The sequence below is a fragment of the Lampetra planeri genome, chromosome 42 (assembly GCF_965212315.1).
Source record: "Lampetra planeri chromosome 42, kcLamPlan1.2.h2, whole genome shotgun sequence".
In the NCBI taxonomy this organism is placed as follows: domain Eukaryota; kingdom Metazoa; phylum Chordata; class Hyperoartia; order Petromyzontiformes; family Petromyzontidae; genus Lampetra; species Lampetra planeri.
Genome location: NC_136148.1, coordinates 1,487,236 through 1,631,414, shown reverse-complemented (window position 1 = coordinate 1,631,414; position 144,179 = coordinate 1,487,236). Strand labels below are relative to the sequence as shown.

The 144,179-nt window shown below is 44.4% G+C and overlaps 1 long non-coding RNA gene across 1 annotated transcript; it reads right to left on the bottom strand.

Moving 5' to 3' along the window:
• Positions 1 to 87,685: 87,685 nt before the first annotated feature.
• On the bottom strand, positions 87,686 to 130,691 carry LOC144732222 (uncharacterized). Its single transcript, XR_013588164.1, has 3 exons — positions 130,605 to 130,691; positions 106,308 to 106,504; positions 87,686 to 88,748 (listed from the first exon to the last, which is right to left on the bottom strand). It is a non-coding gene; the product is annotated as an uncharacterized LOC144732222 (long non-coding RNA).
• Between the last annotated feature and the right edge of the window lie 13,488 nt (positions 130,692 to 144,179).

The following is a 144,179-nucleotide window of genomic DNA, read 5'->3' as shown; positions in this document are numbered from 1 at the left end:
TGTGAGGAGGAGTCTAGCTTTGGCACATTCCCTGACAAACGGTTCACAAAGACAAGCCGCCTATAGATTTCCCATCATTCACTATCATCTGCAAAGTGTTAACAGGGTCACTTCGTACGCCACTATTGAACCGTGAGGAATTCTGGATTTGGGCGACAGTACCTTCCGAGGGTGGTGCCTTCACGTAATGGTTCGGACAACTCGACTTGCAATCCAGATATCCCCACTCGGCAGTTCCTCGAACACCTTCCCGCCACCCGTGTCCAACCAGGAGTATAAACGGTGAGACGGAGCTGCAGGCCGTGTGTGATCGGGGGTAAAGTGTGGGCACTTCCACCACTTCCAAGACGGTCTGGCCAGGGTGGAAGAGGAGGCCAAGATGCCCTCGAGAGCTTAACCTTGTGGAGACCCTTCCTCGAGTAGTGATGTGAGACAGTCTTTGTTTGGGCTGCACCATTAACTTTAATTGTACGACAGCATTCAATTTCTTGCACGTGGCACAATATCCAGGAGCTAAATTAAAATGTTGTGGGTCTGCCAACCAAGCGAGAGCTTCAGCAAAACAGACAGAGTTCGTGTAGTTTTGGTGTTCCACCTCCTCTTCCGTTGAGGGGAGCGCAAATCCCAGTGATTTCCTGTATGATCCCGTAGTTCCGGTTGCATGGCCACAGTCGCACTGTCCTGGCGTTCCTTTAATTTCCCATTCATGGGATTTGCGCTTGAACCCGTTGGTGTCCCGATGCGGTTGATGGTCACACCGGCGTCTTCAAGGAATGTCTCGAATGAGGTGTTTATTCTGGAGATCCGCGATTCCTTCCACTCCGTTTAATTGTATTCGCATCTGCTAAGTGTTCAAAGGGTTACTTCCGAGACCGACGTAAAACCGTGAGGATTTATGTATTCGCCTTTGGTACCTTTCGTAACTTTCTTTCCCAGGGTGCACATCTCCCCACATGTGTGGCTGCCAATTAGCGTCGGGTACAAATGTCATAATCTCCGTGGGACTATTTGCATGCCTCGCATGCGCAAACTGGTTTGCGGTGTTCTGTTGTCATTTTCGCAATTTCTGAAGTGTAAATTAGCAATCATTGGTGCTGGCAGGCATGCGTTGGCAACAACATCATTTTCGGCTGAAGATCAGGGTTTCTGTCATCTTTTTGTCGAGGTTCAAATTGGAAAAAGAACAACAACAAAAAAACACCCAGGCGGCGAGCGCACGCACGCGCGCACGCGCGCGTGCGTGCGTGCGCTCACGAGGTGTGAACACGAACCAGCACGGCAGGTACACGCACGACACGTGGCGCGGTGGTGTTTACAGTGGGGGGAGCAATTTGAAACATTATTAAAAATGGTAATCTGGTTGTGTAACCAATTAATGCATTTTTAATCCACATCACCAGTAACATTGCACCGTGTAAAATTAGAGCCTCTGTCGCCATCGATTCTCGAGCAATGCCGTCGAGCCATGATGACGTCTCACATTTAATACCGCACCATTTTGTATCAAAAACGATGAATTAATTAGGTGGACGAGAGCAGAGAGGAAAAGAAAGTGTATCATTCGCGCGCACTACCTGCTATGACGTACCGGTCAGGAGCGTGCCCATTAATAACAACAAACAACAACAACAACAACAATGGAACAAGTGTAAAAAGTGTGAACAAAAAAGAGCAGAAAGACGCACGCTTGAAATTACACCGAGGGACAGCAAGACGATCACCGTGGATTCGAGTATGTGGGCAGGACGATGGCCAATGGTCATGGATAATGACGGCGTGGCAGCCAAGCAATGGAATGCCTCTGAGAGGACGTACACAGAGGAGATGAAGCGATGACAGCAGCTCGTCTCCATGTGCTAGGGAGATCGTCAACATCGTGAGAGATGGTGCCGGCTGGTGAAGGCCTTCATCCAGCAGTAAATCGAGCATGGCTGCTGATGCGGCTGATTAATTCGAAGCCTTTGAAATATCTGCTATCTCTATCTTCTTCCCAACTTAAGTGGGTTTTTTTTGCACAATGCTGAGCTATATCTCTAAATATAGTATTTAATTAAATTTATTCAAAGCCTACAATTCCCCGAATGCCCGCGTCAAAAATCAACGGCAAGAGTGAAATCGTGGCCACCGACGATGACCCGAACGTGTAATTGTTGACAGTGTCGTGAACGTACATCAAACACAATCAAATGAAACTGCTTGCAAAATTTTAGTTTTTGTTTTTTTGCAATAGAAACGATGTAAATAAAAAACGTGCTTTTGCGCTCTATTAACACCTCTCCTCGGAAGCCTCAATGTGGCTTTGGTTGACACGAGAAAACCGCGTGAATTAACAGTTCAACGAGCGGCAGGCACGCCGAGTTTCATTCTCGACGATTCTAATTCTCCAACATACATGAAGTATCCCTTCGTGCTAAAGACCTGTAAATTATTTTGCCTAATTGTTTTGTAAATTTGGCGAGTGACGTTCACGCGCGTGTCACCATTGGGGGCACCAGCGTTTGTTTGCGAATGCCGGGTAATTAATATGCAGGTTTCTCTCGCCTCGTCGCCCGCGCACTCAAACGCATATCGCGCCATTGACCATTTCACTGACAAGTCTCTAAATGGAACGGAAATGGAATTGTTTCACAGTTGGTTTCTAATTTTTTTTTCTCTCCCACCCCCCCTCCCTTAATAGAATTCTGTAAAATAAAAGTATAACAGACATGCTGTGTGCGCATGAGAGCACTAGGAAGGGATCAATTCCCGTATTGCTCCCAAGGGAAAGCACATTCCCACGAAAAGGTCACTTAGCCATCACGTGCTGCCACAAGCCGGGGGGGGGGCAGGCCGTCCCTCCAGTGGTTGGATTGGGGGTTAGGTCCGGGGCAACCTGTGACCCTGGAAACAATACGGTTTTCTGCTTCGAGACAAATCATCCAGTTAAAATAGACACATGCCTAGCATTTCCTTTAAGGGTTTGGCCGACTAAGTGTGTTGGTGAATAATGCGGCAGTCGTGGATGAAGGTGGTATGCAAACATGCGCTGCTGGTGTGCGTGATTTTTTTTGGTTACTCGTGAAAAATTGCAAAGGTGCCCGTAGCATTACATCAGAACAATGTCGCACAAAGCACCGTCACACATTCACCCTGACCAATCAACTGAACCCAACCATCGCAGTAATTGCGCACAAGTTGAAACGGTATATTTCCACGGGAGTTCACAAGCCCAAACCTTTCACATATCCGCCTTTAGCTTCGTAGCTATTGTAATGCATTTCGAAATTTTCAAGCATTTTCAGGTTAATTGACTCGAAGAAAATTGTGCGAAACGTATTTCCCGTTAAGAATGTTTTTTTTTGTATAAAATAAAATAAAAGTTAATTACGCGTTCTCATCAGCACTTATGCAGTTTATTGTTAAATCTGTATCCCGGTTAATTTAATATTTCATGATTAATGCAGTAATTTTACCTCTGAATTAAGATTGATACCACCGCGGGAGATCAATCCGCCCCTACCGTTTCGGCAGCCTCTCCCCCGTGAGCAGCCTGAGTCTTCTCTCCAACTCAAAAGCGCTGGCTAACAATTGATTCTTTGATAACGTTACCTGTGAGAAATAAGTTTTAAAGAAACCTTAAACGTCAACAGGTTTGGAGGAAAATAACAATGAGCTCGAGATGTTGACACGATTTGGGGGATTTCTGCGCTTGCCCAAATGTTTTTAAGCGGCTGTAGAAGTAATGCCTGCAGATGGCTTCTTGTTGTCAATAGGTTCGCAGCTGTGGAGGCTATTAGCGGGTAGATTGGCTTAACACATACACACACACAATAAAATAGGATTCAGTTGTCAAGGATTACGATTTGTTAAGTATCTTTTGAAAAAAAGATTGAAGTTGCAACAAATTTCAGTTCGCATTTTACAGTTGATTTTCTGTAAATATTATCGGTTTTCTTTTAACCTAATCGGAGTTTTTGCTTTGTTATATTTCCCGATGCGCGCTACCTGCGTGGACACACTTAGCGTGGTACCGGATGCGTCATTTTCAATAATGTGTGGCCTGGTACAGTGGCATCAAGCCTCCCAGTAGTTGTTGAGCCAACGTTGCCTCAACGTTGGCGTGTTTACTGGGATGGTCAAAGAAATGCATTTGGAAAGTAGTCCGAGCAGCTTCATCAGATAGGCCCTTCAAATCACAACCGGTGAGCATCTTGGACCTTATACTTCCGGGAAATATTTTGTTACCAACCGAGACCTTGTATTTATAGATTTTGTTGTTTTTAACCCTCACATATATATGAAACAACACTTCTCACGGCAACATATGTCGGGGATTGTTACAATGGAAAGGACCCATTTAATACCGTAGTAAATTCCTTGGCCAAAAGTTCAAACCATACGTCAGGATCTTACTTATTAATAATGAGCACTACAGAGGACTCTAACCTTTTCATGCGGGCTACTATATTTAATTTATGGCTTGGATAAGCAGAGATAGAATAGACCCAGTTGGATAGAATTGGCCCAGAAAATGGCAGAGCAAGAGAGGGGGGGACACACGCTGACTGATTTACAGTTTAATATTGGTGTGTTTAGGGTGCAGTTGCCGCAGAGGGAACCAGGGCTGCGAGTGTATTTGCTATAATGTAAGTTTTTATACGGCTGTATTCTTGATTCAAAAATGTCCTACCATGGATTTTACCGCTTTTGGGTGCGTAATACCATGTCATTTGCACATGCTGGGCAGTTTGAACGCTGGGGAGTGTTGATTCTAAATGCTCATAGGCGGAGAGGTCAAAAGGTTTAGAGAATGATATATTAAAAGAACGCATGCCAGCACAAATGGGGTTTTTTGGCTATAGTTATACAGGAGGAGGGACATGCTGCCACGGTGCAACGGTTTAGCAGCGCTGGACTTGAATTCCAGAGGTCACTGGCTCCATTTCATCTCGCGGCGCGGAAGTTTTAAATAATAGCGCAAGTTTCTTCAATGCCCTCACACCGCCTCTGTCCACACAGCACTAAGAATGGGTAAAACCGCTCGCTGTTCATCGATCGGCAGGTCATTTGTGGATAATCCCACACCTTTCAAGAAGTCCGGCCAGCATAGAAATAGAGGCCAACATATCGTCTGGCGAGTAACTCTCTCTCTCTCTCTCGAGCTCCATCCAGTCGAGGCACTTCCATTGGCAATGGCGTGAGGATGCAATTTCAGGGCTGCACCTTTAACCGTGCAGGAGATATATTGCGCGCTGTTAAATTGTTCTATTAAGTCTCAAGGTCTCCCTTGAAAAATGAACTCATTGTCTTAATGGGCTCTCACCTGGTATAAAGAATGGACGTTGTGTTTTGAAATGTTTATCGGTTTTATTTTGCTGTACCTGCTCCTGTTATTGGATACTTTTGTGAACCGGGTCTCTTGTGGAAAATAGACGAGCGGTAGTCTTAGTCGGGGCTCACCTGGTTATGTTTAAAAGAGTAAAATGTGTTTTATTTACTTGCTGCGTAAACATCATCAGGCAATCGAAGCCAAATGGTAGGTTGCTGCCTTATGCTCTTCTAGTGTGTATGTTTCTCGTAGTTGTGCTGGGTAGCTCTCAAATGTGTTTTCGGGGTTGTTACGTTTGCTGTGCAGCATATGTCCGACGTTTCAATCCATTTTCTGGGAGTTTTTGCATCAGCCGAATTATTCAGCTGAATTATTCAGCTGATGCAACAATCAGTAGATAATATATACACGTATATTTTACCTTGTCCAAACCAACTGTCATGCACGTGTACAATTAAAGCAAATTTTGACTAATGCACTGGATAAATGAATGTTATTTCGTGATTTAGAGAGATTATTTGGCATGGCAGCATTGGCTAACGCTCGCAGTTGGAAGGAGCGATAGTCTTGCGCATGTTATATTGCTTTGGGAAGGACTGGGTGCCATCAATTTTCCGTGCCGTCTCTGTTCTTTTTTTTCTTCATTTTATTTTTATTCCCACTACCCCTATGTTCTATACATTAAAACAAATAGAATTTGTTTCAAAATAATGATTCAATTCTTCTGTCAAATTTCCCACTGTCGCGCAAAAAAACAAAATGTTGTTGCGTTTGTTTTTTTCCCTTTGCGCGGGGTCAAGCCGGGTCAATTGGGTCAAGCAGAAAGTGTGACCAACGCAACGTGAATCATTGGCAAAAGCAACGGTGAATCCTCTGCACAGGGAAGCGCTCGCAACGGTGTATCCTGCAAATGTCCACCGCGACAATGAACGTGCTTAAGGTGCAGATATGCGAAATTGACGGGATGTTGTTCAATGCATTCGTATATTAGCGTCCATTAATTCGGTGGTCGCAAAGTTAAGCATTAGCATATGCTTCGTTTTAATTAAATATGCATTCGTATTGTGTCCACTGATTTTATTTGTCATTTTTTTGAAGGAGGAGGAGGAAGAGAGACTACACACAGCGTTGCATGTTTATTCCTGCCCATTGCTTTCATCACGGCTGGGGGCCATCCACTCAATACGTACGCATGGAGCGGAGAGGGAGGGGGGGTTAACCCAAATGCGTACCTTGCGTATGGGGGGGTCTACTGACAATGTACGCATAGGAAACGGTGGGGGGGAGTGAAACCTCGATAATAATTTGTCTACATTGGCCTTAAAATGAGTTAGATAGTCCGGCGGTGGACTATCTGTTTGCTTAAACACGTTAATATTATTAATCCTTGATCGTTTCTTCGTGGATTAAATATCGGCCGTTCTATAGGATTCGGGGGAGGGGGGTGCGTCAAGCGTACGTACGCAGGTGGGGGGGGGGGGTGTAAAAAGTACGCGTGCATACAGGGAGGGGGGTAGGGGTTAGGTTTTGACAGATTTTTGCGTACCTACAGTACTAAATGGATGGCCCCTTGCTTAGCACAGACTCAAAGGGCCCAAAATGCCAAGCCAGCCACCAAAAAACAGCGCTATCAAAGTTGCATTTACATTTTTTTTTATCAAGGTTATAAGAACCTGGGGAAAGAGCAGCGTAAGGGAAGAAACAGAGAGAGAGAGAGAGGAGCTTATTTGACCTGCGGTGTGATGGTTGAACAAGGGTATGGGTGAGACGCTGACACGACTAAAGTCTTGGTAATGTCATGCCTGATGTTTACCAACAAACAAAACACCTCGCCGAGTCTCGGGACTCCTTTGCAGGACACATCTGAGCTGGGATGTTGTGTTGGGTGAGACAGAAGCAACTGGACAACACTCAGCTGTATAAAGCGACAGATAACACTCACCGCTAAAACCAACAAGCAATGCAAGCGACATCCTATGAATTGACATTTAAACAAAAAGCCATTCTGAAATTTAACACCGTACATTATGTTTGGTTTGACATTTTCATCCTTTTTCAAATATCTCCTTTTCTCCAACGTGATTTTTTTTTGTTCGGACAACATGTGCTACGTTTTGTTTCCCCCCCCCCCTCCCATATTAGTGCAGGTATTTCATTATTTAAAGTGATGAGAACTATTTAATCATTTCCCTCCTCTAGGCAATTTAATGCGTTGCTTTAGAAGCAGTCCAAATTGCTCTACCAGCTGAAGTCGTTTTTTTTTAGATTAACTTGCTCGTTAGTTCCTCGAATTAGCTTTGTCCTCACTGTGGCAATGTTGGAGCTGGGCCAGTGCTAGCAGGACACTGGGATGGGCCCAGCACCACAGTATGTCCCTCTGGCTTCCCACCAAAGTTCACTTTCATTAGTGGCGAATCACTGCTATGATGGTCCACGCAGGCCACAAATGTGAGGGTAGCTGGAGTTGGGCCAGTGTTGAAGTGGAACATGTATCATGCTGACCAGTGATCACTTCCCGTCTCTGGCAATCCGGAATTTGTCCATGAAAATAAAGTCAATTTAAGATCTAATTATACCGTTGAGTTCCTCCATATCCTTGACATGTTTTTATGTGCATGAAGAGATGCATGCTGGGATTTACAATAATAGATTGATTGAGGAAAAGCCTTGAAAGGAACTCAAGAGATTGTTTTCGCTGTTAAGAAAAGTAAGTGGACTTGGGCAGGACACATCTCTCGAAGTGGTGACAGTGGAGGGATAAAGACTGGTAAAGGAATGGCAGCCGAAGGAGGGAACATGCCCAGGAGGGCAACTGTTGTGGAGATAAAGCGATGAGATGCAAAAGCGAGAATATTAACTATTTTATTTTACCAGTTAAAGCCCAGTGAGATATACATAGCTAATTTTCAGAAGCGACCTGGCCACAAATGATAGCGCAACGAAGTGGCTTATCATCATGGAGAAATTTATAGTGGCCAAATCCTCCAAACGCACGTTTATAAAATGGCTCATGATGATGGTGATGAGACCATGCATTGGTACTGGAGAGTCTTGGTGTTGTTCAAGATTAGATAATATTAGATTAGATAATATTAGTTCATCACCCTGAGGAGCATAGCCTTTCACGTACAAAGTCAGTTCCAGAAGGGATGACGGCCAATGATCGAGAATAATAACGGAGTACAGCCAAAGAATGCAATGCATCCACGAAGACATCCAGTTAGGAGATGGAGTGACAACATCAGCTTGTGTTTCAGTAGCTTTGTGGATTGTTACATTGCAGAACCGTGAGATATTGTGATGGCTTGGGGAAGCCTTCATGCAGCAGTAGATTGATCATGCCTGATGATGACAATTATGTAATGGATGGCTGCAGCAAAGAGGAACCGATCTTAAGACCAAAACTGTGGCTTCCGAAGGCTTGGGATGATGACGATGATGAGGGCAACGGTGAAGACAGCGATGATGATTATCTGCAAAATAGTCCACTATTACACAAATGGGATTTTTTTTTAAGGAACGTGCAGCATTGAACCGAGGTCAACACTGCTACAAGTCTAATGAGGCAAGTGAAAATGCTGTCAGGACTGGCCAATTGATTTATTTGAATGATTAATAGGCTCGCTAGTGACTTGCATTAATAAGATGTGACACATCTGGCTTTGGTGCAAAACAGTTTGGTGTGCCGAGTGGGTGAGAGTGCGCTCCGTTTTGTCCTCTGCGAAGACGTCCGTTCTAAGCACGCGTCCACACAGCGCCAATGACGACACATCGATTGAATCTCACACGCAATCTAATGCTCACAATACACGCCTCGAATCGCACGTTGTTTTTTGAGTTTACATAAAATCACGCAATTGCAAGTACCACCGGGATCGTCCAAGGTTATTACAAAGGCGAAGGGCTTCACAGGCATAGTCTGCAGTAGTTTTTTGCTGGGGTAATCTTTCACAATTTGGAAATGTTTGCCTTTGTGACGCCAGCACCAAATTACCTACACTAACTCGAATGACATCGCCAGATCTTGAGCATCCATCGTGCGAAAGAGACAGTGCATCTTTCGTAGTTAATACACTCATGGTATTAACCAGGGTGGCCGAGGGCCTCGAACCACAACCATCTGCAACAGGCGACGAATGCGTCACCGCCACTGCGAGACAACCACACGGAGTCACTCATGGCCAGAAGCAATGAAGAAAGGGCTGGAAGAAATCAGAGGGAAGCGTTGACTCTGCAGTAGAAAGTTAGGGCTGAAGACAACAACAGGAACAACAATGTGTGTTTACAACATAAGAGATTTGTGCCATAAAGATGTGCACTCCTTCAGCATAATTGTCACAAGACAGAGGAAAGTGGAAATAAATGACAACATGTTCTGTGAACACCTATGGGCGATCGGCCCATGGATCGTGAAGATGCACAAGACAGAATGGTAATGCATGTGGCAAATGTATATGATGATTCTCATATTATCTCATATTTTAACTCGTATTTATTTTAATAGAGTAATGATGTTACCAGAAATACGTGTGAATAAAAAACATGTTTTATAAGCTCCCAACAGAAAAAGCCTATGAAACTTTCGAATTACTGATTGTGAAAAAAATACACAGTGCGAATTAATCAGAATTAATCCTCTTTTGAAGCAAATTTTTGTATTTTTTTCAAGTTTTGCTTTAAAGGTAATGACGGCATGCCAATGTTTAATTTGGTGATTTTCTTATGATACTTTTACTGAATGCAGTCACGCAATTTTACACAAAACGCTTACAGATATGGCCATTGCTGTCTGTAAAAACGATGGCGGGAACCATCGGTGCTTAATGAGAACGCAGATAATCTCAGTGCAAGGTGTTAATCTGGAAGATGAATTCCGCCTTTATCCTTCTATAATATTTACTTTTCTTACATCACAAAAGTGTTTAATGAGTGTTAGTAATAGGCCCCTCAAGTCTCATGTTGCCGAAGTAAATATTTTTTTTCTAAACTCTCGTGGTAGAATTTACCTTGTAATTGCTCCTGGGTTTTTTTTATTGGCAGTTTTTTTTAAAAGTGGCAGTTGGTATAAGTGCCCATGTTTTGCCACAGCACCGCACAATTTACACTAATTACCAGGAGAACATTTGAGTCTCGTTTTTGTTGTGCGCTCAAGCAGGGAAATGCTAATTAACTGCCAGATGCCGCAAGAACCTCGGCAATTGCTGCGTAACCATCCACTCGTGCTAACTCAACCAACAGGAGGTTACAATTCCCGTATCACTTCACAGACGCTTTTATTCTTCAGCCCTCTGCGTCAATGGCAGGTCTTCATCTCAAGCTCCCTCCATCCCGTCCATTCTTGAGCTTTATTTTTCACTTCACCGTCTCGTCACCGAGCATTCTTTTTTTTGCTGTGCCTCTTAGCCTCTTTTGCAATATACCTAACCTTCCAGAACTTCCCTCATCAAGCTTTCACGTCTGTGAATTTGCCCAATCCGCATTTGCCGCACCTGCGATTAGCGCGGTTGGCTATACACGGTGAGAAAGAAGTTCAACAAGCACTTGCTTAGTCTTTCGGTAAAGTCACGAAGATTGATTCAAAGAAAATAACAAAAAATAACAAAAAACTACGACGTTTCCTTCGCAAACAAAGCGGTTGTCTCCTGGAGAAGGGGGGTTAGCTTACAAGGCAAACAGTTTATAAGGGTTTAAAATGGGTGTAGCCCAAATGTCAGCAGCCAATGATAACACTGGTCAACACACTTTTTCTGGCATAAGGTATTCCAACGGTTCTAAGGTAATTTTGGGGTGCTGATTCCAAATCTGGCATCAGTTTTTGTCTATCACGTCAGGTTTTTGAGATATCAAATATTGCATTTTCAATTAAAACTGCAGAAGAAAAATATTAAATAAATGTGGATATCTACATAAAATGATATTATAAACACACTATCCTAAAAATACAGCACCATATTTTAAGACTAAAGCAGTCACTGACTCGCAACAACTTGCAATCATAAGTGACAGAGTTCATTTTGGGTAAAATCAATGAAAATGGGGTATGCCGATAGCATAAAAATGAGATGTGATGGAGCAAATCTGAGATCAGATTTGGAATCAGCACCCTGAAATTAGTCTAAAACAGCTGCAAAAGTCCAGGCCAGAATTTTTGTTGTTGTTGTTGACCAGTGTAATGTAAGTGGTGGACTGCAAAGCACTTGCTTTTACCGAGATTGTTCCAATTACTCTTCTCCCCTTCTGAACCAGCTCCTGAACGTTTTCACGACTCTTTATCTCCCCAGGTCAGGCAGTATCCTCAAGGAAAGGGCCCATTTGGAAGCAGACGGCCTGGATGCTGCGTACAACTGCCTCCGCTGGTGGTGCCACCTGAAGCACACGGCAACGAAGAGGAAATCCACTCCCACTTCACGATGGGTTAAAATGTTGGAAAAGGATTCTACCCACAGCACAATCTACTTTGGGGTGCATCCGCTCCCCACACTCACTACGGCGGCTGAGGCTTCACAATATTTTGACCTAATTTGGCCATTCGCCACGGTGGCGAGATATTAACTACCTCACCTGGTATACAGGAGGTCGTTGGTTCTACCCCAATGCGGACCCCTGAATATTTTTTATTTTGCATGTTCTCCACGTGGTTGCGTGGAGTTTTCTTTTGGTCCTCCGGTTTTTCGCTACACATTTTGAAACATTTAGAGCATTTGGCTGCTATACAATTCCAAGTGACAAGCCACTTCGTTGAGCTATTGTTTATAGTTTAGTTAATGTTATAAAAGTACAATATTTGCGAACAAGAGAATACGCCCACCGTGGAGATGAAATTATGAGATTGGCTCGTTTTCAGGTGTCTGGGTGGATTGTTACGTCACGTGACTGAGGGTGATGCAGACAGCTGGGGTAGGTGTTCATCATCCAGTCGAGGATAGACAGTGTCTGATTGTGATAGGTTTCAAATCCCTATTAATTATATAGATCCATATGACTGTATTTTCCATAGATTTATACCGCTGTTGATACAATAGATTGAAACCAATATTGATTCTGTACATTGATAAAAGTGTAGATTATATCGTTTCACATCATTGATAATTCTCTTGATTCCATTGTTATTTTACTGTTTATTCTGAGACAAATACACACTGTTCTCCTATAGTGCGTGTTTTCACAACGCTAATTGGATATGACGTGATTAATATATTACGGAACAAATTTTTTTAAACGTGGAATGCGAATTGGATATAACACAATTGACTGACCAGAACTTCGTCGCACGAGGAGGAATGAGCGGTTGTACAACTGCCACGGCGTACCGTCATCGCACAAGGCGGGATGCTGCTGGATGCTTCTAAATGCTACTCACGTGCCTCAGTCTTTGCTCAGCCTGCGTACGCATCTCACGTGTTATCGCAGACTGTGTTTTACACTATATTATATATTATTTATGATAATTATTTTTCCCCACAACGCGGTGTTCGTCAAAAACGCAACTAACGCGTTATAGCGGAACAAACTGTACCTCCCATCTGCTGATTAGGATGTGGCCCAATCTTGATTGAATCTCTAATCCATGCTGGGTCAATCTTTACAAGCATATCCGATTTCCATAAAAATATGATTCAATCAGATTCTAAACTTAAACAACGTTATATCCTAGCGCGTGGATATGTTAACAATGTATACAGCATATATTCCACGTAGTTAAAGGTGGTCAGGTATCAATAGCTTTTGTAGTAAACCCATTTGATTACAATAAGCGCAATATCTTTCTTCACACGTGAACGTTGCAATAACGTGGGCTGAAGCATATACTCAAGACATAAGACGACATTAATTGCATTAACACTGTACTACATACTGGCGAGTACAAGGCATTTCAGAATTACATTTTAAGTTTAAATTAAAGAAATAAACTGCCACTATTGAACAATAATGCCACGTTAGGTAATTAATATGATACTGTAAATGAATATTTTTACAGCCCTTTCTCAGTCCACTGCAGGATGAAGGCCTCCCCACGCCGTGTCAAACATGGAGGTTGTCTATCTACGATGGTCAGTGTAAAGTTCAGGGCCGGTGCACACATTACTCACGAATTATGTCAGCCGTTGCGGGGCATCTAACTCATATCGCAGATTCATGGCGCAGTGCGTTCATTACTATGCAAAAGTTATGGACTATATAATCAACAATCAGTTCCTCCATCACTCAGGGTCATTATCACGCCTTAGTGATCATGGGTATGGATTCCACATTAAAGACACACCGAAAACACGGTTGCAATCCTATCCTGTTTGCTCACCTATTCGGAACAAACATCCTTCCTCTCGCTCATTGACAACTGAGCCAACCCATAGTGTTGCCCTCTAGTGCGAATGCCAAAGAAAATGACGAAAGTTTATTTTCGCAGCAATAAAAGCTGCTCGTGAAATATCATATTGTTGTACACCCAAAACTGATGCTCGAAAGCACGTGGCGTGACGTGCCTTGGTAAACACAATTACGCAACGTACAAGAGACGGTGTGCCCGTAATTGAGCGATAATGGCAAACAGATGGTGAAATCTGAGAGCACGATAATCAGCTGATGCCTATAATACTTTCATCTGGCTGGAGGGAAGGATGTAATCATGGCCACACCGCCATGCGGGGAAATGCACTGAGCTTTGTCTATAACAACAATGGCATGTGGCGTCTGTAATCAGCCGGGATATTGTGTTGCATTCAGTCTCCTTGCAAGTCGTGCGGTGCGCTACTTTTGCTTAATTCACTCGTATAGGATGTGTTTTTTCCCCTCTCCATCTGCAGTGACATTAATTTAATTGTATTTCAGCTCTCGGATGAGTTTGCGTGTTGTTCGCCACGGCGTCTGACGTTTCGTTCCATGCGATGATGATGATGATATGAAAGCGTTTCATTCCGTTGTGCTGGAAGCTCTCAACTGAAATAAAAAAAATCTAGCTCCCAGCACGCGGAGCGAAACATCAGACATCGTTCTGAACGACACGTGGTACAACCCGAGAGCGTAACGTTGCGTTACAATCCAAAAACAAAACTTTCCAAAAAAACCTACGCATTTGTGTTTCAGCTGTTTAAAACATTTCCACACCTGGAATTGGATAAGGTTATATGGAATAAAAAAAAACATGCATTAAGTTAAAATATAAACCAATATAACAAACGTTCTAGATTTTTGTTAAAGTAAAAGTCTTGTTTGTAATGTCATCAATGCCATATCAATAATGTAAATTCATTGAAACCGGCCTGCCGACGCCATGCTAATGCGGGTGGCTTGCGATCGGAGGGTTGAGAGGTTCAAATCTCAGTCTGTGTTGAGCTCAAACATTTATCCCCACAACAGTGAATATGATGTGGGAAAGTCTACGGTGGGTGTCTACGTGGATAGACCACGGATAGACTTGCACCCATCATAGGAATGTGGAATTTCCACTATTGGTTCGTGCCTGCTGTGAGCAGAAGATGAGTGCAAACATATTATGAATTGAGCAGAAAGGACCTTTGGCTTACCTTGGTTAAAATGGAAAATACTGCACTCTGTTATGAATATAACTGTTTGTAATGTAACAATAATATAACATACTCGTTGGTTCTTTCGGTAAAGTCACGTAGGTAGAAAAATAAACAATACATCACGACGTTTCGATCGCAACACAAGCAATCGTAATCAGGTAGAGAGATACAGCCGTAGAACTGCTGAACAACGGCTGTATCATTCTACCTGATGACGATTGCTTGTGTTGCGATCGAAACGTCGTGATTTATCATTTATTTTTTCTACCTACGTGACTTTACCGAAAGAACCAAAGCGTATGGATTTGTGCAATCACGAAAACTTCAAATCAATAATAAAACATGTTTTGAATAGAGCGTAAAATTAGAATTAACTACATTTGTCAATACAATTCGGAAAGTATACATTGCATTCATTTAAATCATGCAATTTTATTGTCAGTACAGGCCAAAAATGTGGAAAAATTCCCAAAACGATTGGAAAAACATGAAATTACTTGGAAGTTAGGGGCAAAATGCATATGTGTATATTTGATTCACTGATTATGATTCTGTGATTTGTTTAGATTTTATGACAAAATGTTATTATTGGAAAAAAACATGATTCGCATTGGAAAATGTCATTGAACCATATTAATAAATGTTGTCACAAACACACGAATAAAGGATTTGACTGGCAGGAACCCATACGTGTGTATATGTTAGTCAGTGTGTAAACACACGGTGTATGTAATATTCACGCTCTTCCTTTAACCAATGTTTAAACAAAAATAAATGTACGTTTTCCGTTATTGAAGAATTTCTTATCCGTATGTGCCAAGCTAAATTTTTCTTCCAAGAAGCCAAATAAATCAATTACCAGCTGTGTGGGCTTATGGAGGAGTGAGCAGGGTCATTATTACTCCATTTTCAGCAGCCTGCGAGGGCGCTAATGACAGATGCGTTATCATAGCTAAAGGCAGGGATTCATTTCAACACCACTATTAGAACCTCGACCAAAAAATCCTCTGGATTCGCCTTCCATAAAATTCCATTTAGCTAATGGACGACACGGCCGGTCTGTGGCCCTTCACTTTGCCTTTTATTGGATAATCTTTCTGCATTTCAACTGCGTTAACCCGTGCACACCTGCGGCGAAACGCGTCAAATTAAGAGTTATCAGAAGGACTCAATCGGAGGCGAACATTTGTGTACTCGTTTGTCAAAAGAAGTGGGGGGGGGGGGGGTCGAATGTTCTATTCGATTCACTTTTCAAAGTTGTAGGGCCCAAAAAATGGAATGGCTGTCAACAAATTGACAGGTCGTTCACAAATGATGCCCCTCGCCGTTTTAAACGTTTCCCCGCTAAAATTCGGGCACCTGTGAGACAAACGGTTAAACCCGTACGAGGGCCTTGCTTGTGTGTAGGCACACGAAACCTACCATTACAATGTTTCAGTTGTCGTCCTTGGAGGCTTGTGTGTCTTGTGCACGCGTTGCAAAAGCAAGGTCATAAGATTGACTTTTTTTTCTGCTAAAGCGACCGCCAGTGCCGATGGCTGAACGCACTAAGCAGTATTGAGCACACATGGCATGCCAATTTACCAAGGCATACGTTTACCATGTTAATTCGGGGATACATTTAAAAGTATTTTTGTTTAAGTAATTTCAAGCGGTCAGAAATATCAGTTGGGAACCGGGATACTCTAAACGTATTAAATATGTGTACAAGTACCGCTCTTTGTCAATCCACTGCTGGGTGAAGGTGGCTCCGCTCCATGCAGCTCATGGGGGGTATTATTATTATTATTCGAATCAGTCCTGGCCCTCCCCTAAATAGACGCAGCCTTAAATGAGTACCAGGTGCAGTGTGTAAACATCGGCAATGAGGAGACAAAGACTGCGGCCGAGTGCGCTGTGTTGGCCTTACCCGAACATAATTTTAAAAGCCACATGGGGGACCTTTGTGTTTGTGTCACTCTGATACCACACTTCGCCACGCTGGTCAGTGTGGGTTGATGGGGTGGGACAGCATGGACGTGGGAGTGTAAAATCACAGTACAACAATGGATTTAGCTGTGTTGTCCTCTGCTTCCCACGAAGTCCATTAGCAACTGCCACGCATGGCAGTTGCCCATCCAAACACTGGCCAGGCTCAACCCAATCCTGCTTCTTTTCCAAGATCTGACAAAATCAGATGCAATCGGAGTGATTGGGTCATGTACATCACATATTTACAAATGTATACATCTCAAGATTCACATTGTCCTTCATCGTGATGCCTTATCAAGGCAGACAAACTGCTGACGATGATCACCGCTGGTGTCTTCTCCTAACCACCTCACTTTCCCACCGTGGTACCGTGGGAGGTCTATCGTTGTTTTATATCATAAGTTATATTTTGGCCTTGAGTCAGGGATCGGATGAAAGCTCTTGTGTTGGGCCGTTTCGCTGAATTAAAGACAAAGGGACATCAATCTGTCTTTCCTAATGAAGGTACGCTTCTGCTGGTGCCTAAACCGTACCTCCGATTCACACGGTTGGCTACGAATGGTGAAAAAATATGTCCAACATACAAATAACATCGTGACGATGTGAACTAATTCTGAGCTAAATGCTTTACGTGACGTTTAATTATAATGCTGGCATTCGTGAGAAGTGTTTAAATTGCTGTTTCGCTAAAAATCATATTCATTTGACAATTCACATGCCATGTGATGTGATGGTTCTAAACCAACTAAAGACCATGGACCTGTCTTGGGGTGAAGCGAAGAAAGCTGCTAAAGACCGTCCGGCCTTTAGCAAGGTAAGGTAACGTGATGTCAGAGGATCTGGGAGAGTTTGCTTTCAGTGTTGAGCGCTGATGAGGAACTTCAGTTGACCGGGTGACCAGGTCGATCCAGGGAGGATGTCACAGAGCAATCCATGAGATCAAACCAGCCTCCTCAAAGTGATGCTATCCTGGGGACACTGATGCGTCAGGAACGAAATTGACCGTCGATTTTCGTCGAATTTACATCAAACTTTCCAGCACAACGGGACTCAGGACTCTCAACAAACAAGCAAAACGGGCGGTACCTTTTTTCTCCAGCAGGCCTGTTAAAGTGCTCAATGTCAAATCATAACCTCGCCTAATGCAGTTATTTAAGTTGTTGTGCAGCCCTGTAATTACTAGCTCATGCCGCTTCTGGCAGGAGGGCATCCAACTCGAGGCAGCTCTAGGGAACAGCTCTCCCGGGAATTTTGGCCTACTCTTCCACGCTGACCCCACCGGCACACAACTTACTGATCGACTCACAGTGGTGCACTCATGCATGCTGCTGGGTGGAGTGAGGCGGTGGGAAGGGATTTAAGACATTTGCACCGTTGGTTTAAGTGCCACAGCAGGAGATCGAACAGGCGACCTGTGGATTGTAAGTCCATTACACCAGCGGTCCCCAACGTTTTTGGCACCAGGGACCGGTTTCGTGGAAGACAATGTTTTCATCATTGGGTCTTTCCCCCTTTTCAAAGAAGCTCTCCAGCCACGTTTGTTTATTACTCATTTTGGCTAGGGCAGGGGTCGGCAACCTACGGCTCCGGAGCCGCATGCGGCTCTTTACAGGCTGCTTCTTGACAATATGTACGTATGTACAGTATGTACTCAGATGCATTGCGGCTCTTGAAATACTGAATTTTGTACCGAATTTGAAAGAAATGGCTCTTCTTGTTATTTTGGTTGCCGACCCCTGGGCTAGGGGGTTAGCAGCTTGTGGGCCTACCAACACTGTGACTGAGATGAGTGCGCAGTGCGGGAAAGAGGCGTGGACGGAAGTGGAAAATTATAAAATAATGGGGTCGGGCCACGGCGCGGACTCACCGCTCTCACCTCCTGCTCCTGTGCGGCCCGGTTCCTAACAGGCCACGGCCCGGTATCGGTCCGCAGCCCATAGCAGCATCCCTAATATTATTATTTCTTACGAGGTAAGGCTCAATGAGATATATTTTTTTTTTCAGAAGCGACCTGGCTATTACAAAATGATAGCTCAACGAAGTGGCTTATCACGTGGACATTTACAGCAGTCAAATACTCTGAATGCACGTTGATTCTAAATGTGGAGGGAAAAACCGGAGGACCCGGAGAAAAATTCCACGTGACCACGGGGAGAGACACATGCAAACTCTAAAGTAGAAGAAATATACTGGAAACTGGCAGCTCGCAACTAGGAGTTTCAACGATGTTATCGCAAAGCTACCTGAACACGGATAATGCTCAGGCAATGGGGGTGCCATTAGGCACAGTAAACCAATGTCTTTTTTGTGAGATTCATTTCCGCAATGAAGTGCAGGAGGCGAGTTTGAGTAGTTTTTGTCATTAAGCAACAATGCAGCTACTGTTTGACTTCCCCATCTTGGGTGACAATAAATCACAGTTATCGTCTAATGTGCCCAGAAAATTAAAGTTTGTTTCTCGTGACGGAGGTCATTTTCTGAAATATATGAAAATAAGTATGTCTGATTAAGGTACTGTACTGTTTTCTTTTTGTTGCAAGATAAACTTTTAACAGTCTCTTTGCCAGCCTTCATGAACAAAGGGGAGTTTGGGCCTGACAGTTTTACAGTGCAGATAATGTAACACAATTATATGTAAAAACGTGTTTAAAAAAAGTATAATTATTCTTTTAAAACATTGTATACTTTATGTAAGATGAGAAGTGCTGAAATTACGATTATTCTGTTGCACAAAACAGTTGTAAATGTGATGGTGTTCAGTGGTGAGGCCAGGCAAAAGCACATTAAGCAAAGCTGAAAGCCACAAGTAGCCCAAGGGGTACCATATTCATGGAAAACACAAGGGATACATAAAACATCAGCTCACATTCAAATCATAATAAATATAATAAGCTAATTAATATGGAAAGACAATCAATATCTGATCTCTATCTCTCTTATCTCACTACAACCTCCAATTTTTGTTTACATTTCTCTTATCTCACTACATCTTTCTCTCTTATCTCACTAAGATTTTATTAATTGAAAAGGGGACATCCGAAAATAATTTCGCCTTCAAGGGTTCCAATTTGCTGCACCACCAGTGACAATGTTAAATATATTTTTTATTGAATTACTAATCGGGTTATTTGCGTAAATCGTTCATGATTTATTATTATGAAGATGACTAAAAGATCATGGTGATGGATATTACTGTAAAGGCCACAATGGCAAATTCTGATAATGTATCATGGCCCAGACGACTAACAAGCAATTTTCAACCATTTAACTTCAAACGAACAAAAACGCTTTTTAATGTTTGTCATGCCTTATTAAAAATGTGCATATGCTCAAAGCTGGCCATACAGCATCGAAAAGAATAAGGTATGTAATCAATTAATAACTTCGGATAACCTAGAATTGGGGTTAACATTGAAAGAGAAAGGGCCAAGTCTCATAAGCTGAAGTGCCTTAGATCAGCCTTTGATGGCGATGTTTTTAATTGGGTTTACAACCCTCCCAATAGGAAGCTTGCCCACAACAATACAGATATACACAATGCGCGGCTCACACTACATGTGGTGATCTGTTGAATAGGGAGGAAAAAATTATATCAGATGATGGAGTTTGCAGGATAAGAATGCTTAAAATATTATATTCATTTCACTGGAGGGTCTCATAATTGAGTGTAGTTGTATTACTGGATAAGAGCCAAGCAGTATGTAAAGGTTGAAAGCTTGATGTTAAGTTGCTTGAAATGGAAGAAGGAAGGGTGAGAGAGATTGTAGAAAAAGATCATTAAAACCAGAGAGGTATCTATTCCACGGATTCTCAATTAAAATACTAAATTCTGGCCAAGATTAAATATATTATTTATTTAAGCCCCACCTAAAACCAGTTAAGTGTGAGTTAAACAAAACAAAACAATTATTTCACGAGGAATTTAAATCAAGGCTCGATTCATTTAAATCTGAGGAATATCTTTGTTTTAAGTTTTACACATCGCCAAATGATGACTGACAGCGCACCAAGTTTTACGCGATAACAACAAAAAATATCTATCATTCGGATGAAATGCGACTGTCTCGTGCTTATTGTCACCGTAAAATGAAAAAGATTTAAAGAATCAAGGTGTGTGCTGTCATTTGAGACATGCTGTCTGACTAAGGTCACACTTTGTAATGGGAAACACCAAGGTCCTGTCTGATCCTATATCAGGCTCTTGCACCATTAGCTGAGTTCCGAGAAGCTTCATCTCGACACGACTGCGGCGTGTTAAAGCTTGCTCATTACGCTTGAAACTCGTTGAAAGAAATAAAGGTGGGAATTATATATGTGCATGTACAGCCCTTTGTCATTCCACTGTTGGATGAAGGCCTGTGGCCTGAGATCCCACGTTTTCCATGAGGGTTATTTATTTCATACTAAACCACAGTAATCAGTGTTGGTTGATGTAGGTGGAGAGCATATATGTATCGTGTAATGGATTTTTATGCATTGCCCTCTGCAGCTCTCAATGTAGCTTCAAATCAGCCTATAACATCTGTTCAATGCATGGTGATCACTCACCGCCTTCAATCGCCCGCACTGACCAGGATGGTGAAGTATGGTCAAACAACCAGGATAACCTGCACAGTGCAGGGAGGCTCTCAACCAGCAGTGGAAAAACAAAAGGGCTGCACCTGTACATAGCAGCATAGATTGCCCTCGACTCACAGACTAATGCCCATTCTTCAGGACAGTGCTGTGTACGGTGCAGCACAGGGGCAGCTACCCCTGGGGTCCCCTTGGTGAGGCTGCAGCAGTGCACTGGAATGGTTGAGATAAGAAGTGATTTCAGGCACTTTGAGTTGCTGTGGCATTGAAGTGACCTATGAATGCAAACCCTCATTGCGGCAATGCTCCAATATGGGATGTGACATACACAAAACAAAGATCTACCCTTACAGCCTGATCAGACTCTGTGGACAAGTGCTGTTTCGCGAGCACACGAGGTGGTGGTGTGGCCAGAACCACGCCCGGCCGCCTTTGTGTCCCAAGTGGCGATGTTCACACACCGCACCAGGTACTTATTTGAGGCTGAGTCGACCTAGGGGAGGCACAGGATTGGTTCACATATTGTGACTGGTGTTGACCATGAAAGGGAATTGAACTCACGTGCCCACCGCTACACTACTGCTCCCCATCCTACCACACACAAAAACATCCGTGGTCGTATTTGTGGCACTAAAATTACACATTTCCTTGTAGTCCCCCCTCGCTCTGAGACCTCTTAACCTCGAGCTCCAAACTCAAAGCGTCCCTTACCACCGCACCACTGCCCCTACCGCTATCACCCATCCACGTCGCACTCTCTCCACCCTCGAGGTCACTGTTTACGTGACCATGAAGGGTGTGTAGCAGCCACATTTGTCCAGTGGCCATTTAGCCGAGAAGCATTCATCACCGGCAGCGGGAGGCGACTGTGCTGCCTGCGAGGCACCAGCCAGAATGCTGGAGACGGGGCACTGTAGGGGCTGTTTGCCTGGTGAGGAGGTGATGGTGATGGTGGCAACCGTTAAGTCTCAGCGCTACTGGTGTAACGAGTAATACAGCACGCTGGTGGAGGTGTTGACTGAATGCGCCGGAGAGGCAAGTTTTCTCACAAAAGCTAATCAGCCACTGTGTGGAAACGGGACAGGTGCAGACCTGACATTATTTGCTGACGCCACTTGCTGGCAGAATAACTTCCACGATGCCGAGATGTTAACTACCTCGCCTGGTACGCAGGAGGTTGGGGGTTCGATCCTAACCCTGACGCCTGCTGGATATTTGGAGTTTGCATCCGGGTCCTCCGGGGTTTCCCTCCACATGTAGAAGCATGCGTTGAGATTGTTTAGATTATTATGGTGCTATAAACGTCTAAATGATGGTCCACTTTGTTGCGCTATCATTTGTGGCCAGGTCACTTCTTAAAAATAATTTAATACCTTGGTAGGCTTTGCCTTATAACATGGGGATGGTTAAGTTGTATTCGTGTGTGTTTGGGTGATTTGTTTACCTTTATTGTACTTTGAACTGCTACCATATAGTTGTACTGTTTGTTCTTGCAACGTTCTTACCCGCCTCTACTGGACATCTGTGAAACATTGCTTCATAGCCCATCTGGTCCCTCCAGTGTAAATAAATATTCTGATTCCGACTCTACTCTGACCACACGTCTTGGGAGAGGTGGCAGTACCCACACTTTGCTTCGCCACGCGTGCCCTGGCGATCGACTAACTGCGGTCTACCAATTTACACCACTGGATGGACAAAGGTGGTGTTTGGGGGGGGGGGGGTAGATAAAAAAAAATGTGTGCAATCGTTTTGACAGCCGTGCCCGGAGATGAAGTTGAACCGGCGGTCTCTGGATCACACAAGTCCAGAGTGTGTGCTGACCATTAACACCACGTCAGGATTCCCAATTGGAAAGAAATTTGGGGTGAAATAAAAAATATATACCCAATACATTTTTAAATCTATGATTTTAGTTCACTACGCGAATGTCAAACACCTATTATATCCGCTACCTTCCGCAGGAAATGATACACATACATTACCATCCATTACAAACAGTCCACCCTGGCCTTTGGGGGTCACCACAAATATCCTTTACACCAACGCAGCACTTACCCACACACACACACACACGTGTAATTACCCACAATTACATTTTAACACGCACATTAACGTGCCGCTTTGCTTACCATCAATCATATAAAATAATACGAATTGCATTTGTCGGGGAGAAGTAGCACACATGTTAAGCTTCGGGGAGACCAACTGTGCAGTGACTGTGTAGTTGATAGACGCCACTGTTGGTGTCATGTTTAGCACACTGGACACTTGCGATCCACAGGTCACGGGGCTTTGATTCGATCTCACGCTAACGGCAGCTGAAATAACGGAGCAAGCTCCTTAATTGCGTCGCTTCTGTCCACCCAGAGGTACAAATGTGTACGCTGTCGCTCGTCAATTTGCAGTTGGCAAACGGTGGGGTACAGTGTTGGTATTTTCGCCTCTCCCAAGATGTCTGGCCAACGTGGAAGAGTAGGCCAAGATGCCCTCTAGAGGGGCTCTCTAGAAGTCCCTCCAGTGGAGGCCCTTTCATCAGCAGTGGTGTGAGCGAGTAAATCAAAAGCTGCACCTTTGTCTTTGTAGTGTTTGCTTGAAGACAGCGTAGACATTTGTGGAGGTATTATGAGTGTCATAGGTTAAACTCTTTCCTACCCAGCACATGTAATATATATATGCGCTCAGCTTACACCAAACACATGTAAATTACATCTGCCGCTGCAAAATCTGTTTCTCTTACATTATTTATCACAATTTGGGTTGCAAATGGATTCGCCTGCTCGCCTACACTATTGATGTACGTAAAACTATTCACTCTTATGCACAGTGGAAAAATAATGCAATAATAGCGTTTGCATTATCAACAGACAACCTTGTTGAAAATAAGTTCAAGTGGTTCACAATTGAATATTAAATACGCTTCATTGCATTTATAGCTTTCATGTTTGTGCTCATGATTAGTTTTTTTTTAGACTATGCATGATCCATTGCTGTATTAAATGTGTTTCAATTCATCGTGTTAAAGAAATTAACCACATCTGCAAATCATTGCCCCTTTGTTGATTAAGTGCTGGATGAAGGACTTACAAGAACTGTCAGATATGTTTTGACCACCACGCTGGTCTGTGTAGGGTTGATGCAAGGAGTGTGTAGCCTAGGGACAGTTCAGATATCACTCGTCACTGATGTCACTCGTAGCTGAGAGTAGGTCGTCAATTTCACCGTGTAATGTGCTAACCACTGCACCACGACTCCATCGTGGAATAGAATGCGGATATTTACATTTTAGCTGCATTACCTTTTCATAGCATATCACCATCTTATGAACTCTTGATGAACCTACATTGTTAACTGTGAACATCACCAACATACAATTACAATTGGCCAAGCACAACAAAATATCATTGGGTTCACCATATGGCTACAAAACTGGGATTACAATTGCGAGGAATTCCGACATTGCGACGGATAATCGTGAGCGAGAGCAGCGATGTGTGACGAAGTGAGCCCGCAATGGAGGTTCCAGCCACCCTTGTGCATCACTTCATTAATTGACCAAATGTATTTCAATCGGTTTAGAACTCTTCCACATACATGTGTGTGTGTGTCTATACAACGTGCATGTGTCCGTCCGTCACGCCTGCGTCTCCCAAACGGTACGTCGTGCGAGCAACAAAACGATGACAACCGATAAATGCTTCTCTTGGCGAGGACATGCCCGTAACATTGTCACCCTTTTCCCAACAAACAACTCTTCCCCCCCGAAAAATATCATCCAATGCTAAAACCATCCAGGTGAGTCACTCCCTTAAACCACGCCCACTGGTTTCGCTGCGGCCACGTCACCCGACAGGGTTGTCTGACGCCGTCATGACGTCACCCGACAGGGCTGTCTGACGCCGTCATGACGTCACCCGGCAGGGCTGTCTGAAGCCATCATGTCGTCACCCGACAGGGCTGTGTCACGCCGTCATGACGTCACCCGTAAGGGCTGTGTGACGACGTCATGACGTCTTCGCAGTTGACGCCGAATCATATGCAACGCGTGCGTGCGCAAGGGCACGGTCTGGTTATATCCGGCGCTTTCAAAAATGAAAGTCTCTTTATGAAGAGAAACTTGGGTTACAGGCTAATAGAGTGCTCATTTGGCTAACAGTCAACATTGCAAACACGCAATAAAACAAAACATCCATAATAATACGAAGCGTAGGTTTTTCACCATTGTGCTGTACGGCAATCCAATGTGTTGTTTTTGTCCGAGTGTACTGCGTGTTGCTCACTATCATTTCCTGAAGAAGCTCCCAGAACGTGGAGCGAAATTCCAGACATCATGCCGGTCAACACGCGGGACAACTCGATGACACATCGGCGAGCAATGACGAGTCTTGCATGTGTAGGGTAGATGGCAGTGGTTCCCAAACTTCCTGGACCAGTGCGCCACCATAAACCATCTTAAAATAATTCTAGATTTAAAGCTTTCGTGACTGCAAGGATTCATATTTTTGTTTTTTTTCGGTAAAGTCACGTAGGTAAAAAATGAAAATTAATAAAAATAAAATAAAAAATAAAATAAAAATCACGACAGCTGTACAGCAAGCGTGCTGTGACGGTTCCACCTGAAGACGGAAGCTTGTGTTGCCTCCGAAACGTCGTGATTTTTATTTTACTTTAATTAATTTTATTTTTGTACCTACATGACTTTACCAAAAAAAACAAGAATATGAATCCTTGCAGTCACGAAAGCTTCAAATCTAGAATTATTTTACGAAGCCACAAAATGCCGACGTCCCGCTGGTTCGGAACAAGTGAGTGTAAGGTATTATTTTAGAAGCACTTTCACTTGCAATTAGATCGATTGTAGTTTTATAGGGTATCATTCAAAAACACTTGCTGGCCATTTGACGTATCGAGCCTTTGGGCCTGCGCTCAGTATCCGTGTTAAAAAAGAAGTAAGATAAGTCAAAAACTAACTGGAAAGAAATAGCGTTTGAACATTATTAAGTTCATCATTTATTTATTTTCGGGTCAGGCGGTGTAGAAACGCGTGTTGTAAAACTCTCCTCCACCCGACAAGGCGAATTCATGAAAAGTGTCACGGGAATAACACGCGCCGAATGTGTTCCTGCAGGTGTGTTGGGTAGTAATCTCACAATATTCAAACGAAAATGACGTTAATGGTAGGTTTTTACCCTTTTAACTGGTACAAAACTGACACCTTTATTCAAGGCATCATGTTTGCAATGACCACAACACAAGTAGTCAATAAAGCAAACAAAAATAAGCAACTCTGATAAGGATAATAATATGCACTGTCCTTGAAGTTGATTGGCCCACACCCGAGACGGCTTTCTTTAGAGCCTAGTCCCCATTGGTGTAGGGCCAGATGACACCAGAAGGCGTACAGTGCATATTATTATCCTTATCAGAGTTGCTTCTTTTTGTTTGCTTTATTGACTACTTGTGTTGTGGTCATTGCAAACATGATGCCTTGAATAAAGGTGTCAGTTTTGTACCAGTTAAAAGGGTTAAAACCTACCATTATATTTTGCCACTGGTAAAAGAGATCTCATAGTGAAAATGACGTTTAGCCGGAGATGACATCCAGCATCCTTATGGTGATTACAGGAGCTCAGATCTCACGTGCTCGAGATCTGAGCGTGTTGGATGCAATCTCCAGCGAATTGTGCCCATTTCAATGTTGTGAGATGACCCTCAAACACACCGGTGGTGCTGTTTCAATCAGGAATACATTTGGCGCGTTCGATGCACGTGACTTGTGTTAGTTGGCTGAGTCTGGAGGTGGTGGGTTTCACGACGCCCACTTATGAGATCCCTCAAAACGCACACTGAAAATCGTGAAATGCGCCGTGAGCGGTTCAAATCGGAATGATGCGCGTGTGTGTGAATATTCACTTCAGAGGCCCCCCAGAGGAATTGCTGAAGGTGTCCTCATTCTGTTGTGGGAAATTGGAGCATGAAGATTGCAGGGGGGAGGGGGGTAGAGAGCAAACTGATGTTATGTCATCCTCACGAAGGCATCAAAGCAATTTGCCACAGATGTTATACATTCATCCTAATGTCACATTATAAATGCGCATGACATATCCCGGTGGGGCTAAATGAGTAATTAATGTCAGAATTCCCAAACACCTATGCGTTGACGTGATCGAATCAGTCACGTAAACTTGACCTCACATTCCGTTTACACGACATGAGTGAAAACTGTGACTTTAATCGGATATATTAAAAAAATATATATGGGCGTTTTAAACAGGCATGCCTCATAAGCTCTCCGCTGCATTATCGTGTTATTACTCGGTGCCAAGTCCGACGTTTTACTCCGCGTGCTGGGAGAGACGCCGGACATCACACCGGAGTAGAGCCGCACAGCACAGCGGCGGAAACCCTCTCCGGTAGCAGCATTTGTTACGAAAAGCACGGTGTTCCTACCCCCATGAATAAACATTCAACAACAATACATGGATTTCGATTTAAAGCTTTCGTGACTGCAGGGATTCATCTTCTTGGTTCTTTCGGTAAAGTCACGTAGAAGGGAAATAATAAAATAATAAAAATGAAACATAATAAAATAATTCTCACGACGTTTCGGCCACAACGCAAGCAGCCGTCCTCAGGTGAAGAACAGGCCTGTCGAGAAGACAGCATCTGAATGGACTCTTCTTCACCTGAGGACGGCTGCTTGCGTTGTGGCCGAAACGTCGTGAGAATTATTTTATTATGTTTATTTTTATTATTTTATTATTTCCATTCTACGTGACTTTACCGAAAGAACCAAGTAGATGAATACATGGATTCTCGGGTACAACTTCACGTCTCCACGCAGAATTTGTGTTGTTTCCCCACATCGGTTATTTGGTTCCAAAGGGTCACGAAGAATGAATGAGTGAAAGAATCGCCATTGAGTGCCGCGAGCCAGGCGACATGCAGGGCAAGCTTCACACACCACCATTGTAATTGCCCCTACAGACTCCTATATCACCCAGTCATACAGATGGACAGTTGGCTCACATTGCTATCCAATCACTGTAAGTGCCCTGGTGTCACTGCTGCTGGGTGCACTCATCGCTGGGATATCAATCACGCATATTTGACGTTGCAGACAAATGTCTAGCATTCCGTATGTTCTTTACTAGTATTGCACATTGGCAAAGAGGTAACGACGAGACATGTGATATTTGTGGTATGCACATAAATAGCTTGCTTCTTGGGCAATGTAATTATTCAAGAGAATGTGAAATGTGTGTCCTACACTTATTGGAGGAAGAAAAAAAATAGTCACTGTGTTGCGTGATATTTTTAAGGATATGGATGTTTAGTTGTGGTCATTGAATTGTCAAGGTGCTCATGGGAAATATGCGGCACAACAACTTTGGAGGCAGTCCAAGATATATTTAGTCCGCTATATTTCGACGACAGCTTCTAATTTACATCTTGACATGCAACTGTAAAATAGTCACGTGTCACTGTAAGTGGATCGCATTCATTAGAATGGCTTCGTCGGTATTTCAGATGCTCAAGTGTGAACATTTTATTTTAAAAATTCAAGTGACGGTTTCATCAAAGATGCCACGGGAATAACTAAATTAGAAAGTGGTGATCGTTTTTCGTGTGAGTCGTTGGTTCAAAATACTGCGTTTAGATGATGAGCTGTAATATATTGTAACTAATGGAATGTTTGATCAGCAATATTTCATATGACAGCTTTTCAAATGTGACAGACTTGAAGTACGCGATATATGTAACGATAATTCACTGGTGGAATGAAGCTATGTGAGATTTAGAGAATTAATAACTCACGTCTGAACATTACTCTCGTTTCAAACCCAATATTCACGTATGATTACTAAATAATGTTGCCTTGCACCTGCCGATGCAGATTAGTACACGCAAATTTAACCACAAACATTTCACTGTGGAATGAAAACACATTTTCAGATTTTTTTTTGTTATGTTTTTGTAACTCTCTGACGTGTTTTCGAGTTGTACCGGCAGGTTTCTGAAGAAGCTTACAGCACGAAACGTCGGACATCGTGCCGAACAACACTAGTTTCAACCTGAAAACGCATTGAAGATCGGTACAGCAGCACAATTTACAAAACCTGCGCAGCAGTGAAGCATATTTAACCGCGAGGGTTGTTTTCAACGTGACAGTATAAGGTTCAGGAAATTGTAAATTTGGCCTTGGAAACCTTGGTAAAATACCTCTTTGACATTGAATAAGTTTCGTCCATTAGTCATGGTGAGAATAAATCCCCGATAAGCCTGCACACGTCTAGTTGTAACGAATAGCAAAATGATAAATTAACTTGATGTTAATTATCTGTTGAAAGGATGGCTTCTTGTAACTTTAGAAGAAGAAGAAAAAAATGTTTTTTGCGAATATCCGGGCACATTTCACAGCGACAGATACCAGCGGCTTTCACAGATCTAAACCAATACTACGAAAAATAAACTCACAATCGCCGGACGTTTTTCCAGATAAAATCTACAAACTATGGCATTAAAATTTTATCCGGTGGACATAGCCATGAGTCACGCATTTGGGTGGACGGATAATGAAGAGACGTTCCCTGGTGCGTGAACTTGATGAACTTATTTGATAAAATATACTTGTTAAATTGTCCATAGTCAATAAGCATTACTAATTACACAGGCCACTTAACTCCACCAGCAAGTGCTGATTAAACAAATTCGACTGGACAATGCATCGTGGGACATCTTGCTTCCTGGGAGGTGAAATTTAAACTGGTGGTCAGCGGTGTTAATGCTGCAGAGAACCAAATGAGTCGACGGTGATTTAATCAGACAAAAATAACAAAGTTCATAAATGCACAATTATATAAATACACGACTCTGACCAAACCGCTCTGAATGTGCCCAATCTCATCAGATCACTGAATTGAATGAGGGTGGAGCCTGGGTAGTGCTTGGATGTGGGACCGCCAGTTATTTCCAGCTGTTGCAGGTCTATTACTCTGAGGGCTAAGTGTAGCCAGCATATGGGAGTACAGCAGTGGTTGTGGCCCGCAGACAGATGTGGTCCACTCACTCTGTAAATTGAACCTATGTTTGTGAAGCTCTGAGTGTTATTCCTTTATCTGTATGGGTTGCCTTGAAGTCCCTCGAATAATCATAAATGGTACTGGTCAAAAATATCCCAACACAGGACCCTCCTGAATAAGGGTAGTCAGACTCAGTGAGGCTACGGTGGGTAAACATTTATGATGATTGATTATTGATATTTCACAGCCGTTTTGTCAATCTCGATATGGATTAAGGCCACCCCACACTGTGCAGTTGCAGGGGGTCGTTTAAACACACTTCACCATGCTGGCCAATTCAGGTTGAGTGATCACTCACCCCTGGCGTTGGCCATGGCAGGGAATTGAACACTGGTCGCCAGATTCATAGCGCAGCGCCTGAACCACTCCCCCCTACACGTTGAATAATTTGCACTATTATTGAGTGGCAGGAATTGACTAAATATTAATTTGATTACGTTACCATGTGAAAGGATGTCTCCACATGTGTTTGGCGACGATGCTGATGTAATGATATGAAACATTTTTGATGGATTGCCAATTACTAAGTGAATTGCCTTTATGGCCAAAACTAACATTGCATTTGATACCAGTCCAAAGCAGATTAATCACCAGTACACGGCAGGGAACTATTTCATAAAAGTTATGTATGGAAACTCTGTCCTTAATGCAAACATAGATCTCAGCACGCTTTTATAAATAAATAAAAGTGGTATTCAATGTCCCTGGGATGTAATGTATATTGTACCGTTCATTTCCATAAGTTCAGAACTGAAAAAATATGACCCCTATGAATGATTATTATTGTTGTTTTTTTAAGTTTCACCTCGTTCGTTTTATTTTCAAAAATAAACATGTTTCTCACCGAGCTCGACTAAATACAAAAAATAGTCACAATATATTCCACTGAGAACTTTAAAAAAGGGCTGACTTGTGAAATGTGAAACACTCATAGCTTAGGTATCTTTAGTTTCTCTACAAGCGTAAATTTTTAGGGGGAGTGGAATACCTGCACGTATTTAAATATACAGTTTCCATCCTTATCAGTGTCATCTTTCATTTTCAATTCATTTGGGGGAAATTAGGCCACGGTTTTCTAATGGCTGCATCGAGTTTTGTGGCATGCGTTGTGCTCAACGTCAGCCCACCATAACTGTTTCAGCCGAAACCATCGACAGCACATGAGCAATTGTTGAACGGAGGCGCTTGCTATCGCGTGGTGCAAAGGAAAGCGCTGCCTTTTGCTCACACCCTCACAATTATGCAACCGGCCAAGTTTCCCTGATGCTCTTGGCTGCACAACCTCATAATATCTCGGAAGGTGTAATGCATCTCAATGATGTATGGCTCATATGTAACAACGAATGGAACAAAAAAACTGAAAAGCACCCAAACAAAGAAGCGCGGAAAGATGCACGCTGGGAATTATATCGAGAGGTGAAAAATAGGAGCGCGAGATGAGCCTGTTCAGACAACACGTGAGTGGGCTTGGCAGGGAGGGGTATGGAGACACCACGGCGAGATGGGACGATGACCGACGGTCAAGATGAATGATGGAGTGGCCCACCATTGCACCACGATGACGACGACGTGAAAACATTTTAAATGTACGTCACTTCAAAGTTTTCCGCAAGCAGAAGGGAAGTAATAAAATAATAAAAATAAAACATAATAAAATAATCATCACGACGTTTCAGGTGAGGACGGCTGCTTGCGTTGTGGCCGAAACGTCGTGAGAATTATTTTATTATGTTTTATTTTTATTATTTTATTACTTCCCTTCTACGTGACTTTACCGAAAGAACCAAGAAGATGAATCCCTGCAATCACGAAAGCTTTAAAACGAAATTTTCCGCAAGCGTTTTGAATGTTGAAATCTATTCGCAATTGTTTAATGCGATGCGCGTAAAGCGAGCCATGGTTCCAGGCGTGTGCTCGTACACGCGACTGGTGGTGTGCTGCCGAGCTCGTGCGAGCTGAGTGCATCGGCCCTCATTTCAAGCAAAGGGGGATGTAACAAAGTTTGGTGCTGCGGCCGCTTTTGGCTTTGAATGGAAGTGGTGACCTACACGAAATTGAGGCTATCGCGCACAGAGAGGGGACAATCACAAGTCTGCGATTAGCGCACCGCGCCTTTTGGTGAACAACTTATTGGGCAGGGGTTTATCTTACGGCTGGACAGTGACACAAAACACACGCGTGTACACATTGCGGTGTCATTGGGGCACGGGAAATCGAGGCGGTTTGTTGAATCGCGTCGTGGTGAGTCCATGCCAGTTCCTTCTGTACGTTGTGTAACGGTGCGCCAGGGATTGTCTGTGTAGGGTTTATCTTCGGAAGTAGAATTATCTTCATGAGATAGAAAATGAAAAGAGTGCAAAACCCACAATGGAGAGATGGGCGCTTGAAATTATGATGAGAGGCGGAAAGAGAAAAGTGTGGATTAGCAAACGTACGAAAGTTATTGACATCCTTCAATTTAAAGCAGAGTAAGTGCTCCTGGGTAGGGCATGTCGCTACTGTGGATGATGGCCGATGGTCAACAATAATGATCACTGGATTGCAAGTCGAGTATGCTGACCACTAACGCCACGACAGTTACCGTGCCACTGCATTCTATGCTACAGTTTGTGAAGATTAAGTGCGTGAGCAGCCGGTAGATAAAAAAACAAGTGGAACCAAGGATATGGAATCAATTGGAAAATCCTCACGTTTAGTTACCACGTGCCAAACACCTTGCATGTTAACCTAGGGGAAGTGCTCTTCATCTTCTTGGTTCTTTCGGTAAAGTCACGTGACTTTACCGAAAGAACCAAGAAGATGAATCCCTGCAGTCACGAAAGCTTTAAATCGAAATTTAAGTGCTCTTCACTTAACATAAGTCACAAATCCAGAGTGAACCCACCCTTAGAGTTATTCCAAGTCTTCATTCTTCACACTTCTTTGCTCACTTTTCAGCTTTTGTTACCTTTTCTTCGTCAGATAAAAACGCAGCTTATCCGTTTTGCCTGAATGTGAACTTTTCGACGAGCGAACAATGCCAGCTATGAAATACGGACGGGAAATATAGACGCGAATAAATAAATAAATGAAATGGTACATCGATCGGAAATGGGCAAATATCTCGTGAGTTTCCAATCACTTTGCATATTAGCACGAGGACATTAAACCTCACTTCTCGTAACCCTAATCACACGAACAGAATATTGAACACAGACTGACACGCACACAAGACGAAGGTCAAGGTGCATACCTACAACATCTACGACCTCTTAGTCACCCCATTCCTGGCGGAACGGTCTCCCCACTACAGGGAGCACTGGAGAGCCCCTATAGTGGGTATTTGGCCTACTCTTCCACGCTGGCCAGATGCCTTGGAAGAGGTGAGACCACCCACACTTTATCCTGGTACGTGTGAACTGCTGATCGATTCACAGGGTATATAAATGTGCCATAACATTCACGACTGCACGGTTAGGTGAAAACACAATTGAGTTGCTGTATGAGTGTAGAATGGAAATATAAATTCATGGTATATTAAATGTGGCTTTGATTTTAATATAACTTATTCAATGTCCTGCTCAATGGGATCCAATCAAGACTTTTATTGAGCCTTGATTATGAGTGGGATTTACATGATCATGATAGATTTTGAGACATTATGCACTGCTGGTGTGAAATTATTACTGTACTCCACTGCTTAATAAGTGGGCACTTTACAATGTAATCTGAACGTATATTATCCTTCTTTGTCCATTTAGCAGGCAGCGTGCATGTGCTGTATATTCTGCTATGTATACAATACGCTGACCTTTCGCATGGTACCTGGAAACTGAAATTTTACTGGTAGGAACCACCTGGTTCCACCAGCCTACAGAGGATTATTGTGTCCGTCCGTCCGTCGTGCATCCAAAAATGGGAGGGGTGGGGCTGGGTGGAGAGGGGAGGGTGGGGAGGGGCTGGGTTGGGAGGGTGGGACTGGGTGGGGGGTGGGAGGGGTGGGGCTGGGTGGTGAGGGGCTGGTCACCCCGTGGTGCCCTTATAAAACTCAACGTTTAACCTACTCACGCCGGTTTGTGCCCGCCCTCACAGTCGGCCATATTTGCGGAATACACCACGCCGCCGTTGACCCTGGCCATTGACCGAGCAACCCAACGTTCCTACCAGCTCCCTCCGCAGGAATGTGTTAAATCAGCGCCTTATGACGTGTGCATCAGAAACATGACCAACGTTGCATTTTGATGAAAATATGTGGATTTGTAAACAATGAAAGAGATCATCTTGGTAGAAATATTTTTATTATTGGGATTAAGTCGAAGTTAGACTTTTTGGCGAAAGGAAATTATCGAGTTTTTCTTTATATTTTCTTGTCGATTTTTTGTTATTAAATTAATTATTTCTACAATTTGCTTTCAAAGGTACGAAAGCTTCTTCCTCTGCCTTCTGTGAGCCTCTGATAAGGGGACGCTTTCACGGCACAACGGCAGCATTGTGTACGGGAAAATAACACATCGTATAGATTTTCTTTTAAATTGAGATGTTTATTTTTTATTTTTCAATGGGGATGTGGTGGTTGATTAACAACGCAAAAGCGTTGTTTTTTAAAAATATATATTTATTTAATTACTTGTTGTAAATGACAAACACAAATAAATAGTAAAAATAAAACGATTAGATTTTTTAAATCAATGTGAAGGCCGAAACGTATTATAATGTTTTATACTGCTCGTCTTCCCTCGTCTTGACAATGTTTTATTGGGTGCCTAAAAAAAAACTCGTACTCTGTTTTACAAATGTGGGCAAAGTTTTTAAGCGGGCTAACAAAAAACATGCTTTTGACGTGTGTGAGCAAGGAAATTACACGAAGACGCGTTGATGCTTTAGATATGTTCAACTGAATCAGAACATGTATTTGTACTGGAGGAATCCAATGAGCTACAAGGCACTTTTTCACACACGCGTTCAACTGGCGCATAAACAAAAAGCAACGACTGAAGCACAAATCCACCACTCCTCTCCCTCCCAGCGCAGCACGAAGGATCAAGACGGCCCCTGCCCTACAGTGCCGGATTATCCGAGCAGCAAATTTAGCTTCGTATGCTACGGGCCCCGCACTTTCAAGGGCCCCGCGCTAAATGCCTTCAAGCTATCAATTCCGGTTCAGTGATTCTGCACTTGCTCTATTACTATAGTACTATACCGCCTTCAACTTTTATGAACGACTGGGTGTTTAAGGTTAGCGATTTGTCGCATTATCTGGCTGTATAGCTAATGAGAAATACAATTACTCTATTATGCAAGTATTTTTTTTTATATTTATCTGTTTTTTTCTTTTATTTAGGGCCTCTTTATAACATATGCTACAGGCCCCGCACCAGCGAAATCCGGAACTGCTGCCTTATATTCCTACGCCTTAACAATCTGCAACACTTTAATTACCTCCCCCACTGCCGCCCCCCACATCCCTCCCTCTCGCTACTCCCCTCCTTATCCCGCCGCAACGGCTCGCATTTCAAGCCAGTCCCTGTCACTCAATAAACCCTGTTAGAGATGAGGATGCCAAATGACGTTGGAATAATTTCTGGAACCATTTTTTTTTGCTGAAAACTAATAGGTCGAGATACCCAAGCTCACGGACGCACACACGGTGTTTCGGGTCCGTGAGACATTCGCCTGGAATGAGTTCCAATAATCGGCCCCTCTGAGAAGGGATTTGAACTCGGGACCCCCAGATAAGGCAGGCGTAGGATTGTGATTGAATGTTTTAGCCCGTTGAGCTATCTGGCCACCCCCTTCAAAACAGCTTCTTTCTGTTGCACGCTTAAAATCTCATACGAGACGTGAGCTCCGTCTTGAGAGACTCTATTGCGGAGACAGCGGCTCCAAACATGGCAATGGCCTCCACATGAATAGGGCTCATGAAGAGCCCACCTGAATGCCGGACAAAATTAGGCTTCATAAATGACCGCTGAACGTGTGCATACGCGGTGGAGATTTACGAAGCGTCTCAGCCGCGCACGAGGTGGAACGGCTACGGTGGGTATGGCGCTCTCTCTCCGTATGAACAGGCTGGATGCTCTCACCACTCTGGTCTATAACTGGGACACACGTAAGGTAATGATTCAGGCAGCCGGCCTCTCGTCGTCTTCATGTATTGCCATCTTAATGTGCAACAGCCTTGCATCTTCGAAGTGGCCACGCGACAATGCATCAATTCATCGCTGAAACTCAATTTTTCCGTGCACAATATATCATTGCATCGTGAATGTGGGAATACGTCATTTATTATTCATGCACGTTATAAAGAATTGTTACACTTTGGTTAATGAAGAAAACAGAATTGTACAAATGAGACGGGATAACTACAAACACAAGCGAGACAATATAAACAAGACTACATTTTGATTCATGAAACAAATCGCAATCCAGAATTGCGATAAGTCATTGTGCAAGCGGTGAGTCGTTACTTCTTTCACAACACAAGAAGCAATTCCCAATGAATTAGTTTTCAATCTCGATTTAAAGGCACATAGCTCTGGTGGCTTCCTGATATCGGAAGGAAGAGCGTTCCAGACGGCCGCAGAAGCGCATCTGAAAATACAGTAATGGATGAAGGCCTCTCCAAGGTATATCAGTCACATGGGCTTTTGATCTTACTTGACTCCGCTTCTTTGTCTTATTCGTCTTCGTATGGCCGATGTTGATGTAGCGCAATACAAACTATAATTTTACGCCGAGGTGGTTGAGCCTGATAATTGCGTCAGGGGTAGCGGAGTGGATCGCTGTGATGATGCCTCATTATTTGTAAATCGGGCATTGAGTCGTTCTATGTTCCATGGCCTGTTCTGGGTGACCACCGTCACGCACCGGGGAGTTTTATAATTTTCCATTTGTACATCATCAAGTGTCCACAGTCCCCGTGGTTTTTGTGTGGATGCGGTTTAGAAGCCTCGTCCATAAACTTCACGGAACATTTGAAAGCCAGGGATGTTCTGCGTATCTCCTTATAAGTTGCGTACACCAACTGGTCGCAAATGTGCTTGTGTTACTGGCGATCGGACATGGTTTGTTTATAAGCAAAAGGGCAAATATTTATGCCTGTGTGTCTCCGCCACCGCGAATGCAGCCCCCCCGTTATTATTTGGTTTACTGTGAAAGTGTTCACGACGCCGCGGTGACAATGGGGGTCACGTGACACTTTGTATTGCGCAGTTCTGATTGGCTCAACCTGTCGCGGGCTTGTCAACACTACGGGACATCGCCGGCCACAGACGCCCCACATATGAATGTAGTCTTGAATGTCAAGGCTCCGTTTACGGGACTGGCTTACCCCCCTTAATTACTCTTTGCTACGCTAACAAACAAAGGTACGCTTCATTTAATACGGTAATTGTCCTAATGAGAAACATTACTGTGGCATTTCCTGTTCATATTGCACGAGCGTTGTGGACACATCCAAACGTAAACACGCATCGCTTAATAATTCCGCTAATGAGATGCATTAATACAGTGCTGCGTTTTTTGTTATATAAAAAAAAACTTTTGGTGCTCGTTATGCTGCAATCAGTCCCATTGCACAATTCAACGGTTCCCTGGTTCGTACGAACAATTAGAATAAATGCCGAAGCCACCCATTATTAGCAACGCACAAGAACTGCACCCTGAACAATTACCACGTTGCTCCCAACCAAAGACAAAGCCACACAATGGTAGAAAAAAATGGTAAAGTAATAGGTCTTGGCAGCGCTCTCCGGCGGGGTCAGGAAGAGATGAGCTGTTAGTATTTGGATGTTGGCAACGGAGTGCAGAATTCAAGAGGCGGAAGGTGCAGCAGAGACAGAAGTGGCAGCTGAGACACAAGGGGCAGCAGGGGAATGGGCTGGCCACATGTGCACGGTGACCCCGCCGGCAAAAGATAGCCTCCTAAACAAAAAAGTGCAGCCCTGCCAGGTCTTGCTCACACGACTGCTGGTGAAACATTAGAGCCCATCTCGACTCTAGAGGGTATTTGGCCTACTCTTTTAGACACCTTGGGAAGAGGCGGGAGTACTGGCACTTTAGCCCAGCGCACGTGACCTGCCGGTTGACTAACTGTGGTGGACATCAGTCATTCCGCTCGGTGGACAGAGGCGGTGAAGGGCGTTTGAGAAACTCGCCTCAAATAGTGTGCCGGGAAATGGATTCGAGTCGGCGACCTCTGGATTGCAAGGCCAGTGTGCTAATCATTACACCACTGTGCCAGCATCCCAACCCGAGTGCACAGTCGTTAACCTGCAGATGCTCCCTCTGAGACCTCACCCCAAGCCACATGCCAAGGTCCCCTTGGTGCTGGTATCCCCCAGGGCAAATTAACACAGAGGCTTTCAGATCTAGAGCCGAGAGCCTTAGATTTTGACAGGCCACCAAAATATATATGAACTGCTTTACAATGGCTGAAACGCAATGCACTACTATACTCTAGCACAATAATGCATGTGCAGATCATTTGGTAATACAAGACTTTCACGATATGTGACTGCCAGTGATGTGCAAAATGAAATATATGTTATCGTTTTTACTTTGCATACATGCGATATATAATTCGTATATAACAATTCGTATATCACGTAAAAAAAACGATACATTAAATTAAAAAAATGTAAATAACAATACATTGTTTGGCATCGGGCATGGGTGACGGTAAAACAATAAAGGGAAGGAATTCAATTTAGAGAAGAGGCCTTGGGACTTCTATTTTTTGGCGGCTCAAGTAAATCCATCTTCGTAAATGTGTGTGAAATGTACAAAGGAAATAACTGTCTAATCAGATCTGCAATTTTGGTTCACACGGTTGGGAATGTTTATAATTTTGGAGCAGAAAGGTTGCTGTGAATATCACAGTTATCAAGATTACATTAGCATTCACGTGGCGTCATGCGATTTCACAAAACAACATGCCATGGGGAAATGGTAAGGTGTTTACAATTAGGTGAAATTAGTTTACGGTCTGGACACATGTTGTTGCATGTTTATTACCAGTCAAACTTCAATACAGTAAAAACGTATCAGCTGAAAGGGTATAATGGTGCTAGCTTGTCAGAATGCTTTGTGCTATTCCAACAGGCCTGAACAATCAAACGAATCATTAATCATTGACAATAGCTTAACAAAATGAATTACACCAAAAAAAGTATGAATTCATCAAAATAAAACATGCCTGGCATAATGGGGGGGGGGGGGGGGGGCAAGCCTGCAGGGTACACAAGGCACTAATGCATTTCATATGGCATCAGTTGTCCCGTGCATTTTTATTACAGGACGTGAGGCTGATTTTTTCGCTCAGTCTGGGTGCAAACTGCCAGTGATGGTCGTGACACATTGAGTGAGGCACTAACTCTGCCGTAATGGATGGTTTGATTGGTTCTGTAGCAATCCCGATGAAAACGTGCCACTCCGAGATATACGGCTCACAATATAACATCGCCGCTACGGGGAGCTCACCCGGACAGCTGAGCCCATTGCCGCTCGCTCACAGGGGACACCCCACAGCAGAAACAACGGGGCGAAGCCAACCCCGCGAGTGCGGCTTACGCTGTCGACAATGCAAAGTTGTTTCGTTGCCATCGTCATCATCGGCCATGCTCATTCCGCTGCTGAACGAAGGCCCTCCCAAAGATTGCACCACCTCCCACGATCTTGCGATGCGACGATTTTAACCCGGCACCTGCACGTGATCTCATTTCATAGCTCCATCCCTCTCAGCGGACGCCCGCTTGGACACGTCCCCTTGCTTGGCCGCCTCTCTATCATTATTCTTGACCGTTGTCCAAGCAGTCCCTTGTAGAGTAAAACAACAACAACAAAAAGAAATGGGATGTTTGAAGTGGTTGCTTGTGCTTCTCACGATGTGTTGAGAGCGCTGTGTCCGTCCGCAGCTGCATCGGGCACGGGAGTTGCTGAACCGTAGTTCACTCCGCGGGTAGTCGAGCATGGGTCGATTTCCTGCTCAGATATCGCGTGCCACCAATGGTAGCCACGGCAGGGAATCACACTCAGACTGAAGGATTCAGAGCGCAGCGCGCCAAACCACTGCACCACTGAAGCACTCTGGAGTTATATGTGCTTCGTAATGGGAGGAAATGTCCACGTGTGTGTGTGTGTGTATATAACCGTATTGAAACACAGCCCTCCATTACAACATGCCTAAAGATACAGATCGCAGAGCCATACAGGTGTGCGCATTATCTAGAAAAATGGAAGCATTATTTCGTAAGCAATGAGACGACTTTGGAAACGGATGCCACATCTGACAATTGCCAATGGTGCCACTAGAAATGAACCCTTTCCAGAGTGAAGGTCCAGATAAAAACCCGCTAGTGTGGCTGTGAATGCAGAATGAGACGTATAAAAATTAAAACAATAAACAACCTGCGATGTGGGAGACCACTGGCATGTACAATTATGGCAATCACCGAGTATGGCTTAATTCGGTGTGTTTTTAAATGTGCACATATTAATCAGACATATTAATGCTTCAGTGCTTTTTTATATGAGCTATTCATTTTTTATATGTCTTCTCATTAGGGGCACCGCGGTGGTGAAATATTAACTACCTCACCTGGTACACAGGAGGTCGTGGGTTCAATCTCGACCCTGACACCTGTATATTTGGAGTTTCCATATCTCTCTCCCCGTAGTCGCGTGTATTTTTCTCCGGGTCCTCCGGTTTTTCCCTACACATTTAGAAACACGCGTTTACAGTATTTGACTGCTATACATTTCCACATGATAAGCCACTTAATTTGGCTATCATTTGTGGCCAGGTTGCTTCTGAAAAGGATCTATATAGCTCAGGGGATCTGACCTGGTAACACAAAAAATCGTTTAGTTTATTATTCATTTTAATAGTTTTTCTTCTTTCAGGTTCAAATAGGAATTCAAATCCACCTGCATATGTTTGCCCAGGTAGCAGATGGGTTAATTCATCGGTAGGTAAACGTGTGATGGGCTAAAGTGTAGGGACTCCCGCCTCTCTCAAGATGTTTTTTGTGCTGCGTGGAAGAGGAGGCCAAATGTTCCCCAGTGCTTGCCTCTTGGAGAGCCTCTTCTATCAGCTGTGGTGTGATCAATCATATGCAGGGCTGCACCTTTATCTTTTATTATCCTTACACGATACCTTGAAACATGTTTTCCTGACCTGCTATTCATTTCACAGTAACAAGTTACATACATGCAGTGCTGCATTTAAATTAAAAAAAATATTCCATGAATCATAGTGCAGATACAGCGTATACGTCGATTGTGAAAGCATACTTGCGGGATTCGATATACATACCATAGTGTTACTAAATCACCCAGAATTACACGCCCCATCTTCATCAACCTGCACTCAACTAGTATGAAGCAAGATCAAACAGCTCCCCCGTGACCTGCAAAGCATGGGGAGGCCCTCACCCAGCAGTGGATTGACAAAGGGGCTGTACATACACTCTTTATATTGGTGAAAGCATTGCAAATGCAAAGCATGGGGAGGCTTCAACGAGCAGCTGGCATCTAAAACGTTCAGGTCGATGCAACCTGAATGCAGGCACTTCATTCCTCGAGCTGACATGTACATGGGCCTTTTAGTTAAAAAAATGTGTTAACTTCTTAAAAGTTAATAAAAAGTGAAAACGGTCACAATATTGTTGTAAATAGCGTGAGCAGTGTGATTTAAAAAAAATCGTGCCACATCGTAACCACGCATATTTTGCGCACAATGAGCGTGCACGACTACGCTCGTGTTTCTACTGCGCCAGAACAGGGTGCTCCTTCCCCTACACACGCAAAGTCACGCAAGAAACAGCAGCACGCTTTTTAGCGCAACGTGCTGAGCAAAAAAAAAATATCGAATTCGGTGGTATTAGTGCAAGCCCCTAAAGATATTCTAAAGACTGAAAGCAGAGCGCAAAGTGGCACGAGCATGTACATTTATATTTCAGAGTGTCATATTGGGAGCTGCAGTTTAAACTGCTGACCCGTCAAACCCAGTTAATGATCTGTCACACCAGTTGAAACATTGCCCAGTGCTAAAAGCAGAGAGGCGAGCCTCTTATGCATCACTCCTGCCGTGAATGGGATATTTAATGTCAGAGGGTCAAGTGTAAAGTGGTGTAATGCACTATTATTTCCTGTAAGAGACGAACATCTGATTGTCGTGGTTCACTGATCAGTGGAGCTATAGCGTTGTATCGGCTAAAGCTTATTAAAGCAGGTAATTCACAAGCCATTATCGATGGCTGTCGGACAGCCTTAGAGAATGCAATATAAATTGCTCATCGCATGTCTATAATTGAAGAAAACACAAAACTAAAATAGTTTGAAAGCTCTCCGACAATAGTTATTGTTTGCACGCTATATTCCATTTAACAATGTAACAGCGGCAAAGGGGTGAGGGCGGTGGTGCAGTGGTTAGCGTGCACTGCGCTATGAACATGGCAATCTGAGTTTGATTCCCGACCACGACTAACATCAGTGATGAGAGACGTCCGAACTGGTTCTCATCCCTCGACATTCACCAACTTGTGTTAACCAGCATGGCGAAATATGGTCAAACCACTACGAAAAATACCTCGCTTGACCCACGATACCATGCTGCTGATCTGGTCAAGGAGCATAAAACATCACGCAAACTCCGGTCATCCTCGCAGCAGCTTTTAGATAAGTCACCGACCAAAAACGGTCACTGTATCGTGCGCTTCCAGATGCGCTTCTGCGGTCGTCTGGAATGCTCTCCCTTCCGATATGTATGTATGTACGTACATTGAACTTCTTCACACCGTACGTAGCCAACCTTGTTAATTGGAGGTGCAGATATTAGGAAGCCACTGGAGATATGCACTTTTCAATTTAGATTGGGAACTCATTTGTTTAGAACTGAGTTTGTGTTTTGTTTGATGTACTTCCTCCCATACCTCCGATTAGCATGATTGGCTACATACGATGTGAGAAAAGTTCAACAAACACAAAGACAAAATAACAAAGATCCCCCGTAGGAACTCATTTGAGGCTGAATCGACCTAGGGAAGGCCCAGGACCGGCTCAGACAATTATCACTAATTTTGGCCGTGAGCAGGAATACGAACTCGGGTCACCAGGTTCGTAGCGCAGCGTGCTTACCGCTCTACTACCGCTCCCCACTATCTACATACAAAGACGCACACACTACCATGCCCAATACGGCATAAGGACGTCTACTCAATTCAGCAGTAGACTGACAATTGGCTGTAAACTTTTCAACATTATTTAACAACAAAATCTCTAGTTTTAACACTGCCAATCAACACTAAAAGTTATAAATATATCAAATATACGTTGTATTAGAATATGGCCACCACATTTTAGGTTGTGAATTCACGCGAGTATACTTTACAATGTATAGATATACAGCGTGATTTCTTGTTTATGCAGATTATCAATTACAATGTTAAAACCTGTCATTTACTTTTCATATTAGCTGTTTAGATTTGGTGATGAAAAATACATGTCTACTTATTAATAATTGAATAAGCCAACCCTACACCGAAAGCGAAGCTGTAACATACATATATTTTTTAAATATCAGTTGCTTAATTATTGATGGAGGAAATATGAAATGTGAATGCATAACTGTCAATTCGTGTCCCTCTTGCTCCTTTATAAATAAAATAAAAACCCATCAATTTCAAATCAGGGAAATGTGCAAATTGTTAATACTGTTTAATGAATATTACCCATTAGTATAGACATAAATAGTGTACTGCAGATTCCAATCAATTCTCATCGTGATTAAAGAGCTGGCTAATGCCACTCTCAAATGCAAGAAAATACAACCCAACATTTGCATACAAATGTAGAAAATCATCATTTACAGGCGTTTGTGAAAACCGCAATGTGGTCATTTCACCATACTTCACTATCCTGGCCAATGTGCATTAGTAGATCGGGAGAGAGCCCAGTACTGGTTTCGAAAAGAACTCGCCATTGATGATACCCTGACCAGAAATTAACCTCAAATTGCCGGGTTCGTAGCGAGATGCGCAAATCGCTGGCTCTACTGCTCATCCACTGCAGAAAGGCTTTTTTTTTTGTTTACACGAAAAACAATACACTCAGTACATGGTGAGAGTGCCCGGGGTTTTTTGTGGATACTTTTCACCTTCATTTATTGGAGAATCATCGCCAAAGTACCCCCAATAACAAGAAGCACAACTACGCAAACTACCTAGAGTACACACCACGTGTTGAAAACTGCTACGACTATGTTAACAAAACTCTTTCTCACGTGCACATCTCCACAGTTGGCGAAGACATTTTCCAGTCGGGACTTGGGAGGTGTGGATCCCGGCTCAAAGTTCCCCATATGGCCGACAAAACAGGTGAGCCTTCAACTGGCTCTTAAAAGTGGTGGTACATTTAAAAGTGGTGGAACCTTTGCCACTGCGCATGTGAATGAGGATGCAATTCCAAATACACGACCACTAAATATAGCTCCCCGATGTGCTGTCGAGTTGCACCTCGCGGTCGTTCGCCACGTTGTCTGACGTTTCGCTCCAGTCCCAACAACAGGTGGAGTAAAATACGGCACAACCAGAAAGACAGCGGGCAGCTGTGCAGTTATCAACCGCCAAAAAGCCACGCAAGCGGTAGTAAGCTGCCAACTAAAACTCAAATCCAACCCGATTTACCATCGCCATGTGATGCCTGGATAAATATATCACTGCAGTACGACGCTGGAATTGTGCCAAGTGGAGAAAATGCCCGCATTGTTAGCTGGCCCGCAATTAAGTGGCAAATCGCAGCAAAAACGCGTAAAGGCAGCTCCATCCATTAATACCGCCTGGCCCACAACCTTCACTTCTCTTCCACCTCCTCCTCCTCATCGGTGATTTGTGCTGCGAAATGTGTCTCTTTCGCATCCCGTTGCCTGTAGGATGTTTAATGCCACTAAGTGGTGTTTATACTCTTTGTTTTTTTCGGTAAGTGACTTTACCGAAAGAAACAGTCTTCACTTGATACAGTAGTTTTGCTGTGACGGTTCCACCTGAAGACGGAAGCTTGTGTTGCCTCCGAAACGTCGTGATTTAATTTATTATTTTTTTTTACCTACGTGACTTTACCGAAAAAAACAAAGAATATGAATCCTTGCAGTCACGAAAACTGCACATTTAGAATTAAGTGGTGTTTCCAAAACAGTTTTAAATAGTATTCTATGGTCTTTCGGTAATGTCACGTAGATAGGGTCAAAGAAAATAACAAAAAAATAACAACAAAAAACTACGACGTTTCGATCGCAACACAAGCGGTCCTCTTCAGGAAAAGGGGGGTTAGCTTTCAAGGCAAACCGAGTCGAGATTTAGTTTTAAAAAGCTTTATAAAAAAAAATGAATAACTTGGCAAGTGACTTCATATCTGCTGCCTCGTCCAGTGGGTGACAGCACAGGGTGGCTCGAGCCTGTTGATTGGAAAGAGAGCGGTGGACAGGTCCCAGGTAAAAACACGTCACTCAATTACGTGCAATCAAATGTAACATTGACAACAAGAAATGGGTCTCCCGAGTACCGCTGGTCATCGCGGGGCACACGCAAAGTTGTGGCGGCATTGGAACAACGTGGTCGGTCAGTGATGTCATCTTGCATAGGACATGAAAATTGTTGTTTCTGCCAATAGCCATGTATTTTTACATTGAATACACGAAAAACAATAACAAAGACCCCTCCTTCTCACCCGCCCCCCCGCTTTCTCCGTATAACTACGTGGATTGTTGAGGCAAGAGCTGTTAGCAGTTGTGAAGGCTAGCATGGTGCAAAAGTTGGTGGTTTGGTCTGCGTGCCATACCCCAGCTACCTTTATCTTCCCGGCGTCAATGTTGGCAGTCCACGTCACGTATTCATTTTAAGGGTAAGCCGACCTAGGCGGAGACTGGGAACCGGGTTCAGTTACCGCTCGCCACTGATATTAGCTATGTCCAGGTATCGAACTCGGCTTGCCGGGTTCCTAACGCAGCGCTGTAACCGCTGCAAAACAGCAGTCCGTTCCGCACACACAAAGACAAAGATCTCCCGTATAGCCTTAACAGACTGTCGGGGCAAGTGCTGTTAGCGAGCATCTATAAAGGCCGGAACGGTACACGAGGGGGTGGGTGGCCAGCACCACGCCCGACCGCCTTTGTCTTCCCAGTAGCGATGTTTACACACCGCACCAGGTACTCATTTGAGGCTGAGTCGACATAGGGGAGGCCCAGGACCGGTTCAGATAATCGTCACTGGTGTTGGCCGTGAGCGGGAATCGAACCCGTGTCGTTGGGTTCATAGCGCAGTGCGCTAACACATACACACGCACTATCCCACACCTGCACAACCGTAGTCACACTGAAAATAGCTTTGCAGGTGTCGGTCATCTCCCACGCCGTTTGCTCACCGCAATGGGCAGGCTTTTCAAAACCCCTTCTCGCACCGGGGCCTGGAATTTGACCCCAACTAAGCGTTATAGCGACTGAGTCCCGACTGAAAAGACATTGACTGCCTCATTATTTTAAACCCTGCCTGAATCTCCGGGGGTGTGCTGAGGCACTGAGCCGGTACCCGTGTTGGGAAATAATTGTTTGAAAAGAGCCCTATTCACAAGCGGTTTCGGTAAAAAAAGAAACATAGCATGCCAGTTTCACACGTGGGCTTTCGCGACCAATATCATTCATAATAATGTTTTTTTGGGGTTAGATCGCGTTATTTATAAATGTGTCATTAAATTCGTAACGAATTGGCACGTTCTGTTTACGTGACAAACCTTTCTAATTGGCAGCGTTGGTTGGTGGCGGGTTTAACGACACATTTATATATTTACGCGATTTAACCCAAAAAACCTTTACGATGGATAACATGCCTGCGTTGCCCTCTGATGTGTTTTTTGGTTATAAAATATAAGCGGAACTCCACAGTGTCTCTCCACATATAAATGAAGATTGTGTTTTAGTCCATCAGCCTAATTGACTTTCCAGACCAATATTATCAGGCAGTTTGTTTTTTTCATTGGCCTTGTACTGTCTTGTCGTGTTATGGTGCTGTAGAAATTGTTGTAATTGTGTTCAAGAAAGTCTGGAGCAGTGTTTAACCTTCTGTGTCTCAGAGTAAGGCTTGTTTAAAAAGATATACTGAATTACCAGATGTGATTGGAAAGGGCACTCCATGAAGGGTTATGGTTAGCTCCCAACGTGAGTAGCAAAACTTCAGAATTACATAATCAACAACATATGGAAATTCTAGATTTGAAGCTTTCGTGACTGCAAGGATTCATATTCTTAGGTTTTTTCGGTAAAGTCTCGTAGGTAAAACATTAAAATTAATAAAAGTAAAATAAAATAAAAAATCACGACGTTTCGGAGGCAACACAAGCTTCCACCTGAAGATGGAAGCTTGTATTAATTTTAATGTTTTACCTACGTGACTTTACCGAAAAAACCTAAGAATATGAACATATGGAAAACTCATCAAAGAGCTTTACGGCCCAACCAGAAAATACATGAGCATGTTGCTACAAACAATTTGTTTGTATGTTTAACAAATGTCTATTAGCCTACAAATATAGGTGCTAATATGACCGATGTGAAATAGACCGACATGATGGAAATTAAATAATGCATTCTATTTTTGTCCATAAGTAAAGCTGTAACTTTCCTGGACATGTAGTCACTGCTAATTAACACGATGTCCTGTTCGCTTCTAAATATAATAAAACATTCTCTTCGTCTCTGAGAATCTATGAAATTAAATCCTGGACTTTGGCAAGTCTCGTCTTAGGCTCTGGCTCGCGCAGCTGGGTATTGTTTAAAGGCGCAGCACAATCTCCCCAAAGATAACAACTCCGTGAAAACTCGTGATGAATGCTTTGTAAAATACGGATAACACTGTGTAACAAAAAAAATATTCCTGCGTAGTAAGTGTTATTTACTAATTGCTCGTGCCTCAAAAGTACAGAAAATGGCTATTATTCTCCACAAACTTTGCTTTTGTGACCAGGACACAAAAACAAAGTTCATTATCCACTCCCTTAATAACACTGTGTAACAATTGTATTCATTTTTTATTCCTGGGTAGCAAGTGCTATTTACTAATTGCTTCCGCTTCAAAAGTCACAAAAGCAAAGTTTGTGGGGAATAATAGCCATTTGCTCTACTCTTTAGGCGTAAGCAATTAGGAAATAACACTTACTACCCATGGACGTGTGTCGTGTTTGATAGTGTAATCAACTATTTCTAAATAAATCGTCACCTTCTTGCAGACTGTCGGGGGTGACGTCTCAGTCTCTTAACTGGCATGGATGTTCGCATCAGTGCAAATTTCGTGGCTCTAATCATAACTTTATATTTATAACCGGCTGTTCATCTCTGATACGTATCGTTTTTTTTCCACCAGCGTTCCAGCGGTGTAATGCAATTATGCTATAGGTTGTTGCCAAACGTTTTCCAAAGGACAAAGGGGATGCTTAAAATATGGTTCAGTGCCGCACCACGTTGGTTTTGCAGGGTATTGTTCAGTTCAGTTAATTTATTAGGTATAGCCCTGAGAGCCATGCGCCTCTTGAATCGGGGGCAACCGCAACAAATAAAAACATGACCAAGAAACATCTTAAGGTGACTACGCGCAACAGAAAAATCCAGGAAAAGAGAGCAAAGTCTTCCAGAAAAAGCACCGCATATCAACGCTGTGTGCAAAAATCCCAGTATTGTGCAGACTGGAGTGCACAGTGCAATGCATTTAGCCATGATCTCAATTCATGGCTGCGTGTTCGCATGCAACTTGGCAATGGCATATGAACACACCACTCACGGGTGTGACTTGGCTTGGCTGCCGGGACTTCAAACCTATGCAACAGTAGACGTAATGTACAGCCCATCTTTGCAACCCACTGCTGGATGAGGAGACCACAATGCAGGAAATGCTGGCGGTTTGTTCACGTGACGTACAGCAGCTGCGTGCTTTTAGGTGCATGTGCATGTTGCCCGACACGCGCTGTTCACGATGGGCGTTTATCGCCATTTACATATTTTATGGATGAGGGCTTCTCGTACCAGGCGGCGTCTGGGTGGTTATTTGACCACAATTCACTACACTGGTCATGGTTCCTAGTAGGGACCCAGGATCGGTTCAGATACCACTCATCGCTGATGTCTGCCATGGCTAGGAGATCGAACTCAGGTGATCAGGTTCAAATCGCATTGCACAAACCACTGTACCACTCACTACTGCACCCTCGTCAGAGTTACATGGAAAAAAATATCAGGCATTTTCAATTCTTTCAAAACCTGTGGAGAACAATTATATTTCTATATATAACATGGGGTTGTCTGTGGTTAATTTTATCAAGTGTTGTGGTAAAAAAATATATTATTTGGTTTTATAATACGCACTCAATGTGTGTGGTTATGACTGCAGTGTAATCGTTGGATTTTTAATGCAAAGCTCCTGCAGAAGCGAAGCATTGAATTAAAAGGAATTTCTCATTTGAAAAATCCAGAAGGCATTTTTATTAACAGGTGGAGTTAAGAGCACAGAGCTTATTGAGGACACACGGGGCCATCACTTCAATTGAAGACCAATGTGCATATCTGCTTCATAAATTGGACATTAAAGAGAAGCCACAGTGCGATTGTGACCATGCAACTCAAGCTATGGACCACATCGTAAACCACTGCAGTCTGCGCTCCTTCACTTGAGGAAACACATTCCTCCTGTGGAGGGAGCTGGTAAGAACGTTGGGTTGCTCGGTGAATGGCCAGGGTCAACAGCGGCGTGGTGTATTCCGCAAATATGCCCGACTGTGAGGGCGGGCACAAGCCGGCGTGAGTAGGTTAAACGTTGAGTTTGATAAGGGCACCACGGGGTGACCAGCCCCTCCCCACCCAGGCCCACCCCTCCCACCCCCCACCCAGCCCCACCCTCCCCACCCAGCCCCTCCCCACCCTCCCCACCCAGCCCCTCGCCAGCCTCCCCACCCAGCCCCTCCCCACCCAGCCCCTCCCCAACCAGCCCCTCCCCACCCTCCCCTTCCTACCCAGCCCCTCCCTCTCCACCCAGCCCCTCCCTGCACGACGGACCCAATAATCCCCTGTGGGCTGGTGTAACCAGGAGGTTCCTCTCAGTATAACACAACTCCAAGAACGCTCTCCTGAAGCCCTCTCGTGGCGAGCAGACCTTGACATCGGCATTCAGCTCCTCAACATATTTGCATCATGTGCAAGAATAGAATGGAACCTTAATTAAGCAGAACTAGTCAATTCTTGGTATAGTACCTTTCACTGTGCACGTGTCAATCATTGTGGAGAAGCAGATTTAAAAGTTGTTGGGATTGTTGAGGGATTTACCAGCATTTGGACCCTTTAAACATCATCTACTGATGTAAATGCACATGTACAGTACTTTAGTCAATGTATGCACAGTTTGTTAAACTTCTTTTTTCCCGTACGTAGCCAATGGTGCTAATCGGAGGTGCACTGCCAAATGAGAGCTCTCCCACACTGTATAGATCAGTGAGTTTATATTTATTCATATCATTGATGTTAGACTTCACCATGTTTGTCAATGCTGGTGGAAGGGTGGGTAGGTGGGTGGGGATATCCCTCACCACTGATGTTAGTCATGGTTAGGAATTTAACTTAGGTTCAAAGTGCGGTGCACTTGTTCCACTGATCCCTACCTCTCTCATGCGACCTCCTTACTTATATACAGATTATCTTAATTCTCAATGCTGGACTATCCACAGTGCATTATCTAATGTCTTGGGGAAAGGCATGCAAATGTAATGTCGATGCTATATTAAACTACATACTGCATTTCTAATCATTGCGAAAATGAATTTTCATTAATTAGTTCATTTTAATTACCTTAGGATGAGGTTAACATAATTCACCTTCACTGGGGTGTTAATGAACACCTGGCACGTGACAAAATTGTTGTTATGCCCCCACATGAGTGGGATTCCAACCGCTAAGCCTTAACAATGTCCCTCCTCAGAGGAAGATGTTACAGCAGGCAGGCTATTCCGTAGTAACTGGTACACCGTCGGTATATGCACTCAATGTATGTAACACGTGTAATGACGCATCGATGAATGTATTCCCTGGTTAAAATTGATTCTCACCTTCACGATGCATGCATCGAACCGTTTGCGTGAAAGCTGAGTATTTCTCAGCTGTAACAAAGTATACGGTAACCTTGCAATTAGGCTAATTGCTTTCACAATGTTAAAGCAGAAAAGGCTAAGAAATAACGAAGAAACACACACACACAAACAAGATACCAACAAAACAAATGTCCAATTCGAATCGTAAATATTCATGGCATCTCTGCGGGGGGGGGGGGGTCAATCGTTATTCGCCTACTGTATACGCCATCAAATATTACAGCAGTGTGGAATGAAGCCACCATCTGGGGGTAGCGAACAATAATGTTGAAGTGAACAATCGTACGAGTGAGAGCGGAGATGCAGTGCAGCGGAGGATGCCGGCATCATTCATCACATTGAGCGCACCACTCCTTAGCCCGATTACCGCTCAGCTACGGAATTGACCAGACCCCAGCCATAAACCTAATATTTTTATTCCTAACTGAGCAAACTGCTGCATGATTTATGGCGCGATTTGAAAAGGCAAGCAATAGATTTCACGTGGGCCGCACGCCATACATCATAATAAAACAAAATTACTTGACCAAAACAACGTGTTTGTTATTCCGTAGTCCAACGTTGGCCGGGAAAAGTTAGAGACTGTTTCATTTCCTCTCTCTCTCTCTCCCCGGCCCCGAAAAATATCCATAAAAGTGCAGCGTCACTTTTCGTAAGGATCAAAAATAGGGCTTAAATGGCGAAACACTTAATTTTCATAACGTCAGCAATACAATGCAAGCATAGCACGTAAAAAGTTGCTTTGGACAAAAATAACAAAAACAGTCACATTTATAACTCCCACTGGACTTAAGGAGATGGGCAAGCAACTAATCATTTGCGAACAAGGCCCAACGCCTTGCGTCAAAATCTCGACGAATAACGTAACCGTTTAAAATGCATATCTCCCTTTAGTTCGTATCTCTCTTTCGTTATTTTCAAGCGTCTTTCTCACTTGTTCTTTCCTTCTCGGTCGATGTTAAACTATTTACACCTTTCCATGCAGAGCGCCATTGAGAGTGATTGTTTTCAGTGAGCGCTTTATGCATTTAAATTATTATCATCAAAATGACTTGCGTGCATCGAGTTCATGTATTTATAAACTGGAGAGAGAGAAAGATAAGAACACTACATGGCAGCCAAGGATAATGATCCATATCCAGTTTACTTGTTGGGTCATGAACTGTCCTGACAGGCAAAGTAAAGAATTCCGTGGGTCAAAAACAAGTCTCAAAGTCGCTCATTTGTGTTTAATATCTGTACAGTATATTTTTTTGTAAGGTAAAAGATAACTTTACTCGTTCATTCCAATGTTGGTAAATGTACGCATCTCTTTCGTTTTTTCTTGGTAACTGCTCAAAAGTCCACCGTGGGTGCCACGGCGCTGAGATGTTAACTACCTCGCCTTTTATACAGGAGATCGTGGGTTCGATCCCGACCCTGACGCCTGTATATTTGGAGTTTGCATGTTTACTTTCCCCGTGGTCGCATAGATTTTCTCTAGGTCCTCCAAGTTTTCCCTCCACATTTTTTATCAAAAATGCATCTTGTGCGCTTGAGTTGATTCACGTATCGTGGAAATGTTCATTGATACTATCATTATCATCATAAGTGTTCGTTATTTACACAATAAAGCATTGCATATTCTCAAGACTCTTTTTTCATAAATATTCTGCATTGCTGTGTTTTGTTCATGACAAATTCTGAGTGTTTTGTCTCCGGGAGGAAACTGGAGAGCCCACGCACAAAAAGGAATAACACTCAAAGCTCTGCACAGATGGAGTCAATCCAGCAAGTGGACCAAATCGATGTGGACTGCACTCATGTATCCGCTGCCATCTGCCGGTGTCCCGCAGTCCGTTCAAGCCTTCACTGCAATGCATCGGACAACACCTGACAAGCACTGGTTGATCACCCATCCAAGCACTGAGCATGCTCAACCCTCCTTAGCTTCGAGAACAGATTAGGCGGATTGAGAATGATTAGGTCACATCCAACACATAGAGTAATACATGCCATAATAAAATCGTGCCAATAACCAAAATGACGTAACGCGCAGGCCTATGACCATATCACCAGGAGTAATCCTGACCTCGTGAGATCTTGAAAGCCAAGCAGGTTTGCGCCTGGATAGAGCTTGGACGGGTGATAGCCATGCCCGACCGGTTGTTACAGGCCGCTGCGGAGTTACGTCATGGGTAGCAGAGGCCAGTGCAGCAGAATATCATCACACTGCACTGTACTTCGATTCTAACAACGTCTATGTACCCACTGCCTTCGCCGACGTGTGCTGGCCAGCGTGGTGAAGTATGGTCAAATCATTCCCAGCGACCAGACTGGCATGGGGGAGGCTCCGCAACCCGGCAGGATATTGACTCAAGGGCCGTACACGAACCGAGCATGAATAGCCGGCACAAATGGGAGCCGAGAAGAAGTGATGGACTCTGGACACCACTGGTGTTAACACTTGGTAACCGTTACCCGTGGGGAGATAACACAATTGACAAACTTGGACATCGCGTTGATGTCATTTTATATTTGGCTCCTGTTGGGCTTCTCCGATTTTCTTCCCCTCTGCTCCCGATCATTCCCCCGTCCCGCGGGAGGGCAGCGAGCCCGGACGCCCTTGTTCGTTCACCAATTTCGGGGGTTGCTTTACGCCCTGTTGTTTTTCCCCTCCTTTTGAACGCCCCCACTCTATTCTGGGTTCTTTAATGACGACGAAAAAAAAACCATGCTTGTTAAAAAAAAAAACGGCCGCACACGTACGCATGTTGAACTTCTTTCGCGCCGTACGTAGCCATCCGTACAATGTTAAGGGTTCAAAGGAATCTCCATGCCGCGACGGACTCGAGCTACTAATCACGTGCCGGGGCCCTTTGTGTGCAAGCGGAGCCACAGCCTGCCAGACGCAAGGCACTCCCAACTGCGTGCTCTGTGCGCACGCTGCATTTGCAGCGGAGGAGGGGGAAGTTGATGTTTTCCTTTTCAACGCGAACAAAAAATTTGACAAAGTGGTGAAACAAAAAAATGCGTGCATACGCATGAATCGGGAGACATTTCCCGTTTTTATTTCATTAAATGTTTTATTGTACAAAGGATTCTTAAAATAGTCTAGTGTTGTACGTTTCTATGCATGTCAAGCACTTGGCCATGCATTACACATCAGTTGTTTTTCTGTCAGTGCGTGTACCGACAACTTGAGCCATCGCCTTGAGGAGCTTTTTTTGCATTAAAACGTGCGAAGGACAATGTGAATTCCTTAGCTGCACCTGGTGGTGCATTGCACGTGCGTTTGATTCAGCAGAGGTACATGCCTACTGCTCACAGGCGAGCTCTAAGGCATCCTAATGAGACAAAATGTCAAGATGTGGGCTACGGGCTCTCAAGAAATGCACACTTAGAATTGGTCCGCACGCGTGAGAGGCTTGACTACTGATCTCTCATACCAACCGATTGATGTGAGCTTAGTGTTTTTAGAGGTTCTTTTTGACATTCTCACAATCGCCTTTATTTAATACTTACTTTAACCACCGGTAAGGTCACCATGGAAACGTAAAACGGTCAAAGCAACGCTCCCCAGGACTTTTAAACTCGGCTTGCTGATGCAGTGGGATGTAATATGCGTATATTGTCAACAAGTAGCAATCATAGGCACAGCAAGAAAAAGCGTACGGCTCCATGGCACTCAAGCGGTTTCGTGAAAAAAATAGCAGTGCATCGAATATGAGCTCAAATTAAATTCATAATAAATTATGTTACCCTCGAGAAGGGCCATCAAGACTTCCCTCTATTGGAGGTCATTGTGGCAGTGAGCATGCAATTGTTGGGCTAATTAAATAAAAACATTAATTGTTTTTAATCTATATTTTTGTCTTCATCTCTTATCTCACTAGATCTCCCATCTTTCGTTGATTTCTCTTCTGTCGTCTAACTCTGATTTTATTCATTGAAATGGAGGCGCCTCCAAAAGTAATTTCTGCTCAGAAACCCCACTATGGAAAACACGTTCGCTTTAACTTTCTGTCCGAATATCAATGTGCCATGCTGCCAGAACAATGAGTCCGATAAATCAGAGACTTTTCCAATTAAATTTCGTTAAAACTGTTACCAATATTGTGGAGATCAATTGAACTCAAAACGATTTTACAGACGAATGCAACCCAAACTTGAAAATCTCGACGACACATTGGAAACTATCCAACGAAATTTGGCCAAGACACCGAAAAAAACATATCACTGACTTTTAGCGAAGACGTCAACATTAACATAAATCAGAGGATGCCATGTTGATCTTCATCGCCCACAAACGAAAGAGGACCTTTGTTAATACGGTTTGTAACATACAGCACATATTAAGAGCACAGTGCCCCCTGGCTCTGTACTCGGGAATCAGTAAAACTCCAGCACAGTCCGTGGGTCCGGATGAAGCATTTCACATTTTGGTGTTCACCCGACATGGCAAAACTTGAGTTAAATCAACAACTTTAATTCGACAATAAAAGTGAAGAATGCAATAGTCTTTCGATTTAAAGATTTCGTGACTGCAGGGATTAATATTCTTGGTTCTTTCGGTAAAGTCACGTAGAAGGGAAATAATAAAATAATAAAAATTAAACATAATGTACGTAATAAAATACAATTCTCACGACGTTTCGGCCACAACACAAGCAGCCGTCCTCAGGTGAAGAACAAAGCTGTTATTTCCCTTCTACGTGACTTTACCGAAAGAACCAGGGAAATGCAATAGTATTTTTGGAGCGCCATACGGGCAGTATGTTATCTCCCCCGCCTGTTCTGTAGCAGATCGTGGGTTCGATCCCTACCCTGAGTTTGCATATTCTTTCCCTATGGCGATTGTGTGGATTTTTTTCCAGGTCCCCTTGTTTTCCCCTCCACATTTGCCAACATGTGTTCGAATTATCTGGCTGCTGCTATTATAAATTCCCACATATTTTAGAAGCCCTGATGAGCTTGTATGGTGTGTGGCCAAGTCACTTCTGAAAAGGAGCTAATGCTATTCTGCATTGGGCTTTACCTGATAAAGTTTATACAAGTTTAGTGTATTAATAAGCATGTCATCACACAATCCACTTGAATTAGGCATATACAAAATCTGGTATTACTAATCCGTTGCCACCTCAAGAGACACTGAATTCTGCTTTGGCCCATGGACGATGTGGAGGGAGATGGGCGTGGTGGGATGCCCCTGTAATGCATGTACGTAGAACGTCTTTGGCATCGTACTTAGCCGTGCGTAATGTACATCTAATGTGGCTGACAGATGAGATCACAGATTTGTTAAACTCCAAACCCGCTGGGTTGCAAGGTGGTCAGGAAATGGTGGGCGAGCAAGTTGGATTATGGTGAGATTGCCACCTCATCCTGGGTTTTCCAGCATCATCCTCCTTTTGATTAGGTTGTTATAGGAAATCATTACATTTCTCGTTTTTGTTGTGTCCGTTGCGCAAAAAAATACCACTTAAGACAATGCACGTACATGGAGTACTCCCCGCTTGCAATATCGCGAGAGATTTTTCTTCCCCTGATATGTCCCAGATTTGTGTACATCCGAGGTGGCAGTCCTAGTTAATCGACCCACATGACACTCACTCTCTCACATTCTAAACATACCCCTCTGAAAGAGTACTGCGTGTGCGGCTTTCCAGATTAAATAAATGCAAGTTATTACTATTTATCATGAAGTCCCCTTTAGTCCTGCAAACTGCAAGGCTATGCCGTGGTGTATAGTGTATTATAGATTGATCAGGACCAAAATTAATATCCTATTGAGTCCCAGACAAGATGAAGCGACTGCAGCGAATGATAAAGACCATTTTTCCAAAAACAATGACGGATGCAAAGACATTACTATATTTACCCATCCATGATTTTTCAAGGAGCTGATAGCAACTGCTTTTAATGGGATGGAACTCAAGAGAAGAGGCATGAAAGGATATTAAACAGAATTCACGATGCTCACAATGAAAGGGGCACATTCCGTGTCAACAAGCGAGATGGCTACACTGTATAAAGGTAAGCTGTGGAGTTGACACTGTCAGCCTCGACTAGATTTATGGTTGTGGTATAATGAAAGCCAAAGGGCAATGCTGAGTTATTAATCACGAAAACAAGACTGCAGCCTTTCTGCTGAGGATAAATGCACACTGGATTATGGCAGATGATGCCTAATCCTGCTAAGGATGTGAGCACGTCACCAGCCACCCTTTACAACCCATTTATTCTGATCACACCAAACCCTAGTGGATTCCATGGCCCCCTTTCTAAATGCAGCCTTTAACAACCTTCACTAAGCTTCGCAACCCAGAATACCAAATCGTCGCTTGTAAAACTGCAGTTTTTAAGGGAGTTCTGAATGTATTTGCTGTAATTAAATTGTATTGTTATGACATTGATGTTTTCTTTTCGGCGTTGTCGTGACAGTGATTCTCCTACGAAAATTCCCCCCTGCCATGAGAATGTGAAATGTTCACCACTTCGCGGCCCATCAATAGGATGGGGGGAGCATCAACTCACACTCAACTGAGCAGGAAACCCCTTTGCACTTTAATTTTGTATCTCTTTCCAACTGCAGGTGAAAGCATCAGCTCGTCTGTTCATCTGTCTGTCCATCACGGGGCGAGGACATATATACTATATGCATATACTGTATATATCTCTAATAGACATTATTCAATACGAACACAACTTTATAATAAGCTGTGTTACTCTTAAGGACTTAACCCATATAAAAAAAACACCTGATGACGCACACCCGAGCAGAAGGACTTCATTTTGGCGATTATGCAAATTCATTTTGCCCTGACAGCTACCCGTTGTCGGCTTTTATGCTGCTAATTAAACACTTATGAAAATAGACAATTTGTTGGAAAACGTTACATAATCCATGCGCAGGGTTGAGTCCCCCCTCCCCCCCGTACTTATTTACCTCTTTGTTGTCAAGTGAAAGTCACCTCTTGAGAATTGAGCAAAACTGTTGCAACATGAAAACAATGAATGGCATTATTACTGGTGTAATAAATCTCGACGGGATTCTGGGTTGGTGTACTTGTTGGCACACTGGACTTGCATTCTCAAAGTTATCCATTCAATTCGATCTTCCGCACCTCCGATTAGCAAGGTTGGATACGTACGGTGCGAAAAAAGTTCGACGTACAAACATGCATGGCAGTTGACTCAGTGGTGCTGGGTTCATCATCCTGTTTCTGTCCACCCAGACACAGGACGAATGGTTACCCCACGGTCATTTTATTGGCAGGGCATGCGTCGAGAGATAAAGTGTAGATGGCTCTACACTGGCCAGATGTCTGGCCAGATATCTGGCCAGTGTGACCAGTGTGGAAGAGTAGACCAAATACCCTCTAGTGTGGCTCTCTCGGAGGTTCCTGCAGGGAAGTGACGTGAACAAGCAATTGCAGGGCCACACCTTTAGCAACTGCGGCTGGGAATATGTGCCACGTATCAATCGCAAAATCCTCTTGGACCAGCATTTTTTTGCGTTACCGCAATTCGTGCAGTGCACTTGTGCAGTCAGCAGAGGATGTGGCTTCTGGCTCAATACAAGAAAAGAAAGTGCCTGGTAGTTTCCCATTGATTAGCACTGTCTTCTTCTATTAGCCTTATGTTTGTTATTCCCATAAGTTAATGGCAAACACTATCATGTTTACGTTGTTTATACATATTTAATACCGTACCTATGGAGTGAAACACATAGGAGTGTACGTCACCCGAGGAGATGGAGCAATGAAACCAATTCGGGGTGCTGGTGGCTCGTGTTTTTTGCATCCCAGGATGAGGATCGTGAGAAGCGATTACAGCTTGGGAAGGCCTCTGTCCAACCTGGCTGACGACGACCACAACGGCAATACGGAGCGAAACCTGTACGCCAACTTCATCCCCAACCTCTGCATTACAGACACTGCAATGTATCTGCCAAGTTTGGCACGTGCACACGCGCGCACGCACGCACGCGCACACGCGCGCACACACGCAGAATTACAGAAGCACTCTCGCTCGCATCAATAGCTGATTTACTGTAAGTAATGGTTTTCCCAAAGAGCAGTCTTAATTGGTCGGCTTGGCCCGGGTCTCTATGTAGGGCAGGCCAAACAGACAGACGCGGCGTGCAATGTCGAGGGGGAGGGGAGTGTAGAGAGCGTGGATGCTTGGTTCACGCTCGTCGGCGGTGAGAGGCTAAAATCGCTCAAATATGAAGACCTCGTCGGATTACAGAAGCTTATTGCTGGATTTTCTTTTAATCCCATTTGTGGTGGGTTTTTTTTTTGGTCAGTGGCGCTCTTCCGTGCGGATGCGCAAGGCCCAACCGGCGTGGCTCTTATATTCTGCGCGAGAGTTGCGAGAGCGATGCAGACCGCGCAGGATTTTCGCGGTAGTGCTGCGGTAGCATCTCTGGGGGGGGGGGTGGTTCTTCATACTCTTAGTTGTTTGGGTAAAGTCACGTAGGTAAAAAATGAAATTAAAATTAATAAAAAATAAAATAATAAAAATCACGACGTTTTCGGAGGCAACACAAGTCTCCGTCATCAGGTGGGACCGTCACAGCCAGATTTGCTGTATCAAGTGAGGCAGGGATTCCAAGATGCAAGTTCTGAAATACAAGTTAAGAGGGAGGGGGGGGGGCTTACCAGAATGTGGTAGCCAATGAATGGGACGTATTGGGAGGGGGGCGGGGCTAAAAGAGAGCACGAGGTGCACGTAAACGTCGACGTGTTTGTGCGCAAGCCCCTGTTGGTGCACATGGTAGAAGAGAACGAAAATGCCCATGTTGTTTTTACCAGTGTTGGCTGACAATCAAATACGAAAAAGGAGAGTACTGTTAAACGCTGGGGATCTTAACACTCGGGTAAAGTAAAATAGTGCCTGTCAAATTTGTTTTACCGTTCAGGTTGTGGCCACGTGTTGCTCGGCGTGTTCCCTTGACAACTCTGAAGAGACTCTCCGAGCACGCGGAGTGAAATGTCGAACGTCGCGCCCGAAACAAACACGTGGCAGAAGCCGAAATAAAATCGGAGATTTTGTGATTTTTTGGGGGGGAATATTTTCCCGATTCATCTTCTTGGTTCTTTCGGTAAAGTCACGTAGAATTGAAATAATAAAATAATAAAAATAAAACATAATTATTTTATTATGTTTTATTTTTATTATGTTTTATTTTTATTATTGTATTATTTCAATTCTACGTGACTTTACCGAAAGAACCAAGAAGATGAATCCCTGCAGTAACGAAAGCTTTAAATCGAATTTTTCCCGATTGTTGTGTCACAGCCTTAACCACCGTGATGCAACGTGGACGCGTGACGTAGCCTTACTAGGAAACCCGACACTATCTGGGATGCATGGCTCTCGATATTTTACCTCGCTACGTGACTCTTATTCTTCAGGGAGTTCACACTTTTATCCGGTGCCCTGGAAACCAATTGTTACATCAGAGGGTCAATGCAGAAGCAGCAAGAGGGGTCAATAGCATATCTTGCATAGTTCATCATCAGGGCTGTTGTTCTTGTCTTTTTTGTAAACCAGATTACACAGCGAAAAATCAATCGTTGCTTGGGTCTAGCGTAACTCAAGCATACGTTAAACGTTGTTGAGGGAAAAAAATGTGATCGCTGTAGAAGGAGGGGGGAGTTGGAGGCGACAGGTGGGACGGTGTTGGAGGGACCGAGCCCACGGTGGCTGCTAAAGTGGTGCTGAGAACATCCCAGCACGGCTCGGGTCTGTTTTACAATGGTCGTGGGAACGCGTCATCAGCGGTGGCTTGCCATTGGGTGCCAGTGGTGTCTCGGCCCCACGAGAGAAACAGGATAATGGAATACAACGTGAACAATGCGAACCCATAATAAAGGTTTGTTGGGTTTAATCGCATAAGCATAAATGTGTCGTAAACCCACCACCACCACCCGACTCAGCCAACCAGTAAGGTTTGTCACGTAAATAAAACATGCCAATTATGTGTTAAACCTTACTGATTTGCTGTGTCGGGTGGTGGCGGATTAACGATACATTTATACTACGCGATCTAACAAAAACAAACTTTATTACGAGTAATATTGGTCGCGAAAGCCTTCGTGTCAAATACCGAACACTTTAAACCCCATAACCCGCGCACTGTTCAACGTTTTAGATGAGATGAAGTGCATTTCGCAAGGCGGCTGATCATCACTGGAAGTAAACAAGCCGGCGTGCTATATAGTCCCCGGTAAGCACGTGTGAGTGATTATGCAAGATCGCTGCTGCAGAAGCTGGCGCCGAAACCCCCGCTGCGAAGCAATCACACCGGGGCTTTAAATGAATACAGCAGCGAGGGATGCCGATGCGTCGATAACAGTTTTACCCGGCGACCATCACGAAGGACCCTTCGAGTGCAATGTTGTTGACAAGCACCTGTTCGCACGTGATGCAACGCCCCAGAAAGTCTGCTTCCCTTTCCTCGGTGTATATAAAAAAAAATACCTGCCCGTGGGAAAACCAATGCAAGCCGGAAAGCGTGCAAGAATGGATGCAGAGCTCGGTGCATGCTGGGATATACATGTACAAATAACACGATGAACGCATTTATTAGTAAAAAACAATGCAAGTTCAGAGTCATCAAATTGACTGTTAGGTGGCCTTGGTGTGGACACGTCGGCAGAAGGGATGATGTTGTGGATGAGACTAGTGACAGATTTGTAGCTCGGGGCAGAGATCGTGCTCAACGAGACGACCAACGCCGTAATGGAGCCGTGAGTTGAGCTCGTGCACAGGAGACGCGTGCATTGTGGCATCGCAGCGCCGGGATTGATGGCAACGATGCGGGGAGGGCTCTTAATCGAGCAGTGGATAGATCATAGATACATACATCGACGGCTCATGATGATAGGGACATTATTATTATGAAAACATTATTAGTATTTATAATTTTAAAATATTCCTATATGATATATGTTAGCGATAGTATATTACTATATAATACGGCCAGGAAAGTCACCAATAAAATTGCACATAAACCACGCATTCATGCAAGCACCCGATGCTCAGTTTTGCAGTTTTAAAATGAAACATCTTTTAATTATATTATGTTTTGAATTACATAATTTAATTTCTTAATAAAAAGCTTATATCATTGTACATCTGGAAGACTTCGTTGAAAATGACATTTCGTGTGAATTTTCTCTCGTCGTTAAGTAGATGGCCTTGCTGGGGGTTCGATTCGACGCGGACTTTCACCTCTTTGGGATTGTGGGATCGAGATAAGGCGACATACAGCTGCTGGCCGTGCGAGAAGACCGCCGTCTGCAGATCGATGCCAACGTGATCGAACGTCTGTCCCTGCGCCTCTGTCGTTCATGCAGGGGGTGTGTTGGTTTTCAGCGCCCCATGCATGAAAACGACGAAAAGTGCAGCGTTCATCACAGATAGATAAAGTTGTGTGCTTATATAAGAGTATATACAGTATTCCTATCTGATATAATATCTCTATCATCATGACAGGGATATTATTATTAGTGGGCGCCACGGTGGCGAGATTTTAACTCCCTCGCCTGGTATACAGGAGGTCGTGGGTTCGATCCCGACCCTTACGCCTGCTGTATATTTGGAGTTTGCGGTGTCTCTCTCCCCGTGGTCGCGTGGCCTTTTCTCCAGGTCATCTGGTTTCCCCCTCCATATTTAGAATCAGCTTGCGTTCAGAGTATTTGGTTGCTATCAATTGCTATACATTTCCACATGATAAGCCACAAATGATGAGTTATTATTTCTGAAAAAGATCTGTCTAGCTCAGTGGGCCTTACACATGGTTAAAAAGTAAGAAAAAAATCCTATTATTGCATACGTCCTGGCATATAACCTTGTAAGTAATAAAACATATCCATGGGGCACCAGAAACAGGGAATATATGAAACGACACACTCCCATTATCTTGCCCCTAATTTAATTCCGGACTGTTTTTGGCAACCGTCCCAGCTGAATGTAAGATTTAAATTCGGTTTGCTCACACTTATATATGTACGTCGGCAAAAAAAAAAATCTGCTTTTTACTTAAGAAGCAGCGCTCGCTCAAAGTTCCCCCTGAATATCAATTCAAGGGTGTTTAGATAAAACCTCACGACACTGCCTCCGTGATTGAATGAGGGATGCATTTATTAAAAAAAAAAAGTGGTTTTCAAGTGCCGCTGCTGTTGCTTGCATGAGTGTGCGACGGAAGAGGGCTTATGCTGCTTGCAAATTATCTGCATGTGAAATGCAAATACACTGTTGTTGTGCGGTGGCTTAGAAACCAATTAAAATTGTAATCACGTAAAGTGTTTACTTGCAAGTCATTGTTATATTTAACAAAAATCGCATTCAATGAATATTGAACAAATGTGCATTATCGCCGAGCAAAAATTTGCCTTTTTCATATTTTATAGAATAAAAAAACCGTAACGCAATACAGCTATGATTTGTACATGATATGCATTTGACCGTACAGTATCTCAAAACCGTGGTAGGATGACACCATTTTACAAGTTGCGTGTTGGAGACGAGGGGAGGTAGCATGGGGGGGGCACGAGGGGACCAGGGCCAGCAGATGACGCAAATGACCACGCCAAGCCTCGGGCCATCACCACCAGTCCAGGGGCACACGTGGGGACGAAGGTGAGACTTTTATTTAGTTGTGTATTTGTTTATTTATCTTTTTTGTAATCCGATTGGTCGAATAATCGAATCAATGATCTGTAGAGTCATCGATGACTTCAATAATCCGATAACCCAACTCTATCTGTTTCTGCACTTTGCTCAATAAATGCATCGCATAGGGTGTATGTATTTTGCACTTCTCTCGCAGAGTACGAAACCAACCGTGCTAATCGGAGATGCAGGGGGCAGGACAAGAAACTAAACACGAAAGCCAGTTTAAAAGAAATTAGTTTTCAATCCTAGATTTAAAAGTGCATAGCTCCAGTGGCTTCCTAATATCAGAACGAGGGGGGTTCCAAACGGCCGCAGAAGCGCGTCTGATGCAGTGACTGTCTATGTTCGATGGCCAGCCAAAAGCCACTGCGAGGATGACCGGAGTATGGATGTATGTTGAAGTTCTTTCGCAGCGTACGTTGCCAACCGATGCTAATCGGAGGTGCGGATGAAGGACAAGAAACTAAACACGAAACACAGTTCTAAAGAAATTAGTTTTAAATCTCGATTTAGAAGTTGCGTAGCTCCAGTGGCTTCCTAATGTCGGAAGAGCGTTCCAGACGGCCAAGTGCAAGAGACCCCCCCCCACCCCCTTGCCTGCTTCATGACTCTTGCCCCACAGAGTAGGTAAGAGCCCTGGGTCCCACCAGTAAGCAGGTGACGGTGTTCCTTAACCCCAAATGGGTCTCTCGCAGGCGATGCACTTGCACCGGTAAATTGTACTTTGCACACAAGAACACGCAAAGCACGCGCACCCTATAATGGAGACACGCGCGGGTGTTTTTTGTTTTAGGAACGTTGCGTGCCGACTGTGCAGCCGATGCGGGATCTGGCGGAGGGCAGAATCGGTTCGGTGCGGTGGCAACAGTGGCTGCGGTCACGATTACGGCCACGTCTCGAGAAATGCCATCTACCCACGATGGGATCAGGATTACTCCCATGATTATGTTGAAATCGAGTTCGTTTAGGAGACGGATACATGCGAGGGTAGTTGTTGATGATAGGTCATGCGTCACGTGCATCCTTCCCGTCCCTTGCTCATTCGCTGCTGGGCGAAGGCCTTCGCGTGATTCGTTACGTGCGGGTTGTTTGCCCATACTTCACCGTGCTGCTCAGTGCGGGTTGGTGAAGGAGAAGACGCAGCCCGGATCAGTTGCGAAATGACTTGCCACCAATGTTAGCCGTGGCGGGGAATGGAACTCGGATAGTTGAGTTCGTATAGCGCCACGTGCTAGCCGCATTGTCACAGCTCTAATCCCGCGCATACAGCTTTTAAGCCTGATTGTTTTTTTTCAAATAAAATGGATTTCAATGCTGGATTGAGTCCATTTTTGATGTCAAATGGGACGCTAAAACAACCGCACGTCAACGCCCACGTAACAACGTCCAACGGGGGTTTGTCGAAATTGAAATCGGTTTGTGCACATTTTTATTCACATCACCCGCATTGACACGACGGACCAAACGACTCGGAGGAGGCCCGTTGCTTTCGGTGCAATACCTCAGTCGATTGCTGCTGCTCCCGGTGACAATTGTAGCCCAGCGTGCGCTACCCTCCCTCGGCACCCTTTGAGTCGCCTGCCACACCGCCCCCCCCCCCCCCCCCCTCAAAACCATTACAGACAACACGGTCCCTTGTAGAGGCCTGTGCTCGTGTGGAATGGCAGCCACAGGGAACGTCGCAGAGAGCTGATAAAATATGATTATTGCCTGGAAATGGTTATTTTTCTGAAACAGTGGAGCCCCGGGATTGCAGTCATTTTCATTATACCACTTTGCGGTGTGGCTGTCCACGTATGATTGCAAAATATTTCGTAGTGGTTTTTCTTTTACCAGAGGCTGTTCAGTCACACGTGGTCCCGTCTTAGTGGCAATACAGCACAAATTATGCTAATGTAATTTATTTTTGTTATTATCATCATCATCATCATGAGATGTCTGTGCTCGCTTTTTTTCCTCTTCATTTTATTATTAAACCTCCACAATTTCCCGGGCGTTAACGCGCAGCCCGCCGAAATAAATCTGTGGATGCCGTTTTCCTCCGTCCTCCCGCATTGCTTTGCCGTCGCAATTACAACTTTGACTCATTAAGCGTCTTACTTTCATAATTAAATCCTGAAACGCCATATACAGAAACAGGCGCGCATGTTATTAGAGAACATACGCAACGGCTAAATACATCATCTGAACTGTTAATAAGAGTTGGCACGCTTGGGCAGAAGGCAGAAATGATGGACAATGGTCAAAGAATGATGATGGAGTATTTCGATTTAAAGCTTTCGTGACTGCAGGGATTCATCTTCTTGGTTCTTTCGGTACAGTCACGTAGAAGGGAAATAATAAAATAATAAAAATAAAACATAATAAAATAATTCTCACGACGTTTCGGCCACAATGCAAGCAGAGGACGGCTGCTTGCGTTGTGGCCGAAACGTCGTGAAAATAATTGTATTATGTTTTATTTTTATTATTTTATTATTTCCCTTCTACGTGACTTTACCGAAAGAACCAAGAAGATGATGATGGAGTAGACAAGCCAAAGGAATAGAAATGCGTACGAGCGTAGATCCAGCTAGCAGAGATGGAGAGAGGAAGCCTGCTCGTTGTGGCACGCGCTAGCTGGATTATTGGCGACAGCGAGGAAAGACCTTCATCCAGCAGTGGAGTAACCATGGCCGATGATGATGATCATGGTAATAACAATCACGTTAAATCTTATATTTGGAATACGTCAAATGCAGTTCTGCATGCCGAACTGCATTTGACGTATTCATAAGCGTGCATTTATTGAATCAGTGTATAATACCTCACTTTTCTAGAGCCCATATCTCAGTGTTCCCCTGTGGGCTATTCTTGCCGTCAGCCGGGGAATTCCAGCCACCTGGTGCCCAACACAGCCACCACGCCCTCGCCTGATCACCGGGACAACACGGCACGAGTGAGAAATGCGTTCATCATTTAAATTATTTGGCACCTCTTGTATATCCCCACATGTGATAAGCCACTTCAATGAGCTATCACGCATGGTGTGGCCAGGTAGCCGAAACAAAAAATTGAGGTCAGTGGGCTTTACCTCGTAAAATAAATAAATAGCATTCGCGTGAAGTTCAACTATATTTCCCGGAAAATAACTTTTGTATTCAACTGAAATAGGGGGAAGGGGTGGATGCCGTGGTACACACACACACGTGGCTAACATCAGTGATGTGGTCTCAGAAATTCAGGCGAGCTTGACTCGGCGACTTGTGCGTTTATGGTCACAATGTTTCATTGTGTGCGGACTGGATGAGGAATAGTATTCAAACGTGTTAACGATTACTGCATAGCTTTATTCTTATCACTCGCCGCTGACGTTTGCCCCTCTTGAATCGATGGGCGAGTGACCTGTGGCAGTTACCCTTTCACCTGCCCCCAACCCGTCTCGATCAGTAGTGGTGAAGTATGGTCAAACAATCCCCCAAAACCAATACGGCATTGGGGTGGCCTTCATCCAGCAGTTGATTGACAAAGGCCCTTAAATGACTCTTATAATAATTCTCCGAATGACACCGTTGAATCTCGAGGGATTATGACACTTGCGTAATTGTGCTTTACACACATACAGTACGTACACGGGATATCAATCATGCGCATATCTTTTTAAGCAGTCATCACTAACGTTTATATTAGCATCACAATTACGACCGCCGCCATAGATCGTAATTCCATTACCGCGAACTTCACTCCAAAACAAATGACATTCCAGCAGCGCCGCCGCACACTCTCCATCTCTCCCCGGCACCGCTAAGTGGCGGGCAGGAAGGCGTGAGGACTGCTCATTTGCATTCGAAAAATATTTGTGGCATTTCCCCCGAAGGAGAGACGATATCGCCGAAACGATGCTTCGCATGCACACTCATCCACCGGCACGGCCATGGAGGGAATGACAGGTTATGATTTGTTAATAAAGGCAGTTTTCTCAGTAGCACTCCGTTAACTCTTACTTCATGTCCCATTGATTCAAGCGACGCTGTCAATATGCTGCCACTCGCGTTGAACAATCACTCTGCAGTCCTGCGGAACATCCATTAGACCTTTCCTTGGCTTTTAATTAACTCCAAAGAAACTAATTATAGGACCGAGGATTATTTTTCACGGTCCCATTAAAGTTGTGTTAATGTTAGCACTCGAATAAAAGGTGACCTATATGAAATATTCACTATTAATGTCACATTGTTATTTAAGGGACCGAAGATAATTAATGGTGTTGGCTTCCTAAACTTTTCACAAAGATTAAACAAAATCGCATCTCGAAAAAATAATAAGTCTTGTAGATGTTGAAAGGAAAAAATAATAAGTCTTGTAGATGTTGAAAGGACAATTTTCATACGATCACTTTGTCTAGGTGATGCATTGTTACCTGATAAACTGCAAATGAATACAACTTAAAAAAAAACACAGCGTAACAACTACGACCGTGCAGAAAAGCGCCGAGCAATGTAGTGGCACGATTGTGCCAAAGGAGAAATCTCCTTTGACGATGCTGACAAGTTTACAAAACGCTATGCGTGCACTGAGCCCAATTTCCCCCCCGCCGCCCCGTTCAATGGGCCCTGTCGCACAAAACTCGGGGCTGCTGATCGCGAAACTTTTCTTCTCGCTCCGTTCTGTGATCGGCGCTTTGTACCGGCGCTACCGTTGAGTTGTAATAAAACACGACCATTCAAAAGAAAACGCCAAGCGCGATGAGCATACGATATATGCGGATGCAAAAAAAAAGGGTCTGTGTGTTGAAATGTGTACTTGTTCGCAAATAAGCATCGCCCGATGCTTATCCGTTGAGAGTTTCAGAGGAACACACGGATTAGGGAGCGGCTGTTAAGAAAATTAAGTGGGTTTTGGACAGGGGACATTAGCAAAATGTGGTCAAGAATAACGATGGAATGGCTGCCAAGGGAAGAGGAAGTCCATCACAGAGATAGAGCGATTGAATCGGCGTCTGTGCAGGTCCGAGGTGGATTGCAGTATCAGGTGGGGAGCGGTGGTGTAGCGGTTAGCACGCTGCGCTACGAACCTGGCGACCCGAGATCGATTCCCGCTCACGGCATGCACCGGTGTTACTCTGTAGGTCGAATCAGCCTCAAATGCGTGCCTGGTGCGCTGTGTAAAAATCGCTACCAGGAAGACAAAGGCGACCGGGCGCAGTGCTGACCACCCACCCCTCGTGTGCCGTGCCGGGATTCATAGGTGCTCGCTAACAGCACTTGCCCCAAACAGTATGTTGAGGCTATACGGGGGATCTTTGTCTTTGTAGTAACAGGACTGGTCCTGAGGTGGTAGCAATTGCTTGGCTAGTCATTAATGCAGCAGTGGTTAGATCATGGCTGATGATAATTTTCACCCACATTAACAACAAAACAAAATCGCTGTGCATGCAGCAGCTTGGCATTTGACGCAATTTACTTTTCCTTATTCTGTACACACACGTGTAATAAAATCCGAATCTTCCATGGTATTAACAAACATAAGCACGTGGTCAAACTTCCATGGTATTAACAAACATAAGCACGTGGTCAAACTCCGAGAGAGCCTCCTCCCCACCCACCCAAAGCTCGAAATTCTCGCTCAGAAAAAATATTTATATACAATCACATTCCTCTGGGCAGCCGGAAAATCGTAAATATTTGCAATGGTGCTCAGAACCAACATTCATTCATTTAGGCCTCTAATGTATGTGTGTGTGCCTTCAGTGCCAGCATAATGTACATTGCCTGGCGGCAGCCTATCGCTCCATCTTCATTGCGGGTGACGCTTACAGGGCAGTGATCAAGTGTCTGAGTGCCGCTGTCACTTGCCCCCGGCAGTGTTATTAAAGGCATATTTCATCATTAGTTTAAACGCGTGTTGGTGAGCGCGCACACCGAATGATTGGCCACGCGTCGGCATCACCGTCGGGCGATGAAAGGAGACGTCTGGCAATGTCCTACGATGCCACGGACAAAGCCCCCCCCCCCCTTGCCGTGCCACCAGAGATGTCCCCCCTCCCTTGGATGCCAGCCTTGGCTTGACCATCACAAATGTCTTTCGGAAAAAGAACACCGCAGACCTCGGACGCGCGCGTCTTCCGTTCGAGACCCGCGTGTCCGTTCGGCGCGACGTCCGTTGTTTTGCTCAACACGCGCTTCTTTGCGACCTGAATTGTTCCCAGCACGTGCTTAATAGGCAATAAGTGTACTCCCGCAGTGACCGTGTCACTCCGTCGCTGTGCTTGAACGCAAACGAACGTTGTCTAAAGGCAACGGGCATATCGCATGTCTTCTTCTATGCAGTGTGAACACTTGCACAGTGACGTCTAGTCAAAGTGTTCACCTTCCCAAACGAGCATGGGGCAGTGGTGCTCCTCATCTCCATTCACAGCTCTGAGTGAGAGTGGTGGAAATTTCACGTTCCTATGGCGGAGACGAATTATTGAAGTGCTTCCTTCTGCTTCGGTTGACGTGAATTTGTATTGGTTAAAAAGAATGCCCTTTACGCAATGTAAGGTGTGCAGAAAACGGCATTGTAAAAGAACGTGCACCAGAATAAATAGATGATGTGTGACAATAATCATGTTGTTTCACCGCAGTCCGAAAAGGTTATTCCCTGCGTTGTGCCGTCTATAGCTCTGAATACAAAAACTAAACAGTCTGCACAAGCAAGGGCAATAACAAAATAAAACAACTAAGATTGAAGTCCTTACTTAGCGAACCGAGTATTTCTGTTGTTGTTGTTTGTGCCGAGCCACCATGGGAACGGTCAGATTGAAAACAAACAAACACAAATGGAATTCCGGTTGCATTAATAAAGAGTCGGTATGAAAGGCAGAAATACCAGCAAATAAAAATTCCCCTGATGTAAGACAGATCGGCACGTTTAGATGTCTCCCAAAGCATGACAAAACACAGCTATAACTGCCCTCCTCACCTGCGCGTTATCCTACGTTTGTGTTCCGAAACCGTGAAATATACACGTCCGCACGCACGCGTAATTGCTTAATTTCAGAATTGTTTTGCACCCAACAAGTTCATTTTCACGCCTGTTCGGAGGGCAGCCGCGATAACTTGCCGTCTCAGGAAATTGTCAATTTACAATGCTGCCACCTCGAGACTGTAGTCTCCAAGTGAGATGGAGCCGAGTAGCGTGGCATTTGTTACGGAAGTATTCAGCGCATTAGGGTGTCATTTATATTTGTACTGTTTACACCGTTCGTGCTGATGGTATCACGTCACGCCACTGCGGCAATGAAGAGCTGCAGGGGCCAGCTCAGCGGCTGAATAAATAAGTTTCGTAGAGCTCTCCCAAATGGATTTTTTCCGGTTGAGCTGCGTGTTATTCGGCATGATGTCCGACGTTTCGCACCACGTGCTAGGAGCTTCTTCAGGAACGGAATTAAGCAGCCTTTATTTTCCTTTGATTCCAGAGGCACAACCCGCTGACTCACATGTGCACCCACAGACTCACTTAGAAACCCATAGGCTCACAGAGCACCCCGTGGGCTCACAGAATTACCCATGGACTCACAAAGAGGCCGACTGAGTCACAGGTACTGTTTTTCAATCGGCTTCGGAAGTGTAGCAATGCGATGACCTCAGACTCGCCACCAAAGCAGTCGGCTGCTTCTATATACTTGAGGGAGAACGTGAGCGGCTCCATTGAGTTCCTGAAGCAGCATGCTGAATAAAACGTCGGACAATGCGAAACACGCACCGCGCATCCAAAGTGCACATAGGAAAGTCGTAGAGCACAGCCGCAAAAAACACACTTACGGAGTAGTTCATTGCTGTGGGCGGATAGAGGGTGATGGAGAGACACACCCGAGTCAGCCGAACCCATCTGCCAGTCACTGAGTCACACTTCAATGGCTTGAATGGGTTCCAATAGAATGCGTGCTTCGTCGGAGCAATTAATGTGCCCACACAAATCAAGTGCGGCTCATAGATGTGTGAAAATCAATATCTGGTGGAAGCGATGGTCTAATTGATATGGTGGCCCCGTCTCCCTCTGTTTGTGCCTGAAAATATCTCGCTTCGCTGAAGTTATTTGCAATGAAAAGCTTCGTGTTTTTTTTTTAAACCAGGGAAAGCTCACTGAGCTATTATCTCCTTTTTAGAGGTGACCTGACCACAAATGGTGTCTCAGCCAAGTGGCTAATATCATCATCACCAAACGTGGGAATTTATAGTAGCAGCAAAAATATTCTAAACGTATGTGTATAAATGTGGAGGGCCTTGAGAAAAATCCACGCGCCACCACGGAGAGATATAAATTCAAATTTCTTCAAATTTACAAGCGCCAGGGTCTCGGATCGAACCCACGACCTCCTGCACTGAGTAGTCTCACATTTCATATACGTGTGTGTGTGTGTATATATATCATCCTTGTTGCTCACATTCTCACAAATTATGTCTGGGTTGTGGACAGAAAATTAGATCTTATTCCTCCAACAATGGGATGCTTTTGTGTGAGATTGCCATAATAGAATCCAGAACAAAAATATTTTCGATGGACCTAAGTAAAACCAGATGCGCCAGACACAGCAGCATCTTAAGCGCAAGCCACTTTGCTCAGTGGAGCCCGGATACCGGAGTTCGATTCCTGGCTACGGCTAACATCGGCAGCGAGTCCTGAGGGTCACTTTCCCTCCACCAACCCGTAGTGACGAGTGTGGTGAAATATGGGCAAAGAACCCCCATGACTGACACGGTGCCATGGGCAAGTGGATAGGACATGGGGGTTGTACATATATATAATACAGAATTTCAAACAAAACAAGTAAAATAGATACCACAACTTGCATGTGGTGGATGTTAAGTTGAGAGATGCGGGGAGAGGCAGCGAAGAGATAACAAAGGCCTGCAAAAAAACACATTGCCAAGGAATTGGAAGTGGCCCGTGAGAATGGATGTGAAAGCAGTGGTCGGGCTATAAAGTTAACTCGACCCCCAAGGGGTGTAAAAATATATGAAAGGAAACATTAGATATGAGAAGGATTGAAAGAGGGATGAAGAGAGATTTCAAAAATAAAACAGAATATACGAAAATATATATTGCAGAGGCAATACATGGATCAGGAGAAAAAAAAACTCATCTTCAAAAGGAATTCCAACAATGGATTTTCAAATAAAATTCTTCCTTGATTTAACAATGTTGATTTTAACCCTTTAACCTGTCTGGATGGGTTTTTTTGTGTCCCCTTCCGTGACTCGTGTTTAAAACATACACGTAGAAGACTTCAGCTCTGCAGCACTTATTTTAAAAGCTGGAAACCTAGATAAGCACTCTGTGAGGTTGCACTTAAAGATACATATACAGTAGCATAACCTAATTTAATCCTTGTGAGTCATGAATAATTTTTGGGAAGCCCTTTGTAGTGTTCTACTTTTAAGAACTACCATTTTGGGAGGCAGTCGGGTGGCTCAGAGGTCAGTGCACTGAGCTGGCATAGCTGAGTTCCTGACTTAGAATACAGGTTACAGCCACCCAAGAGTGGAGTGAGTTCATGGTTTCAGCTTGGTCTGCATCGGACGTACACGCAAACAAATGCCCATTACGTCAAATGTGGTTCGGTGCAAAGTGTGACTAAATTCCAGCTCTGAGAAATGAAAAAAATATATGTTGTTTTGTCTGTCATGCGAGGGGTGGGAGAGTGCTACACGCTGTTTTGACCAGGAATATATGCAGCGATCTCAGAGGTGGCTCTGTGATATCCACTTTCACGGGTGATTCATAAACATGAGGGATTGTATCATAGATTTGAAGCTTTAGTGACTGCAATGACTCATATTCTTGGGTTTTTTCGGTAAAGTCACGTAGGTGAAAAATTAAAATTAAAATTAATAAAAGTAAAAAAAAATCACGACGTTTCGGAGGCAACACAAGCTGTCGGGCTGTGACGGTTCCACCTGAAGACGGAAGCTTGTGTTGCCTCTGAAACGTCGTGATTTTTATTTTTTATTTTTATTTTACTTTCATTAATTTTTATTTTTTATTTTTATTTTACTTATATTAATTTTTATTTTTATTTTTTACCTACGTGACTTTACCGAAAAAGCCTAAGAGCATGAGGGATTGTACTGTTGTGCCGGAGACGCAAATTGATACTTCATCTCATGAAATAACGGTGAAAGATTTTAATTGTATTTACGATCAAATTAATTGATTTTTAAATCATAACTTATACAAGAAAAGACTTTTATCATCGAGAAAAAAAAATCTGAAGGTAGGGTAGAGAGGAGCTTCTCCAGGAACCAAATTCAGTGTCACTTAATTCTAGATTTAAATCTTTCGTGACTGCAGGATCCATACTTAGTTTTTTTTTCGGTAAAGTCACGTAGGTTAAAAAGGAAAACAAATAACTTAAATCACGACGTTTCGGAGGCAATACAAGCCTCCGTCTTCAGGTGGAACCGTCACAGCAAAAATTACTGTAACAGGTGAGTGTCACTTCACATGCTCGGTGCCTTTCTAGGAACCAAATTCAGTGTCGATCCACGTGCTCGGATCTTCTCTAGGAACCAAATTCAGTGTCGATCCATGTGCTCGGAGCTTTTCTATGAACTGAATTCAGACTGAAACCTTAGAATAATAGTTAGAATTATTGTTTCGCTGACGTGTTTTTCGGGCTTGTGCCACATACTATCTGCCATTACGTTCAATATTTGGCTGCGCGTGCCTGCAGCTTCTTCAGAAACGTCAGGACACGTGCCAAACAACACGCGGATATAACCCTAAAACATATACCGTCGGAGGACAGCCGTACAACAACAGCAACTGCAAACACCTAAGCAGCTATAACAAGCAGAAACTGTCCTGCACATAGTGTTGCTGGTTGCCCTGCACGTGCTGGAAGAGGAGGCTGTCGCATATAAACTGCAACTATTTATTTTACTAAACAAAAATATATTTTATTTTACCAGGTAAGACCCACTGAGCTATGTAACTCTGTTTCAGAAGCTCAACGAAGTTGGCTTATCATGTGGAAATGTATCGCAGCCAAAGACTCTGAAGGCATGTTTCTAAATACCTAGGCAAAAAGTGGAGTATCCAGAGAAAAATTCACGCGATCACCGAAAAAGAAACCTGCAAACTACAAATATACAAATGTCACGGTCGGGATCAGGATCGAACCCAGGACCTCCTGCATAACCAGGCGAGGGAGTTAACATCTCGCCACCGTGCCTCGGGGGCTGACATCGTCCACTCAAAAAAACATCGACATACAAGTGCCCTCATTTAATTATTAAATTGCCTTGCGTGTCTGGCGCTCTAGCCGCGTGAAAGTGACGCGTAAAAACACCTTCGCCCAATGAATGAAGCGAGTGCTGAGTGTCACAGGAGCCGGCGACGTGCCGTGTGAGGAGGGGTGCCAACAGCCCAAGGGGGGACAAGTTACCGGAGCGTTGCGCTCGTTGTACGCCGGCAATTGAACCTTACGGTGGGACCTGGGGTCCCATAAGCCCCCGGCTCTCGCATAAACTGCGTTGCGACGTCATTTTATGTCCGTTGAAGGCGAACGACGCGATGATCTATTCCTCTCGATGAGCTCTACACGACGAGCTAATCAAAGTTTTGTTTCTTCTGCGCATTCGTCCTCGCCGCTGCGCTTGGAAGACACGACAACAGAATGATCTGCACCAGGTGGGTCGCGGCGTTTGTGTGCGCGGTGGGACGGAGTCGCCAAAAATAAATAGATTAATTACGTACTCTTTGTTTTTTTCGGTAAAGTCACGTAGGTATAAAATAAAATAAATCACGACGTTTCGGGCGCAACACAAGCGTCCATCATCAGGTGGGAAAGCATGGTCTGCTGCTGAGGCAGTCTGCCTCGTGATTTATTTAATACCTACGTGACTTTATCGAAAAAAACAAAAAGTATGGATTCCTGCAGTCACGAAAGCTTCAAATCAAGATTAATTAATATCTTTGACTTCCGTTTATTCGGGACCCCGGGGTCCCGCCATAACCTTCAATTATCGGTGATTTAAAAAACGAAATATCTGCGATGGAATGGTTGAGGCGCTGACCACGAGGTGTGAACGCCATGAAAAGAACATGCAGCGAGAGACAGGGTTGTGAGTGCAGAAAGGGCTCGCGCATCTCATAAATGTTGTCAATTAGCGGACAAAAGGCCTGCCTCCCAAACTTTTTGTAACTAAACCTTCTCCTTTTGAAAGGGCTTATTTGTTATCTCGAGTTCCAAGTTACAGTTTGCCTGGCGTCTTGTGCAACAGTCTTTGAAAAACTAATTATTGATTTGCCGTACGTGTTAATTATTCGTATAATGTGTTTATCAACCTACACAAGCCTCTATGTATTAAACATGGAACGCAATATAAATGATCATTATGGTAAAGGCCACAGCTCGATTAAGGTCTATTGCACAAGGCAGTTGTTTACATTTCAGTGAAAGCAACATTGATGTGCTCAGAAGGTACATAAGCACGTGGAAGTTTTTTTTTACCTGGGCTGAGATAAAGTCCTGTTAAGTAAATAATAAGCAATTAAGAGTACCATCTCGATCAACTGCTGGATGATGGCTTCCCTTGCTCCATGCGTGTCATGGGTTTTACTTACCACGCTTCAATGCAAAGGCGGCAGCAGAATGAAACAGTGGTAACACAGCTGTGCCTCATAAAAAGAAGACCCTGGGTTTTGGCTCCCCGCTCGGGCACCTTTCCCTGTAACTGGTACTAACAGATTACCTATAAATAACCAAATTGGGATCACATCGCCTTTATTATGAAAATCTGGCAGGACCCTCCTGAAATAGTCATGACTCAGTGGGGCTTGACTGTAAAAAATAAAAATAATTAAAATTATTGCTGGTCAGTGTGGGTTGGTGAAGGGAAAGTAGAGTGGCAAAGACCAGTCAAACAGCTCTTGGCACTGATTCAAGCCAATGAATCACTGCCAAGAATAAAACTCCGGTCACCAGGTTTCAAACGCAGTGCGTCAACAACCACTGCGCCACAATTGCACGGCGAAAATTTGATGGCTTTGCACTTGTTCAGATGTCACTTGCAACTTACGTTACTCGGTGGCGTGTGGCGTCTGAACAAGTGATATTTCATTTTATTTACAAAGGATTAACCCCAAATAAATTGCCAGTGAAAAATACTGGCTCAACAACAAATCAACTTTCACAAGAAATAAAAGTCACGGTGGACATCATTGGAGTGAAGGTCTGTGGATTAAAAGGTCCTGGGTGAAGGTGAGGGATGTATGGAGGCAGAAAACGACCGTCAGTTCTCAGATCATTACTGTGCACCTGTTGTCCATCAGGTGGTGACCACACAACTCATCTGACACCGCGGTCCCAGAGAAAATATCCTCAAAGCTGCCAAACTGCCAATAATCCTTGGCCATGTGTGCCATAAATTCCTCGCCACAGCCTTTAAATGTCAGTCCTTAGTGCCGTTGCTCTCTCTGGAGGGGAAGGACACGCTTTGAAAAGAGGTGACTTTTGGAAAGTGAGCGATTAGAAAGGACAAGTCTTGGTACATGTTGTGGAAGATGCAGCCCCTGCAATTGCTTGAGAGCTATCGACAGGTATCCACACTTTACCCCACCTTATGCGACTCACACGAATCATTGCATTGACCATGAAAATATTTGTTTTGAACGTGAATAAACAGACCTTTGTTAATTTAATTTGGGGTGAAGCGACCGATTCAGAAATAGCACTTGTCACTGATGCTATCCATGGCCAGAAATCAAACTCTGGTTGTCAAGACACAATACATAGTCGTCGGCACCAACAAATGTACCACCACTCCACTGCTTAAAATTTAAATTGCATTTAATATCAATCTAATAAATGCACTGAATATTGTGTACTTACTTAGCATTGATATCAATATTTTCCCTCTATTACATTCATTCCTATGTACTTATAATTTTTTTAAGTGGAAATGTAGGCCTCTTCTGGGAAGCCAGGTTATATTTTTATTCATAAAAGCAGGTATCTTAAATTGAATTGGACAAGCACCCTTTAAAACCATTCTGTTCTTGCCATAACATATACATATATATGTGTGTGTTCTGAGAAAAGCAACCATTGCAGAAAGCCCATGGGTAGACCTCTCATCGCCACAAACTGGGAAATCTTCAGTCATAACCAAGTCGTCAATCGCAGGCACAGAATGCCTATGTGTGTGTGTGTCTATTTATGTGTCTGTCTGTGTGTGCTGCATGCATCCACATGGAAAGCAAATGTGGGGCAGCAGCTAAGGCTGACTCGCGCTTCCCTACCTCGCACTTCTCATTTCACTTTACACTCCTCCATGCACCCCCCCCCTACCTTTCCCCTCTCATCTCGCTCTACTCCCCTCCACGCACTCTCCTACCTCTCCCCTCTCACTTCACTCTACTCCCCTCCACGCACTCTCCTACCTCTCCTTTTCCATCTCACTCTACTCCCCTCCACGCACTCTCCTACCTCTCCCCTCTCATCTCGCTCTACTCCCCTCCACGCACTCTCCTACCTCTCCTTTCCCATCTCACTCTACTCCCCTACACGCTCTCCTGGCTCTCAACTTTGTGACGACACAAGTTTCAGCCATGTAGCAATTAAGCGCTGCTGCTCAGGCTGGCACAGACAAAAGAGAAAGTGTTTTTTTCCTCGCATGGGGCAATGGTCCCACGTGACCCCCCCCCCTCTGCTGCCATTGCAGAGCTCTTCTTTGTGTAACCAGTGGGGGAGGGCAAAGGCGGACCTCAGCCTGGCCTGCCACCGGAGGTTAATTGCAAAAATGGGATGCTTATCTTTAGACTCCATGAATGCACGTGCAGAAATGGTAATTTACCCTTCCTCTGCTCTCGAGCGAGACCGGGGAGGCGGCTAGACTGCGCACACGATCTGCGTCCACATGCATGGAATGCACGTGGGGATTTTGGAGTTATGAATGAAAGAGGTAAAAGCAAAGAAATGGATGATTGTCACAAAATAAACGAAGGAATAATACAATGCCAAAAGGGGGTTCTTTTTCCATCAAATTCATGAAAAATAACATGACCCAAACATGTCCGTATGTCTCCAGACATGAACATTGTTCATCAAGTTACTTGGCAGCAAGTGCACTTTAATGATATATGTAGGCCCAATGCTTTTATTCATAACAAGTTTATTTTGTATTAGTTCGCGGAGATAGAATGTACTTTTTCATTTCACGATAACCCTCCATCACCAGACAGAGCCAAACAAATGAAAGTGGACTTTGCTGTTACAATTCATTTGGTAAATGTTTTTAGATTTTTCCCCAATGTTATGATGACGCAGAGACTGAAATGTATATTTTGATCTCTCACAGAGGAGAGCCAACCCTTCCTGTTCAAGAATGGCCCGTGGAAGTGGATGTCACAGAGCTAGCTCTGAGGTCTCATCACGTGTTGTCTCGGGTCCGCAGAGTATTGCGCAGCATTTTCCCACCTGTCCTGCCACCGAGAAAAATGGTCATCACGTGACAGTCAAACAGATATATACATTTTTTTCTCAGTGCTGGAATGTAGCCAAACTAAGTGCAGAACTAGCCGTTGTGAAATCGTCAGCGTTGTTGTGGAGAATATAAATAACAAAATCAATAATCAGACGACACGCCTTGTTCAAATATCCGTCTGTCCAAATAGAATATACCGTATAGTATGTCTTACACAACCCGTCAGCGGCACGGCCTCCTCTCTGCACTCCCAGACGTTTGTGTGGCGAGTGGGTTGTGTAACAAATACGTTTCTATATTTTTGTTTATGTGGTGAGCCAGATGTGTAAAGGAGACATTATTTTCTTTGCAACTTTAACACGATGGTTTCTTGTGCAGCCATCAGTGACCGGGCTAAGAGCATCACCACACGACACTTGAGAACTCGGTGGCTGCAGCCTCGACTCAAACCCAAGATCTCAGATGTGTCAGCGTAGCACTGTGACCCCTGAACCACTTGGCTATTCTCATTTTATAAATAGTACATTCAGATCTCCCACTCAATGTACATTGTGGAAGATGGTTTTCACCTATGATTTACGAAAAAGTCTGGGACACATCGTGGTAAGAATCTTTTATCACAATAACTGAAGAGAGGAAAACTACATGTAAATGCATTGTTTTGAGGGGTGAATCATTACGCAAATGGCAACAAACGTTTAACGTCTTACAAATTTCCCAACAGCAGCTACTTCACAAACATAAATTCCTGGAAACAGCGGGAGAAGTGGTAACGACACAGCAAAGCCGTTCCCACATCGTGGGTCACGGAGGGAATGGAATAAGTTGAAGAAGCTTCAAGAGCTTCTTATCGTAGAGGGTTAGTCCCAAGATTTGTTACGAGCCAGTTAAAGGTTATAGCGATATTGAAAATGTGTCAGCACTTTGACCTCGTTTTTGGATAAAAGAAAAAATCGGAGAATGTTTTGACTTCTTCTAACGAAAGCCGTTTACCACGGCCCAGCATTTGGCAAAGATAAATTGTCCACGGTCTGTCAAGACGTACAAAGATGCTTCATGAAACAAAATATGGGACACACACCCAGGCAGTCGCTTGCGTTGGCTCTGTCGTAAGGTGGGAAGATAGCGCTGGGCTCTGCACTTTCAATAAAACTAAGATTAAAAGTTACCTGTCAAAGAATAAAAACATTTGTGTCACTGCCGCATGTATGTTTAACAGGAAAAAAGTATTCACCTGTAATCTGTTTCTACAATGCAACAAGCGGTGATTTTAACCCTGCCATTTATGGAAATGCATTTACCAGTGACTGTTCTTTTTTTCAGTCCGACAACCTTAAACTCAAAGCTGAATGTATTAATAAGCCTGTGGATGTAGAATAAAGTAAAATTTTACAGCCCATTTTCAATCGACTGCTGGATGAACACCTCCCCTCTCCTGCGAGTCACGGGGCTCGTTTGACCATACTTCACTCTGTTCAGACAGGCTCGAAATGTCACCACGGATGCTAAATGTGGCTACGAATCAAACTTAAATTACTGGGTTCACAGTGAAATATGCTAGCCACTGGCCCACCATTCCATCACCGTGTGTAAAAGTTAGTGCTCCAATCGAGGGTCCCTCTGAAGAGCCCCTCTAGATGGTATGTTGGCCTACTCTTCCACTGCGCCCAGACGTCTTGGAAAATGTGCGAGTACCCACACTTGATTCCACCCCAAGTGACTTGCTAATCGACTAACTGTGATGAACCCGATTTAAAGCTTTCATGACTGCAGGGATTCATCTTCTTGGTTCTTTCGGTAAAGTCACGTAGAAGGGAAGTAATAAAATAATAAAAATAAAACATAATAAAATAAAATAATTCTCACGACGTTTCGGCTGCTTGCGTTGTAGCCGAAACGTCGTGAGAATTATATTATTTTATTATGTTTTATTTTTATTATTTTATTACTTCCCTTCTACGTGACTTTACCGAAAGAACCAAGAAGATGTGATGAACCCATTTCAACTGATGGATGAACAGAGGTGTCGGGGGGGGGGGGGGGATTTAAGAAACCTGCACCATTGTCCCAAAAGCCGTGCCGGGAGATCGAATCGAATCGACGATCTCTGGATTGCAAGTCCAGTGAGCTAACCATCACCCCATGTGTGCATGGACGTGGATTACGTGAAACATTCATGAGGCTGCGTTGGCATCAGGTCAATAGCAGGGTCGATCTTAAGCAAGTGACACGGTATTCGCTGTCTTTGTGAGGCAACTCTCTTGAGGGGCAATGCACTTTGCCGCAGCTCTCATCGCGTGCCGTCTTCCGTTGGACCGCGGTTCGTGATGTAGTTTATACTTTAGTTGTTTACGTGGTGGTTTAGTTACTGCAGCTCCATACTATTAACATTCTTTCCCTTTATTAATGTTAGCTCTATCCCCTCCCTTTGATGCTGCTAATCCTGCATAATGCACGGGCATAATGACTTTAAACCCCGCGCCAAACCTCCTACGCATTTCACAAGTAGTACTAATCGCATATTTGCATTTCCCATAAATATGCTAAATTCCTCGTGATATACAAATTCTTTTGTCAAGGCGCCTTTCCCCCCTCCATCCCAGATTAAATAGTCGCTCCAAGCCTGGAGTGTGTCATTCAGACTCTGTCTTCTCGACAGACCTGTTCTTCACCTGAGGACGGCTGCTTGCGTTGTGGCCGAAACGTCGTGAGAATAATTTTATTATGTTTTATTTTTATTATTTTATTATTTCCATTCTACGTGACTTTACCGAAAGAACCAAGAAGAAGTCTCCCGGAGTTTGGGGACGCCTGACCCGCACCAGCCCGGCGGCAGTGGCACAACCCAGGGACGCGGCCCCTGCGACGAGCGACTTCGACGAAGCGGTCATCGCTCATCGCGACCGGGCTGAAATCTGCCTCGGCAGCGACAACAGGAACCAGCCACGTCCGATGTCGGTCCAACCGTGGTGAATCATTATTACGATGCTTGTTTACCGAAGAAAGCCTCGCCGAGTCTTGAGACTCTTTATGAGGAGGATCCTGTCAGGGGATGTTTTTGTTTTGTTTTTACAATTCCTACTGTGCCTATTGATAATACGGCCCTGGTAGCAAAATGTCGGACATCATGCCCAGTAAGGCGGGGTGCAAACACATGAGCGAGCTACTCTCGTATGACATTAAAAAAGAAAATGTGTTTTAAGGACATCGGTGTTGCGTGGCTCTTGAGCATGCCCGCTGTCACGTGAGAGGGATTGTGATTGTTTTATTGGTGTCATGGGTAAAAAAAAACACTATTGCAAAAAGCTAAAAATTATCCTAAAAATCGCATCCATAACACATTCCTGCGGAAGGAGCTGGTAGAAACGTTGGATTGCTCGGTCAATGGCCAGGGTCAACGGCGGCGTGGTGTATTCCGCAAATATGCCCGACTGTAAGGGCGGGCACAAGCCGGCGTGAGTAGGTTAAACGTTGAGTTTTATAAGGGCACCACGGGGTGACCAGCCCCTCCCCACCCAGCCCTACCCCTCCCACCCCCAACCCAGCCCCACCCTCCCCACCCAGCCCCTCCCCTTCCCAGCCAACCCCTCCCCACCCTCCACACCCAGCCACTCCACACCCTCCCCACTCCACCCAGCCCCACCCCTTCCATTTTTGGAAGCACGACGGACGGACGGACACAATAATCCCCTGTGGGCTGGTGTAACCAGGAGGTCCTTACCAGTAAAACTTGTTCGTGGTTTATTTGTCGTGCTGCGGGGTTGTGTCGCGTGTTTGTTCAGGATATTATACGACGTTTAATTCTCGTTTTATTTTAATTAGTGACATCTTCACCGTCATTATCATGCACAATCTCCGCATCTGTGCCGTGCGACTGTTAACCCTTGAGCGTAATGCGTAAGCCGCACGTTCGCAAAGCTCACTTATTGTGTGCATACTCTCTCCGTCGATGTCACGGTGCCATCTGTCATGTGTTTTGTTGTGCATGAATTCGTTTCCTAAAAGATACAAACACGCCGTGTCGTTTTTGTTGCCATCAGGCAATCATCGCATCCACGTTCAGAACTGTCTGACATCGGTGTGACACGCCATTAGGTCTTAACAGCACCTCAATGCCAACCCATTGCGCAAAGTCACCGAGATGTAAATGTGATTGTTATCCTGACGGAGGCTGCGCGTCGATCTGCAACAGTTTGATATTGGGGCAGTTGTTGGCGCTTGCGAGCGTAAAATCTCTGGATTGGCACGGTGGTGTCACTCTGGCGTCGACCTGTCCGCTCGCTCTGTGTGCGGAATGAGACAGCTCGTCTCGTGGAGCGTTTATTGCGCAGAAAAGAATATATATCTAGGGGTTTTTTTTCTTTTTTGTTAATCCAGAAACGCGATCAGACAGCGATGATGAATCAAATGAATGAAATGATTTTCAACTCTGCTTGATAGGCTTGCCGATTTTCATTTAATGCAACACTATCGCAAGGAGGCTTGCATTTTTTTTATTTTATATTTAGAATGTTATGCTATTTCACTGTGTCCATAGTATATATACACGCTAAAATATGCATGCTATTTTAACAATCTTCATTAACCCACTGCTGAAGAGACCACTCCTAGCTGTGCATAGCTGCTCAACTCCATTCATCATCATCAATCACGATCAGTGCATTGATGATGAAGGCATCATCACTATTACGCCATATATAACTAAAATACTAAACCTGGTGCTCGTTATACATACACCTCGCACAAATACAGTCCACTGGCGTGATTTCGCACGGGAGAGATCGCTCTGCACACCAGAACCTGGTACCCTATGGCTTCAGCGGATGGAATGAATGCCTCGGGCATTGGCACCTGGAAGCTGACGCACTGAAATTAGCGCGGCGCAAACAGAGAGAAGAGGGAGGAGGGCATTCATTAATAGCACGTGGGATATCAATTAACGCCTCGGAATTACTTGTCCGTGCAAGTGACGGGATGTCGCGCGTCTCATCGCAAAGTGCGCGCAGTCGCGAACGTGGTCATTTGCCAATTTGTCCCCATTTGTGCAACGACAAAAAAACATTCAATGTTTACAAAACGTAAGCTACGACGAAGCAAAACAAAACTGTTGTTATAATTACACCGTTCGGCATGTTAAAATGTGAAAGAAACCCATCGCGGCGGCGTTTAAAGTGCGCAGAAAAATAAATACAAAAAAAGACAACGCACCAAGCTTGACCTTGAGCCCAATTTACGATTCGTTATGAAAGCACAGGTCACTGTGAAAACCGGTTCCGACGTATGCTTACCAGCAGATGTATAAAAGAGACCTAATCTGCACGAGCCAACATTGTCGAGGCCAATTGCACGGATTCTACCTAACTAGTTATTGAAGTGGCACACATAACGAGCATGTGTGCTCACTGGCCTGGATTCGTATGCCATTAGCAATCACAGAACCTTGTTTTTAATCGAGTGCAAGCGAGCATGAAACAAAGGTAAAGGTGCAGCCCTGCAATTTCATTTTCATAGACACTGCTGGCAGAAGGGCATTCGCGTGAGGAATCGCTTAAGCCCTATCTCTCGTGGGTGGTTGGTTTAAGCGAGTGGTTCTTAAACCTTTACTGCAGCCTTGCACCCCTTTGGTTCTCGATCATTAAACATGCATAATGTTCATAAACGCATAGGTTTGACGAAACAAAGCAGTTGTAAGTGCCCCCGCTAATTTTTCGTTTCGATGATTTACCTTCGAAAAACATCTGGCCATGTCTCGCGGCCCCCAGAAAGGGCATCCCCTCTCACCCCCACAGACGCGCTGCCAAACAAGACGAGCACAGCTCGATATATTGGGCAGCCCCTCGCAATGCTTACACTATTCTTTGGGTCGTTCGGTAAAGTCACGTAAATAGGTTCAAAGAAAATTACAAAAAAACTTCGACGTTTCGATCGCAACACAAGCGGTTCCCTGATGACCTCCGCTTGTGTTGCGATCGAAACGTCGTCGTTTTTTGTTATTTTCTTTGAACCTATCCACGTGACTTTACCGAAAAGACCCACAGAATATGAATTCCTGCAGTCACGAAAGCTTGAAGTCAAGATGTCATGCTTACAACAACTGCCAAGTGAAGTTGTCCGCCAGCCAAGATGCGCACCGCGCAGACGTGAGACAGAATTCTGTACGAATTTAAAATTTACATTTCGCAACAACCGCATTTACATGTCCCGTCTGTGTTGAAGTGGTCGGAGAGGAAAGCTGCGTAACCAATGGATACCTGGCTTCTCTGAACAAACCTCAGCTTTGCTGGTACTGACTGCATGGGGGGATGTGGGGGGGGGGGGGTGTTAAAGTCATACACCTGCATAGGGACGTCAAACATTGCGGCACACACCAGTACAGTGTCATCAGCAACAGCCATGGTCCATCCACTGCTGGATGAATACCTCGCCAAAACCGTCGCCATCTCTCACGGTCACGTGGTGTACAGTCGTCATCATCATTATCGTCGTATGGCTCGTCCTGCTGAGCCAGGCGACGAGAACGATTGCTTGAGGGCGCTTTACAAATGTAAGTTATTATATTGTAGCGTGGAGATGGGGGTGGGGGGCAGAGACCATCGTCAAGTCCAGTCGGGAGGGGGGCACTCAGTGACACGGGTCTGTCACTCATCCACAGAGCGGGCTGTTGGTCACGTTGGCTCCAGGTGTGGAGGTCAAGCAACGTAACGATTCATCCAGCTCCAGCATGCCAACACCGTTTAATTGCACCAATTCACAGTGGATGCCTCTGGGATGCAGTTCCCAGAGGGCATCCACTGTCATCCCTTCCGGGTGCCATGTGCTGCCCAAGCCCACTTGCTTGTCTTAACAGTCGACATGGTGCCTCTCTAACCTGCGTACCTTCTCTCAGCCACGTGTGCGCTCCTCCCATGACCAATCGAACCCGGTGGTCATGAATACACAGCTCCCAATTATCTTAAGAGGACATTCTTCAAGTTAACACCGTGGCTGGATTGCTGAGCGGTGCTTTGAAACCGTGTGCACAAGCATACATCTAGTTAATGATATACATCATTTCTGTTGCATTGCACTCTCTTGAGTGTGCACCATGATAATGACAAAGAGTAGCTGGTTGACACGAACACTTGATGAGTTATAGTAATCACCTTGTGCGTGTTCAACTTCTTTCGCGCCGTACGTAGCTAATCGGAGGTGCATGCCAAGATATACTTCGGAAGTTATATTTTGGGAAATATAACTTTAATTGTAAAAGAAAAGAAGGTCATGTGACTCAATGATAATCACGTACAACTCTTTTGTCAATCCACCGCTGGATGAAGGCCTCCAAACACGATTTGTGGGGGGTGATTCTCACCACACTGCACGGATGATAGGGCTACGCTACTGGACATCTGTGAAAAAGAGCTTTATAGCTCGTCGGATTCCTCCAATATTGATTAAATATTCTGATTCTGACGCTGCGAGGTAGTCAGACGAGGGAATGCATAATCCAATTGTTGTACTATTCTTCGACGAAACTTCCCCAACCCTCAAAATGTCTGTATGGAGACACCGTGTATAGATTAAACATGTTCACAAAATTAGCAAAACGCTTCACACCAACGCGAGAGCATGATATGCATTAAATTTTGTATAATTCCTTTTCAGGGAAATGTGCCTTTCGTGATTTATTTATTCAACATTCAAATCACCATCAATTGTTTCGTCCTGTTTTTAATGCTCCGTGCAAGCAGGGCTTTTTCTCCTCTAAAGCTGACCCACCGAAAGCACTCCCCAGTTCTCTTAATGATTATGCAGTAACTTTAAAGTGCACAATTACCACAACAGTTATAATAAATTCAGTACGTTTAAAAATAAAATCAAGAGAACCATCAGTGTTAATGGCAACCTTTAAAATTGCAGCGATATTTTATTTGGCTTGGGGAAAAAAACACTGCCGTGCCGTGAAACATTTAAACAATTCTTGTGAAAATAATTTAGATCCGAGAAAGGTGGGGTTTTTTTTTTGTCTCCAGGGTACACGGCTACGTGGTTTTAGCAAATCATAGCTTCAGGGGTAAAGTTAAATATCTCTGTCGAAAGACGAAGTGCGAACAACCGGCTCCGCGTGATAATTTTATTTCATACTTTTCGGTTATGGAGATTACACGTGGAGGTGCTAGGCAGCGGCTGGTTATTCGTTGGACTAGATTCATGTCGGTGTGTGTGTGTGTGACGAGGCAACGGCAGATTTCAGGGGGTCCGTAATCACCCATACATAAAATCTCCGTCATATTCACAATGCAGGTATCTGCAAAGAAGAGCCTTCTTACGAGGTAGCATTCCATATGCAAGCGACAAATGTTAAGCAAGGCTGAACCCAGTAAAAAAACAAAATTTTCAAGGTCAGGTGTTTAAACTCTGCGTTGTCATTACCCAATGCGCCATTGGAGATTGGCAGATGTTGTTTGCTTACTAAAATAACGTTTAGATTTGTTTGTGGAATGGGGATTGTGCCTTGTACCCATAGACAGCCCGTCAAAGGTCCCAAATTGTATGTGGCTTATTGCGTGTGCTTCAGGACACACATTGTAATAAGTACGAAGCGCACAGAAATAATCTTAGACGTAATTTTCTTCTTCTTAAGTTGTTGCTCTTGAGACCGGGGGATCCCTGATGGATGTCCGGTCGCCAGATTGATGGTGTGAATCGTGATTTCTCAACTTGATAGATTGGGCCGCACGAAGCCTGCCATCTTCGACTCCATTACAAATACGAGACGATGGTTATGATGACAGTGATGACGACGACGACGATGATGACAAGAGCCAATCGGCCGCGTCATTCTGATTGGAGGATGTTTCTTCGTTTCCCTCCTCAGTATGCTTGCAACGTGTAACAAGTCGGCCACGCTTCATTAAAGTAAGTAGACATTTCTTAACGTCATCTTTTGTTGTTGAAGCAAGCCCGCATAACTCGGCAAGGGCTTTTCGTTGGTCTTATATCACCGGCATGGGAATATCCTGTGTTCCAGCTGAAAACAAAAAAAAACGAGCGAAAGATTTGCACGGTCCTAAGCAAGCAAGCAAGCACGCAAGCAAGCAAGCAAGCGAACTTAATATAAAGTATTTTTAAAAAAAAACGTAATCGACAGAGCAGCAAAAACAACCCCCACGATCCAGGACACTTCATCAGCATCACTGTCATGTCACCTTTCACCCGCACGGTGAGATAATGAGCAACCGTTCCTATTGGCGCGACGATAAAAACCGAAATGATATAGTTTAGAATCGTGCACAACGGTGGGCAACTATGCATAACAGCTTGGTGCTAATTAGGGAAGCCTTTTTCTTCGGGAACCTTCCTGCCACCTCTGGAGATTTACATATAAGCTATTTCCTGGCCATAATGGGCACACCAGATAGCAGGTCCGACTCCATGGGACATCACCGTGACCTTTAAACATTGCTAACAAGCAATCTTCGCAGACGCATGTTGGTACCTGCTCTATTTATGCGCCGAGCATCGGGGATCGGCGGCAAGACGGCGCGTTCTGCTTCAAGGAACAATAACGAGCGACGGGAGGGAAGCAGGCCTCGAACGAAATCGCGACTTTGTCAGCCGGTCGTGTTGGCCAACGCAGACAATGTCGATGGGGGGGGGGGGGGGGGAAACGCAATTTTGTTTACGCGTGAAGTAAAGAAGCATTTTGATGTTGTTTTTGCAAGAGGGTTGTATATTTGCACGGGGAGTCAATCGAGGCGCTAATATTTGTTTGTTTTAAGTTCGCGCTTTTCCTCCGTAGGAACCGAGTCAATGGTCGCACAGCGAGGGTAATCACGGAGCTCGCACTCGCCCTTTCAGTCGAAAGCGCTGAAATCTCCAGAGTGCTATCGAGTTACGCTTCGTCTTGTTCACAATTGGCATCTTGACAAAACACGTGTTTGTTAGGAAGCAACGGTTAAAATGCCACGTGCATCGTTTAGGAACTGCAATACAGATCAACTTCAGAGGAGGCTACGGCAACCACTGCCTGCCAAGAACTCTGTACTTTGTTCAGACTTCATGAGGGCAGGAGGCCTCCATCTGCTCAAAAAAAACTGAATTCCAGCACTAAACAGACAAAAAAAACTGAAATTCTGCTGAAAAAACCAAGAGTATGTATGTAGCTACAGAGTGATCGTGTAATCCGAGTTGGTGTCTCAGGTGACTTCATGGTGTTTAACAGCACGTCCAACAGATGTGCGACTGACGCACAACGAGGAATTGCAAAGCTGGCGATGAAATGATTGGACAGGGTCCCAAATCATCTCACAACAAAAAATGCGGATAGCCAGGATATCCAGACAGAGCACTGTACATGCCAACGCGCTCATTAAGTTAAATTTAGAAAATCTGCGCCATGCACCGAGTGCCAGACTAAGCATGGTGGCTGCTCCACAGCTTGCCTGCGAGCCGAGCGTGGCAGGGGATGCTGTGTCGGTACAAGCTTAGGAAGCAGTTATTGTATCAGCCTCCATCTGTTGTCAAATTTGAGATATGTTTGTTAAATTATGTAACAAAATGCCCATTCGGAGCGGTGACGCAGTGGTGGGCACACACCGCTACCGTGGAGCCGGCCGCCTAAAGTTCGACTCCCGGTCACAATGAACGCATATCAGTGGCGAGTGAATTTCAAACTGGTCCTACCTGCCAGCCATCATCAACCCCTCCCCCTAGCCCCATTCACCAATCCACACTAAACAGCGTGGCATCAAACAATAACCACGACGTGCGTCTTGGACTGGCCTTCATCCAGCAGTAGACTGACAAATGCCCGTGAATTTTCATTAAAATCACAGAAATGCTGGCAAATGTCCAGTCACAGTCGGCCTTGTTCTTCTCAGCACTCGCCGCGAGTGATACCGCATCTCCTGCATGGTCACCGCACCCTCTTTGCGGCGATGACACCGACCGCGCGAGAACACCTGGCTGATTTTAGGGAGGGATAACGCATTTCGCGCTTCCTTCTCAACGTGGGGTATATAAATGGACTTTACCACCGCTCGAGTCGGATGTTTGACTGGACGGTGCTTTCACCGGAGTCGACGGCTGCACGCCGTCCGTTGTGCACCAGGCGTCCAGACAGCGAGGATGTTCGTTCAAGCGCTTGTCATCGGTCGCGTGCAACTTTTGCAACGGCACCTCTGGCCGTGCCAACGCTGTGCATCTGCATCCGCTCCAGTCAGTGTTTAAATGCTGCGGCTCGCGTGCAGCGGAAATATGAGGCCATCATGGCCTTGATACAAGATGAGTTATATCGGCTACCTATCAAACATTGGATCACTTAGAAACTACGCCTACTCGTCTACCGCTGTGGTCAGATGCCAACTGGCTCGCCTGGCATGAAGGAGGTCATGAGTTCGATCCAAGTGGTCACGTGTATTTTTCTCCGGGTCCTTCGGGTTTTCCCTCTCCATTTAGAAACATGCGTTTAGAATATTTGGCTGCTATAAATTTACACATGATAAGCCACTTTGCCGAGCTGTCACTTGTGACCAAGTCGCTTCTGAAAAAAAACTATTTAGCTCAGTGGGCCTTACCTGGGAAAATAACAAAAAATAGTTTACAGTTGATTCTTTTTTATAGGTTTAGTGTACAAGAGTCTGCACAAATCTGCTCCATTTTAACTCGCCGAGCAGTGTATACCAGCCCCAATGGACCCAAATCGATACCGCCTATGATCCACAGCCGATGGTGATCTGCTGCTATACCCGCGTGTAAACCTTGTGCAGTGGTTAGACCAGGCACAGTCTCGCTGTTGTCTCCGGCCCGAAGACCTGGAACCGATTACCGGCAGATGTTCAAGTCTGTTGTGAACCCGTTTCACAAAAGACGTAAAACAGTGTCATTCCAGAGAGCTTATTACACGCGATCAGTACGCATTTGTGATGGACTGGACTCATAAGAGTGCGCAATAACACAAGTGTTCAGACTTACATGAGACGCAATGTGAATTTATGACAGCGGTGACAAATTGGCAACTCTGTTTCAATTCGACGAAATAAAAAGTGGCTCACTCCGAGTGGTATTGAGTCTATCTCCCAAACGAATTTGGGCAAATGCTGATGCCAGCTTTATACAACAAACCCGGTCCATACATCATGCTTTAGCGCGATGCTCCAAATCTAGTTTCTGGTGAGCCCCAGCCACGAGGAGAAGCTGAGAGCGCAGCTTCCTGCTTGAGCACGCATTCCCAGTCGAGACAAATATGCAACGTGCACACTGCTCACAGCACGGAGCAAGAGGCAGTCAATCAGCAACGAGCCACAGCTCTCCCCGCGTGCTTTCGGCGTTGTCGCCACGCGTTGTCCGACAACGATGTCCGACATTCCACACCACGTGTGGAAACTCTAGAAGGAGAGAGATCATTCCCGTCCCTGCTGAATCTCCCGGTAACGTTGCAGTGAAACGTTGGACATCGTACTCTTTAGTTCTTTCGGTAAAGTCACGTAGGTAAAAAATGAAATTAAAATTAATAAAAATAAAAGACGGAAGCTCGTGTTGCCTCCGAAACGTCGTGATTTTATTGTTTTTATTTTTTTTTATTAATTTTAATTTCATTTTTTACCTACGTGACTTTACCGAAAGAACTAAGAGTATGAATCCTTGCAGTCACGAAAGTTTCAAATCTATAATTAGTTGGACATCGTGTCCAACACGTCACGCGACATAAACCGGGAACGTGCCGGACAGCGACGTGACACAAACGTCAAAAACCGACGCGGCAACGGTGAGCTGCACCTGATAGATGTGGCTCCTCTTTTTCATCGACGAGAATAATCTAATATGGCTAATTCCCCAAGTAGTCCACGAGGCCAGGCCAGATACATCACTCCGTCTGCACCACCTGAGGTGACGTAACTCAAGCGGTTCCAATTTCTGTACGCGGCCAATAACGGTGAATCACGCGTAATGGCCACTTGAAATGAACGGGTTAAAGTAAATTCACTCTTATTAGCCATATCAATAATTTTAAGCCGTTAAGAGTTTTGCTACCTTGGGTGGTACCGATTTCTGCTCTGTTCCATGGAATGAAGCTGGGTGGTCGCACGTTTTGGCGGAGGAGAGAGTGGCACACCTGTGGGGCTAATTCGGTTTGGCAACGCCCCTGGCAGTGCAGCCTGCACAATCACCTAAATTGGTGGTTCTTGAGCTCTCTGGATCTGCAGACTTCTGTCAACCCTAAAAAAATAAAATTAAAATAAACGCGCACCACTATGCAGTGAAATAACGCACGGAATTTTGGTCGTAAAAAAAACAAAATCGTATCTGCAACAGTTCCACCGAACACTTCCCGTGACCTTGTGGGTGTTAGACACAATTAGAATGGAACAGTGTCTATTACATTGAGTATCCCTGGTAGAATCAGCGCGATTTCACTGCACGTAAATTATTTATTTGAAGAAAAAAATTCTGGAGGCTTTTGTGAATATTTTAGTGTTTCACGGAAGCTTAAGCAATTTGTCACATAACGCTCTGATGAATCCCATTAAGTGTTTACATTTTTGAGGTTTGCTAAATCCCCTGACCTCTGTCACCACCACGGTTAGTTGATCCACTGGTCACGTGTGGCGGGGTGAAGCGTTGGTACTCCCATCTATTCCGAGACGTCCGATCATTGTGGAAGAGTAGGCCAAAACACCATCTCTGGATGGTATGTTGGCCTACTCTCACCAGCAGTGACATAAGCGAGTTATTTCCAGGCTGCTTCTCTTTACCTTTGCCCACTGCCGCCAGTGGCGTCAAGGTGAGGCTCTGACGTGAAGGCAGCGTAGGGTCGTAGACCTTCAGAGGCAGCGGTCACCCCAAACTAAAGGCAAACTAAATTACCAAGAACAACAACAACGAAAAAGCCCTTGTACTCAATCAATTAGCGTCAAGTCACTGATCGCAGCAGTCTTCTTTAACAATCAAAGTATTATTTGATGTTAAAAGTTCAACGACTGATGGTTAATGATTCGCAAGCATGGCTTTGCTTAGCATACGCGAGCCTTTCACGTATGCAAGTCACTCTATGGTCCAAACATCAAACCACGTGCGTCGGTGACCTTTCGCTGCCTCGAGCGCTTTTACGCCGCGACTGTGAAGGGATATTGGACCCCTGTAGACGGACGATCGCTATGCTCCAGGTGTGCGCAATTGACGTAATTGACTATCGCAGGATGCTGTTTCTGTTAGATATATTTCTTTTTTTATGGCATTCTACTTGGGGACAAAAAATAAGCATGCCGAGTGTCAATGCGCTCCACGCTTTTAATTTAAACCTGCCAGGGGAAGGCAGATTGCCTCACAAAATTAGATCTTATTAATAATATACTACCTTGCCAATATTATTGCATGTGACCGAGCGCAGGGATAAAGGCAATTATTTAGAAAATAAGTTTTAGACTTTGGGTGACGTGACCTTCTGAACAGACAACTTATTTTGTCGCCTTCTTATGCTCCTGACCTTCCACAGTATCCACGGGATAGACCTCCAGAAGGCCAGAACCCACTGGCACCAAAGAAAGGAAGACCATTCACCTCGTCCTCCGCGACCCGGGCCCAAGTGTCGAACTTGACGCCTGCCTCCATACCGGGTGGTGACGAAGAGGCCCCCTTTTTCTCTCCGTCTGATGAAGACCGCTTGTGTTGCGATCGAAACGTCGTGGGTTTTTTGCTTTTATTATTTTCAATTTATTTTTTCTTAAAATATATATATATATTTTACTATCTTTTAATATTTTTATTGTGGGGTTTTTGCTTTTATAATTTTCAATTTATTATTTATATTTATTATTGTATTATTATTATTATTTTAATTTGTATTTCATTAATTGTTTTTAAACAAAAATTTATATCTACGTGACTTTACCGAAATAACCAAGAATAAGAGGCCCCCGATAAGAAGGCCGAAGGCATCACATCTCCTCCAGAATCACCAGTCAAGATCAAGCCGGAGAGAAAATAAGTTTTAAAACTACATTTCAAGAATAAGAACTAATCTTCTTCCATCGGCCCAAATTAATCCACTGCTGGATGAAAGCCTTCCCAAGCCGTTTACATCACTGGTGCTCATGGGAATGGGAAAGCGTGGATTTGAGAATATAGGCAAGTTACCGAGGCTCGTGCCAGAATTCAAACTGTTAAGACAAGTCAGCGGGCCTTGGGGCAGGACACACCACACCACTCGAAGGGACGTTCAAGAATGAAGATGGGACTGGAAGCCAAGGAAGGAAACGCATGTGATAAGATGTCCACCGAGAAGATGGAGCGATGCAATTAGCTCGTGTTCTGTTTGCTGCGTGGTTTATTATGTATTTATGTATTATACTGTAGAATCATGAGAGTTGGAAGCAGCTTGGGAGGGCCCTCATCCAGTAGCAGATTGAGCATGGCCAAATATTATTGTATTTAAGACTTGCCTTCAAGAAAGCGCCTTCAAGAAATAGTGCAATTGGCGATCATCATCTTTCTCTAAAGCGCTCTTCCCACGGGTCATTGGAGCTCATGTACAGCGACACCGTGACTTTCGTTCACTTGACTTTCGTCGCTTCGCTCTTTCGGCCCGTTTTCAATTATCACCACATTTCACATTTCGTCCACGTGGCTTTACTATTTCGTCCGATTTCGTCCGATTTCATCCCCAAACCTTCCACGATGTTCGCGCCACCCGCCATCTTTTTTGTTCAGTCTTTGAATAGAAGTCGTTCAATGAGCATCTCTTGTATTTGTGTTCATATGTTATTAATACTGTACTTCTGTGATTATACTGTCAACAAGTATACTGTAAACAATTCATGCAGAACAGGTGGAGTTGTACTCCACTCATGAAGGCGCCCGAGTCGAAAATGGTATCCAGGCCCTTTTGTTACCGTGAGGTATAATTGTTACCACTACGCCACCCTGTCACTCATGAGAAAGATATACAAATAAGTTGTTCACCATTGCCATTAGTGCATTGCTGCTGTGCAGAACTGATACATACAGTGAGGGGTGACACCATCACAATGAGCTAATGGCATCTTTCATAGGTGCTGCTCAGGTCATTACACGACCTCTTAACACGCCGATGCCATAAATGTCATCACCAGACATGCGGAGTAATAGTACATTCTCTCTGCTCATTTTGGCCAATTGAATTGAAAGTCACGTTCGGATACAAATCACCCAGTGTGTGTATGATGATGATAATAATTTAAAGCTCTGTCAGTCAACTCTACTGAATGAAAATCTCCATGCCATTTCAGTCATGGGAGCTGTTTGACCATACTTCATCACGATGGTCAGTGTGGGTTGGTGAAGGAGGCATTCAGAAGCAGTTCCGATATGACTGACGACTGAGGCCGGGAATTGAACGCAGGCGGCTGGGTTCAAAGTGAAATGAGCTCACCTCTGCACGTTCGCTTCAACCATGTAAAAAATGTATAGTTTATGCACGACATTGCAGCATATGAAAAAAACGGTAAGCGATGCATGTTTAAATGTGCAATATCCTTCCACTGATTTGAATCCAACACTCTGTAAATGATGATGAAAAGCGATCACAACAGAAGCACGCAGTCAGAGGCTGAGAGTGTGGTACATGCACCTTTTGATGTAACTCGACTTGCATGCAAGGCATGATGGGAGCCGTGTGCCTTCCTGCTGTTTGCGAGTGCATTTTCGCTCGCGTTAAATCCATCCTTACAGCGAGCAAACCAAACGTAGCTGAACTTAAATTATTCAAGTCGCGGAGATATGAACGTGTCGTACACGGACTCTCTCCCTCGGGAAGTTCCCACCAGGAACGGAAGGTTCGGCAGACTTCCACCGTGGCGTCCCCAACGTGAACAGCACGGCGCCGGAGGGAGAGAGGAGAGAGAGAGAGGAGAGAGAAAGAGAGAGGAGAGAGAAAGAGAGAGGAAGCGGCCACGGGATGTACGCGGCTCCCGTGTCGGCCTCTTATGCTCTGCAGATGAATGGCCTACACGCACACGGCGCATAACAACAGCACAAGAAGGATGAGCCACTCTCACAGTTCACGCGCACACACACACACACGCGCACGTCCCCTCTCCTACACTCGTGTATCACAGTCACCAGCCATGATCAATCCACTGCTGGATGAAGGCCTCCCAAAGTTGTCGTCATCCGTCACGATCCTGCGACGGAATAATAAATCCGCCCGGCACCCTGCGCAAGAGCCTATTTCATCGCTCCATCTCCACTGTCGGTCAATTCTCGGACGTGTTTCATTCCTCGCCTGCCGCTCCATCATTATGTTTGATCATGGGCCTTGATCCCTTCGGGCCACGTGTCCTGCCCCAGTTGCTTCTCTTCACAGTTTGGATGGCATTACCATTGCATATGTCCTCTACTCCACGTGTTCTCCTCTGAGCTGTCTCTCAATGATATCCTAAGCCTGCATCTGTCCGTGCTAGTTTGTCGCGCATTTGATTTTCTGTTCCATTCGTTTTATCGACCATGTTTATGAACAACATATATAAAACAATTAAATAGCAGGTGTAAGCATGAAAGTGGTGGAGAGAGCGGTGATGGGTATCAGAATTTTTTTGGCGCATTACCACCACCATTCTGCTCTATATCGGCTTTAATTTTCACGCGAGAAATTACAGATGGGGTTTTATTTTCACGCCAAAAATACAAAATAAACCCCATTTGCAATCCGGTACACTTGGGAAGACACCAAAGCCTTCCTCGCCCACTATAGCAAGCGCTAGATATTGGCCGGCCAAAAGCAGAAAACTTACCAGTAATGGGAATATATATATATATATAATAAGATTTGCCCGCCTGGCTTTGAAACTAACTGTGCAAAATGAGCACCTCCAAAGCAATGCTTGCCTGCCCTGCTGTTACGGCTGATGAGGATTAAGTGCGCAGAAATGTGCACTTAGACGAAAGCCCCAGTGCATTATTGCTTTAATGCACACCTGGCATGCTGACAACATTCGTTTTTATTTCTCCCCAGCGCGAACCCTAATTGCCACTACTTGTCAGGATCCAGCACTGTTAGTCACTTGCCAACGTCGAGGATCTCACGTACGTAGGGGACAGTCGGGCTCGGAGGCGAGAGAGAGAGATTGCGGAGGAAGGGCTCGGGAGGGAAGGCGAGACGATGGCAACCCACTCGCAGCGTTTCACTAAAACTTTAGAGGGATTGAGGAAAGTTGCCCGGTAATGTGATATTTGCATTTTTTTTTTGCGAATTACGTGAGAGGACCGATTGTAATCAATTTGATTACGGAGTAAAGTTATTAAATTATTCAGTTTACTGATGTTCCCGTGAATGCTCAGCGGCTTTGCTAACAAAACTTGGGGCGCGATAACAATTCACGCGGTAGGATCTGAGATTGAGCCCAAAGCAACTGAGAGCTAAACGTTAAAGGTAGAAGTGCGGCCCTGTAATTTGCTGGCTCAGGCCACTGATGGTGGAAGGGCCTTCGCCAGAGGGAGCCCCTTTCGAGTGTATTTTGGCCTACTCTTCCACACTGACCAGACGTCTTGAAAGAGGTGGGAGCTACCCAAGTTTTATTCCACAGCACTCGACCCAAAAATCGACTGCGTACGTACGTTGAACTTTTTTCGCACCGCACGTAGCCAACCGTGCTAATCGGAGGTGCTGGAACTCATTCATACTGCTGCTGTGTGGTCACGTGCGAGGATCTAAGAAACTTGCACGTTTGTTTCAACTGCCACGCTGGGCGATCAAACAAGCGACCTCTGAATTGCAAGTCTAAAGTGTATACCGTGGCAGCAAACCCTCGAGCCGGGGAAATATATTGCAAGAGGTTATTTAGGAATGTTGTTATCCTTGCAATATGCAGCAGTTTAATATACAGGGTCCTTAAATAAATGTTCACACTTATATGGGACTATCGTTTTTAACATGATAACAAATGCATATTCTTGGTTCGTTCGGTAAAATGTATGTTCATAGCTCCAAAAAGTCGCCATCATTGTCAACACACGCCTGGAAGCTTCTCCAGGTGGTCTCCAGAGCCCAGAGGCAGCATATTTCCTCGTGCTATTGTTGCAAATTCTCAGAAGTGTTAACAATTATTTGAAGCACTCCCCCTGTATATGTAAAAAAAAAATGTTTCTACCAAAGATTAATTACGTCGGGGAAACACTGACGTGGAGCTACTTTTGGCGTGTCTTGGGACTGCGGTTGTTAAAGTTTCTGTTTCCACAGATCACTGCTACACGGAGCCAGCTCGGTTTGTGAACCCGACTCGCGAGACGGGACCGGCGATGCCCACGAGTGCCTGACCGAGCCGGCCGATCTCCCACGCCTCCTTCCCCCGTGAAGCGCGCCTGAGCGGCTCCCCTTTCCACAAGATAACTCCTCTCGCACTTTGTACTACGGCCATGCGGGGTTCGATCGCAGACGTGAGAAGAGTGGTCGGTGACTTGCCTCACTTGGTCCACATCAAGGGAGACAAACGATTAAAGGCAGAAAAATGATACCAAAACGGGCATTTGTTCGAGTAGCCTTACTTATTAGCCTGTGATCAAATCACCTGGGATGGGTCCGATCTGGTCAGATCTGAGAATTAAAGCAGGCTTCAGCCCGGAGAGTGCTTTAATGGATGCTCACCATGCAAAACTGTTATTTGTAGCATGCTGTGGGGTGGCAGAGGAGAGTGCAGCAACAGTTAATTGCTTCACTGTACTTCCATGCTCTTTGTATCTATACTCAATAACGTCACCAACACCGACCAGCGTACTGAGGTATGGAAAAGTGACCCCCACGATCCACGTGGCATGAGGAGGCCCTCGTCAAGCAGTGCATTTCACGGATGGTGGTACGTGTACACTCACGCAGCGGAGAATAACCAAAGTCGGCATTAAAATGCATTAAGGTATTTAATAGTGTGATCATTTATGGAATGGTAGGTCGGGAGCGAGTGGACGGATCGGGTGAGCCTCATCCCACAGAGCCACAAAAGCAGGAACAACATTCAAAAGTCTTCTTGGTTCTTTCGGTAAAGTCACGTAGAAGGGAAGTAATAAAATAATAAAAATAAAACATAATTATTATGTTTTATTTTTATTTTTATTATTTTATTACTTCCCTTCTACGTGACTTTACCGAAAGAACCAAGAAGATGAATCCCTGCAGTCACGAAAGCTTTAAATCGAAATTTAACATTCAAAAGCTTTGCTGTAACGGCCCAGGGCCACTGCTGGTCCAGTGGTCATGGAAACGTAGCGTAAGAGAATGTCTGGTGGCACGGCAACACCGAGGTCTTGGGAGGGACACTCTTTGTCTGGTCTAATGTGCTCCCCACTGGGATAGGTGTTCTGCACTGTCGGCCTGCTGTCACACTACACCAGGTGTTGCCGCGTGAGTCGGGTGGCGGCCACCGCAGTGCCGTAATGAGGCTACGTCCTCCAGCTCGCCCCCTCACTTCTCAATGCTTGGGCAAGCCGCTGAGCCCATCAATATGTCCCCCGAGCTGCTATGTTTACTAAGGCTGGAAACAGGCATAGGTCGAAGGTGATGATAAAGGTGCAGCCCTGCACCGTTGCTTGCTCACGCAATTGCGGTTGCTGTCCGGAATTCTTTTTCCATCTCGTTTTGTTCATTTCACCTTGTTTTAAAAAATAACTCTTTTAAGTGTAAAAGTGTTTTACGTTCCATGCGGCACATTCAGATTTGGGTCTATTCGTATTATTGCACTGCGACCCATATAATGCTCCTTGCACATGGAATGATACTATATATTTGGCAGATGTTCCATCCTTACCGGCACTCAATAAGATATTAGTCTTTACTTGGACAGACTGAATGTAATTGCCGTAGAAATGTGTTACGAATGCCTATAACTCTTTACCGATGTCCTTTATCTGTGCATTTTCATGTTTAGCTCTTGTTTTTAATGCTGCTCGAAAATTGCTCGTATTTTAACGCAGCAGCCACATTCGTGGAAATGGGCAAGGCCGCATCATGAGTTCGGCCCACCTCAGATGGGCAAAATTAACGACAGAGTGGACACGGAGGGGTGGCACGGTGAGACGAAATCAAAGTTTCCCGAGTCCGCTGCTGGAAAGAAGCAATGAAAAGAAAACAAATAGGCGAGGCTTTGGGACGTTACAGGTCAACAACAACAATAACATTTGTAACAGCAAGTGTCCACGAGAAGTTAAGATGATAATTCGTATTTGACATTAATACAGCTCTAAAAAATGTGTTGCTATCTTTTTTACCGTTACTTGTTTCCAGGCCAGTTCTCGATTGAAAGAGAGACTGTTGGTGTTCGTCTGGCTCTGACTCGGCTATAAATAAAATGACTCACTTTGCTCTAATGATAGCCACTTTGCCCTCTAACACGTTGCACTTTGACCTGTCCTTGTCATGTTTGCAGAGTCATTTTCGACATCCATAAGCGAAAAAACCACACAGGATTTTAAAAACACTGACAACGCGCCATCAAATTGAGAACGAGGCCTCAAAACCGGTGAACTTTACACAGAAGAGGTTATACATGGAGTTCATTATGGATTCATTATTGTCGGTCAGGGCAATGCAGTTTATCAGGCATCTGTCATGTCACTTCCGTAATCACTTTACATATGCCCAGGTCCTGAGGCTGCGGGCAAAGTGTTTTATACCATTCTCTGAAAGAGGCCTCGTTAATTAGACCATCTGTTTTTTTCCCTAATAGACAGCACCAATCACTCGCGCGGTAAGCGACACCTAGTGCGGTGCGAGTTGAACTCGCAGCGGCATCAGTCAGCCTGTGCCATCAGGTCCGCGTGGCAGAAGAGGTGAAGCGATATTTCACGGCAAGGGCAGAGAATGGATATGAGGCCACTTCTTACTGAGAGACGGTGAAGGTTTCAATTGAAGCTCCCACTCAAAGCAATACATGTTCATGATTAAAAAAAAGTAGAATTTACTTCTCGTCATCAGCCATGATCCGTCCACTGCTGGATGAAGGCTTCTGCCAACCGTCGCCATTTCTCAATCCTGCAAACGCAGCAATCCACCCAGCGCATGCACACGAGACGCGAGACGATTTCATCGCTCCGTCTCCATGGCGCGCTTACTCTCGGTGAGCGGTCCCTTCCTCAGCTGCCACTTAATCATCGGTCTCGACCCCCGGCCATCATCCCTCTTAGAGACACGTCCTGCCCGAGCCTGCTTGATTCTCTTAACAGTCGATACATCGGTAACTCGGCTCTGTTTTCAAATGCATGGGTTCTTATTTTTGTCTCTCTGTGCAACTCCAACCAAGAGTCGGGTATCACCTACGATGGTACCCAAAATCTTTGGCAGTCAATTTGGTCAAATGCATCCCCAGTTTAAGCTTATACATATTTATATTTTCTTCTACAACATGTGCTATTGTTTGTCCCATTAAAAATAGTATAACACAAGATTACAGACTTTTCGATCAAGTGTTGTTCGTGAGTTCCTATGTAAGCCTGACACGTCGCACAAGGGAGTGATACGTCCACCAGCACCAAACCCAGCCGCCTTCAGCTCGCCACTGCTTATGTTTACTGATAGATATTCATTTAAGGCCAAGTCACTCCTGTGGAGGCCTGGGACCAGTTCACATACTCGTCTGTGATGTTGGCCGCGAGCGGAAATCAAACTCCCATTGCTCGATTCGTCGCAGAGCGCCCCAACCGCTGAGCCACCGCTCCTCGTAGCGTGACACAGCACGTGGACACGCTGCCAGGACGGGGGTTATTGTTCCGGCAAAGGAAGCTCCGTTGTTTCCCGCTGGTGCGGAACACGCAACGGCGGCGCAGCTTGACAGGGAACCCAAGCACGCCGGTTATTAATGGGCCACAACTCGGACAAGGGAGTTCCAATGTGGCGCGGTGGGTCGGAGCATTGCTGATCAATCTCTCTTCGCTCGGAAGGCTGCATTGGGGGAGGAGAGGTGTGTCATGGTTGAGAGTCGTGAAATGGTTTAATTGTTTTGGTTTTAAACCGCATGCCACTGCACAGGTTTTCACGGCTGCGCTGCGCTGAGCTCTGGACGCGTTGTTGGGTTTCAGGGCGCGATGTTCCGCGCGACAGTCGACGCTTTGCTCCACAATGCTGGGAGATTCTTCAGGAACTGAACTAAGCAGCTCACTAATCGAGAGACACCGTGTTTTTAAGCAGAACTCTGTTCTTCTTCTCGCCACACGAATAATGCGTGTTGAGTGCATCAGCCTATTGGGTTTCAAATATTAATATTGCCAAGCAGCATTTGTTTAAGAAACAAAACGCCGGACTGGTTTTAGACCTTCCTGGGTGTCATCAGCAGCGTCAGGTCATGTTAAAATGACCTCAATTCAGTTCCTGAAGAAGCTTCCCGCCCGTGGAGCAAGATATTGAACATTGCGCTGAACAACAACATGCACTACAACGCAAACTCACATTGGGGAGCTGAGCCACATGATATACACTGTCAGTTAACCAAACAGTTCGACTCGAGACGTCTCCGAAGCCTGAGTTGAACTCCTGGTGCAGTCAAATGTCCTTGCAAAGTGTGGCTCCTGATGGCTGATGTTTGTCTCCTCATTAATGGGACATCCTCAGAGGGCCTTGGCCCATTGCAGGGCAAAGGCTCAGTCTGTTGTCCCCCAGCCCCGAGTGTCGCTCTCTCTGTATCACCTTTATTTTTTTCCCCTCTCTCTCTCTCCCTGGACAAAATAATTGGAAAGTCAACAGATGTGTTGGTCATCCATCTTATTGTTCTTGTTACAGCCCAGTAAACAAAAAAAATGAAAAAAATGAAAACATTTTCAACATTCTCGACCTCTTGCTCGGGTGTTTTACGCGGGCGTTTGATTTTTTGCCTCTTTTATGTGAGACTCTCTCTTTACACAAACCACTTCCTATGGAATGTTTGTTTCAGACCAACGGACGGATGATGAACCACATCAGTCTCGCTGGGAGCCCTTTAAACATTTCCGTTTGTATTTGGATAGAACTATTTTCTTATTTTAAATCATTTATGACTGCATGTTATACTTTAGATATTAAATACAGCATAAAATGATTGACCATTAAATAAAGATAATTGGATGGATGGTTATAATCGTGTCTGCATCAATCTGTTTCCACTATAACAGCAATTTCTGTCTATTCTAGGCAGTATAATCAGAAAAATTACTTATTTACCCAGGAGATACCAAAGACTAATTTTCACGAGGGTCGTCCTTTGGGATGTTTGACCAACACCAGTGGCATTGCGTGTGGGATTCGGAGAGCCCGGAGGAAACCCATGCAGAGCAGGCAGAGAATATACAAACCCTACACAGTAAGGCTAAGACACAAACATTACCACTGCACACCATGCCGTGGTATAATGATAACAGTAAAGTTATATAAGTTTACATTTTTAAAAATGAAGTTGTTTTAATACATACAATCATCGTAGGAGTGGAGAGGTGGCACAGTGATTAGCGTGCTGCACTATGAACCCAGCATCCTGTGGTCAGTGCTCCGTCACTCCCAACTCGAGTGGGGTCATGGCACCTGAAGCGGTTGTGGTCATCACTGCCCCCTTCACCAACCACAGCGATCGGCGTGCTGGTGGTGGTGGTGGAATAACCCCCAAGATCAACATCGCGTGGGGAAGAGGCCTTCTAGCACTATTGGATTGAAACATTTCTGTAAACTATTATTGTATTTCAACGAAAATAAATTAATATTCAAAACATATAAATACATGCGATATCTTCTGTGTGCGCCTGATGCCTTACAGTTATATTTTATTAAGTGCATTTTGAAAAAAACATTTCCTTACATCTGCCAAATGTGTTTCTCAAAGAAATCTGACCAACTGCGAACGACCACCAATCAAGTCTAATACGGGTGTTTAACAAATATCAGCAAATGAAAAACGTCAAGTGTTTCATGGTACATAATGGGACCCTACGAAGGAATGTATTCTAAGTGGTTTATATTAAAACAGATTTTGTCTTTGCCTCCATATATGTTTTATTTCTACATCTGGTAAGTAACATTCTTCTAGGATGACTGGCTAGTGTGGAGGAGGAGGAGGCTAAAATACCCTCTAGAGAGGCTCTTTCTCGAGTGGAGGCCCCTTCTACCAGCAGTGACGTGAGCGAGACGTTACAGGGCTGCACCTTTGCCTTGTATATTATACGAGACGTCAAAATGACCTGGGTGCGTTTTCGGTTTTTACGTCAACAATTTTCCATTCTGCCAAAACAACTGTCAAATAACATGGACGGAATAAACGTGGCTTTCAAAAAAACATGTGCTCTAGTTAAAATACATTTTCTCAGTACATGCACATTAGCTGTACTGATTCTGATGATGTAATGGCTTGTAATAAACATCACAGTGCCGTACACCTCGGTCAATGAAAAAGCATTAGGTTGTCTCTTCAAGTTTGCTCACGACGGTCTGAGTCGTCCGTGCCCATTACTACCATTAATGATAGTACCGGACAGTCAAGAGCGATCGCATCCTCTTTACGCTCACTTTTACCGGCAGACAGAGCAATTCAGCATCATGCAAAATTCATCCTGACTGCACCGGTGTGCAGAAAATGACCTGTATGCTTTCAATTTATTTAGCTACTCACGGCCAATTGTGGGTAACCGATTCTGACAACGCCATTATTAGCCAGGGGTCAGATGCTCACAACACACCGAAGAACAATAATAAAACAAATAAATAACGCGCCTTCTCCGGCCGGCGGATGCAGGCAAAATTTATTCCGATCCACTAATTACTTCAACAAAATAATGCACTGTGATGCATTCACTGACGGTAGCAAAATAATGCCACGATATAATTCAGACGCATACATCTCTACTGCCTTGGCGTTGCTTCACCTCAACAGGCCGATGCAACCCACCACCTTCACGAATGGAAAAATAAAATACATAGCCATAGTAAGGGCGACTGGACACGCAACCCAAACTATGGGCCGCATAGTAAACGCACCGTGGACTGCGCACCTTTAACATAGGAGGAATATCAAGACTACACCAACTCTCTCTCTCCTGAAGTGGCCTCATGGCTTGCCGACCTCGACATTGGCATTTACCTCCAGAACGTATTCCCACACGCAAGATTATTATTGTTTGTGTCCACATACCATGTATGGGGAGTGGTGGCGCAGTGGCTAACGCGCTGTACCACCAACCTAGCCATTCGAGTTCGATTCCTGTTCCTGGCTAACACACGTGACGAATATCTGGAGCAGTCCTCAAATGAGTACCTGGTGCAATGTGTAAATATTAGCACTCGAAAGATAAAGGCTGGCCACCTATCCCCTCCACGTGCCGTGTCGGCTTTCATCGGTGCTCGCTAACAGCACATACCCCAACAGTTTGCCGTGTATGGAAATATTGGATGTGTGCATCATGACTTGTCCAATGTTTTGTAATTGAAGTAAAAAAGGTAAGGGTGCAGCCCTGCAATTGCTTGTTCAAGCCACTGCTGGTGGGAAGGGCCTCCACAGGAGAAACCCTCTTAAGTAGGTATTTGGCCTACTCTTCCACGCTGGTCAAACGTCTTGAGAGAGATGGGCCTATCCATACTCTACTCCATCACAGGAGGATCCACCGCATTGTTCACCTGCAGAGCTGGGAGATCGAACCCATCTGGCACTGCATACAGGCTGACTGCGGACGTTGGCAGCAGAACGCGACGGCGATCAACCGAGCGCGGAGATCCATTCGAGGAGCGAGCACGTTCTTCTTGACCACCAGCGGAGAACACGCGCACGCCCGCGCAGCCTTTCACCTGTCACACGGAGTGACAATTGCAGATTCCTGCCGAACGGAACGGATTAAAGGGGAATGTTATACACAGAGGTCCGGCGATTAAACGGTAACCTATTCCTACTCATGAGATTTTATAGAACACTGCAAATTCGCCAGCGCTCGACTGCTCGAGCAGATGAGGCAAACCCCGTGAGATGGAAGGATAGAGTGAGCGCATGGCATGACAGAACCCAGTTGGGTGGTGCTGGCGATTGGTGACTGACGTCAGAAGTGCGAAAGATCGAATGATCGAGCGAATGTTTTTTGAAAGTGTTCTTTTCCTAAAAGGCGCTTCTGCACTGTATTTTGGCCATCTCATGTTATTCTGAGGCCAGCGTTATCCATCCCAACAGCCCCACTGGCTTAGTTCCACCCACTTAACTAAAGAGTCTCGGCGTTTCCACTGAACCCTGAGTGGTTTCTTCAAGTAATCAATAAACCAGCGAGCGGAAATTACTCGCTGTCCCACAATGCACTGCTGTTGCGGAGTGATAATCTTGGGCTTCTGCCGATGATGTTCCATAATTTCTACCATTGCTGTGGACAGTCGTGTGGTATGACATTATTTAAAGAGTTGGGGGGGGGGGCATGCAAAACCTCAAGGCGGGGGGGGGGGAGATGTACGACATAGCCAATTTTAGACAAACTTTCGCCAAGTGTTAAATGCTAAACAATAGTAACGATACGAATCACGTCTGTCTCTCGTGCATTGTGCGCTAGCCCTCACCACCCCCATTGTTCATATGGGGAAGAGATGAATAAAAAAAACTACCACTGGCGTTAAATAATCTAACAACAGCGTGGACTGGACTATAATCATTTAGATGGGGTGGCAGAGCCTTTAGCAGGGAGGAGCGCAGAGCCCTGAAGACCCCCAAAACCACAAGGGCTGCTGGTTGTGGAGCGAGCTTTGCTGGGTGTGTGCGTGTCTACTTTGAGTGTGCACAGCGCTGCATGCATTACTTAAGGCTTCTGTGAGAAGTCATCGTTGTTGTCAAATGCTCGCTGATTTCCCAGGCTGTGTGAGTAAACCTAATGGCCTAACAGGCTAAATGGTAGATTCCAATATGAGCAAAGTATTTGTCTGCCTTTCAAGAGAAAAGCAGTGTAAGGACACCTCCTGATGCAAGCACTCCATGAAAAGAGATTAATCGCTGAGACATCTTCTGAAATATACTTCTCTCACACCACTATGCTTCCCTGTTTAGCAACATCCATTTGCAAAAATAATATAAATGTGATTTTTTTAAAGACAATCTTACCCCCTAAAACTATTGTTTTGGAATTCGCAGCGTGAAGTGCAAGTCTCGTCTCTGTTTTTTTTTTCACACAGTTCCAAATCAAATCATTTATGATTAGGCACATGCAGGCCTGTGCACGAACACAATTCATTGCGAATACAGCAATCAAGAAATGCAATTCACAAGCGACAAAGATACAGCTCTACTTTCAACATTACATTTTTTTGGTCTTTTATAATGAGTAATGAGGGCCACCCACAGAGATAATAATGTGGTTTCCATATTTAAAAGAGACAACTATTGGATATAAGCACCTGGAATAAGAGCATTGTCTGGCCTGACTTGCCCAGCGTGTTACAGAAAAATCTCAGCTCCTCGCATTGAAGGGCTTTCATGTTGAGCAAACCCGTCAGTCACGATCAGTATCTGCTCTTCGAGGTCAGCAAAAATGATGCGTTTTGTTCCAAAACTTGGGCGATAAATCTGAAATGTCAAAATAAATATTTCTATTTCCCATTGATATGGTCAATCCTTGACAATCAGTTTGGCTTTTGGCACAAAACACTGCTGCTGCAAAAACAAAAAGAGGCTGAAAGAGGCAGTTGTTTAAGCGGTAGGTGGTCACGAACTTTGACGTGGGCTGAAATATAACTTGAGTGCGAATTGTATTGCCATTGGCCAACAAAAGGCGTTTTGTTATATATTTCGTTAAGCTTATGAGATGCAATTTTGAAAAAGCTTAACTTTTTTTAATTAAAACCAAAAAGCGATACTGCTTTGGACAGCCGGTACTCGAGCACATATAACACAAAATCATCACCATCGTCGAAAAAACTGCCTTAAAAATATAAATAGGCGACATTTCAGGCAATGACACATTGGTCAATTACACGGCCTTGATAGGGAAAAAAACTTGTGTTTGTTGGCACTATTATTATTGGTGAATTTGCTGAGCTTTTAATTAATTGACAATATTAACAACATGAACATTGCATTGCAATGATTTCATGTTTTCTCTAGAAGTATTTGTTTTATTTTTACCTTGCACGCTTATGTAGGCATGCCGCATTATATTTCTTGGTGATTATCACGCTAATTAACTTTGGCTGCATGCTGACAATCTGAGCAGTATAAAGGCCAGCATGTCACTGGCACATTACACATTCTACGGTGCCATGGATAGCTTCCGTCCATTACATTGCGATAAACTGGACAAGCCAGCACAGTTAGGGAGCCTTAGCATGAAATTCTGCGCAACCTTGCTAAAGCAGGCAATCGGAAGCACAAGATGAGGCCTGTGGTTCGAAAAAAACAGCATGCGCACTCTTCATAAAATTAACTCAATAAACTGGAAGTGCACCCGCCGAATTTACTGTTTTAACTGCGTTATATCCCTCTCATAATTCAGAAACTTCAAATGTAACAAGTGGGCACTGAACGTCTGTTTAAATCCATGACTAGGATTATAAGCACAGTGGTCTGGCCGTTATCACGCCAGCAAACTCTGCTCAACAACGTTACTTTGCAAGCGACCATGTTTACATTACATTAAGGGAAATGTGTTTTTTGCCTTCAGAAATTCGCACGAACAAATTTGCCGTAAAGTGTCGTCTTGTTGGCGTGCCCCAGTTTTCGAGATGAAGGGCTTGAAAATGCATCTTAAAAATATATATGCTATGCGTACCAATCAGTTGTTAAATCCATACCATTCTAGCTGTGCGATCCTGCCACGGTGCAATGGTTGGCACTCTGGATGTGTGATCCAGATGTCGCCGGTTTCGGGTTCGATTCGATCGATCGGCACGTTCCTTAAATCTCCCCGCAGCATCCGTCCACCGAGCAGTAGAGATGGATGCGCCACAGTTAGCACATCGGCATGCCATGTTTGGTGGGATAAAGTGTGGGTTTTACTCTCACCTCTGCCAAGACATTCGACGAGCGTGGACAAGGAGGTCAAATAGCCTCTGGAGGGCTTCACTAGCGGAGGCCCTTTCCCCAGCAGTGGCGCAATTAAACAGTTGCAGGGCTGCACCTTTATATTCCGAGTCGTGTTGTCAGTCTCATCAACAGGTAGGCTACTTGGCGTATGGGTGCTGGCCGGCCCCAGTGTGACCTGGCATCGTGTCGTGTACACCAGGAGTGAGGTCGCCCGGGCAGTCTTTCATTTTTCACATAGAAGTGCAGCGATTTGCTGCACGTGGGGCTGACAGTCAGACAAACAGGGACAATAATGTGTCCCCTTGCACAATAAACTCCTTCACCAATAATATCAACTCTCTCCTCTGAACTCCCTTTGCAATAACATTTATATACACACTATAGCAAACCATACATTAAAAAATATATATATATTTCTAAAGAAAATGTGGATTCCAGGGTTAACGGAATGGATTTACAGTTTTTTAAGTGCAAATTTCCATTTTGTTCTTCAAATCTGGAGGGTGTAAGTTAAAGGTTCCCAGATTTATTTAATTCAGCCGATGATTTTCTCTGGGCCGTAAGATGCTCACTCAAACCCCATCTCAGTTGAAAGATAATGGCACTTCGAGTAGCACCGCACAAAGCTATGCTATGGAAATCAAAACAATAAACACGCAAAATCATATTGTTACTAAACGGGGCAATAAGTGTTAACCCTTGGCAAAGCATTTCCCCTCACTGCTACGCGCACGAGAATACTTCTGAACATGGAGACAAGTTCTAGATTTGAAGCTTTCGTGACTGCAAGGATTCATACTCTTAGTTATTTCGGTAAAGTCACGTAGGAAAAAAAAATGAAATAAAATTTAATAAAAAATAAAATAATAAAATCACCACGTTTCGGAGGCAACACAAGTCTCCGTCATCAGGTGGGACCGTCACAGCCAGATTTGCTGCATCAAGTGAGGCAGGGATTCAAGATGCAAGCTCTTAAATACAAGTTAAGGGGGAGGAGAGGGGGGGGGGAGCTTATCAGAATGTGGTAGCCAATGAATGGAACGTACAAGTGTTGAAAATGCGTGCTATGCAAGACAGTCTGTCTCTCGATACAAATGTGAGCAGTAACATCCAGGTGCTAGCACACACTTCCCATTTCTGCGAGCGAAACAAGTTCGGTCGTGACATGTCGTCATAAATGAGTTCCATTCGAGCGTCCGGGGAGCTGCGGATAACGAGGTTAACGTGCCGCAGCCGAGGCGTCGAGAACAGAGACAAAGCCTTGCTGTCCCAGCTTCGTGGGAAAGGGACTGATGTTTTTAATGTTTTTGTTATTTAGCTTTGAGCGTACGCCTGCTTGTGTGTGTGCGTGTGTGGGGGGAAGCGGTGGTGCAGCAGTTAGCGCTCTGTGTGTGTGTGTTTGAGTGGGGAGCGGTGGTGCAGTGGTTAGCGCACTGTGCGCGCGTGTGTGAGGAGCGGTAGTGCAGTGGTTAGCGCACTGCGCTACAAACCCGGCGACCCGAGTTTAATTCCCGCCCACGGCCAGTGCCAATGACGATTATCTAAATCGGTCCTCAGCCTCCGTTAGGTCGACTCAGCCTCAGCTAAGTGCCTGGTGCGATGTGTAAACATCGCCACTCAGGAGAGACAAAGGCGGTCGGGCGCGATGTTGGCCACCCACCCCCTCGTGTGCCGTGCTGCTCACTAACAGCACTTGTGTTGCAACACACGCACACATGCATGTCAACATATGTATTTATTACACTCACTTTGGTTATTGGGTACAACTGAATAATGCTGAATGACGATCACAATGAATGTTATAATTCAACTTGCATTGCGCCACGCAGTACTCACTCCCTCTGGGAGAGAGAGGACGACTCAGAGGCACGAAGAAGAACGAACAAATGCCCAAGCTCATTGGTCCCCGATATATTAAGGTGCTATTGGCCAATTCATGAGAAACTTGGAGCATGCGGAGAAAATCCATGCGTGCGAGGGGGAAACACTGTATCCCATACAGGTGGAATCCACATGTTTGCTGTACTGCATTCTCCTGGCGAGGCAGGGTATAGCACCCCGATGCCCATGTGAAGGGAGTTTCACAACATTTGTGCGATCGACCGAACCCTCACTGCCTGCACAGTGCTGCATGTCAGGCGTGCACAGCCATCACCTCCCGACTAATGATATTGTCACGTGTGGCGCTAATGTCTCACACTCAGAATGGGTATCAAAGTGTGGCCGTCCTGGGTCGTTGGTCTGCGCATTGAGCATTTCTTCTCTCGATCTTCCAGCATGCACGACCGCGGGCACTGCGCGGAGTCGAAGCGAGACACCTCCACACAAATAGGTTGTCGTCACTCGAACTCATGCGGGCCGCGAAAACCGTACGCGCTCCGCGGAGCGAAAATGTTAATTTCACGAGAGGCATGATTTCTCCGAAGGCTCCCAGTAGCCACCCGCGCCCCCTCTTCATCTTTGTTTACACAACAGCTACGGACCTCGTCAAACTGCACACGGCCCCTGAGAAAGGCAGGTCTAAGTACATCCGTCACGATCGTGTGCGTCTCCCCCGCAGGCCTGCCCCCTCGCTTTTGCATCGCTGCGTGATGAAACACGCAGCGATAGCCACAATAACAACACTATCGAGGACGTGCACGAGCTTCTTTGTGAGCTGGAATCCATTGGCCATTATTCCAGGTACATTTCATCGAGTGTCCTTACAGACGTGCCGGCCAAGCACTTCGATGTTAAATGACACGTTTAAATAGCTTTTCTCGGCACACTAATGGCAGATAAAACACGAAGCAGCCACAATGAAGTTCCATGCAAACCATGGATGTCTTTTTTTAACCAAGGGCTCCTTAACATCAAACATGGAATTTAAGTAGCGCGTGTTCCAGTGAGAAAAAAATATATTACGTATTCAAAGATTACATGCACTTCCCAGTGTGGTTTCAATACAGGATTAACTGCAAGTCCTGATTAGCCGACATGCACAGGCAACTTCAGTATTGAAATGGTGCAAAGTTAATGAGCGAACACATCCGTATTGATTAATCTTTACTGCCTCATTATGTGTGTTAGTAAAGCCCACTGCCACACAAAGACATTTCTTCACAGTGCTTTAGCGAATTAGAAACCTGCCACAATTAATGACACTGCATTCATCAGGTCAGGATGGAAATACGTTTCTCATCATCACCATCATCAGCCGTGTTTTATCCCCCGCTGTACGTAACGCCTACATGTAGTGTTGGCCTCCGAAGCCACAATCCAACTCGCTCATCTCATTGCTCCACGCGAGTTGGTACTCTTGGCCATGATCCATTCGCTTGCTGCCAATCCATCACCGGTCATTTCCATCGTCCATCGACCCCTCTTGCAATGTGTCCTACCGAAACCCCCCCCCCCCCCTTGTTTTTTTCTGAACAGTAAAATATGATCTGTCGAATTTGCAATTGTTCTAAGTATGTTCATATTACTTTACATCTTGGTGAAATTCCTAACATGCATCACTCCCATGCATCTTTGTAACTTTCAGCTTGTATTCATAATGAAGAATAATTATTAAACTATATCCAAGCAGGCAGACATCGCTTAGCACCTCAATATGCGTTCATGGAGAAGTGAACGCTAATCAAATCGGTGCTAAAAGGGGTCATTGTACCATTGTATATATGGGGATGCGTTCCAGACACCGTTATTTCTTACGTACGAGCAACATATGAGGGCTTCATTGGGATATCAGTAACAGCGCTAACAATAACACAGCTAGTAAACATTATTTTAATATATATTGTTTTATTATCACATCAGCATGATGTACTGTATTGACCAGTGCATCCACCTAACGCTCACAACACATCCCACCTGACGCTCACCTGCCTCGACCCGCCCGCACAGCTTGCATTTTAAACATCCAAAGTGATACTGTCCCTTGACACCTGGTCACATTTACAGCACTTAACATCTGCAGCCCTTTTCCCCAGACATTATGGGTCTAAAATGCTCACAAACATCAAGGCAGACAGAGAGACCAAGTCGGAGTAAAACAAACGTTGGCAGGCATTTGTGTTTTGTTCTTCTTATTCTCCAAAACTGGAGAACGCTCCGTGGCTCAGGACAGGGCATGTGGCTGATGCGCCCACCTGACGCAGCAAATGGCGAATCAAAGATTCGGCGGCCTACGAGTGTGCGACCACGAATCCCAAACCATCGACCCACATCGTAAACAACCTCGCCGCTGCTGCTGCTGCATTCACTCCTTTAAAGGAGGAATGGACGAGATCCACTCTGCTTCTGAACAAACAATTGAGCGGATAACAAAATCTAAAATTGCATCTTTAATCTGCCGCTATTAATCCATAGGGAAGAAGATTAAATAACAAATACTGGAAACCATTTGGAAACAAAACTTTATTTCAAATGTAATCGTGATCACCAAAAATGGCGGTGGTGGGGTGCAGATTGGCGTTCGTCGCTCTCATTGGCTGAGCGGTTGTAAACAAAGATGGCGGCAGGTGTGTGTTTTCTCGGCCAGCGCTGCTTGCGTTCTCCTGTACCAAGAGCGCTATATATAACAAATCAATGTTCTACGCGGGTGGCGCTAAGCGAGGTCTGTCTAATGCCCTTTTACCCATTGAAGGGTCTTGCTACGTTGCATTTTTGCCCAATACCATGAATAGATGTGTGGCTTTTGGCAAAGGACTTCCAGAGAAGGCAGGAGAAAACCCACCGACAAACACCCTTGCATGCCCTGATGGTCACGCACGCGAGCACTAACCTAGCTCAATTTTGATTCGGTTAACGCAAAAACACTTCATGAAAAATAATGGTCGCAAAAGCCGTCGTGTTAAACTGGATGCATTTATAGTAAATTTGTCTTGTAGCTAGTTTGTATTTCTTGTTTCCAAATATGGGCTTCTAAAAAACAATTGAGGCTGGCACAGCATATACTCACACTATTCTGTAATTCAGTAACATCGAACGTAAATGCACATGCTCTATGAGTTGCATTTAATACACGGAGGCGTTTTAAAGTAGGAATTACAATTAAGTCAGTGTGGCACTTCTGAGTGTCTCATTCTCGAGTCATTCTACCTGTGTCTCATGTCTCTGTATTTATTCATTTTTCCCGCACATCGCTGCACGACAATGCCATTTAGCATAAATCAGCTCTCGCTCTGAGAGTACTACATTAAAGGGTGATTGATGGGTGGTTAATTTGGCCGTGACGTCGCACGCAAATGGACTTAGGTTGCCGCGGACGTAATTTAATGTCGGCAAGCCACGGCAAAACATTGCAAAAAAACGTCACGCTTGAGCTACACTGACAATAAGCGACGTCGCTATCGCCATGTGTCCCCGGGAAACGGGGTGGAGCACGGGAAGCAGCAGAGCCTCCGACTCGATTGGGATCGTCGAGCCCCTGAAGTCCGTCCCATTGCACCGCTCAACAACAGCAACTCAATAACAACACCGACTGGTTCAACATCCGCGCTCAGGGATTAAATTGCCCCCTTCGATAACAACCAATACAAACTGAAATGCATGAAACATAATGCACTCAAAATGGTCCACATTTCAAATATTTTACTTTCTTGCAGGGTGCAAAGCAGGACTGGCTGGTACCAGAGAATGAAGCTCCCATGCTCAGCGACTTCAAAGGCAAGTCGTGCTTTTTGTAGTTGAGGATGTATCCAGACACAAGTCCGTGTGTGCGTGTCTCCATTAATCCAAACAACGTGCACCACATGTCATTTACATCTAGAAGTGAATGCAACATATTAAACATACAAACCCAAATGCCCACAGGTCTATAAACACAATAACAATAAGCAATTATTGTTCAAAGAGGTACACATTAATATAATATAACAAATTAAACATTCATCATCATTCTGTTTACTCATAAAGTGCACAAGAGTCACTGTTTATAGCTGATTTTAAAAAAGGCAGATGGTTCAGCGGTAGTGAGCGGCTTGCAATTGCAGCTAGTTCAAATCCTGGTTGGGGGTTGACAGCCCATCAACTCTCCAGGGTCGATAAAATTAGTAATACTGATGGGAAGTTAACAGTGGTTGTCATATGGATAGACTCGCCCCCGCCATAGGAACGTGGATATTTCACCACTGGTCCACGGCTGCAAACAGGAGATAACTGCCTCATTTCTAACTTGAGCAGTAACTCACTTTGACTTGAGTTCCAAAAAGTATTTGTCAATCCACTGCTGGACTAAGGCATCCTCAAGTCATGTGGCATGCTTAGCCATACTTCACCACGCTGGTCAATACGGGTTGGCGAAGGGAGGGCCCATGACTGGTTCATCAGAAGCCAGTCACGACGGATGTTTGCCATGGCCAGGAGTTGAGCGTATGGTTCAGACTACAATAGCGCAATAGTCTAACAACGGCTTGCCATTGTTCCCCACCTACAATAACCGAATGAATGTGTATTATCAAGAGCGCAAGGGATTATGTACTCTTCTTGCTGCGTCTGTATTATTCATTTACTACCCTCCACAACGTGCGTCATGCGTGTCCACTTTAAGTAAATGAACATAATTTTTTCGTTCTGTAGGCAGGCCTATGTGTGATGACATTCCTAATGTATGTCACAACATTATCTACACGCAGTGTCCTAGGTCTCGTGGCCCACACTTCACCTTAATTCTAAAATTAGCCGTTCCCTCTGAGATTGCCACTCCTGGGAGGGACGGCAGGAAAACATTAATAATCGTTACAATTTTTAGTTACAGCGTAACCTTCACGGGCATTGGCATTCTGCCGGTAAAGCCACTAACAAATGGATGGGAAGGGGCAATGGTTGAAGATAATGATAGAGTAGCAACTAAGGGAGGGAGCGTGCCTGACAGGACATTCACAGAGGAGATGGAGCGATACAATCATCTCACACGCAGCTACTGGGTGAGGATTGCTACATCGTAGGATTGTGATGGTGTTGGTATACGAAGGCCTTCATTCAGCAGTGGATTGTTCATGGTTTATCGTGATCCAGTTTTTTTTTGCTCGAGGTTAAAATGCCACAGCTTTTTTCAAATCACATTTTAATACAGATCCAAATGCCCAAAATACCATACAGTCAGCAACACATAGTACAATAAAAGGTATAATAAATAAGGGTTAATACGATTGTTAAATTGAGCAAGAGTATAAAAAACTGGGAAAATAAACAATGGACATATTATCTAAATACAACTGCATCTTACAACTGTTATATTTTTTCCAAAACATACAGTGACCCATCGATTTGGCTCAAACAAAATCAATGCATTGGCCCTGTATATTAACCCCTTGCCAAACAACAATGTTCCTGACTGTTCATATGATTGTATAGGCACAAAAGCATTATTTCAACTCCTACAGATATTAAATCTTGATTTGAAGTTTTCGTGACTGCAGGGATCCATACTCTTTGGTTCTTTCGGTAAAGTCACGTGGGTATAAAATAAATAAAATTAAATCACGACGTTTCGATCGCAACACAAGCAATTATCATCAGGTGGGAAATCCACAGCAATATTTTTTGTTTTTCCTACAGATATTTATATCAACAACCAGCATGGACACATACAGCATCGTTAGCCAGCAGGGGTGTTACCACCCTGCAGAAGTTGAGGCTGGTTATTGGTCAGACGACAGATGAATGGTCACAAGTTATTTGCAAATGTTATCACTAATTACTGTCATCACGCTATATGTATAAACTGACAACTTGTAATGAGCACATTTAACTATAGTAAAATACTGCTAGATCATTATAATACATCCATTCCACTACTGGCCACGCACTGAGCCTGCCATAACCATGTCTTGAAGGTTCCATCGTCAGCATAATCAGTTTTTATATCATCTTGTTTAAAGGATTTTTTTTCGAAAAAATAATGGCATATTAATGTATTTATAAATGTTGTGGTTGTCTGGACACCCACGACACCCTTGACTCAATTTCTCAGAGTATTTTTCAGAACCCCTCCAATCCAGGATATAGGAAGGGGTGGGGGGGGGTGGGGGCGGTGGGGGGGGAGGGGGTGGGGGCGGTGGGGGGGGAGGGGGTGGGGGCGGTGGGGGGGGGGAGGGGGTGGGGGCGGTGGGGGGGGAGGGGGTGGGGGCGGTGGGGGGGGGAGGGGGTGGGGGCGGTGGGGGGGGGAGGGGTTGGGGCGGTGGGGGGGGGGGGCGGTGGGGGGGGGAGGGGGTGGGGGGCGGTGGGGGGGGGGGAGGGGGTGGGGGCGGTGGGGGTGGGGGCGGTGGGGGGGAATATATTCCTGAGTGCAGCCCCCAGACAGATTCAGCTGAAACTAAGCCCGAACGACACCTCGAGTTTACTGCGCTCCCGCCAGCCTGAGAAACCGATCGCTTGCTCAAGCTGGCTTTACATGAGCGAGGGATGCACTGCACAGCAGACACTTTCACCGTTTGATTCAAGACTATGTCTGGCATCGCAACGGTTTCCAAGGGTTGCAAATTGTTTTTTTAGCAGGTTTCGGCATTAACCAAAAAAATTAATGAATGTCGTTCCCGGCAATAGTAAAACGGCAGATTGAGGCGTGAAAACTCTCGACTCGGGTGAGTTATGATCCTGATTATCCGTGCAGCGAGGCAAAGAGAGCTGTAAATATCACAATTCGTCTCTTAGCGCTCCATCAGCAGGAGGGGGCTTTGCATTGGCCGTGTGGCAGCACAACGCAGTTTACGCGTGTGTGGTGGGGGGGGGGGACTGCCCGATAATAATAACAAAGTAGCTTGCAGGGTTGGAGGAGATGCGCGTCACGAATATAGTTAACGGGAAATCATTTTGCGACTCCGATTGCGCTCGGTAAATGTTATCGCCTATTTCTTATAACAAAACAATTTTGCTTGCGCTGAGCGCTTGGGCTCCTCCAAATGCAGTTGTGTTACGATTAAGTGCGGCGAATATTTCTTCACAACATGCACGCAGATATCAAATTAAATTCATTCAATGCCTAATCAGCTGCACAGCGACCGCGCCGTGCAACTTGCATTAATTTACACGCAGTTCACTCGGATCTCGATGAGAAAATGTACCGTTTAATTTACTTTAACGGTGCTCGGGGTTAATGTTTCCAGTGCACAAATAGACAAAGAGAGGAAGCTGCCATAGTGCCAATGGTTAGCGCGCACACTGGATTTGCAAACCAGAGGTCGGCGGTTCGATCTCCCGACACCTCCGATTAGCATGGTCGAGTACGTACGGTGCGAAAGAAGTTGTGAAACAATTGGGCAGGATTCTTAAATCAACCAGCAGCAGAATGGCTGCAGCCACAATTAGTCCATCGACAAGGAACCGTGTGTTGGGGTAAAGTGTGGGTACCCTCACCACGTGTAAGATGTCTCGCTATCGTGGAAGCGCGGCGGCTCACTAAAGCTGCTGTTAGTGGAGTCCTTTCAACCAGCAGTCGCGTGAGCAAGCAATTGTAGGGCTTCATAATATAGGTTTTTGGGTCAGATCGCGTTATTTTTAAATGTGTCGTAACCCTCCACCACACGTTTTTCAAAGGACAAAATAATTCACTTCTTTAGCCCACCGGTGTGCTGAAGAGAGAATCAACAGCATTTTAAATTTGAGTAGTACGACATTTCGCTGATAATTACAATCAGCTTCATCGGGCTAGAATGGCGAAGCTCTCCTGTTGCTTCCGTTCTTAAATAGAGCAGCCTCAGGGTGACGTTGAAAACGTGACACATTTTTTACTGTTTGGCCGTGTCGGGTGGTGGAGGGTTACGACACATTAATAAATAACGCGATCCGACCCAAAAACCTATATTATGAATAATATTGGTCGCGAAAGCCTACGTGTTAAATTGTAGGGCTGCAGCTTTTACCTTTTTACATAGCGATGGATTTGCTAAATTAGTCTAGCACTGTGTAGGTTTAGCATAACATGTTATATTTTCCAACAAATCTACTGCTGGATGAAGGCATTTTGACACAGTGTGGCAGTCATGTTTGACCATACTTCACAAAAAAGTGAGGTCCCAGAATAAAATTTCTATTTAAAGCTTTCGTGACTGCAGGGACTCATATTTTTGGTTCTTTCGGTAAAGTCACGTAGAAGGGAAATATAAAAATTATACAAATAAAACAATTAAATGCTCACGACGTTTCGATTGCAACACAAGCAATCATCATCAGGTGTGAAAACCACAGCAAGAAAATTTGAAAAAAGTGGCGGTTTTTGGTGCTAACGTTAAGAAAAAACCGCTACTTTTTTCAAATTTTCTTGCTGTGGTTTTCACACCTGATGATGGTTGCTTGTGTTGCAATCGAAACGTCGTGAGCATTTAATTGTTTTATTTGTATAATTTTAATATTTCCCTTCTACGTGACTTTACCGAAAGAACTAAAAATATGAGTCCCAGAATCAGTTCAGAGTATCACTCACCAGAGATGCGAGCCATGGCTGGGAATCAAACTCATGCCATCAGCATCATAGCACAAACCACCATGCCACCCAACTCTACAGACCATTTAGCCTGGTCTCAAAACAATACAAATTAATACCAACAATTATGACCAATAATTCATGACGCACGGCTAAATGAACATGAAGAGAGGCATGGGCATATTGTGAATTACTCAGCCACAGCTGTTGAGCAGCAGAATAACACAGCTGCCATATCCTATGTTCAACTGTGCATGGTATCTGTGGGTAAAGGCCTGTAATCTCTGCCAACACCCCCAGCGTTGCCAGAGAGGTTCCTCGCTGGGATGAGCTCTAGACTAGAGAGAACGTCTCTAGAGGGTATTGAACATCCTCTTCCACGCTGGCAAAATGTTTTGCAAGATGTGGGTGTACCCGCACTTGATGCCACCAAGTGCGACCCACCGATCCTCTAACTGTGATGTTCCTGCTGGGTGGACAGGGATGGGGTGTTAAAACAATTAATTTTAAAAAAGCTAATTTTATTTACGGAAAATATCTGCTGCGTTTTTGTTTATCTTATCCTAGAAATTGTATGACAAATATTAAATGGCCTCAAATTGACATTTTTGTATGTATATTTATTAAAATAAAAAATGTGTTAAAACAGGTGGAATTAACCCCTTTTTAGTGATAATCTACTGGATGATAAAATATAATCCACATAAATCTGAGGCCAATTAACAATCTATGACCATCTAAAATAATATTTTTTAAAAATATTACGTTGGAATTATCCTAAATAAACCAACAGTTATATTTTAAACAGTTTTTTTATATATAAATGGAGGATTATGTAGATTTGTGGAACATAAGTGGGTGACATTCATTAATGTATTCTTTAACAAACATCTAATTTAAAGTGCATTTATGTTAGAATGTACAGCAAAATTGCAATGAATATCACGGAAACTATAACAGGCTTACCCGAGTGTTTTAGAAATGGGAAGAATGAAACTTCCTTAAAATCAGCATCGATTGTCAAAGAATGTGCAATATCACTGAATTATAATCAATAATACAAAGGGTGCATTTTTATTGTTAGTTGTTTCATTATTATCATCATCATTCGCTACATATTATCATTACATTTCATCATCAGCGTCAACAACAGCAGTAGAAGCAGCTTATATACATTTTCATGCAATCACCATCATCATAATCATCTTCATTGTTAAAATTAAGCTATCTTTGAATATTAGAATCATCACTAGCAGCAGGATCACTCGTAACATCTTAATCACGTCATTATACTGGTAGGAAACTCCTGGTGCGACCAGCCCACAGGGGATGATTGTGTCCGTCCGTCGTGTAGGGAGGGGCTGGGTGGGGAGGGAGAGGCTGGGTGGGGAGGGGAGGGTGGAGAGGGGCTGGGTGGGGAGTGTGGGGAGGGGCTGGGTGGGGAGGGTGGGGCGTGGGAGGCGTGGAGAGGGGCTGGTCACCCCGTGGTGCCCTTATAAAACTCAACGTTTAACCTACTCACGCCGGCTTGTGCCCGCCCTCACAGTCGGGCATATTTGCGGAATACACCACGCCACCGTTGACCCTGGCCATTGACCGAGCAACCCAACGTTCCTACCAGCTCCCTCCGCAGGAATGTGTTAATAAGTTCTGTAACTTGTAACACGACGCCGCACAATATCCGCTCACTCTTGACGACAGAATGGCTCAGGGGCGTGAAGAGGAACCACAGACAAGCAGGGACACAGCGTGCAGTGAGCCAGAGACAGACATTGAACGTGTTGGCGCTACACCGGTGCGGAGTAAAAAAAAAAATCCGCAATAATTATTTCTTTCCCCGCGATTCGCAACCACGGTAAAAAAAAAGAAATATTGCGGGGTGCGTCAAAATCAGTTCTCGTGGTGTCAAAGCTGTCGGAAGACGAACGGTAATACGAGCAGATGAACACGAAGCTTCACAGTCTGTTGCCGTATAGCAGCACCCGGCCCGATGACGATTGACTCCGTGTTCCAAGAAGCAGATTTGACTCCTCGTGCCCTAGACTTCGGACGGTTCCTCGTTTCATTTCCAGAATAATTTATTGGCGTCCGAATGGGAAAGCAGCTGCTGGACCTAAGGCAACTTCGAATGCACAGTCTGCAGCTCACTCATGAAACATCGGGAGATTGTTTCACGAAGACCGGTGTGTTATGCTGCACTGATGTACCGCCAATACGCCCAATTGTCAAAGTTCTGCGGTCCTATATATGTCAAGGTGCCATCAGCCGATTAATGAGTGATTACATGTAGGAGGAAATCCACGTGTGCACTCTATTCCATACAGATGACGGAACGGGTGGAGTTCACATTTTTGTTACGAGAATTTCAGCGGCCTATGGCAAGTGGCCGTCCGTCGCCCCCACTGATGTCCTCTTCTCCCCTCCCTGCCCCGAATGTGTGCAGCTACTACCGACTATTGTATGTAGGGTGTGTAGGTATATATGCCTACAAAATTATATTTTTTTGCGGGGGGGGGGGGGGGGGGAGTGAAACTAAATTGGTGCGGGATCGACACTTTTTTGGAAACCTGTCAGATCAACTTTTACCCCCACATCTTGGGGGGGGGGGGGGGGGTGTCCACTTTCTATAACTTTTTGATTCAGGCCTTGTGAAAGGCTCTCATTATTCAGTTGACGGATAAACGGAAAGCCAGGGTCATGACACCTCAATACTTACAGGAAGAGAAATCCACAACATTTGTGTAATTCGCCTTGTGTGGCAACGTAAGTCCACAGTGCGTAGGCACCACTGGCTGTATTTCTCCCCAAATTGATTGCAAATTTATTATTGCCATAGTTTCGTGTGTCAGAATGGCTACTTTTTTTCACAGCAGTATTTATCCGTGTACACAATAATGGACACACTCTGCTATGAAATAGGTTTTCGCATGACAGGCAAACTTACGCTTAATTCTCAGAGCTAGAATCTATCCAAACTAAGTGCAAATCCTACTTTATCATAAGGATTTATTTTCTCTACAATCATTGGTGCCCAGGCCAATGCCATCAACTCACTACTGCTGAGCACCTGTTTTAAATCACATATGGCTGAAATCTTCATTGAAACCCATTTGTGAGTAGTACCTGCACAGTGCTCTGACATTAGAACGAAGCAACATCCTCTTTGATCATCATTTTTACAGAGTGCAATTTTCATTCTCTGGCACAGAACAAGCCAGCAATGATGCATGCATGCATTGCAGCGCCCAAGTTCACTGTGTTTGTGTGTGTGGAGCGTTGGCAAGAATATTGCGCGAATAATACAACACCCCGAGTTTGATTCACAGTCAAGAATCAGCACTGGTGAAATATGGCCAAACAATCCCCATGACCAATACAGCCTTGGGAGGTTTTCACCCAGCAGTGGATTGACATAGCGATATTCATTCATTGTTCTCGCATGGTTAAGAAAATAAACTTGAATTTGTTATGACAATGCATTGTTATGTTAAGGCTCTGCAAAAATAAATCAACAGTCGACCTTTGTCGACCAAGCCTGATACTTGTCAGTTATGATTGTTTCGCAGTACAGATGGTTGGAATGTAAAGATGCATCTACCTATTGTATTCTTAAGCTCATATATGTTGTATAGAATGAATTCACGGGATCCCTTCAGCCACTAGAGACCGCTACATCCACAATCTTAACAACATATCGAATCACTAGAGGTGAATATAGTTAGGTTCTGGGAGGCCAGTGAGTGACAACTGCTCTTTTGCTTACATCATTGTACGCTCCATTGTATTAATGGCCAGACCTGACGCCGGAAAATAACTGCAAAGGCTCTTGTAGTTAGTCTGTCTTTGACATTAATACACATGCATTTTCATCAAAATGCAAGTGGCATATGTGATTTGATTTTTTTAAAGGTGAAAACATAAAAAGACAACAACCCAAATGTAAGATCGCCGAAAACGGCTGTCGCGCACGCCCCGTAATGCTGATGTTTTGATTGAAGTGTCAGAAATGCATTTCTTCTCGGAGGCGTTAATGTCACCCCGTGATTCGCATTGAAGTTTTTTTCCGCATTTTAAAGTCGCACGCCAAAAAAACAAGCGGCTGCCATTTCCTCAAAAAACCTGGCCGGCAGAGGTCTTCACATCAACACCGAAGCGAGGAGAAAAAAAAAAGAAGCATTCTAATATTTTTTTGAATTCCAACAACTCGGGTGGAAATTGTGAATCAACGAAGCCAGACAATTTTCTGCCAACACCTCTAGAAAATTGTCTCGCCTCCCCGTGATTTGGTAAATATGCAATTTTCTTGCTCTGAATTGAGTTTGTTACAAAATCAACCGAGTAGCATTCTTTTGTTTTGCTGTGCACACTAAAGCCGTTATAACTGCTCAAACGAAGGTTCCCTTAAAAAAAACTGGTAAATTACTGCATTATTACAGACCAAGTCTCAATAAATCTTACGGATCTTTGTCTTGGAAAAATCCTGCTACGTTTTCTAATTTGGTCAATTTGAATACTATTATGCCGACACACATGGCCTCCTGTTTTTAGAAGAACATTATGGGATCTTCAACGTCTTCTGTGAAGCAGATGTCATGTATTTATGCCAAAACACCTGCAGTATTAGCCAGGGCAACCAGGGTGTTTGAACCACCAACCCCTACAAGATGAGACAAATGCGCTACCGATCGGCCACATCATTGCCCTTTATTGTTTGATATTTTTGAGGATCTATTCAAAAATTTGCAATCAATATGACGTCCTGAGGTGAAAAATCCTTTTGGAAATCTTACATAACAGGGCACATTTTTTGCCAGAGATTAGCCCATGGATGAAATATTTAATAGGATTTATCCCAAAAATCCCTTAAAGTGATCATTTTATCCTGTACACAGTAGGGGGCCCACTTTCCCACACACTTTTTGTTTTAATTCTCAGAGTTGGAATTTAGCCACATCGATGTCTTAATATAATACCTATTTGTGCAGTAGTTGTTCGGACGGGCTTCGAACAATAAGTCAAGAAAGAACCCGGTTTAATCACAGCCGGCCGATACCCATATTCAAATCCAGGCTCTCAGTGGCACCAGCTTGGTGTGTCTCTGACCTCCGAGCTACCCAACCTCCCCCCTACTTATGCAGCAATCTCTGTTGTGCAGATAGTAGCGAGCATGCTTTATAGCAGTTGATAATGATTTCTAGTGACGTGCTGCACCCGTTACAATCGAATGAGTTATCACAAATTGCTCATTCAAAAACGTAGATAGAAAACAAAGACATTTGAAAGCTTTTCAGCGTTGCTTTATCATAGGGTGGAAAAATAATCACTCAAGTGAAATGTTAATGCATGCTACCCTCATTATATGTCACTCAAGATCTATTTTGGCAGCGCTCACACATGTTTGAGGCGTGCTGGAGCGGTAGTTAGCGCACCGTACTTCGAAAACTGGGGACCCCAGTTCCGATAACAGCCACGGCAAGTGGGATCTGAACCCATTTGGGGCCTCATCCTACGTCGATTCAGCCTTAAATAATTTACCTGCTTTTGTGAGTCAACATAAGCACTGGGAAGACAAAGGCAGCAGAGAATAATGTTTCTGGCACCATGTCCTTCTGCACCTTGGTGGACATAATAGGTACTCACTAACGATCGTCATCAATATCATGATCCGCCACGATCAATCCATTGCTGGATGGAGGTCATCCAAGCCATCACCATCCCTTGTGTTCTCACGTTGCAACCATCTAGAGCCTGCACGTGCGCTGAAACCATCACCGTCATCACCGTCATGGCCATCCTCTCAGGAGTGTTCCTCCTTTGACTGTTGGTCTGTTATTTGTCATCATGCCTTGGGGTAACGTGTCCTGTCCAAGCCGAATTACTGTTCACTAACAGACCACGTGATGTCTCTAATGTGCATATGTCGCCCGGTCCACGTTTTCCTCTTTCTATCTCTCGGCGTCCAAGCACGCAACCAGCTGTGCTTCATCGCACGCTTTTCATCTTTTGTCAGTGCCCGTGTTCCTGATCCATTTGCAATAGCAGTTAACATACACTGGTTAAAAGCTGATTCAATTTACCGGTAGGGCTATTACTAATTGGGCCTTCCAATCAGTGTATGCACATGTTGCTCCCCCCCCCCCCAAATATAATGAGTTTTCAATCCATTAATAACAGTGGCACAAATCCCTGGGCAGCTTATGCATTTAAACATTCAAATCAATAAAGCTTCTGGCAAACAAATATGTGACAGGATGGAGAAGCCTGATTTGGCCAAGTACGAATTCATTTGAAGCTACAGAATTATATATCGTTTTAATATATATAATATGTATAAAAAATATACTATTGTGAATGTCTGCAGCATTAAAAACATTCACGGCACACGTTAAGAAAACGTGTTACTCAATGTGGCAACACTACATTACACGTGTACATGATTGTAGAACATTCTTTGTGACTTGTTATTTAAAAAAATACAAATCTGCCGAATTAAACATGAAAGAGGACAACATTGGATTATTTACAGAAACCACATACGCTAACACGCTTTTCACATCGTTACATTCTGCCAGTGTCGAGTCCGCTTGAGCATTTTCCTGAGTTACAGTTGCGAAAGCCAGCCATGGTTATGGATTTTAGAGCATTTAACATTTGGCGAACTTTCCAAGGCCTTGCACAAATTCTAATTTCCTGGGCCAATTAATGGAAATTTAAGAGCAGAATTGTCTTGGCAAAAAATGATATGCGTGTTGCGTAATTAAGTGTGGCTCTTTGCCCGACATCGTGCTGAGGGATCAGTTTATAATGCTCAGTGTGGAATAATTCACTGGCACGTGAACAACACGTGGACAACGTGCTCGCAGGGACTGGGTTGTTGCGGTGAGACACGTTGTGGTCGCCTTCATAATGCCACCCAATTTGGCAAAAAACAGTCAAACCTCACGCTGCATTCAGAAAGCTCGCGTGCATGAAAGCAGCTGAACGTCAACGTTTTGGCACCCAAGACAGTGGGATAATCCTCAGTAAAAGCACAACGTCTCACTGTGGGCTGCAACTGCTCAACATCAACCAAAAACAAATTGGCTGGCATTAGCAACTACACAAAAGTTCATTGGTCCGTATCCATGCCGCTTGTTTAAAGCTTCCATTGACTGCGTGTGGTAGCTCACTCACGTCTCCAATAATAATCAAACAACGTCTTTAGTCACCTGTGGAAACACGGAATTAAGTTCTGCTTACGTTTGCTTTTACTCATCATAATGTGCTGGTTCAGGGCCCAACCAGGCAAAAAAAAATACATTCTTGTTGCTATTATTTTTTATTAATCAAACTTTAATTTTTAAAATCATAATTTAACTTAATTAGAAAAAAAAACATTCTCATGCTATACTACCGTGTGCATTTTCACGATTGTGCTGATGAGTTACCAGGTTTGTATACTGCTGCTGTTCGGCATGTTGTCCGACAGCGCTCCACGTTTCTGGGAGCTTCTTGATGAACTGAATTCAGTTTCTGCCCAGCTCTCATCTTCATTCAGTTTTTAAAGAAGCTCCTAACAAGTGGAGAGACATTATCTATTCTTTTGACATGGCACGCTTGTTTCGTTTATATTCTTAGGTTTTTTCGGTAAAGTCACGTAGGTAAAAAATTAAAATTAATAAAAGTAAAATAAAAATAAAATAAAAACTTGATACAGCAATCGTGCTGTGACGGTTCCACCTGAAGACGGAAGCTTATGTGGCCTCCGAAACGTCGTGATTTTTATTTTATTTTTTATTTTACTTTTATTAATTTACATTTTTTTCCTACGTGACTTTACCGAAAAAACCTAAGAATATGAATCCTTGCAGTCACGAAAGCTTCAAATCTAGAATTGTTTCGTTGACCCATGAAGGCTTCCACCGAGCCCCAGGACTTTGCCGGACATCGTGCCGAAAAACGCTAGGCACAACCTGAATACGCATCTGAGAGGGATATATTGCCAAGTGATGGGGAGAGAACTGCTGCACTCATGAAGACTCCTAGACTTTAAAATGCACGTCTGATATCTTTTGATACTAAATTTTGTGCAATGTGTGTTTTTTATTTTTTCAAATTACCGTAAAAAAAAGATTATTTAAAATAGACACGGAACAAACTGTTCGAGAAGCTGGCTTCATCGTCTTGTTACACAGAGGGCCATGCCATGCCTTTGGGCTTCGACCTTCATCATCAATTGAGCTGGGTGCCCTGGCATTAATCTTCATATACAGAATTTTTATTTATGGTCATTCGTGTATAATTATGAACAAATCTGTTCTATGAAGATGCATTAGGCTAATTTGTAAATGAGACAAAAATAAGAAATATTATAAGCACGACCGTCCAAATATAATCCTGCTACTAGCCGGTAAAACACTGCTCTTTTGACATTGAGTTCAAGGTCATATTCTGCACACAATAGAGATGTTACAGTTTTGTTTCACGTTTATTTACCGTAAACTCAAGGCTTTTATCTACCAGGTAATGCCCACTGAGCTGTTAGTTCTGTTTTAGACGTGACCTGGCCACACCTTAGAGCTCATAGCAGTGGCTCATCACATTTGGGAATTTATAATAGCAGCCAAATGATCGAAATACACGCGTCTAACGTGGAGCGATAAAGATAACCTGTAGAATGTCCACGCGACCACGGAAAGACCACGGAAACTCCAAATATACATGCTTTAGTTTTGGGATTGAACCCACAACTATCCTGCATGCAAGATAGTTTTGGGATTGAACCCACAACTATCCTGCATGCAAGATAGTTTTGGGATTGAACCCACAACTATCCTGCATGCGAGACGAGGGAGATCACATCTCACCACTGCGGGGGAGCTAACGTTGAGAAATAGAGAGGAAGACAGGGATAAGAGATCATCATACACGGGTTAAAAACAATTTAAACCGTTAAGAAAAGTAATTGGACTTGGGCAGGGCACGTTGTTGGAACGGATGGAGACTGATGGTCAACAATAACTAGAGCACAGAGTGGAACCCACAGAATGGACATTCAAGAGGACGTCCACCACGAACATGGAGCAATGAAATGAGCCTTGTGCCGGTGCTGGGTGGATTGTTACATTGCGAGATCACGTGGTACGGCGCTGGCTTCTTGGGGTGAGCCTTTAATCCAGCAGTGGATTGGCCTTGGCCGATGCCGATCGTGATGAATGAGCTGAAATCACATGCCTAAAATATGCACCGAGTATCCGAATGGGAAAGGGAGTTAAAGGTAGGAAAGGTATTAATAATTAATATGCGACAGGCACGAGAGAGAGTGGCAGGTGAGAAAAGCAGAGAGCGCTCAGCGATTAAAAATACAGAAGCCCACCGACCTCGGCATCGACATAAAAAAACACAGCGAACGCCCGATGACCTCCCGTTTAAAAAAACTGGACGTTACGTGGAACAGAATCACAGACCAATCTTGCACATGAGTGTTTTCAATGAGTGAATGAAAAGGACGGTGCAGGTGCTACTGGGGCAGATCCCGCTCAGACATCTGTGAGGCTGGAAAAAATGTGCTTTGCCATGAGGACTTGCCAAATATATATTTATCTAGAAAGTCAGTGTCAGAGGTGTAAATCCGTTGCCATGGCGCTCAACCCTAGCAACAGCACGGTTCATCTGGCACCATATATTTATAAATATAAAGTGTGCACCAGTTACCAGGCCAACGGGCACGGAGAACATGGCCATTCCGTTGGAGACTTAAATTGCACCCATAATCCTTTGTTCAATGCACACTATCCAATTGTGTGTGTTTTTAAGGGGGAGAGTGACATTCAACTGAAGTTATTTGTGTTCTCTCCTGTAAATGAAGATTACATTTAAAAGCCTTACCTCAAATAACAAATTACAGAGGGAGACTGTTTTATTTTGCTATACCGCAGAGAAGCCAAAAACGTGTTCTCATGATCAATAGAATGCTACCAATTAGACGGACAATATTTCACCAGCCTTCAGACTCCTCTACAAAGTCTCACGAGGTAAAATACCAAATAAATTTTCTAAGAAATATATTTGCTTCACACGTGCATGAGAATGCAGTTTGTTGTTATTAATCAGCTGTGTAAGCCCACCAAGTTCAACATGCTGTGACGTGTGCACTAAGACACAACCTGTGCACACAAAAGAGCTAAGGAGCCAAAATTGTTCAAGCGTCGAAAAGCTCAAAGTTTACCCGCGTAACCATCACGAAAAAATTAATCATTTTGAAGTTAATTACCAGGCATTCACACATACCAGAAAAGTTTTACCATCTGTACATCAAAGGCAATCGTTTATAGGCCGCATCCCCTCTGACGGTGTCATCTCATGCAGCGTGTTCACACAGCCATGAGTACAAAAAAACGTGTTTTATAAATGTATTCGCTTAATTATGTGTGAAAGTACAATGAATGTTCTATTTGTAGGGTACTAATTCAGAGACACTAGTAGGAGGCGTTTTCTCTCTTGTTAATTCCGGCTCTCACAGCCATACGGGATAACTCCATACCGGGTCGGGGCAGCCAACATGCTTCCAGACCCACAGCTTGGAGAGGCGAATACCACGACGACAGCAGCATAACGAGTTCCATTCCTGATGGACGCAGCCCCGACTGGGAGTCGGAGCTCGCCTTTTATCCTCCCCAGCGTGGCCAGGCTCAGCCCTTAGCCACGCCCCCGTCTGGATCCCCCAGAAGGCTCCGGGCTTGGCCCACAGGTCCAACTGGTAGAACGGGCTGCTACCCATAATTCCATTGGCTACCAATCTCCCAGCGCTATGCGCTACAGTGACTCATTCAATGTCACTACACATTCACAACACGAAGGGTAAGTGTAGGCCAGATTGCATATTTTATCAGGAAAGTGTTTTCTCACAATCTGAACGCCTCGATTTGATTTTTTCTTACATATTTCAAAATATTTACAGCACTTTTAAACACGTGTCAGTCATACAGTTTAGTTGTATTCACATAGTGAATTATTACCATTGCAGGCATAAATTTATCATTAGCATCTTCAGCCACGGTCATTCATCTGTCGGATACAAACCTCCACAAGCTTGTGCCATCTTCCACAATTCAGCGACGTAACAATGCACCACACCCAGCACCAGAACACAAAAGGATTTCATTGCTCCATTCTCTCGGTGGATGTTGTTCCAGAACACCTTCCATTCCTCCGCTGCCATTCCGTCATTATTCTTGATTATTGGCCATCATAACCTTCTAGCAACGTGTCCAATCCAAGCCAACTCGACTTTTTCTGCATATGTTGTCTAATTCGTAAAGCTCCTCTTGGTGTCTCTAAATGTAATTCCTAACGTGCATATGTCCACGCTTTCGCACTTTTCACTTATTATTTTTAGGCATGTAAAGATTTGCCCGCTCTTCCAGAAATGTAAAGGAATTGTCACGATTCAGGGCTGCGATTCCATTCAATGATCAATAATCGTTGTTTAATATTTTCCATGTTATCTGTAATGCTTCGAATGTTTATGCCTCGTGTGTTCAGTTTTATCTACACCATTGGCCTATATCTATTGTTGAGCATCGCATTTGTGTGAACTAGCCTATTGTTACGTGCACAATACGATGCGTGCCTCGCGAGTGTGATCATTGATTTTAATCGATGAACCAATGCATCGATAAATAACGTGTCTCCACGTGTTACCGATACAACGAGAGCCACCTTATGGGCAATTAATCAGCTGTGTGGACCCGTACACAAACTCACTCCCACCAGAGGAATGTGGAATTTCTGCCACAGGCTCAAAGGTGGTAAATAGGAGGTGAGTACCATCTGAATTCTCATTTGAGCAGGATATCACTTTTTTACGTTTGACTTCTGATTAAATATCAGTCACGTCAATTGTGTATATTTGTAATTAATGCTCATTGAACGCCTTGGACATCCTTTTATTCAGCATCTTTTTAGCATTATTTAGCATTCCCTCAGAGCGTTGCAAATGCAGTGTTGTTGCGAGCCTGGAGTTTGACCCCATCTGGGCTAGGGATTACTCATAATGATGAGGCCATCACCTGCACCCTCTTCACAGGCCTCACCCCACACTACTCCTTGTCATGATGAGGTCAACCCATTCCAGATGGGGGTCAATGTTTAGGACAAAATCATAACACTCGTGCAGACAATATAAACAGCAGCATCTCTCTGCACTAAATCATATTCAATTATATTTCTGAGAAGTTCTAAATGATATCTGTAATTAATACAATCATAACACTCTTACGGACAATATAAACAGCAGCATCTATCTGCACTGAATACTATTCAATTATTTTTCCGAGAAGGTCTGAATGGTATCCGTAATTCATAGGTATGGAGAATGAAACACTCACTTTTAGGTGATCCCAACTACTTGAGTTAGCCTAGCACACAGTTATCACATTTGTGATGGTTAGATTATAATCCTAAATTATTTTACTGAATGGACATTTGTATGTTAACGTTTATTGCAGACAAGATAGAGATGATAGGTAATCATTGACTGTCCATGTCAATTAAACGGGTAACGTTTATAAGGATTTGAATTGAGCTGATATTTTTGATTCACCACAAATCTTTTGACACGAATCCAGTTCCCCTTGAGATATGTTGCGACTTGGTTTTATTTTCTTTCGCGCCGCCACCACCACTCTCTGGTGGGGCTTCTCTGACGTTGATAGGCAAATAAGTTTCAGCAGTCTTCTTGCGCTCGTGTGCACGCCACTTGGGCTGGGTTACGTAACCTCTGAGTAGCGCGTAGGAGGCAGTCAGTCACCATGGTGGGACTCACACTCATGGGCACAATTGCCACTTTTTGAAATTGGTCTTGCACCTGTCTTATGAAGCAGAATAACAGGATTAAGAGCTGTTATCTGCAGCGCTGCGGTGCAGCGCCAGTGCTCAGATAATGCACGAGTAAGTGCATTAACTTCCGCTTTATCCAAGTGAAATGCCCAGCCTTTAATGCCCATCACTGGAAAAGTTTTTTTTTTAGATATTTACATTGTGTTATTATTGCTATTAACTTATGTATTTTACGAAAATTGAACAAATATTGAAAAGTGCACTGAAAAGGGCAGAGAGATGCACGCTTTGGAATTAGATTGAGAGACGAAAAGGAACACGTGGATTTCTAGAACGTATGCAGACATAATGCAGACATCATTCAAACTGTAGAGAGAAGTGCACTGGGGGGGGGGGGGGGGGGGCAGGACCCATCTCCAGAAGGGATGACGGCCGATGGTCAAGGACAATAACGGAGTGGCAGCGAGAGAATGGAGAGAGCATCCGAGAAATACGTCCGCTGAGGAGATGGAGCAATGGAATCAGTTCTTGTGCAGGTACCGGGTGAATTGTCCACCGTGTCATCACAAAATATGGCGGTGGCTCGGGGAGGTCTTCATCGAGCAGTGGATTGACCGTGGCCAATCATCACTATTGACGATTACTATTGAGCCAATCCTAACATGGCATTGTCATGTTGGGAATCACTGCAGCTCGTGATATCAGGGCAAGTTCACAGTAAGTGGGGTCAATCTAACACTGGGGGGCAAGCCACGATGTCTCCTATTTTATCTTAACAATGGCGAGGTGGATATATATTGAGCCCCGTCTCTCTGCGAAGAGAAAACGTGCGCTGTGCGGCACAACATTGCCTGTGTATTAATCCAACAAAACAATTGCACCGTTGGCATGCAGTCGTGCGATTTCATGGCATTATCAAACAACTCTCTCCCGCATTTGCATGAAACATCCAGACCGCCCTGCATATATCATTGCCCTATCTGCTGGTGGACAAATGTGTTTGCACTATAAATGTGTGCGATTTGTCACGTTCGCTAAGACATATTTTGAATAATATATAATGAATCAAAAGCGCAGAAACGCGAAATGTGCTACCTTAGGGAGCACTCAGCAATGAGTTTTTCGAAAACGGACCATTCAGTGTGTGCACCCTGTATTACAGAAGCACACAAGACCAACCGGATAACGAATATGCACAGCTTTGAGTTCCAAACCGTGTTATTTTCTCCAGAGTAATTTCGCTGTGGGAGATAAATACATAAATAAATCCACATACAAATTATGATAATAAACTCCTTTTGCAACAATTTGTCAAATAAGCTGTAATGTAGGGACAAAGATAGACTTGGGGTTCAGAATCAGAATATTTATTTAGGCTTGAGGAATCCTATGCGCTTTGACGGATGTGCAGGAGGACATCTCCAGTAGGGCTGGATGAGGAACCAGACCTCTGACTTACGTTAGCAACTTGCCGCACGAATTTTGCGCGCGATGTAAATTGAAATTTATTATTATTATTACTGTTAACCAAAATTGCATTAGCTTCCTTATTTTATTTTTATATAGCGCTTTTATCCAAGGCGCTTTACAAGTGTGATACAATTATGGTAACTAAAAGTGATATAATGAATAGCGATGGGGTATAGGGAGGGCGGTTAGTGGGTTACAGAATTACGGGGGTGCCTAGGGATGGAGGGAAGGATGGGACAGGGAGAAGATGTGGGTCTTGAGCGAAGGAGCGGAAACTAGACAGGGAGGGTGCTTGCTTAATGTGGAAACACATGGTGGACCACTTAGCTCTTTTCCACTGCACAACTGAGCCGCAGCGGAGCCCAATCAGCCCGGCACGACTCAGGACGACCTAAGCTATTATTGTACTGCAGAAGCCGAGGCCATTCATTGGTGTGTGACATCACACACAAACAATTGGGTCATTATCTCCACCCATGGGCCCTACTTGGCCCCAAGTCAGCGTATCATGGTTTGTCCTGGCTCGGTATGGCAAATGGCCAGTGGAAAATCGCCCGCACCCGAGGATCCCCGCGTTGGCTCGGTTCAGTTGTATCAGTGGAAAAGGGTTTCTTCTGGCTCCACTCAGGGAGCAAGAGAGCCTCGCAGAGATGAGGGCACTGGAACCTATACCACTTGGGGATATTCATTCCACGTGTACATTATCATTATGAGACTTTCGGAAAACAAAATAGGTATGCTGGCATATACTCAGGCAAGGTTTCACACGTAGTGCTTTTCTGGAATGTGTATTAACTCAGTGGGGTGTCAAAAATGTATCAACCTGTACATTGACAGCAAACCAGAATAAAAGGAAAACCGTAATCACAGCTCCTTCTTATTGCGTGGACGGGTACAGCACAGTGCCTTCCCTCGACATACTCTTCACGTGCGCAGCATCGCACGATGCCAGCGTTATATTTTTTCTGTTACACAGAAACCTGTGATTTACGTGACATTGTTTCCAATTTTTTGCCTCGGACTCCGAAACACCTGCTTGCGTTTGTACGACTGTGATAATATTGATACGAGTTATTTCCATAATACTCATTCTGCGTGACAGAAATGTGAAATTCACAGCTAACCATTTTGTTCGTGGTGCCACAAATACTACAATTTGGCTTGAATTACAGCATCTTTTAAGCTGTGTCTGACACAGATTTTTTTTTCTTTACTCAGGTTAAACATTCAATTAGAATAAAAACTGGATATTGATGCCACATTTAGATATTACATAGAATCAAAGCCACTTGCACCAAATTACATATTTAGTCCACTTGAATTTGAAAAGGTGTTGGAGTATTCTTCTCAGCGTCTCAGTTTTATATCTCCTGAGAGTTTTACCCCCAGGCACTTAAAGTCAGGAGTTTCTGGAATTCTGTGGATGGTGATTGGCACGATAAAAGTGAAAATTGCTATGTGAGGATGCTCTTGTTGGAAGCCCTAATAAGGTTTGAATCTAGAAATGTGTGCCCTTTCCGCTGCATGTAGTGAAATAGGTTTCACAAAAGGATGGTGATGCATGCCTGTGACCTTTGTGAGATGGACTCAACCATCAGAAAAGTTAGGACGGGGTGGATGGCCTTATATAATATTTAGTGGGTATTCCTCACAGTGACACATTACACATCTGAGATTTCCTGAACGGCAGTGCGTGACATATCCAAAGGGAGCTCTGGCGTGGAACACACACAGGAGATGCTGAAGCACATTCCTTATTCAGCGGGGATTCTCTCCAGCTGCCCCATTTCCAGCTGAGCAGCGTGGCAGATCGCATGCCAGCGACAGGCTTGGGACATTGAGGAAGCGGGAAGCACTCAAGACTTGAGCTTTGATGCCGTCCGTGCAAGATGCACAGCCACAATTCTCACTCCACTGCTGGATGAGAGCCTCCCCATGCCTTGTGCGCTGCGAGCGATATTTGACCATATCTCATCACGCTGGTCAGTACTGGGGGTTGGTAGGGGTTGTGAAGAACAACAACTGATTTTTCTGCACACACTGAAGATTACACTATTTGTTGTGCAGGATGGTCGATCATCCAAGCACTATCCAAGATGTGCCACGTGATCAGGTGCATTCCACGTGATTTGGCCATCAGTGTGTTTCGCCACTGCTCACTGTCAAAATGGTTATAACAATACATGAATCAAATGTAATAATAGTGGCATTATTTTCCTACTCTTAAGACCGTTTCAGAAGACTCATTTTTGCATTGGGATGTTTGGCCAATCCTATACCTTGTATATGGGAGTAAAATAGAGTACGTACCCGTGGGAAAAACCTGCAAATGTCAAAGAATAACACCTATAGCACAGATGGATGAAATAGTTAACGGTGGCGAGATGTTAACTACCTCGCCTGGTTTACAGGAGGTCGTGAGTTCGATCACAACCCTGAAGTGGTCGCGTGGATTTTTCTCCGGGTCCTCCGGTTTTTCCCTCCATATTTAGAAACTTGCGTTTAGAGTATTTGGTTGCTATAAATTTCCACATGGTAAGCGACGTCGTTGAGGTATCATTTGTGGCCAGGTCGCTTCTGAAAAATCGCTACGGTATATAGCTCAGTGGGCCTCACCTGGTTAAAAAAAGCTTCGTTTTAATACACTTGTGCTCACATCTGCTGGGCACCTCGCAGCCTGACTGAAAATCCCAGTGAAGCTCCCCATGTACGAGAAAGGGGCCATCCGTTTAGTACGAACGCAAACATCTGTCAAAACTTGACCCCTCCCCCCTCCCTGTACGCACGCTGACTTTTTACATCCTCCCCTCCACGCAGAAACGATCAAGGACTAGTAATATCAACGTGTTTAAGCAAACACCGCCGGACTATCTAACTAATGTGAAGGCCAATTTAAACAAATTATTATCGAGGCTTCACCCCCCCCCCCCCCGTTTCTAATGCGTACCCATCGTCAGTAGACCCCCATACACAAGCGTAAGCATTTGGGTTAACCCCCCTCCATGCGTATGTACTCAATGGATGGCCCCAAAGGACGTCAAAAGGCGATCCTTGTTGATTATAAACGACTCCAACGCTCGCTGCATAGCTCACTGTCTCTGCCATTCGAATGCGGTATGCACAGCCTCCCATTGGCCAAGCGACAACCTCCAATTGGCCGAACGGCACCCTGATTGGACAACGGGTTTGAAAGGCGACATGCGGGAGTTTTGAAATCCGTCGAATGGGCAAGTGAAGCACGCTGGAGAGGGAGACCAGAGATTGGCTGTGTAAGGAATGCATCGCCCTTGCTGGCAGCCTTTTTGCTTCGTCTCCCTACAAGTGGTCCATGCTGATTAAATCCAATTGAAGACTCCATTGCGTGCTGGAATTCCTTGTCTACGACTCTTCACATGTACGAAAAATGTTCGTGTGTGTGTAGAACTCCTTTCGCACCGTACGTAGCCAACCGTGCTAATCGGAGGTGAGGCTCGTGACATGCTTAGCTTTCAGGCCACACCAATATTTGTCAAGTTCGTTGCAATTTGGTTTAGCATGGAATTAATTGAATAATGTGCATAAATATAGCTATCAGGACGGAGTGCCAAAGTTAAGTAGGAGTTAAGTAGGAGCATAAGCCCTGCTTAATACTCCATACAAAACCACCAGGGTTACTCTCTTACCCAAGATGTCTGCTCTATCCTGACTGCACTCTTCCCCCCCAAAATGGTGAATGCTTCATACCGAACCCAACATTTTGAGTGAGTGCCAGTCCCTTTTAACGAGACCGTAAATTACTGCAATCTGCCAGTTCCTTGTGTTTGCAGCAGGTCCGGCTACAGCACCCTCTCAGGAGCCAACTTCAAGAGTTGTTCTGGAGGAACACCATCACAATGGTTTACCGGCTAAGGAAAGTGAACCTGGGTACGGGGGGGGGGCAAAGGGACGTGGTGCTGGTGGGGGTGGTGGTTGATGGTTTTGGTTGGGGTGGTGGTTTGTGGTTGTGGCGGAGTGCCGGGTGGCTAAAGCACAGCAAGTTGGTACAGTAGGGGACACAGGTGGTGCATCAGCCAGTCATCTCGGTCATCTCGGTCAGTCGACCCGTGGCACCTGGGTCTGCGGGCGTTCGACACTTCACGTGGCCTCAAGGTGCACATGGCCTGGCACAAGCGTCGTGGTGACGTCACCGCCACTTTTCTAGCACCCGGTCCTGGTCGGTGGAATTCGTGCTGCAGTGCTCCGTGCTGCCATTCGTTAACACTCATCTATTTATTTATTTTATCCACGACTATTTTGCCTGAATGCATTGTTTGTGACATCTAATTTTAAAATGAGGTCCTGCCGATGCCATGGGTTTATGGGCAATTATATAAAATGAGGCAGACTTGTAAGTGCACACAGGCAAGACACGTTGGTTTTTAAATTGCATAATTAGTAAACAATATGTTAGCTTTAATTACTTAATACACGCGCAGTATGTTGCAGGTTATAGCAGACAGGCATTATGCATGCAGGAGCAGGTTTTACATAATTGCGGCATTTACAGATGACTGACAATACACTGCAGTGCTTTACAGCAACAGTGGCAACGTTACTGAAGCAAGTGACAGTTTTGTACTCGAGCTACACATGAGATGTTCTTCATATAGCCAGAAGTCCCCTTGCTGTACAGGGTTGACTGCTCAGATTGTATTCATCCATGTGCTTCTATCCTGTGTATCTTCTCAAGTCACATCCATCCACCGTCCTCATGTTATTCCACCGCATCCTCCCATCTCCCCTTTGAGCCTCCCTCTTTGCCTGCACACGTGGCCCTTTCCCATTGCATCTTCTGGTCTCTTATGAACACTTATGAACACTTGAACTACATATGCTGCACAAAATACGAACAAAGCCGCAGGACAACGCTACAAAAAGTTGTCCCCTGGAATACGCAACGATATGGATAGGGGGTTTGCGAAATAACTTTAGGCACACTGATAAATTGTATATATATGTGTGTGTATACATATAACAAGTGCTTGTGATTTGTGAACACTTTGACAGGGTATCCGGATTGCTATTATGCACTGGCACACAAGCGGGAAAACTAACTTTCACCTTCCAGGCTGCCCGTATTGTGTTGCAGCACCAGATGATGGCAAGAAATTGGACGTTGTTCCAGGTGTTATATTGCATTTCTAGGGGATGCGTGGTTTGCCGCGGGATCGCAGGGACATTGTGCCTACCGACGACTTCACACCATGGTGTACGGATCACGATCTGTACGGGCGCAATCGTGAGGTCTGGCACTCCACTGCAGACAGCAACGACATTCTACCTCTGGCAGACACGTCCGCTTCGAAGCCAAAGTAAATTCGAACTCCAACTTACCTTGCATATTAAGCAGTCCCCCTCCTTTACCTCTTTCCATTCATCTCTTAAATCCTACCTCTTATCTCGTGGCCATGCTCTTCCTCTTCCATCATCTCACTCCTCCACCTCTTCCTGTCCCTCCCCTACCCTTTCGTGGTCCCTAAGTGCCTTCTGTCACGGTCACTCATTCCTCAATACTTGCACTCCCCTGCCATTCTAAATCATTGTCATCGTTTTTATTTGACTTTGTCAAGTGCTTTGAGTAAAGGTGCTCTATACATAACATTATATTAGATTTAGCCATTAAATTGTTTTTTCTGAGTGTTGGAGAATTGTAGATACACCCACTCACTCAGCCACCCGCAGCCCTCGCTTGAAAAAATATGGAACAGTGCAAAGTGACACGCTCCATGGTTTGGTGGTATCCATAGCCACAGGCGCACACTAAAAAGTCTTTGATTTTCCACTCGTGCATTTGGTGTCCGCATATTCCATGGTTTGTGCAGATCTGGTTAAGCGAAGTGCTGCCCATAATTTCCTTGGAAGATGGAAGCTGAGCAGAGTGGTGTGGGCTCTGCAGCATTACGGCAAGTATCCAGTGACGCGATGTTTAACAGCACAGGAATCCTAAGCACTGGTGTAGTTCCGCATCGCGATGTTCAATTGGTTATTGATGAATCGGTGGCAGTTTTTTTTTGCCTCCCCAACTTATTCCGATGATTTTTTTTTATGAGGGTCACCCTTTGTCTTGGTTTTAATGGTGGCCTTTTTCAGGTGTTCATTAAGAGTCAGTGTGTGATCACGTGTTATGCCTAGATAGGTCAGCCCGGGGTTACGTCACACCTTTTCACCACAGAAGGTCACATCGAGTCTGGCGTCAGCACTATTGTTGTTCACATGAAATAACTAAGATAAACGCTACCCTGGGTTTGATCTCATTTGCCGTGTCTCATAAGTACTTTGCCAGAAACGTTGGGGTCGGAGTTGAAGAGTGGCCTCTAGCATACCAAGGTAGAGGCGATACCTTCCGATGACTCGCTCGATCACGCCCAGATTTTTCGGCTTTGAGGACGGTGGCCTCCCTCCAGAATTGGGGAATTTAGTCGGTCTTGAGCACATTTGGTGTAAAAAGAAAAGTGTCCAGCCATCTCTGAGCCCTTGGGCCTGGAGAGTATGGTGGTTGAACAGTGTCGGAATTAAATGAAACAGTCACACCAGTAGACGGAGTCTTCAACATGGGTAGATAGCAAGTGTATACTCAGGGCTGTTTTTCTCATTTCTTGAGTTCAACATGAACTGGCATGGCACATTTGAGGGTTCAATTCTGTCACCTTAAAAAAAGTAATACTGTTTCTGGATGTGTCTTGGTTAATCAGAGATTCGAGCATTGAGCTGAGGTCCAGGGTTTGAAATCAAGCAGCTGCTAGTGATTAAACTGGGTTCTCAAGTGTAGTAAGTTGATGGCGTCAGACCGTTCATCAATGGGTACACACGCACAACCGACTACGCTAAATGTCCCTTCTGTACTTAATTTGGCTAAATTCCAACTGTCATATAAGGGTTTGACTATCAAACCATGGACATTACTATCATATGCAGAGTCTATCGGAAAATGCTGCCCACTACTATACAAATGAGAGGTGATATTTGCTTCTTTGGGGAATTCTCGAACATGAAAAGTTGCACTGCTCTGAGAAAGATCTGAATGGATTTTTCGTTTCGTGGCATGATGCCGATAACACAATCGGGATACAATTTGGCGGAAATGAAAATGTAAAAAATGAAATATTTTTTAATCCGGCTAATCCCATCCGACATCCAAGTTGCACATTCCAGAAACAGGCAACTTCAGGCCTGGGAAGGAGGGGGGGACAGAAAAGAATCCAAATCTCCCTGTCGACCAATCTCCGACACTCCACCTGGGAAAACTCACAGCCAGCATTAAGTGCAACTGTTCATTTGTTTGATGTGGAAATGTGGACTGCATCTGGCCCACGAAACATGGCATTTTCCATCTCCACCAGGAGAGATGGCTTTGTGGGATAACACCCAATATCCTGGATTCAATCCTGCGTGGTGAGTAAGCGCAAAGGAGAAAAAAAAAAGCAAGCGAAAGAGAGAGCCATGTTCAACATTAAAAAGCTCCTGATGCCAGACGTATCCAGGTCTGACGCTCACGGTTCATCTCATCCCAAGGCGGGATTGTCGTACTTTTATTGCATTTCCTAATGAGTGTTTGTATTTGATTGAGCATGCCTCGCTATTTAAGAGCAAAAGAAAGCGGCAGCGATCGAGGTGGGGGGAAGAGTGAGGTCGGCCGACACGGCTGGGTGCGCAGTGGTTGCGCGAACGCAACTTACGCTGCCGCCGTTGCTATAGTGCTTTGACAAGAGCCGACGATACAGAGGGTTCATTTCCTTACAGTTTTTTTTGTAGTTTGTATATCTCCATAGAATCAAAAGATTTGAAGCTCTCCTTAGGGTCATCTTTAAATCTTTCTTATAAACGTTGAACGCTGGCTTCTGGATGTCCTATTTAGGTCACCCCCCTTCTATACTAGGAATAAATGTAACAGCACAAAATGTGAAGTCGGGGCATGTGTGACCAAAGTAAAGTAAATCTGTACTTTTTTAATATACTTTGTGTGGAGCACAGCTTAAACACAGTATGTGTTGGAATATATCACCGATTGGTGCTGCCGGCAATTGACTCAAATTAAATTAATTTGCAGTTTTTACATTTCTTAAAATACATGTGAATGAGAAATTATTTTAAGAAAGTGAAAACCAATTTCAATAAAAGAAAATGAATATCACTGTCCTGCGTGTTTTTGAGATAAATTGCATCTTGTTCGGCACGATGTCTGACATTTCGCTCCACGTACTGCGACCATTTTTCAGAAACTGAATTGAGCTTCAGGAATAAAACGTCGGACACAATTAGCGAACAATACTCTGTACAGCCCGAAAAAAAGTCGGAGAGTTATACACAAAAAACCTACGCAGGGGTAAAATAAACGGCAAATAACTATAAACATACATAACTGAGAAATTATGCGATTGTGGATCGTATAAAAACAGCAATGCCTGCAATGTTACATTTCACGAGGTGCCAGTTTCGCACATTTAATTCGAGCGGACCCAACGAGCATGGTTTTATTTTTCAAAATGTGGCACTCGCACCCCTGAGAACATGACAAGCAGACATGCGGCGTTGCCAAAATGACAAGTCCCCCCAGCCTGAGAGATGTGTCTGATTCACTTGTGCTCATACAATATCAGGAGAGTAGGAAAAAAAATCACTCTGATAAGGAATAGCGTAAATATATGTCACAGTTGGCCAATTCTCTGGGCACAATGTGTGGGTGGGAAGATTGGCCATTGAGGTTGTTCCCAACCTCGAACGCCCCCGAGCTCCAGTTACACATGCTGATAGAGCCATCACTGTCGGTGGGATCGGTATTGTTTTATGCGGGAAACGATCGCATCTGTATATTTCTCCAAAGAAATATGTATTTTGAAGTAGGCAGCATTACTAACGCCTGCTGAAACCCTCAAAGCAACACTCTGATCGACATCATCAAGCAATTGATGGACATTGTTTCCGGGGCAGCCTCGGGCAAGGCCATTATTAAACCGTGTACTCACGGTACTGAAATGGCCCTTGAACATCATAAACGGAGTTTTCTCCGATCTGTATAATCCTCATCTGTATCGCTCATCTGGTAGATCAATAGGCTCCGAGTGGCCACAGCCAGAGTTCAAATGTAACCCAGGATAAATGTAACCCGGGATGCTGCCATGGGGTAATGGCTAGCAGCACACTGCACTTGCAATCCAGAGGTCACGGGTTTGATTTGATCTCCCGGGATGGCATTTGAAAAATGGGGTACGTCTTTTTTAAATCCCCCACTCCCCGCCTCTGTCCACCCAGCAGTACAAATGTGTGTGCCACAGTGAGTCGATTAGCAGGTGACGTGTGGTGGGGTACAACGTGGGCACTCCAACCTCTTCCAAGACGTCTGACTAGCGTGGAAGGCTAAACACTCTCTAGAGATGCTCCCTCGAGTCCCCTCCCCGGCAACGACATGAGCAAGGCATTGCAGGGCTGCACCTTTAACTGTTAAATATGTATGGATTATGCAGGGTGAACATTTGTGATACATTTCTTTGTTTTTTCTGTGGTTTTATAGTCATTGCTTGTTTAGTTGTGTAACCGTATTGGCTGTTTTTTGCTTAAACCCAAACAAACCCAAGCTACTCGACTTCTGCATGTTATTATGGCTTTCGAAGAAATAAAAGGTCTGCAATTTGGGAGGGATGAGCAGAGGGACCTAGTATCGATATGGACAGTACACACACTTCAGACAGAAAATAGAAATGGATTTGAGTCTTTAAAAAAATTGAAAGTGGATGTTGCAGAAGTACAAAGTCGTTTTATACAGAGCAGAATCGTTGGCTGGCTTTCAGATGAG